The following is a 144179-nucleotide window of genomic DNA, read 5'->3' on the forward strand; positions in this document are numbered from 1 at the left end:
AAAGATGTAAGTGTGGAAAATGGTTGGAGAGAAGAAGGAGAATAATTTGGAAAGTCAGGTTGTTATTCGTGCCTTTGGGGCTCATGTTTTTCTAAAATGAGCTCTATCTTTACAGCAAAACCAGCAGCAGCATCATAAAAGCAATTAAATGTATGCTGCAAAAGCACCAGCAGTGCTTCGGGCCTTACACCCGTTACCTCCTTTTACCTACCCCAAACCCTGGGAAGTAGGTGATACAGTGCCATGCTCAGCCAGACTGCCGAGTTTGAATCCCAGACCCATTCCCAGCTAGAAGTCAAGTTACTTAACTTTCCTGTGCCTCTGTTTCTCTATTTGTAAAATGAAAATTTAACAGCTTTAAATTCATTGAGTTGTTGGGAGGATTAAATGAATACACATACACATATACCAACAGTTCCTGCCTATAGAATGTGTATTATATAATCATTAGCTTTTTTTTTTTTTTAACCATTTTATCATTATTTTACCATTTTACATCTGAGGTCATTGAGGCTTCGGTCACCTAGCCGGTGAGTGTCGGAACCAAGATTAGATCCAAAGTTCGTCTGACATTGCACAGCCATCATCAGCTCTGCCCATGTGCAGCCAGTGTATCATAGCTCCTAAGTTTACCCTTTAGACCCTGTACAGGCCCCTGAGGCAGGCCTGGTAATAATAAGAATTTACAGGCAGGGGCGCTGTTCCACAGGACCCTCTCAGACGACACCACTGCCTCCCGCAGCTGCTCTGCACCAATCCTGCTAGTGTTGAAATTTGAGATTTTAGTGTACCTGTCACCTGAGTAGTGTACATGTACCCAATATATAATTTTTTGTTTCCCAGGTCCTCCTACACTCCCCACTTCGGAATCTTCAATGTCCATTATACCACTCTGAATGCCTTTGCATTCTCATAGTTTAGCTCCCACTCATAAGTGAGAATTTACTGTATTTGCTTTTCTATTCCTGAGTTACTTCACTTAGAATAATGGCCTTCAGCTCCATCCAAGTTGCTGCAAAAGACATTTCATTTTTTTTATGGCTGAGTAGTATACCATGGTATATATATGCCATGTTTTCTTTATCCACTCATTGGTTGATGGGCACTTAGGTTGATCCCACATCTTTGCAATTGTAAATTGTGCTGCTATAAACACAGATGTGCAGGTATCTTTTTGATATAATAACTTTTTTTCCTTTGGGTAAATACCATTAGTGAGATTGCTAGGTCAAATGGTAAATCTACTCTTAGTTCTTTAAGAAATCTCCACACTGTGAATTGCCTGAACCTGGGAGGTGGAGGTTGCAGTGAGCCGAGATCGTGCCACTGCACTCCAGCATGAGTGACAGAGCAAGACTCCATCTCGAAATAAAAAAAAAAAGAAAAAAGAAATATGCATACTGCTCTCCATAGAGGTTGGAGTAATTTACATTCCTGCCCACAGTGTAAACTCTTCCCTTTTCACCACATCCATGCCAACATCTATTGTTTTTGGACTTTTTAATAATGGCCATTCTGGCTGGGATAAGGTGGCATCTCATTATGGTTTAAATTTGCATTTACCTGATGATTAGTGATGTTGATTTTTTTTCATATGTTTGTTGGCTATTTATATATCTTATTTTGAGAAGTGTCTATTCCTGTCATTTGTCTACCTTTTGATGGGGCTTTTTTTTCTTGCTAATTTGTTTGAGTTCCTTGTAGATTCTGGATTTTAGACCTTTGTCAGATGCATAATTTGCAAATATTTTCTCCCATTCTGTGGGTTGTCTGTTTATTCTGATGATTATTTCTTCCGTTATGCAGAAGGTTTTTAGTTGAATTAGGTCCCATTTATTTATTTTTTGTTTTGTTGCATTTGCTTTTGAGGTCTTAGTCGTAAATTCTTTGCCTAGGTCAGTGTCTGGAAGAGTTTCTACTAGGTTTTCTTGTAGAATTTTAATGATTTCAGGTCTTCGATTTAAGTTTTCGATCCACTTTGAGTTGATTTTCACCCCCTGGGGAATTTAAATATGTAACCCAATCACTTTTATTCCTTCAGCCAGGTATCAGCTGTGTGGCTTTGGGCAAGTCACTTAACTTCTCTGAGCCTTAAATGCCTCTCATCTATGAAAAAAAAAAAAGGCGGTTAGTGTTGTATATCTTACTTTGTCTTGAGAATTCGATGCAAAAAACTATATATAGAACACTTAGATGGTCAGAAAATGATAGCTGCCTTGTGCCTTTCATGTAATTATTTATTTACAAGTTGTAGTTTGGAATTATTATTGTTATTATCCAGGATCTGCTAAGTGTCAGGTACTATTCCTTATGCTGAGGACACATCTGTGAACAGGACAGACAGAGTCCCTGATCTGATGACACTTACATTCTGCTGCAGGAAAAGAGGCCATCTTTTTTTTTTTTTTTTTTTTTTTTTTTTGAGATGGAGTCTCGCTCTGTCGCCCAGGTTGGAGTGCAGAGGCGCAATCTCGGCTCACCGCAACCTCCGCCTCCCGGGTTCACGCCATTGTCTTGCCTCGGCCTCCCGAGTAGCTGGGACTACAGGCGCCTGCCACCACGCCTGACTAATTTTTTGTATTTTTAGTAGAGAAGGGGTTTCACCGTGTTGGCCAGGATGGTCTCAATCTCCTGACCTCGTGATCCGCCCGCCTCGGCCTCCCAAAGTGCTGGGATTACAGGCGTGAGCCACTGCGCCCGGCCAAGGCCATCTTAAAATGCTTCAAAATAAAGTCAGGGAGAGGGACTATTCTAGATGGAGTGCCAGGGAAGGTCTAATCCGAGGAGGTGACAACTGAGCAGGTTGCTGTATGAAGTAACGCCATAAAGAGGAGAGAGGAAAGAGTTCCCAACACCATCAGCGTCGCCGCCCCCAACACACAGAAAATGCACAGTTCAGAGCAGAGGTTCAGACAAGCCCTGCAGGGGATGATATTGACAAAGAGCACTTCCAAAGGCTTTGCTTTCCACGTTCCTGCAGGATGGATCCCAGGGTCTTCTCCCAGGTCTCCCCTGTCATAGGAAGCCACCATCAGGTCTGCCCAACCCAGCCTTCTAGACCCCAGTGGGGCATCACTCCACACTCCCGACGGGGGCTCCACACTTCCAACGGGGCAAGCTGCATTGTGCCAATTAACCGAGAGAGACGCAAGAGTTTAATGGTTCAAAGAATGGAAACCTGCCAGGACCCTAGCTCGTTAAAGGGGTCTGCATCCTATGAATCCTTCAGGTAATCTCACTCTTATGCTCCATCACCCTTCAGGAGTGCACAGAACTAGCAAAGCCCTTAAGGCGGGGCCTTGCATTTTGTCCTTCACTGTGGTATCCTGTTCTTAATTTTTTCACCTGCCCGTCAGATCTCTCAAGACCGACTGCAAATAACTGCAGAGCAATAGACGTGTGGGGTGTGTGTGTGTGTGTATGTGTAGGTGTGTGTATGTGTGTACATGCAATGTGTGTACACGTATGTGTGCACATGAATGTGTGGTGTGTGTGTTTGAGTATAAACACTTCTCCCACTCCTCATCTCCTCTTCTTCTCCCTCACTGCCTTCTCCATCTTTTCAACACTATAATCCTTGGCACATAGGTTGCCAAGGATAGGTCAAGGAATGCCTCAGAATTAACGAGGAAGTGAAAAAGAAAACAGATCACATAGGAGCACCTATTCAGGGACAGCGCAGCAATGGTAAAACACGGTTACCTTTTAGCAACCAGGATGTCTATTATCTTTAATATTCCTCTGCCATCCCTCTGCTGTCAGATACCTTGAGCACCATTGTGCTTTTTGAATGGGTCAGGATGTGGGCTAATGAGTGCTCTGGGAGGTTCTTGAAGGAGAGGCAGGGATGGCCTTGGAGACTGAGGAGCCCCACACCTGCCCCTTCAAACCCTTAGTTCCAATGAAGAACATGGAAAACCCTTCCCCAGAGCTCACCCAACGAGGCGTATCTTCGCTGCCCTCCTCTTCCCAGGATCTGGTCGCTTTATTTCTATTGTATTTCACAGTCCTGGTTAATAATAATTATTAAACCCAACTGGCATTCATTCAGAAAGCAATAGTATTGATTGATACTAATTAATTCAATGCTATCTAATGTTTTGGTTTAACAAACATTTCATGAGGCATTTCTGAGTCTTGGGAGGGATGGCGGTGGCTCAGACACAAATCCTCCCCTCCAAAAGCTTGGCGTTCTGTGGTACTGTGCAAATCAAAGAGTGGATGCTGGCATGGCACAGGGACCATAGAATGCTTCCTGGAGGAGGTGCCCATTAGAAGGGGCATTGAAGGAAAAAGAAAATGTGAATTTAAGGAAAAATACATTTCAAGCAGAAGAAAGCTCATGAAGAAATGCCTCAAGGCAAAAACATATATACAAATGTTTAGAAAATGGTGTCTGGACCTATTGGCTTGAAAATAAGAGATACAATAAGCTGCTGAGGTTAACATATATGAGATCTTCTTCCATAAAGTGCATTACTCTTGCAAATGTAAGTGTTATTTTAAAGGTTGGAAAGGCAAACTGTGGACAAGTGAGAAGTTTTGAATGCCATACTAAAAATTGTTTTTCTGGTCAATTAGGAGCCAGCATGGGGCTTCTACAGGAGGCTGGTAGGGTCAGACAGTGGCTCCAGAGGAACCTTCTGGAGACTACATGGTGAGGAGGCTGGGGAGAGATGAGACCAATATTAAATGGCACCAGGGACAGCTGATGGAGTCCTAAACCAAGGCAGGGAAGAAATGAGACCATAGATGTGGCTGATGAAAAACGCAGCATCCATCGGGGAAGGTGTGGGTTAACTCAGGAAGACACGGCTACGCAATCAGACAAATACGAGTGCTTCCTCCCCCACTCACCTCTGTTACTACTCATAGGACTTTAGTTAAAGACTCTGAACCTCAGTTTCTCATCTTGACTGATGCAAAAACGCAGCATCCATCAGGAAAGGTGTGGGTTCACCCAGGAGGACATGGCTATGCAATCAGACAAATACGAGTGCTTCCTCCCCCACTCACCTCTGTTACTACTCATAGGACTTTAGTTGAAGACTCTGAACCTCAGTTTCTCATCTTGACTGATGCAAAAACGCAGCATCCATCAGGAAAGGTGTGGGTTCACCCAGGAGGACATGGCTACGCAATCAGACAAATACGAGTGCTTCCTCCCCCACTCACCTCTGTTACTACTCATAGAACTTTAGGTAAGATTTTGAACCTCAGTTTCTCATCTTGACTGATGCAAAAAAGCAGCATCCATCAGAGAAGGTGTGGAGTCACCCAGAAGCCACATCATCCTGGTCCGTGCATTATTCAGAAGTCACGTCTTCCTGGGTGACCTCACACCTTCCCTGATGGATGCTGTGTTTTTGCATCAGCCACATCTATGGTCTCGTCTCTTCCCCGCCTTGGTTCAGGACTTCATAAGCTTTCGCTGGTGCCGTTTAATATTGGTCTCCTCTCTCCCCAGCCCCCTCACCACCTAGTCTTCAGAAGGTTCCTCTGGAATGACAGTTTGACCCTACCAGCCTCCTGTTGAAGCCCCATTAGCCCCAAAGATGCTAATACCTCCTGCTCCCTGGGGTTGCTGTATGGATTAAATGAAATTTTGCACCTCACTCAGAATAATGTCCAGGTCAGCTAGTTCCCTTCCCCCTACTTTCACAAACAGGAAAACTAACAAGGGGCACATCTTTGCCCAAAGGTCCACAGCTTTGACATGTTCTGTGGTCTTCATTAGTCAGCCTATTATCTTTCTATGTTTCCAAGCTTCTATGACGTTCCTTTTATTATATACCAAATGCAATTCTTGTTGGCAAATCTTTTAAAACAAAAGAATAACAAGGTAAAAGGATCTATTAGTCACTCACATGCAGAAATCACTTCTGTTAGATCTAGCAGCACAAAGAAAATTTTAAAAGATACATTAGAAAAAAATACATTCTGGGCAGCTGTTAAATTGCATCTGAGTGAAGGTTATGTACTCTGTGAGGGACAAGTGACTTGAGTGTGTTTTTCTCACTACGGCTGGCTGACGCTCTGCCCTGGCATGCTTCAGGAAGCCAACGAGACATTTCCAGATAGTCACTATCCAGAGATGTGGCCACAAACCAAGGTCCCACAGGCTCCTTGTGACACAAGGGAGTCAATGTTTCTTTTGCACGACCCCAAGCAAGTCTCTGGTTTGTCGGAAAGCAGCTCTCCTCTTATCAGTCGGGCTAACAAAGTGAGGGAGCCAGCCCTCCATCCAGGAACAACGAGCCCAGCGCAGCGGGAGATCAGAGAGACACCAAGGTCGTTGGCCTGCACAGTCCAGGGTTGACCTTGACTGTGGAAGACCAGAAGATGGGTCAGAGGGAATCCCAGCTCCACAACCTCTTAGCGGTGTGCCCCTGTGCAGGTTGCACAAAATTGTGGAGCCTCAGTTTCCTCACTTCTAAACTGTGAACAATAGTACCTACACTGAAGGGCTGTTTGGAGGTTAAAGGGGCTAGTAGATATAAAAGTACTTTGGAAATTGGAAGATGTTGTCCCTATAGAAGACAATACTTTGATGACAGTAGAGCTCCCCAGCTAAGGGGCTCTGAGGCCTGACACATCAAAAGAGAGGAGGGCCAGGCAGGATGAATTGATATCTCGGAACACTCATTCGGGTTCCATTCAACCAGCAGTCCTTCCCTTCCTGGCCACACAGGCTCTCCAAGACATGCAATCCTTAGTAAGCCACTTCACTTCTTCAAGCATTACCACCCCTCACCAATCTAACGGACACAGTGATATCTGCCTCGCCCAGCATGTGAACTTGTGGCCAAGACCATCCACAAGATGCACACGTGCTTTGAAAGAAAGAAGCTCAGCACAGATGGCATGCTAAAATATTATCCCTGCCCCGTCCTTCCTGGTGTATGAACTAGGTGAACTCAGGCAAGGCATATGACCACTCTGTGCCTCAGTGTCCTCTTCTATAAATGGATATTAAAGTACTTAATCCCCGGGCCCACATGAAATGAATAACCTAATAAAGAAAGTACCCAGCACCATCCCTGGTCCATGGCAGCTGCTTCACAAGTGGTGATCTCATTTCTCCCCTCTCATTTCTTTCCCATACCCTGCCCCCAAGGTGGTTTCAATCCTTACGTTGCTGCCCCAGACCCTTGGTAAACTACAAAGCAACCTGAAAATTTTCTTCAATCTCCTTTATCCAGGGTTTAATTATGCCTTTCCTTGATTAGGAAAAGCTATGTCTAGTACCTGTATACTCCTCTTGCTCCAGTAAAAAGGACAGAACTAGTCAGCCAAGGTAAGTGACACAGGGTCCTAAATACTGCCTCCAGTGTTTGTATGGGGTAGGACCATGCAAATCACCTCTGATCCACAAACCCCCAAGCTCAGGGGACCAGATAAAAATAAGGATGTGTCTCAAAGTCATTATAAGATAAATGGAAATCCTCTCCCGGTATATAACCTAGCTTTATTTTAGGAAGTGGATCCGACCATTCCTTCTGTGGGCAGAGTAGTATGAAAAGTTGAGTGACTAATCCGAGATTAATATTGGCTCAGTGCCTGCTGGGTAACAAGCATTGTGCTAAGCACTCGGCATACAGTGGTGAAGAAAACAGAGTGATTGCTGTCCTTGTAGAGAAGACCAACAATAAAACCATAAGAACAAGTGTCACAAATGTCAGGGAAAGAAAAATAGAGTGCCAGAACCTAAACTCTTCCTGGGAGCCCAAGAAGGCTTTTGCTGAAGGATGAGGATTGAGGCAGGGAGAGGCTACAGGGAAGGTGTTCCAGGCAGATGGGCGGAGAGCTAGTGAAGTTTGAATTCACATGTGAGTCTGTCTGAATTGAGAAACGGGGCTCAATTCAGTACAAGAGGCCACTAGCAAGGAAGTCAGGGGACCCGCTGGGACCTGCCGAGATTGCTTGCGAGTCTTTGTGTTTGTGCACATGTGCGGTTTCTGGGGAGCATCTGTAGCATCCTTGCAACACTGAAAAGAATCCATTACCTCCCTCCTCTCCCCCAGGCCAAGAACAACTGCACAGGGATATTGACACACCATTTCCTGCTGGGAAACCATCCTGTGTGTCGTCAGGTGGGTAACCAGAGTCACTCTGGACTCTCCCTAGTGAGGCAGCAGCCTGAGTGGGCTCAGAGCCTCTTCTCAGCTATTCTATCAATGGTTCGAAAAACCCTGCTTGGGAAGAAGCTGCGTGGAGAGGGGGCTCCTCAGAGGTGATATCAGGGTCACTAATGGGGGGAGTGTCCTCACAAGACCCCTTCCCTAAGCGCTCATCTATTATTCATGGCCAGTAAGAGGCCAAGCTTCCTTCCAAGAGAGAAACCCACTGGCTCAGAGTGCATGGCCTAGGCCAGGGCAGGAGGGCTCCAGGGACAGCCCCGGGGAGCAGTGCGAGGTCCCTGTGGTGGAGGCACAGGGCTGGAGGCAGCCTCTAGGGTGTGGGAAGCGGGGAGCAGGGCCAGGTCGGGCTGATCCCCAGCCTCCTCCTGCAGGCACAATGCTGCCTCTGACGCAGCGCCCTCCGCCTGCAGGCTGACGTGTCCATCCCATAAATAATTTACACCCTCCAGGAAATGGACCAGAGAGATGCCAAAGCCATTAGAGGGCCACAGATGGGGAAAGGAGACATAGAAGGGGAGAAAACATGGAGGCTCTGGGCTGGGCTGGGCTGGGCAGCGTTTCTGGCCCATCCCAGCTGCAGGCCAGCCAAGCAGGCTCACACCCACGTTCTCATCTGAGGTCAAAACTGCCCCACTAGGTGTACATTGTCATTTTTATTTTCCAGGTGAAGAAAATGAGGCTCAGAGAGGCTCAGGGATTTGCCACAGGCTGCACTTCTTGACCACATTCAAACCAGACCTCAAACCAGGTCCTCAGATGCTGAATTTGTCATTCGAGCAGAAGGATTTCACTAAGAAACCATGGTTTCCTCTTTATCGCTATTAACCCAAGGCAGGTGCACCAAAGTCACTGGGGAGGTGGCTCCTATGAGACAGCAGATCCTTGCCTCCACCTCTAGCCCTCTTGGCCTAGTCCCAGGCATCCCTGCCCTGCCTGGACCATCAGAGGGGCCGTACCCCACTGGGACTCAGCCAAGGAATGAGCTCTGACAGGGCACAGGTGTGACCATCATATCTGTGGGGAACTTGAGGTCCAGGAAGGAGGAGTGGCTTGTCCAAGACCACATGGAGAGGAAGAACGTGGGATCCAACAGCCTGGACTTCAGATCCTAATTCCCCTTTCTTTTTACAGCACTGCCTCTGGTGTCAGACCAGAGCCTCGGTTTTTAAAACATCCAATTTGGAAGTACAGCTGATTGAGTTTCTGCCCCCCACCCCCAAAATAAAAGGCAATCCTGTGCCTTCTAAGAGGCCAAGAATATCTCCCCAGTGGCCTGTGCAAAACCGGGGTGCCCCCCACCCCCCATAGCAGACACAATCTCAGACTCCCACAAGCTGGGCTGGATCGTCAAAATCAAGCTCAGGCTGAAAAACAAGTTCTCTACCTGACCCACACGAGGGAAATAGAATGCAGCTCCAGGGTAGGGGCAGAGACATACCTGAGGTGTATTGATCATTTCTCAGAAGTGAGCCCAGTGCTGGAGAAGAGTGTTGCTGCATCTGTGTGTGCAGGCACATGACCCACACACACTAGCCCCACGCTGGCTGCACAGGAGAAGAGGCAATACCAAACCATGTGTGCTTATTTCCTAGGGCCGCTGGAAAAAAGCACCACAAACCCAGGGGCTTGGAACAGCAGAGATTTATTCTGTTCTCCCAATTCTAAGGATAAATGAGGGTTTGAATGTTCTCCCAGTCCTAAAGGATAAAAATCTGCAATTGAGGTGTCATCTGGCCATGCTCCCTCTTGAAGCCTCCGGGAGAGGATCCTTCCTGGTCTCTGCCAGCTCCTGGCAGCCCTAGGGATTCCTTGGCTTGTCACAGCCCCGCTCCAGTCTCTGTCTCTGTCTTCTCTTTCTGTTTCCATGTACAAATTTCCCTCCTCTAGTAAAGACACCAGTCATATTGCAGTAGGGGTCCACGTGCTCCAATGTAACCCCAACTTAGCAAATGACATCTGTGATGACTCTATGACCCTATTTCCAAATAAAGCCACATTCTGAAGTAGTAAGGGTTAGGATGTCAACAATATTTCTGGGGGACATAGTTTTTTGTTTGTTTTTTTGAGACAGAGTCTCACTCTGTCACCCAGGGTGGAGTGCAGCAGGGCTATCTCAGCTCACTGCAACCTCTGCCTCCCAGGTTCAAGAGATTCTCCTGCCTCAGCCTCCCCAGTAGCTGGGACTACAGGTGTGCACCACCACACCGGCTAATTTTTGTGTTTTTAGTAGAGATGGGGTCTCCACATGTTGGCCAGTCTGGTCTCAAACTCCTGAACTCGAGTAATCTGCCCTCATCAGCCTCCCAAAGCTCTAGGATTACAGGTGTGAGCCACCACTCCTGGCCTGGGGGACGCAATTCAATCTGTGACAACATACCAAATGGAAAAATCTTAGTTATGAGAGTTGGGCAAGATTCAATCAATCCTGGTCTTCTTCTCCCACTGCAAAGACTGTGGCTGCCTGTCTGTTGCAGGGCCTTCTGGCTCAGGACTGCAGAGCATACACAGGAGAGACCACTGGGCAGGGAGTCTGCAGCAGCAATGGGACCAGAGCCATCCTGTTGCTAGCTGCTTTTGAAAACTTCATTGGCAAATTACCTTTTCATCCAAGGTTTTGCAAGGTTTTCTTTTCCTGGGAATCCAAATGATGATATTCCTTTGGTTCAAAAAATATTTCCTGAGCAATTGCTGTGGGTTAGCTCCTGTACACAGCACTGGACATATAGCAATGGACAAAATGCTGTCTGCTCCCACTCCTACTCGGAGGTCAGACTCCAGAGGCACAAGCATTTGAGTGAGTAGATAATTAAACCACTGAGAGATAAATGCTGTAATAAAAGGATGTCCTGAATGCCACAGAGTACAGAACAGCAACAAGCTGATCTCTGAGTTATCGTCATCACCCACATTACCAAGCTCGATCTGACCCAAAACGGATATATTGCCTCCAGTGAATATGCACAAATCTGGGTTTCTTTTGACATTAACGGGTGGCTTGCTGCAGAACCACACGGTACTCTAGATAGGTAATGAGGCTCAAAAGCTTACTACTAGAGACTTCAGCATTGCACACCATGGAGCCAGAGAAGAAAGGGGCAAGTTCAGGCCAAGCAGCCCATAATATCCCAGTGCAACATGGCCTTATGGTACCTACTTTCTTCTTGGTCACAGCAGGGCCTTATACCACTGGAAAATTGAAAGCCCTTAAAATGCTTCTATCATATATAGCAAGCAACCCCCAGGGCACAAGTGCTGCAGCATTCAGGGCCCTGGAGGCAACTGCATGAATGGAGCCTCAGGTTTGAGATTCCAAGTCCTCCCATGTAGATGGGCTGTCTACAGCAGAGCCCTGGCAATGCCACCCTGGCAACAGCTGCGGTGATGGCCATGTGAGGCAGCCCATCCTATAGGCATTTTTATCGGAGATGACAGCTTCCCTACTGCACAGCCCACATCCCACGGGAGGCAAGGAGCAGCTGGTCATCCACAAAAGAACTTTGATGTCAATATCAATTCTCTAGACCATGAACGGTCAGTTCACACGCAAAAAAAAAAAAAAAAAAAAAGGGAAGCAAAGAGTCAATAAGTGCATGAAAAAATGTTCAGGCTATCTCATACTTAAGGAAATGCAAATTAAAACAACAACAGGTTTTCTGATTTGTGTTTATTAAAGTAACTCTATATACATGTATATACTTGCCTGTGCTCAACTCAGGAAAGATGCAATAAAATAAGTGGCGCCTGGAAAAGAAATTTGACAATATATACCACCACCCCCTAAAAATGCACAAAATTTGTTCTATTAAGCTATATTAAGTAATAATCTAAATACGTGGCTGTCCCAGAGCTACTTACAATAAAACAAAACAGGAAACAACATAATTGTCCAAAACAGGGAAAAGATTAAATAATGGTACATCAATAAAGTAAAATATTATGATGTCATTAAAAATTACATTTTTTAGACAATTTAATAAATGTGAAAATGTTTATTAAAATAGAAAAGGTAGGCTGGGCTCTGTGGCTCATGCCTGTAATCCCAGTATTTTGGGAGGCAGAGGTGGGTAGATTACTTGGGGCCAGGAGTTCAAGACCAGCCTGGCCAACAACGCAAAACTGTCTTTACTAAAACTGTCTCTACTAAAAATACAAAAATTAGCCAGGCATGATGGTACATTCCTGTAATCCCAGCTACTTAGGAGGCTGAGGAACGAGAATTATTTGAACCGGGAGGCAGAGGTTGCAGTGCGCCGAGTTTGCCAGACCCTGTCTAAAACAAAAAGGGCTAAAGAATTACACAAATTGTATTTACCATTTGATACTTACCATGTAAATATGTGTTTTTAAAAGATTGGAAAAATATACTAAAACAGTAATAGTGACTGCTTCTGTAAGTGGGGTTATAGATTAGATGAGAAATGTTTCTTCTCTGTAATTTCCAATTATTCTTCAATAACTATAGACTTTTGTGCTAGTTTGAAAAATGTTTATAGTAATTTAACTTGTTTTAGAAATATATGGGTTTGTTCACATGTTTCATTACTCTGACAGGACTCAGCTATTGCCCAACAAGGAATATTAATGTAGGTGAAAGAGATAGCGATGACTTCTTCAAAATTTTCACTCAATACATTTGATCTTTGTGTTAAATTGTTGGTTGTCAAGTCGCGTGCAGTATCTCACATCTGTAATCCCAGGACTTTGGGAGGCTGAGGTAGGAAAATCGCTTGAGCTCAGGAATTCAAAACCAGCCTAGGTGATATAGCAAGACATCGTCTCTACAAAAAATCAAAAAAATTAGCCAGATACGGTGGCATGCACCTGTGGTCCCAACTACTTGCAAAGCTGAGGGTGGGAGTATGGCTCAAGCCTGGGAATTCAAAGCTTCAGTGAGCTGTGATTGCACCATTGCACTCCAGCCTGGGCAACAGAGGAAGATCCCGTCTCAAAACAAAACAAAACAAAACAAAACAAAACAAGACTGGTTGTTGTTGTACCATTTCCTAAATATTTTGCAGCATCTGGGTCAACTGAAATACTGCTAACTTTTCAAGGCCCTGCTTATGTTTTATCTCTTACTGAAAGACTCCACAAAAATTCAGTCCACAGGAACTTCCTCCCCTCCTTGGAAATTTTTTGAGCGTGACATACTGTATAATCTAATGAGCAGTAAACATACATTACATAACCATGTCTTTTCATTCTCTCTATGTGTGTGTTATCTCTTCGTTGCTGGGTTTTGCACTCTCGAGAGTAGATGTATCAGTTAGCTATTGCTGCATAACAAATCTGTCAAAAAGTTAGTGGCTTAAAATCACAAATCTATGAGTTGTCTGGGAAGCTGGAATTAGCTGTTCTTGGCTGAACTCACTCATGTGTTCATGGTTAGCTGGCAGATTGACTAAGGGCTAACTGGTCTACAGTGAAGCCTCAGTTGGTACAACTTGTCTTTGCTCCATGTATCTTAACTTCCAACATTCTAACCTGGGCTTTTTATTGTGTGGAGGCATGACTCAAAGAAGGTAAGTGAAAACACAGAGGGTCTTTTGAGGCCTAGGCTCAGAACTGGCACTATCAGTTCTGCTATATTTTATTAGCTAAAACAAGTCACAGGGCAAGCCAAGATTCAAGCGATGAAGAAGTAGGGCCCACCTCTTAGTGAGAGGAGCTGAAAAGTTGGATTGCATGGATAAAGGAAGGAAAATAAGTAGGATCCTTGAGCCATGAGGCTCAATTTTTTTCAATTCTATATTATGCCTAGTAACTTAACTGGTGTATAATATAGGCACCAACCATTTTACAGATTGCTAACAGCTCTATTCCCAGTTCCTTTTTTTCCCCCCCTCACTCTTTCTCTCTCTCTGCTCTGAATTGCAGGAGCCTGGAAGCCTGAAAACTACATATATGCACAGCCCAGATTCCCTTGCCAGCTGGCTTTAGATAGGGCTCTGCCATTGGGAGACACTGCCTGGAGACACTCCTCTTGAGAGGCAGGAGAAAGAGAGAAGCCATTTTGTTTTTCCTACTTTTGCTTCTAGCAGCAGCAGCAACAAAAGTGGCAGGCAAGTGTGAATCCTGGGTTTCTGCTACTCAGGCAGCACAGATCCTTTGGTAATGACATTATGAGAAGGGATGTGCCAGCAGCATGGCACTCACAGACTCTGACTCTAGCAGTGGCAGCAGCATGTCAGCAATCTCAGGGGCCTGGTACCTGAGGGTTCTGACCCTAGAGGAACAGAACAGAAGCAAGCCACTGTGGCCTCCCAAGAGCCTGTGCTCTTAACAGCAGCAGGCATCTGATTTCCTGAAAAGCAATGTGTTTGCAGCAATAGCGGCAGTCATTCCAACAGCTCCGTGGCATCAATAGTCTTGGACCCTGGCAACCAACTTCAAAATTGCGAACCTGAGGTTAGTTATCTAGATGTCTAGTGAAAATGGCATACTAGCCGGGTGCAGTGGCTCACCCCTGTAATCCCAGCACTTTGGGAGGCCAAGGTGCGTGGATCATCTGAGGTTGGGAGATCGAGACCATCCTGGCTAACACAGTGATTCTCTACTAAAAATACAAAAAATTAGCTGGGCGTGGTGACACATGCCTGTAATCCCAGCTAGCTACTCGGGAGGCTGAGGCAGGAGAATCACTTGAACCCAGGAGGCGGAGGTTGCAGCGAGCTGAGATCCTGCCATTGCACTCCAGCCTCGGCAACAAGAGCAAAATCCCATCTCAAAAAAAAAAAAAAAAAAGAGAGAGAGAGAGAAATAAAATGGCATTCTAGCAGACAAGTTTCAAGTACTAGTAGACCACAAATATAATCGCACAGGGACAAAGCAATTGCTTACGTTATTACCTGTGGTTGTCTGTGATAATGTGTTCACTGAAAGCGAAGTTCTAAGAGATCAAGTTACTGATGATGTAGAGAATAATAATTACAACAACTTGGATGGGTAGAGAGGAGCTGTTTCTGATTGCACTGAGGAGCTTACATGAAGAGAATTAAAAGATCTGACTTTAAACACCTAGCTTAAAGCACAATCTGAAAACAGAAAACTTCTATGTCAGCCCTAAAAGAACCTCCACTTTCTTACATCTTCAGGTTTGATACAGATGTAAGTGAAACCCAAAATTTAATCCTGCAGGTTGCACCTATTACAATAGAAGTTGAATTCACAGCCTTGCCAAGTTTAGTAAATGACATTGACTGGGAAAGAGTGGAATTCAGAAAATTAGAACAAATACATTTAGATGGTATATTAGTCCATTTTCATGCTACTATAAAAAACTACCTGAGCCTGGGTAATTTATAAAGAAAAGAGGTTTAATTGACTCACAATTCCACATGGCTGGGGAGGCCCCAGGAAACTTACAATCATGGCAGAAGGTGAAGGGCAGACAAGGTGGAAAGGCATGTCTTACATGGTGGCAGGAGAGAGAGAGAGTGAGTGGGGAACTGCCACATACTTTTAAACCATCAGATCTCATGAGAACTCACTCACTATCATGACAATAGCATGAGGGAAACCACCTCCATGATCCAATCACCTCTCACCAGGTCCCTCCCCTGACACATGGGGATTAAAATTCCAAATGAGATTTGGGTGGGAACACAGAGCCAAATTATATCAGATAGCTTTAAATAAATGTGAAAATCTAGTCCTATCAAATACTGTTGAGACTTTTTGTTTTGTTTTTGTTTTTTGTAGAAGCAGCCTGTCCTTCCATATCTGAGGAATCCCTATAATCCAAAATCACTATCATGATATAATATATAAAATAACTATAGACTGATGGATTTAGAATTTTCACTATAAAGTATTCCTAAAGAAATTGTAGAAAGAACAGACTGAGGTCTAAAAAAATATTGTCTTATCTATCCTCCTTAGTCCACAGTTAGGTAAACTGAGTCCCAGAGAACCCAAGTTCCTTCCCATCGTGCTCCTCAAATGGAAGGGGAACTAAAAGTGCAGGTTCAAATTGAGGTCACTGTTTTTTGTTTTGTTTTAGTTTTTGAGACAAAGTCTTGCTCTGTCACCCAGGCTGGAACTCAGTGGTGGGAACACAGCTCACTGCAGCCTCAATATCCTGAGCTCAAGCGACCTTCCTGCTTCAGCCTCCTGAGTACCTGGGACCACAGGCACACCATCACACCTGACTAATTTTTTTATTTTTTTGTAGAGATGGGGTCTCACTATGTTGCCCAGGCTTGAGGGCACCTTCATCAGGCTCACCCAAGGGAGATTCTCTGTTGCTCATTTCTCAGTTTAATCATTACCAAAAATCCCACAGTAGTATGACAGTAGCTTGTCAACTGTCACTACTAAACTGCTCTATTTTCCTAACATATGTTCTAGCTTGGGTTTCTAAACACTTATTCAAAGGTTATAAATTCTGATACATACCTGTAGAAGGTGGGCAATCACTCTCTGTGGAAAAACACAAAATTCAGCTTTAACTTTCACAGGGAAAGTTGGCCTTGCCCAGCACGATGTTCCAGTAATTGAGTAGCTGTCATCTGCTAAAAACAAATATTCTTTCAACTAAATTTCTGGTATGCCAGCCTCAATGGGACGCTGCAACTTCACTTCTTTGTAGATTTGCTCATACTTGGTATATTTTCCATGGCAATATGAGGTAATTTAGTCACTGCTAAACTTGATATCACTAATTTATCAACACTCTCCTTTACCAAATGATTGCTGGTGCTTCATGTCCCCATCTTAGAAGCATAGAGGTTGGTACAGAACATTTTCCACCATGTGTTGTGTAATGATGTCTGGGTATATATATATATATATATATATTTTACTTAAGTATAACAAAGTTATCTTGGGACTGGCACGGTGGCTTGCCCCTGTAATCCCAGCACTTTGGGAGGCCCAGGCAGGCAGATTACTTGAAGTCAGGAGTTTGAGACCAGCCTGGCCAGCATGGTGAAATTCTGTGTCTACTAAAAATACAAATTAGCCAGGTATGGTAGTGTATGCCTGTAATCCCAGCTGCTTGGAAGGCTGAGCCAGGAGAACCGCTTGAACCCAGGAGTCAGAGGTTGCAGTGAGCCTAGATCATACCACTGCACTCTAGCCTGGATGACAGAGTGAGACTCTTGTCTCAAAAAAAGAAAAAAAAAAAAAAAGTTACTTGGATGCTAGACAGTAACAAAAGCCTGTAGTTCTAGCCAGAGTCCCAGAGTACCAAAGTGATTTGGCCTCATCCTATGTAAAGTTAACACCCAATGAAACCCCATTTACACTAGACTGTAACTGACCTACATGAAATATTAGGACTGGGAGGAAGGTTGGCAATCAAGTATCACAACCGCCATGAAGTGTACCTTGTCACCATGAGACTAGGTTAGATGCCATCCCTGGGATTCTAAAGATCTGTTACAGCATCTGTCATGGAGGAAGAGAAGGAAGCATGAGCTTTACAGTTAAAGTAATCCATATTCAGATCCAGTTTAGACTATTTACTAACTTTGTGACCAAAGTCTAGTTATAGAACCTCAATTTCCAATTTCCTTACATATGAAATGAGAGTAGCAACAGCCTTGAAGTGGTGTTGCAAAGATGAAACTGTATGCAAAGGGCCTGCTGGAGTGGCTGCCACCTAATAGCTGCATGGCCCATCATATTGATTACTTTATTATTGCGAAGACAGACAACGTGTGTACGCATCTGTCATGGGGGGGCTCGAAAAATGGCCCTTCATGAACCACATCCTACTGTAGTCACCCCCCACTGTAGACCTTCCACATTCAATGTGGATTGCCTCTGTGAATTGTTTCAGCCAACAGAATGTGCCAAAGTGGGAGCAGGGGAGGGTGGGTGAGAAGGGTTAATAGGTACAAAAATATAGTTAGAATGAATAAGATCTAGTATTTGCTAGCACAACAGGGTGACTACAGTCAACAATAATGCATTGTATTATATTGTATTGTATTGTATTGTATTGTATTGTATTGTATTGTATTGTATTGTATTTATTTAGAGATGCTAAAGAGTATAACCTTGGACTTGCTGAGAAGGACACAGGGGCTGATGATTATGAGAGGGCTGCCTTTAGAAGACCGCTTCTAGAACCTGAATAGATTGTCTACCAAATCCTTGCCCCTACCCTGTCTATACTGATTCATTCCTTTTCAAACCTCTGCCTCCACAGGTTCTCTATTGAATGAAGAGTAACCACATCCATTTCAGCATTCCCAATCAGGAATCTGGACGTTTGTCCGGACCTTGTTCTCCTTCAGTCTCCACATCCAGTTAGAAACCATCCCACCATCATCATCCCTATCACCTCTATCAATTCATGAGTGTTTCCTTTGTGAAAAACAACTCTGTGAGATGGGGCTCATTTTTATTATCATGCCTGTTTTACAGAGGAGCAGGCTAAAGCAGAGACTCGCTCAAGATCAGACACTTGCCCAAGGTTAGAGCTAAGTTGGCAAGAGGGTGGGATGAGTTCTAAGCACCGCCCCATATTGCCTCCCTATAGTGATATTACTAAAATATCCCTTGACAGTGTCCCCCAACCCCCATCTCTACTTCCTCTTCCACTGGCGGGTTATCCCAACGCTTTGTCTACTCCTTAACTAAATCCCCTCCTTGCAAAATTTCTCCACACAGCCTCCAGGGTAAGCTTTCTAAAATGTCAGTCTAACCAGCTGCTTCTGTGAATGGCTCCCCCAGGTTTGCAGAGTGAATTCCAAAGAACAGCCAGCACGCAATCTGTCCGTCATCCTGCCCCTGCTGTCACACCTGCAAATAATCCTGAGTTCCAGTGGTGCAGAACGGCTTGGAGTTCCCCAAATACACCAGCTCTCATGTCTCTTCTTGTTTCTGTCTTCTCTCATCATATCCCCACTGCCACCATTGCTCCCCTCACCACCAAGGACACTGACCAGGATTCCTCCAGCTTCCCCTCCAAGACTTGGCTGGCCCCGTGTCCCCATCTTTGGGAAGCATTTCTAGGCCTTCCAATCTTTCTGTTTCACCACTTAAAGTGCAGGCCTATTCTAATACACATCACAACATAGTATGCTTGTGTATTTATAGAACTCTAAGTGTCGGTGCTCCCTGGCCCTATCTCTGCCTCCTACCACAACATCTGACACATAGTAGGTACTCAGCACTATTTAATCGACGGATGGATGCTGTTTTCTTTTGCTGAAAGAGAATTAACCTCTCACCCACCCCAGCCCCCATCAGACTACATTTTTTTCTCAATCCTGCAAATTAGAGGATATTATTGCTTCTATCAGTGATAGTTTCAAAAATGTAAAGATTAATACGACGAGCAGCAAATGTTTCATCCTTAAGGTGCCACAGGAATAACATTTGCTAATTTGTATTTGCATTTGAAATTGAAACACAAATTGGCACAAGAACTATTACACATCCCGGCTAATTAATGTTCTAAAAATGAATTATGCAAATCAGCCTCAACAGGCCTCAGAAGCTCTTTCCATGTATAATAAATGACTTGGATGTGAACCTTGTTTAAGGGCTGGTTCTGACAAGGGTTGTGTAGTGGAAAGGGCACAGGCTTTGGAGTCAGACTCGGCACAGTCTCCCTGGGCCTCAGTTTCTTTATCTGTGAACTGGAAATGAGAAAGCCTGCCTAACAGGGTTTCAGAGAGAACCAAAGAAATAACCATTACAGAATTCCTGGCTTAAAGTAGCTGCTTTGCAATATTTGTTTCCTTTGACCTTTGGATCCTTCAGGGTGTCCTGCCTCCTCCCGCACTGCCCCTTCCCCTCCTCCTTGACTGACAGCAGTCTTGCCTCAAACATCCGACGATGGCCTCCGTAGCCCTAACACTGTGTGTTTTTGTTTAGTGCACCAGGAGTCCACTGAACTATGTGAACATCTAGCTTGGCCAGAGCATTTCTTAGGCCTTGGGAAGGGAATGTCAGAGCAGCTGGAGGGGAGCCTAGCGACTGCTTGGGTGGTAGAGCCAGCAGCAGTGGGGTTCTGGGCAGCCGTCTGTGTGGTCTGCACAGGGCTCTGATAACCCATCATCCAGGCCGGTAGCATCTCTATGGCTCAGCTGGGCCTCGACCAGCGCCACAAGCCCATCTGCACAGCACATCATAGCATACACCAGGGCCACATGGCTCAGAAAGGACTTGGGACCTGAGCCCACCGCAGGCAGGTCTGATGATGACCAGGATGATGAGAAACAGCACACGCAGACCCATCAAGGAGTCCAGCAAGGATAGTGTTGAGTTTCGAACTCACCCCTCACTCTTGCTTCCAACAGGGTCAAAGAGAGCTCCATCGATTCCTGCCTGACAATAATGACTATTACTATGAAGCAAATATTATTAACATCAATCACAGAGGAGGACCCTGGGACAGAGGAGAGTCCGCTGAGTATGCTTGTGGCAGCATTAGAACCCGGGTCCAGTGACTTTAATGCTGGTGCTGTCTCCACAGTTTCCCTGGGCCACATTGCCCCAGAGTCCAATTTCAGTCCTGTCCATCTCACCACCAGGACACCAAGCACAGGGCCTGGCAACCAGTGGGTCCTGAGCAAATGTCTCCAGCTGTCACTAGCACTGCAGAGGAGCCTCCGAACGATGAATGCCAGCATTTTCCCACGTCCCCTGAATGGGCCCAGCAAAGCCTTGTCCTGTGCCAGCGTCACTGCCGACCCTCTTTACTCCCACAGCTGCAGGCCAAAAGCTACAGGGGAACATTTAATTTCACAACTGTGCAAACTGCTGCAATACCGACCTGTGGTTGCCAACTTCGGGGATCCCTGAGCAGCTTCTCCACCTGTCTCTGGACAGCTCTCTCCCATTCCTCAAAGATGAGTCTAAGGCTGTACCCCAAGCCCTCAGCTCAACTCTCACCCCACGCTCACAGACGTCCTCGCCTCCTATGACATCAGGAAGAATGGGTTAACAGACGAGGCCCTTCTTCAACTCTCCCCTGAGGGTCCCTGTGTGCTGCCTAATTCTTCTACCTGTGCCCTGGTCTTCCTCTCTTCCTGCCGCCCCTGGAATATTCACCATCTCACACACACACACACACACACACAGATAGACACAGACAGGGACACACATAGACACAGACACACATAGACACACAGACACTCACATAAGACACATAGAGACACACAAACAGACACACACACACTCATAGACACACAGACACACATACACACACAGATACAGACACACACACAGACACAAACATATAGGCACACACAGACAGGAACACACATAGACATACACACACACAGACACACACAGAGACACACACACAGACACAGATACACACTCTCATAGACATACACAGACAGACACACACACACAGACACACACAGAGACACAGATACATACAGACACACACAAAGACACACATACAGACACAAACACACAGACACACACAGACAGGAACACATACAGACACAGAAACACACACAGATACACACACAGACACACACACATAGATACACACAGGCACACACATAGACTCAGACACACACAGACAGGGACACCCACAGACACAGATATACACACATATGCACACATACACACAGACACACACAAAGACATACAGAGACACACACAGGCACAGAGGCACACAGTCATAGACATACACACAGACACAGACACACACAGACATACACACAGACACACACAGACACATACACACAGAGGCAGAAACATATATAGACACACACAGAGAGCCAGACACACAAACACATAGATATACATTCACAGACACAGAGACACACAGACACACTCACAGAGAGACACATAGACACACGCACTCAGACACACACACAGACATACACTCACAGACACATAGACACACACACACAGACACACACATACACTCAAAAACACATACATAGTCACAGACATACACACAGACACAGATTCAGACACACAGACACAAACACAGAGACAGACACACTCTTAGACACACAAAACACAGACACATACACACACAGAGACACACAAACACACTCACAGACACAGACACACACACGGAGACATGGAGAGAGACACACAGGCATATACACATACCGACACAGGAGAGAGAGACAGACACATCCACACGGAGACACACGCGCACACACCGTGCCTTTAACTGCTTCCTCTCTTCCAGCCCTGCTCCTCCAGGATGCAGTGGGCTCAGATCTCCTCCATCCTGAAAGATTCTTTCCTTGACCACATCTGTATTGTCTAATGTATCTCTCTCTCTCATTTTTCAGCAGGCAAAAAAGAGTAGTCTACATTCTAACTTGGGTTCCACAGATCCCAGGTTGACGATGTTCTTAGTGTTCCAACGAACTTACACTCACTCATCAGACCCAGTGGGCTGGTTTCAGTCCTCATCTCATGGCACCCCTCCACCGTGTCTGGCTCTGTTGACCACTTTATCTTGAAGCTCTTTTCTTAGAGTTCTTGAAGTCAAACCCCCTGGGATTGCTTCATTCTCAGTGAGCAGTCCCTCTGTCTATCCCTCAAACAGAAGTGTCTCCTCAGCCCTGTTCTGGACAAATGTCTCTTGCCCTAAAAGCTCACTCTTGGTTATTCCATTAACTATTTAGATGGGTGACTCTGTCTGACCTTCTTCTGCCATTGTGACTTGAAGCAGGCTAGAAGAGAATTCTCTAACTCTCCTCTAAAGTAGGTCCAGACAGCAACATGTTCAAAGGTGTGGTGTCCTGAAGCAGCTCAGTGTTGCTGGAGTGTGAAGTGTGAGGAAGGGGAGGAGGCCGCAAGGCCTCCATTCCCAGCTGTGATCTGCCCTAATTCCAACTTGGATGGCCAGCTGCCTGCAAGACAGCTCCAGCAGGATAGGCCACTGACCCGCCATCCACCTCCACACGCCCAACACTGAAGTCATGGTGGCTCCTGTGCCCCTGTGTACTTTGCGTGAGGTGGAGCAGCCAAAAGAGGCCCCTGCAAATTGCCTCCAATCCCTACATCCAAACCAGAGCTGACTCCTGCAGTTTCACTTTCTACTTATTTCTAGGAGCCTTGTCAACCTCTCCTCTCCTTCCATCACTGCCCCATTCAAGCCTTTCTCACCTCTTACCTACACTCTCTGCAACACCCTCCAGGCTGGCCACCCTGCTTCCGGGTCTTCCATGACAGTTCATCCCCTACAATAGGCTACTCCTCGCCCCAGGCCCCCCCGCCCCCACCCCCAGTACCTTTCAGAGGCTCCACATTGCCTCTGAAACAAAGCCCAACCTCCCAGCCGCTGTGTGAAGGACCTCCATGACCTTCCCGGCCTGGAGCTTCAGCCACACCTTGTGGCCCCCTCCCCTTCCTCACACTTCACACTCCAGCAACACTGAGCTGCTTCAGGACACCACACCTTTGAACATGTTGCTGTCTGGACCTACTTTAGAGGAAAGTCAGAGAATTCTCTTCTAGCCTGCTTCAAGTCACAATGGCAGAAGGTCAGACAGAGACACTTTCCTGCTTTTGCTGTTTTCTCAAATACCAAGGTGTCATATTTGGGGGTAGCATATCCTGAACCCATCACTCGTTAAAAGTGAAAAATCTGGAGGGTGGAGAAGACCCTCCCAGAGAATGGCTCTTCTTCCCATTCCTCTAGCTTGGCCGGGTGAATTCCTCCTCAGACCCTTTAACCACTTCTGTGCTTGAATAACTGTGGCATTGACAATGAAGATCTGTTTCCTCTCTACCTAATCTGGCATCAAAAATGAAACTTTACCATAAGCAGTATAGTTAGAGAACATTTGGGAGAGAGGAAGGTTGACTTAGAGATCATCTAGTTTACCTCCACATTTTAGAGATTTATGAATAGATAAATCAATAATATGCTGAGGGGAGAAGTGATTGTCTCAAAGGCCACCTTGATGTCAGCAGAGTGAAATTCGAACCCAGACATCCAGGCTTTTGATGTGGAGTTCTTCCAGTATCTCAGAAGTTAGCTGTTTCTAAAGGATTCACATCCCAAATGGAAGCAGAATTAAAGCAAGCAGAAAGGCATCCAATGCATACAAGAAAGCCAAAATAAATAATTCTCCCCCACCAAAAAAAAAGAATAATAAGCAAAACAAAACAGGCAAACCCATGACCTTGGGGCTTCATTCCAAATTTTTAAAGGCTTCCAATTAAAAGTTATTGAATAAAGACCAAGTTTAGCTTTAAAATGAAAAAAAGAACCTGCCATTATCTTCCCTTGTTTTACCATCCATTTATTCATTCATTCACCAAGTACATTCTGAGCACTCATCCTGTACCAGATTCCCTGCTAGGCACGGAGGACTCAGAGAATATGACACAAAGTCACTGCCTGGGGTGTCTCATAGCCCACGAGGAACATGACCCTTACCTGGAGAAATGGGAGACAAATCAGAACATACCAAGTGGAGTAGAGCCTAAATACATGCTCTCAGAATTCAGAGCAAGAAAAACAAAAGACTGGCTGGGTAGGTGCCCATGCACTCAAGACCACTGAACATTTAAGGACGTAAAAGCCCCATCGGGCTTTGCAGCTGGGGCATGCCATTGAAGGCTGGTTCCAGCATTTGCACCTGATGCAGAGCTGCACCTCTGCATCAGTGATGCAACAAAGGGGAAGTCTGATGCAGGAGAATCAAAGGCAGCCATAGGGCCATATGTATTGAAATCTGCCCCCTGGCCAGTCAGTCTGACAGGGACCCCTTTCATAGGCTGAAATTAAAGGCTCAAGGAAACATTGAGAACTAGAGGCTAGAGCAGATGGCAGGAATGTGACCACTGGGATAAATTAAGGGTTTGCAAAAAGATGCTCTGGTCAGCGTAGCTCCAAGACCTTGTGGCCAAGGCCATCAGCATGTCAATCTTGTCTTAGTAATCTGTACACATACAAGTAAGGGTGGCACCATGAAAGGTACCATTCTGCTGCACACAGTAACGAGCCTGATGTGAACACACAGAGCCCTCACGAGATGGTGGCACCAATGGCAACGCCAAGACTGACGGTGCCTCTGGCCAGCCTTCTGCTTCTAGTTTAGAGGAATTTCCCAACCTCCTACTGAGGAAGAAGATCACATCCCAAGGACATATTGCAAGTATTTTACTGCTACAGGTATCATCTATACAAGTAGGCATCAGCATCTTTGTCTCTTGAGTGAAGAGAGTTTGATTCCTTTCCATTTATTCCTTTGATTGAAAAGTTCAAGCTAAAGGACCCATTCAGGTATTACCGAAATTGAAGAAACAGAACTAAGATAAAAACCATCTGCTCACAATCTTGGTACTAGGGAAGTTTCCCTGTGATGAAGAGAACTACCCCCTGTCACACTGACACTCGTTACACGTCTCAGAGGTACAAAGAAGAGATAAGCCCTGGGGTTTTCTGTGCTAGAGAGTAGGGGTGATCCCAGAATTGAAGTATTTTAAATAGAAATCATAAGAGAAAATTAGAAAGTCTCACAAGAGAAGTGGTCTCTACAATATTTGTGGTCAGTGCCACATAATTTCATACTTAATTTTGGAGACAGTACAGTGAAGCAGCAAGAGAATCAACTTTGAAGTCAGACATTCCAGCTTTGAATCCGGCTCCATCACTCACTGCCCATGTGACCTGGGAAGAGGCATCTTATCATCGTGTTCATTTCCTCAGCTATAAAGTGTGGTTTATACCTGCACTCTAGGCCTGCTCATTGATCCAGGAGGCATCCAGAATACCTGTTATAGGAGGCAAAAAAGATACCTTTCCTCACCCATCACAAGATTCATAGCCGAGGCATCTATAACAAAAGACTGATTGACAAGAGAAAAACGTACAAATTTATGTAAGTTTTACGTGACACAAAGCCTTCAGAAATGAAGACCCTGTAGTCCCAGCTACTCAGGATGCTGAGGCAGGAGAATAGTATGAACCCGGGAGGCAGAGCTTGCAGTGAGCCGAGACCAAGCCACTGCACTCCAGCCTGGGCAACAGAGCAAGACTCCCTCTCAAAAAACAAAACAAAAACAAAAACAAAAACAAAAAACAAAACAAAAGAAAGAAATGAAGACCCAAAGAAATCAGGAGAACTGTATTTTTTTTTTTTTTTTTTTGAGACAGAGTCTCGCTCTGTCTCCCAGGGCTGGAGTGCAGTGGCGCGATATCAGCTCACTGCAAGCTCCGCCTCTTGGGTTCATGCCATTCTCCTGCCTCAGCCTCCCGAGTAGCTGGGACTACAGGCACCCACCACCGCGCCCGGCTAATTTTTTGTATTTTTAGTAGAGACAGGGTTTCACTGTGGTCTCGATCTCCTGACCTTGTGATCCGCCTGCCTCGGCCTCCCAAAGTTCTGGGATTACAGGCGTGAGCCACCGCGCCTGGCCAGAGAACTGTATTTTTGTGGACAGTCATCCAGAAGTGTGATTGAAGGGCAAAATGGTCTGATCTAACGTGAACAACCTGGCCAGGCAGGGTGGCTCACACCTATAATCCCAGCACTTTGGGAGGCAGAGGTGGGCAGATCACCTAAGGTCAGGTGCCTGAGACCAGCCTGGTCAAGAAGATGAAACCCTGTCTCTACTGAAAATATAAAAATTAGCCAGTGTGGTGGTGCGCGCCTGTAATCCCAGCACACTGCAAGACTGAGGCAGGCAGATCACCTGAGGTCAGGAGTTTGAGACCAGCCTGGCCAACATGGTAAAACCCTGTCTCTACTGAAAATACAAAAATATTAGCCAGGTATGATGGTACATGCCTGTAATCCCAGCTTCTCGGTAGGCTGAGGCAGGAGAATTGCTTGAATCTGGGAGGTGGAGGTTGTAGTGAGCTGAGATCGCACCACTGCACTCCAGCCTGGGCAACAAGGACAAAAACTCTGTCTCGAAAAAATAAAAATAAAAATAAAAAAGAATGTGAATAAACTACGGTGGCGGGGATCTTAGTAAGACCCATTTATCCAGATTATTCTCTGTGCCTCTGTGTCTTCATTCCTTTCTTCTGGGTATAAAGACGGTCCCTCTGGACCCACTTTAGAGGAAGGTCAGAGAATTCTTTCTGGCCTGCTTCAGGGGAGAATGGCAGAACAAGGTCAGAAAGACTTCCCTGCTTCTGGTGTTTTCCAAAATGCCAAGGTGCCATATTTTGGGGTAGCATATCCTGAACCCATAACTGTTAAAAGTGAAAAATCTGGATGCAAATCGCCAAAGTTTGAATCCTGGTTCCAGTACTGTCTAGCCGGGTGGCCTTTGGCAAGTTCCTTTGCTATGCCTCAGTTTCCTCAACTGTCAAACAATGTATTAGCTATTAATGTATTAGCTCACTTAACATTCCCACTAATCCTAGGAGGTATCAACCTTCTAATATTAATATTACTTCATATTAAGTGAACCAATGCATTAATACAATACCTGTGCTTAGTAGGTTCTCCTATGTTAACTGTTGGGATTCTTGATTTCCTCATTCAGTGAGTGTTTCCTCCAAGCCAGGTGCTCTCCTATGAACCAGAACTCTGAGGTGACTAGAACACGATCCCCAAAGAGATCCCTGTCTGGTAGACAAAATGGCACATGTGCAAATAACTGCACAGTGTGAAGGCTTCATAAGACAACTTGACCCAGCCTAGAGAATTCCTGAAAAGGTGACACTTGAGGTGAGCTTTGAAGGATAGCAAAAACTTTGAAGGATAGCGAAAACTGTCCAAGAGGGTACGAAAGTGGAAATGCATTCCAAAGAGCAGAAGGTAGAATGTGCAAAGACACGGAGGTGAGAAAAGCAGGCTGCACGGGAGCTGCCAGTGCCTCAGAGTCTGGAGGGAGCTGTGCCTGGTCCAGCCTGGGAGGATTTCGTTTGGATTTTATCCCAAGTGACTGCAAGTCTAGAGACATTGGGTACAAACCCTCCCAAGAACCAAATCTAACTCCAGAGAATTTGGATTAATTTCCTAATTTATAAAATGAGAGTTTTAAAAGAGATGACCCTTGCAGTCCCTCCAAGCGCTGACACAATTTAATTATCCCCAGATAGCTGGAAAGAGGCAAATTGCACGCTCCATTCCCCACTTCCCCTAGGACACCTCAGGGCAGCCCAAGGCTTGGTGCCCAAGCAATGCCTTTTCCTCTTTCTGAATTTTCTACAGTCTTTGCTAGCTCAGAAACTTCTCATTTTAACAGTTTCCTCACAGTCAGGTTCCAGAAAGCATGCATTTATGAAACTTATCAGCTCTGAATCTTTATTGTATGTGTTTTCTCATTAAAACAAATCAAAAATGCCTGTGCAGATGATGTCAAGGCTTTTAAAATTCAAAACCAAAATGTAGCCATCATCTGAATTGTCTCATGTGCAGGCTGCTGAGATCCGAGAGCCTCTTTTGACAGACAACCTGGGACTCTACAAAGTAGAGAACCTGGGAGACAGGAGAGAGCTGCTTCCAGCCTGGCTCCTGAGCCTGATAAAATTAGCCAAAAGATGATCTCCATGGCAACAGGAAATTTGTTTCTTAAAGAAGGTTAGAAATAATGCCTTTGGAAGAAACTCCACGGCAGATAGAATATTCTCAGATTACACATAAATGGAGTCTATGCCAACAAAATGACGGGCCAGGCGGCTCAATTATCTGGATAATTTAGGTCTGAACCAGTGATTTGTAAAAGAATAGGAGGCTTTTAAGACCTGAAGAATGGAATGTGGCAGGCCCGGGCCCAGACTCAGGGGAATGGGAAGGCCGACCCCTCCCAGGAGCGTTCTCTGCCAGTCTCAGGACTCGGAACCGGACTCGCATGCTCCGGGTGTGGGCCTCTGCCGGCTACTTTCCAAGAAGCAATGAGACCTGCTTGGAATTCTTAGTGGGATTATCTGGAAGTTGCTGGCAAAGGGGGTTGGGTGCTGGAGGAAGGAACAGGCAGAGAGATCACGTGTCTCAGGTGCTGCAAAGGAGGAGCCCCCGTTTCCCCTCCCAGTTCTGCATGTCTTTCTTCTCTCCCTCTGTCTTTAGCGCCTTCATTCTATCCCTCCTTGGAAGATGAATAGTCACTTTGTAAACTGAATTCCATTTTTCTGGGCTCCGTTTTGCAGGGAGACGGCATAGCATGGCACCGACGTTGCCGCCAGGCTGCGCGGAGTCAAACTCTTCACCACATGCTGACTGTGTGGGCTTAAACTCTTAGTGTCTCAGTTCCTTGACAGTAAAGGAGTGGGACTGAGGTGAGTATTAAATAAGTTAGTATGTGTGGACACAGAGAACAGTGCCTTGCCCTGAGAGCTATCTAAGCATTTGATCAACATATTCGAGCACCTACAAAGGCTAGGCTGAAATCTCAGATGCAGAGGGACCAGGAGAGGCATCTCCTGGATTGACATCTCTCTCACTGTGAATCGTTAGAGAATGCTAGATGGTGGGAAATGCCACTTGCCATCCAGCCTCCTTGTTATATGATAAGAAACTGATTCCCATCAACACACAGCACTGAGGATGTCCTACTTGTGACTAGCAGTGATTAGCAAATACTAAGTCCCTGGAGACAGGGAGGTGAGGGGCCCTGTCCTAGAGCTGTGAGCTTGCTGCAGCTCCTGGCTGAGGCTGGGCTGGGTAAGGGCTCTGTAAGCATTAAGGATCTTACCTCCTTTTGGCTTTGTTTGTTTATTTATCTGTTCGTCATTTAATGAATGAAGGAATCCCTCAGACAAAGATAAGAATCCCAGTGGCCCAATTAACCCTTTCCAGCAGCTCAGCCTAAAAGTTATGTCCCCTAAAGAGTTCCTTTTAGTAGTTCTGTCTGGTAATACATTCTGAGACCATGCGGCGTGGGGATCCCACAAACCACTCCTTGTGATGCCTCAACAGCTGCAGACTCCGGAGAACTGGTGTGAGCTCTAGAAGCAAAATGGGAATCCAGCCACGTGCTTCTCAGATTTGTGAATCGGCCAAGTTACTTAACCTCTGTTTCTTCATCGTGAAGCATAACCATATCCAACATGTATCGAGCACTTAGTATTTGCCAATAACTGTATAATGGGTTTACACCTATTATCTCATTTAATTCTCACCATTTTAGAGGAGAAGACAGGGGCACAAAGAACTTACTCACCCACTCAGCAAATAACTTGCCCAGAAGACAGATTTACTTATTGGTTAATAAGTAAATAGCAGAGCTTGGTCAATTATCCTCAGGGCCCTCCTGGTGGTTGTGAGAACTAAGTTTTATAACATTTGAGCTCACAGCGGGAGGCGGCAAATGTTACTTCTCCTTTCCTTCTCTTCCAAAAACTCTGGACTTTGTCCAGAGGAAAAGTGACCTTGTGTTCTTCCTTCCACCCTCCTTTCCTTCCACTCTTTCTTTCCTTCTTTTTTCTTAGTCCCCTGTTTTATTTATTCACCCAACATTTGTAGAAAACATTCTCAGAATTCTACACCAGCTTCCTTCCTAACAACTAAGCCTACAAAACAGAACCAGGCAGGGCTGTCCCTGCCCCTAGGCAGCTAGTAGTCTAGTCTTTTGTTGTGCACGGTTAGCTAATTCCAGGGGAACAAAACAAAAAGAGGGCCGATATCTCAAATTTCTGTTTTGTTTTATTGTCAATCGGAGAAGAAAGAAAATTCACTTGTTGAGCACCTCCCACTGGTGAAGTGTTCTGTGTTCATCCCATTCGATCATCATAGCCAACCTTTGAGAGCTGGTATTACGTTTATTCTTTATGTTAAAAACAAAAAACAAACAAACAAAAAAACTTGAGACCTGCGCTTCTCCGGAGCTAGTCCATGGATACACGGTGAGCAAGAAGCCATGATGGACTTCCACTCACTCCTCTGCAGGCCACTCTAAGCCTTGGCTCCTCAATGTCCTTCTTTCTGGGCTAACTTTGCGAATAGAGACTCAAAGATTTCTAGAAATTTTTCTCTTTTTTAACAATTTTTTTTGGATGGCTGGGTGCTGTGCCTCATGTCTGTAATCCTAGCATTCAAGAGGTCAAAACAGGAGGATTGCTTGAGTTCAGGAGTTCGAGACAAGCCTGGGCAATAAAGCAAGATCCCTTCTCTTTAAAAAAAAAAAAAAAAAAAGGGGAAAACAAAAAGTTTGAAAAGTTTTTTTATTTGCAAAGTCTAATTAGCCACTGATATTTCCCCTGGTAAACATCCTTCTTATAAATTCCCATACTCAGTCCCTCAGTGGAGCTAGGAGCTGGGTGTGGTGGGGATCCCTGGCCTGCACCCCCTTCTGCCCAGGGCATGCTTGGCACTTGCCAGGACCGGCTGCAGCCTCGGAGCTCGCCCTAGATTTACAGCAGCGCACACAGCTGCTTCCAGCCAAGGTGAGGCCTTCCTCTTTAATGGTGCCGTTTACAAGTCAATAAAGCCCGGATGGAGCGCTGTTTCCGCCGCTGGTCCCCACCACTCCGGGCTCGGTTGTCTCACCGTGCAGTCTGGGTGCCAGGGGGCCAGCTCTGGGGACTCTTTTCTGGCTGCCCCAGAGCAGGCCAGCCATAAAGGCTTCCCACCCCCATGAGGGCAGAGTTCAAAGCCCGGCTCCCCGGGATCGTCAACTGCCAGCCCCTCCTTGCTTTATGGCTCCTGCAGCCACTGGAGTCTTATCTCCTGTGCTGAGATAAAGGCTCTCAGAAAGCCCCAGCCCCTCAAGACGCCTCGGCCCCTGGGCTCAGGCTCCCCACTGTTCTCTGGGATCTGATCAATGAGCTGGAGGAAAGTGGCCTTTTCAACCCACTGAGACAATGCCCCTCTGCGTGTGGGGGTTTCCCTAAATAAGACCTGCAGGGGCTCTGCCTAGGGGGAAGCTGGGACACCTCAGACCTCCCAGCCAAGAACCCCCAAGCCCAGGCGATAACGAGGTGAGAGATGGAAGCTTAATGGGCCCAGGCCTGTGGGAACGGGGAGCAATCCAAGAGACACAGCCCAGCAATGGCAGAGCAAAGTCAGGGCTCATTCACCTGACCACTAGTTCAGGGAGCAGGGCAGAGCACCTACTGTGTGCCCAGGGCTGTGCTCCATGCTGTGTGCTCAGCGTGGGACAGAGGAAGGAGAACAGGAATCTGCTGGGCAAAGAAGAGGTCAGGGACATTTACAAAAGCCAGGCAGTGAGAAAGAGACGGGTTAGGGCCCATCCCCAGAGTGGCTGCAGTGGGGGTGCACCATGGGTCCTTACAGAGCACAGGGCAGCTGGCTGCTCAATCCCTTCCTCCTAGTATATGCCTACACCAGAGACTGGTGGTCCCTGGAAGCCCTGTGGTGAGGGCCTGGTCACCAATCCATCACTGCAAAGTTCAGGCTGAGGCAGCCTGTATTGGGTGAACCCCAACCCAGGAACTGGGATGACCAGTAGAAGTACCGTGAGCCCAGGGAGACAGGATTCTAAGCAGGGATGCTTCTCCTTCGTACACACACACGCTAGCCTACAAACATCTGCCAACCTGCAGGTGTTTGTAAGTAAGCCCCAACACTTACTTTGTAAGTAAGAAGGCATCCTAAGAGCCTCACTTCTCAGGAGAAAAAAACTCAGGCCCAAAGAAGTTCAATTGACAACAGCTAATATAAGGCCACCACTAGTCTACTTGGTCCCTCCATGTGAACTAGAAAAAAGGCGCCCCTGTGGGGTGGGTGCAGCCCCAGGAGGCATGGCTTGTGAATAAACAGCACTTTTGTATGAAGGAACAGGAGCCCTTTCCTTGAGTGCACCCAGGCACTCAAGTTATCAGGGAAAGTGAAGGGTGGACTTCTGCCTCCCTGGTTGGGTATCGCTGTGCACCTGTGACTATGCTGAGCTCGTAAGAGAAAGTGCCCCCTCCACGTAACACCAAGTGAGGCAGAGAGACCTGCGGGGCTTCTGAGTTGGGCACAAGCACAATTCAGTCCCAGCTCTGTGACACCACTGACCAGCATTGCAGCTGTAGGCAACCCACCATTCCTGCGTCTGTAGACTAAGGAGGAAAATACCTACCTCATGGGGCTTGGCAAAGATTGAAGAGTAGATGGCTGTTCTTATTATTCCCATGCCACAAGAGCAGAAGCTGAAAGATCCCCAGAGCCTTGGATGTTTTCCTTCCTTCCTCACTTAGAGAAATGCCTTAGTTATTTGTTTCCTGCCAGAGTATAATTACAATGCAAGGACCTCATTCTCCAGTCCTGTTTTAGTGAAGAAGGAAGGAAGTCCAGGCCTTTTTACCTCAAACTCCCTGCTCAGAGATGCCATTTGGGAGTTTGACTAATCTGCTGTTGCAGCCAACAACTCCTCTGGGTTCCAGATCAAGGTGCTGTGCAGGCCACTCAGGACTGCCCTTGTCGCCATCAGTCAGCCACTGTTCTCAGCCCTGACCTGCAGGACTGCCATCTTCTCCCATGGCCCTGTGAGTTCATGGCTGGAGGCGGAAGGGAGGTCTAGCCACACACTCTGAGAAGCACATCGGGGCATTTTGGCTGATGGCCCCTCCCACCATGAGTGTGTCTGCGAAAATAGCCATTTTGTGTCTCTCTCTGGAGGGCCAGTGCAGAGCCCTGCACCAGAAAAACACTTGCAAAAGCCTCAGAAGGACTGTGAACCCATCAGAACAGGGGGCCCTGAACTTGTCCACCTGCTTTAGAGCCAGCTTGGTGGCTCACCATATCCAAGGAGGACCGCCGGCTTTGCTCCAGAGAAGTGCCAGGAGAGTTGTTTTCATCAAGTTGAAGGAAGGAGACATAACTATAAGACCAGCCCTGATCTATGACCTGGAGCAAGTCCTCTGCACTCTGCAGCAAACTCATCTGTAAAATAAAGGAATAAGAATATGTGACCTCCAAGGATCCTTTCAGACCTGTGGTCCTGGGAGTTACAAAGGATCCTTGCCTAATCTGCGGTGTGAATTGAAAGAGAATATTATTTGTGAAGACTCATCTGCTAGGGAAGAAACTTCCTTTTCAGTGAGATGACCACTGGAGTCCTTCAGCTTTTACAGAAAGAACCATAAAGCTATTTTGCGAACAAAGTTGACCTTTAATGCAGCATCTTCTGCACGTTCAAAGAAGAGAGCCCTGGTCAGTGCACCATGAGGTTGGATTCAAGTGTAAGGTGTGAACAGAGCAGGAGGATCCTGATAAATGTTATATTTCAGCTAAGATTTAAGAGATTGACTCCCACACTCACAAGGGCCTACGTGCTGTCTGCCAGGCCTGTGCTGAAGACAGAGACACAGACACTCCTGCCCTCTAAAAGGGCCTACTCTAGGGGGAGTGATAATGAGGATTCTCCACACACCTATTTACCAGGGACCTTTGAGAATATTACAGGCCCATGAGGTAGACTGAGCAAGAATGGTCACCTGTATCTTACCAAATAGTTAACTAAGGCTCAGAAATGCACTCATTTGTCTAAGGCCACACCGCCAGGGAGTGGAAAGTTTGTGAATTCCAATCTTCTGTGTCATAGGCCAACTCTCCTGCAGCCTCCCTCTCCACTGCACCTTGGTGTCTATATGTAACAGAGGACTTAAGACTGAGAGGTTGGCCAAGTATGGTGGCTCATACCTGTAATCCCAGCACTTTGGGAGGCCAGGAGTTCTGGCAAGAATCACTTGAGCCCAGGAGTTCAAGTCCAGCCTGGTTAACATAGCGAGAACCCATCCCTATTTAAAGGAAAAAAGAAAAAAGACTGAGAGGTTATCATCTCTCAGGGTCTCCTGCACAGAGTAGGTGCTCAGTGAATACCTGTTGAGTAAAGCCACCAGGTTCTTGGCTCCACTACTCTAGACAAAGACTTGATTTGCATCTTTCCAAGCCTTTAATTTGCTTCTCTCTGGCTCTTTCATCTTGAGTTTTTGTTATAGGGGTGTTTGTTACAGGATTGTGGCTTTTGCAAATGGAAAATTCTAAAAGGTATCATTCCTGCAATTTCCTTAATCCTGCTGGTATTCCAAGCACAAACTACACAGCATAGTGCTAATTTCCTTTAAAAATGTCACACACTTCTGTCCATCCACAATGGCAGGAAGAGAAAGCAGAGCCTTAGAATTAGGCAGATCCGAGATCTTCTCCCTGTATCACTGGGGTCAAGTATTGGCCTTTCTGAGCCTCAGTGGTCTATTCTGTAGAATCGGGTGAATCTTCACTTTGAAAAGATATCAGAGGGACAAATGAAATTCCTAAAATCCCCAGTACACCATGGGTTGGGTTGGGTTTTTGGCAATGTGAGCTCCCTTCTCTTTCCCACTCCCTAAGGAAGACTTAGGCAAGTCCCATCTATGGCCTATTTTCCTCTCGGGAAGAGTTTTTCCACCATCAGGTTCTCTGTCTCATTGGTGTTTCAAAGCCATCAGCCTCCAGAATTATTTGGTAATCATCCCTGCCCAGTATGTTCCATGTACTGAGCAGCAGCAGAGCAGTGTACGCGACACACTTGAAAAGAAAATTGGTGATGGGGAGTGATTTCTTTATGTGGCTTCCACTTTGCCACTTTGGAGACACAACTATAGAGACTTTGGGGCTCTTTATATCAAGGAAACACCAGCATCATTACAATCAGAGTCATCTTATCTGTTAGGCCCTAGAGCTACAGGACGGGGCTATCAGCTCTTTAGAGTCCTGCAAAACTATTTGAGATCTGAAAACAAAAAATAATTGGCCCTGGGCTGGGCGCGGTGGCTCACGCTTGTAATCCTAGCACTTTGGGAGGCCTAGGCAGGCAGATCACTTGAGGTCAGGAGTTTGAGACCAGCCTGGCCGACATGGTGAAACCCCGTCTCTACTAAAAATATAAAAATTAGCTGGGCGCGGTGGCGGGTGCCTGTAGTCCCAGCTACTCAGGAGGCTGAAGCAGGATAATTGTTTGAACCTGGGAGGTGGAGGTTGTAGTGAGCCGAGATGGCACCACTGCATTCCAGCCTGGGTGACAAAGAAAGACTCTACCAAAAATAAAAAAAGATTGGCCCTGCAATACAAAATGAAAACTGCAAGGTCAAAGCAGATGGATGGTAAGTCAAATGTCTGAGAAATGTAAAGTTCTTTCATATGCCATTTCCTGAATTGATGAATTTATCATTCATGAAAATTTCATTACATTCAAAAACAGTTTGTTGATTATATTTCATTACTTTGCATGAGTACCCAAATAGGCTGAGAAAATTTTTAAAACTTTCTGTGAAAGTAAAGTATCTATAGCCAAATAATTTCAAAGGCAAAGTTACAAAAGTTCTTTTAAACTTAAAAAAAAAAATAGAGATGATGTCTCTCTCTTGTCACCCAGGATGGAGCACAGTGGCACAATCATAGCTCACTGCAGCCTCCAACTTCTGGGCTCAAACGATCCTCCCACTTTAGCCTCTTGAGTAGCTGGGACTACCGGTATGTGCCAACACACCAGGCTTAAGCTTTTTCTAAAGCAAAAATAAATAAATAACATGATGTGCGATGTAAGTATATCATAACATATTTGATATGATGTTGGGCAGGGTCTCCAAAAATAAGAATGCTAGGCCAGGCCCAGTGGCTCAAGTCTGTAATCCCAGCACTTTGGGGGGCCGAGGCAGGTGGATCACCTGAGGTTGGGAGTTTGAGACCAGCTTGACCAACATGGAGAAACCCCGTCTCTAATAAAAATACAAAATTATCTAGTGTGGTAGCACATGCAGGTAATCCCAGCTACTTGGAAGGCTGAGGCAGGTGAATTGCTTGAACCCTGGAGGTGGAGGTTGCGGTGTGCCAAGATCATGCCATTGCACTCCAGCCCGGGCAACAAGAGCAAAACTCCGTCTCAAAAAAAACAAAAAAAAGAAAAAACAAACAAACAAAAGAATAAAAGAATGCTGACGGCCTACAGAGGTCTTTAAAGAGTCCTGATATGGTTTTGCTGTTTCCCCACCCAAATCTCATCTTGAATTGTAGCTCTCATAATTGGGAGGGACCGGGTTGGGAGATAATTGAATCATGGGGGCAGGCTCCTCCCTGCTGTTCTCATGGTACTGAATAAGTCTCACAAGATCTGATGGTTTTCTAAGGGGAAATCCCTTTCGCTTGGTTCTTTCATTCTCTCTTGCTGCTGCCATGTAAGACGTGCCTATCGCCTTCCAACATGATTGTGAGGCCTCCCCAGCCACGTGGAACTGTGAGTTCATTAAACATCTTTTTCTTTATAAATTACCCAGTCTCGGGTATGTCTCTATCAGCAGTGTGAAAATGGACCAATACAAGTCCCAGCCATCATCTGATCTATTCTGAGGGATCGGGGTTTCCTGAGGGATTGGGAGATTCCTGATGTTTTCACCAAGAGGTAAGTTCCCACCTGGACTGCCCAGCAAGCTGCAAAGCCTTTCAGACATTTGCTGACCCAAGCATCAGGTGCCATCTTCAAATGTGGGGCCAGCCAATTCCTCTCTCCCCAGCCCCTGCTGCAGGGCATTCCACCAGCTCATAAAACACTGGCCATGGAGCCCTGGGTTAATATTTACTCAGTACAAACCATTCTAGAGTCAGAGGCAGAAGGCCAATCTAAAGTTAAAACATTAAAAAGGAAATTTCACCCCCTGCATCCGTTTTACAATTTCCTAAGACTAGACTGTGGCTCCCAGTGGATTTTGTCCACAACAAGTGGCTTTACCTGGAGTACAGGAGAGAATTCTGGGTTTGAAACAGGCTATTTAGATCTACATCCAGCTCCATCAGTTGATGACACCGAAGAAATCTTTGTTAATTCCCTTCTAGACTTGTTTCCATCACTGTAAAATGGGGTTGATGATCCCTATCAGGAAATCATAAGCCCTGAATGAAATGAGTTCTGCTAAGATTTTTGGAACCTGAGAAACACCATACAATGTAAGATGCTTATACATCGTCTGGCCAAGAATTCTTTTTTGACTTTAGTGCAACAGTAAAGGACTCCAGCCAGGCGTGGTGGCTCATGTCTGTAATCCCAGCACTTTGGGAGGCCGAGGCAGGCAGATCATGAGGTCAGGAATTCCAGACCAGCATAGCCAACATGGTGAAACCCCATCTCTACTAAAAATACAAAAATTAGCCAGGCACAGTGGTGTGTACCTGTAATCCCAGCTACTCAGGAGGCTAAGGCAAGAGAATCACTTGAACCTGGGAAGCAGAGGTTGCAGTGAGCCGAGATCGCATCACTGCACTCTAGCCTGGGCAACAGAGTGAGACACTGTCTCAAAAAAAAAAAAAAAAAAAAAAAAAAAAATGAAGAACTCCCGACTGAAATAACATTGGCTTCAATTAACAATGTAATAGTAAATACTGAGATTCAATTGTGACAAGTAATCTTTTCCAAAGATGAGCACATCAATGTATTTCATATCCCATCCGGTAAACTTTCTTTATACTGGGGTGGATAGTAGGCCTCCATTGAGACATGGAATTCATGCTCCCTCTCCTTGAACCTGGGTGGAACTGTCTAACTGCCTCCAGCAATGAAATCTGGCAAAAATGAGTCTGAGTGACTTCTGTTTCCACCTGGGTCTGTTTACCGGGACCGGGACATTTGGAGCCTTGAGCTGCCACTGAAGGAGTCTGGCTACCCTAAAGCCATGGTGCTGGAGATACCATGTGGAGGGGCCACATGGAATCAAAGAAAAGTGCACAGGTGGCCCCAGCTACTAATGTGCAATACCACCAGGTGGTGAGATAATTGTTTTATTTATTTAACTGATTCTTTTTTTTTTTTTTTTTTTTTCTGAGATGGAGTCTTTGTCTGTTGCCCAGGCTGGAATGCAGTGGTGTGATCTCGGCTCACTGCAACCTCCGCCTCCCAGGTTCAAGATTCTCCTGCCTCAGCCTCCTGAGTAGCTGGGATTACAGGTGGGAGCCACCATGCCCTGCTAATTTTTTGTATTTTTAGTAGAGATGGGGTTTCACCGTGTTAGCCAGGCTGGTCTCATTCTCCTTGGCCTCAAGTGATCTGCCTGCCTTAGCCTCCCAAAGTGCTGGGATTACAGGTGTGAGCCACTGTGCCCAGCCTATTTATTTGATCCTTTGTGTATACCCGCATTTCTAAAATTTCTATAGCAAACACACATTACTTTAAAAAAATAGTTGTTTCTGAATTCCATTTTGTATTTCCATCTTCTCAAAGCATCACTAGGCTTTGGCTGAGATCTACATGGAATTCCAACAACCTGACTCTTTGCATAATTCAACAAAATAACTGTTTGCCTTAGAACCCTGACAAGCTTCTACTGGCAGGCAGATGCCAGGAGCCACTGCACATCTCAGTTGAGCTCAGGGGATCCAATGCTCAGATTTACCCATAATTAGAACCACCAGCCCAGCTGCCCCAGCCATGGAGCAAGCTTTCCTGAGCCCTAATGTCTGCTTTTCTACCACTGGAGAGTGAAATCTTTCATTTGTTCATTTCTTCCTTTGTTCATTCATCAAATATTCATTGAGCCTTATGTGTGCCAGGCACAATACTAGGTGCTAGGAACACATCCGAGGGCCCATGCGAGGTCTCTGTCTTCGTGCAATGAAAAGTATAAATGAAGCCGTGACCTGAGAGTGGCATAAGCGCTGGGGAAGGGGTGTCCCAAGAGCAGTGAGCAGACAAAGTGGAGGCACCCAGCCCAGATGAGAGATTCAAGACACTTTGCAGATAACAGGATATGCTAGCTGAAGCATGAAGGGGTGAAGCCTCATGCAGGGACAGGAGAAGAGGAGCTTTCAGGAGGAAGGGACAGCATGGGCCCAGGTGTTTCTCCAGAACCCAGAGGCTCTCCACTCTTCAGCACTGTCAGTGGTAACTCCAGGACGGCTTCCAAGCACTGGATGAAAACATCCAACTCATTGTCCCTGTTTCATTCCCAGCCATTTGGTCCTCAGACCCCAGAATCAGCCCAGGATGCATTCAAGGTGCCCTACCTTAGGGGGCCCTGGCCTCCTGGCATCAGGACTCAGGGAGACACTGATGGGGAAGGGGACTCTGCCCACCAGCTCACGCTACACCAAGCTCTGAGACGCCTCCACATCTAGTCAATTCGAGAGAGCACTGAAGTTAGAATCAGACTTTGGGTAAGTCCCTGCCCCTCCCTGGAACCTACAGAGTTTCCTTGTCTGTAAAGTGGGGATAACAAGGAATCCCAGAGTAACAGAGTATTGTGAAGTCAAATGAGATCACGCACACATGCACACTTAGCAACATGCAAATGCAAGATGTGGAGCTGCCCCGGCCCCAGCTCCACCTCTAGTTCTGTGCGGCCTCCGACTGCTTATGTAAACCAGCCGCAATGCTGATGTAGCATGAGGCTTCTGTTTTCCACATTAGTGAGCACAGAAAACCTCAAACCATGACCCTGACACAGGTCTTTGGTTGCCATAGAGTCTCTTGTACTCCTGTACATTGTTCACTAAACAGGCAGGGCAGAGAGAGCTTTTCTTGCTCCGAGGCCAATGGCCAAGGTCCAAGATGCTGCTGGTGACACATTTCCCCTGCCAGCCGGCTCCACGACGCTGCCGGCCAGGTGGGGCTTGTGAGACAAGTGCCCTTAATTTGTTCTGACGTTCAGCCAGGGGGAGCACCAAGCCTCCAGGGAGCACGAAGAGCTTGTCATGTCGCCCTATTATCCCACTGGAGCCGAGGGCCGAGGCTCTGCCGTGAGCCCCAAAGCTGCTGCCCTGGGTGGGTTCTCATCTCTGTGGATCACAGCCTCAGCCCACGGCTGGCACGCATCCTTCTACACCACAGTCCATCATCACCAGGAGGCTGTAACAGGAAAGCCCTGCCATGCCCCCCGGAGGTCCCTCCATGCCTTTCCTCAGGACCCTGGACAGGAAGCTCATGCTGCCTCCTGCGGGGCTGGCTTCCTCCTGCTCCCCAGCCTCACCCTCTGCCCCACCATTTGTTCTACCCAGAGCCAATTCTGACCATTTGTTTCATCCAGGCCTCAAATGCAACCCCACACCTCCTCTTCCATATAGCTTGTGCCAATCTTTTAAATCTCTGTTAAAGTGTCAACTCCTCCAGGAAGCCTACCTACCTGGAAACACAGGGCTCTGTTTCTCCCAAGAGCCCAGAGATATCTGTATTTATCATGCTGTAATGTAATTGCCTGGTACCCGTGCGGTGGGACTACCCACCCCCACCCCAGAGCCCTTGGGTGCACTGGGAAGTCTTTGGTAAAACAGAACAAAAATTCGTTGGCATAGGTATTATGCAATGAGAGGGGATAAATATTAGAAATGAAAGATCCATTCATCTTGTGGGTGCTCGGTTTAGAAGGCTGTGCAAAGGCCCTGAGGTCTTGCTCTGTCTCTCCAGGGTGCAGGTGCCTCAGATCAGAGCCCAGCTGGCTTCTAGCATTCTGGCTGAGTGGAGTCCAGCCCCTGAGGGAGGCAGAGGTGGAAAACGGCAAGGCAGTCTTAGGCGCACCATAACTCTCCCAAAGGGATAGAACCTGTTTGGTATGTGTGTGTGGAAATTGGAACCAGAAAGAACGTGCCGCATTTCCCAGACAGCGCCCTGGGAAAACCAGCTTTGCCACATGAATTTAGAGATTTCTCCAAATTCTGGCTCTGTGATCAAAAGAGTTTGGAAAATGATTGTTTGAACAAAATTAAACAGGTATTTTTTTCTGCAGACTTCTCAGAGTCCTCAGTAGACTACATTGCAAATCTCGGAGAGGGGACTAGAGTGTCAGACTTGCCATGCATATCTGGCAACAGTGTCTGCTTTTGAAAAATACCTCTTAGTGTCTCACAGAATCAATGTTTCAGAAGACACAATTTAGAAAATGTTGTTTGGTCGGGCGCGGTGGCTCACGCCTGTAATCCCAGCACTTTGGGAGGCCGACACGGGCGGATCACCTGAGGTCAGGAGTTTGAGATCAGCCTAACCAACATGGAGAAAACCCATCTCTACTAAAAATAAAAAAAAGTTAGCCAGGCATGGTGATGCATGCCTGTAATTCCAGCTACTCGGGAGGCTGAGGCAGGAGAATCGCTTGAACTCAGGAGGCAGAGGTTACCGTGAGCCGAGATCATGCCATTGCACTCCAGCCTGGGCAACAAGAGCAAAACTCCATCTTAAAAAAAAAAAAAAAAAGAAAGAGAAAATGTTGTTCTAGGCCTGGCATGGTGGCTCACACCTGTAATCACTGAACTTTGGGAGGCCAAGGTGGGCAGTTGCTTGAGATCAGGAGTTCGAGACCAGCCTGGCCAACATGGTGAAACCCCATCGCTACTAAAAATACAAAAAATTGGCCAGGCATGGAGGCAGGCACCTGTAATCCCAGCTACTCAGGAGAATCATTTGAACCCAGGAGGTGGAGGTTGCAGTGAGCCGAGATCGCACCACTGCACTCCAGCCTGGGCGACAGAGACAGAGCAAGACTCTGTCTCAAAAAAAAAAAACAAAAAAACCAAAAAAACAAACAAACAGAAAATGCTGTTCTAGAGGTAGCTGGGAGTTCCCAAAGGGCCATATCTTCTAATATTCAAATCTATAGAGGGATTTTATTGATAATACATATTTTCGATACACCACACAGTGCTGTCTTTTATTGACACAGCTTGCTTCTTGCTGATGCTGTGAACCACGTGAGTGTTTCCCTCATTAATGTGACTGCTAGGAAGCTCAGAACTGAGTCCTCGTCCACATCTAGTCATTCCCCAGGCCCTCAGAGGGGAAATGTTAACTTCTAACTTTTTACCTGTTATCATCTTAGTTCTTCTATCCTTATTTTATCTTGACCATCACTCCTTTATTTAATCATTGTAAACCTGTTTTATTGGTATGTTAAAATCCTTTTGAAAAAGAGGTAAGATGTACATAAATAAATGTAAACAAGTATAATCATATTAGTAGTAGCAATAATGATAACAAAATCACTTTCTTTCCAAAGAATAGGTGAATTTCCTGTAGGTCTGAGCATAAATTCCTTTCTGACAAGGTAGAGAGGATCCCAGATTCATCTTTTTCCAGGGCTTAATTTTCCTGCTTAACCCTTTCATTCTGCTTTTCAAAGTCAGAAGAAATGCCACCCTCTGTCCCCCTCACCCCTTGAGAGACTGAAACAAAACCACCCTCAAGATCAAATAGATTACGTTAATGACAAAGAGAAGAGAGGATGGCCTGTGTCTGCTCTCTGCACTCAGCCACACAAGAGGCTTTTGTGCTCAGGAGAGATGGGGGCCGGGCACTTGATAAGCCGTATCCACTGGGCGCGGCCTGCCCCGCTGCTGCTTCAGCCCTTGAAGGCCCAAAAGGCTGGCTGGAGAGAAGGCTCCCGAATCCTGGCCACAGCCCCCGCGGCTCACCTTGGTGGGGCCAGGACCGGCTGAGGACCCTGTCTGCCCAATACCTAGGTAGCCACTTCCGGGGCCCTCTAAAGACCCAAAGGAGGGGTTGAGGATTCACCAGCACTAGCCTTTTGGAACCTCCTTTCTGTACACAAACCCAGCTGAATCCTCTTCCCTTCAGATGCCTTGACCGTGAAGTGACCCACATATCATAAGAACTCTCCTGCCTGCCTTTCTTCCCTGCACTGGAGTCCTTTGTTGTCACCCACGAATGGCTCTTGACTCACTCTCTGGACAACTGTCATGTGCTTCCAGGAGTGGAAGGACAGTGTCTGCCATGTCCTATTCCATTTCTCCTTGGAGCCCCGGGTGGTCAGGGATCAGAGGATTAGTGTGTGTCTCTCTCTCTCTCTCCCTCTCTTTGTGTACACACCCATTTTCCTCCAAATGCCTGAAGGATATTCCTTGCAAGAAGAACAATAGGTATGAATAAAACTGTAGACATAAAGCTAGGAAAGGAGTCACCTAGGCCCAGAAGGACAGTGGGAACTGCCAGGTTAGTTGGTCCTCCTCCGAGCCTGTGGACAGCCTGTGTACCCCATCCTTACATTCACTTGTGCGTTTGCCCCAGGAGATGTTCTCCTTGAGGACTGGAAACTCATGGAATTCAACAGGGTCCACTTGTGTCTAGGGCCTTCCTCTGAGTATGACCTCAATGAATTAAGAAGCAATAAAAAGTCAGGAAAGATAATTAAAAAGAGGAAAAGGGGGTGAGGGATGAGGTCATCAGTGTTTGGGGGTAAGAGACATTCATTATCTCTTTTAATCTTCACAATAACTTTAAGAGTTTAGATGTTAGCATTGGCCCCATCTCAGATATCAAGACCTTGAGCCTCCAGGAAGTAAGGCAGCCTTCCTGGTTCACTGTTAAGGTGTACCTGGTCAAGGTTGGGACCAAATTCCAGCCACCTCCACAGCCTGGTTCTTCTGCCTATGGCCACGCTATGCTGTTGTCACTCAGACCCAGGGTGTACCTGGTCAAGGTTGGGACCAAATTCCAGCCACCTCCACAGCCTGGCTCTTCTGCCTATGGCCACGCTATGCTGCTGTCACTCAGACGCAGCCTAGGAGTTTCCATTTCATCCCAGAGGCAGCAGACTTTGAAATCTTTCTGAAAACGTGTGAGTTGAATTTGCAAAGTAGTGTTATAATTAGAAGGCCAGGCATGGTGGCTCATGCCTGTAAACCTGGCACTTTGGGAGGCTGAGAGGGGCAGATCACCTGAGGTCAATAGTTCGAGACCAGTCTAACCAACATGGAGAAACTCCATCTCTACTAAAAACACAAAATTAGCCAGGCTTGGTGGTGCATGCCTGTAATCTCAGCTACTCAGGAGCCGGAGGCAGGAGAATAAATTGAACCTGGGAGGCAGAGGTTGTGGTGAGCCAAGATCACGCCATTGCACTCTAGCCTAGGCAACGAAAGTGAAACTCCGTCTCAAAAAAAAAAAATTAAAATAGAAGCCGGGCGCAGTGACGAACACCCATAATCCCAGCACTTTGGGAGGCTAAGGCAGGTGGATTGCTTGAGGCCAGGAGTTCAAGACCAGCCTGGGCAACATGGCAAAACCCCATCTCTACAAAAAATACAAAAAAAAAAAAAAAAAAAAAAATAGCCAGACCTGGTGGTGCATGCCTACTCTGGAGGCTGAGGTAAGAGGATCACCTAATCCTGCAAGATGGAGGCTGCAGTGAGCCGAGATTGCACCACAGCACTCCAGCCTGGGCGACAGGGCAAGACCTTGTCTCTTTTCTTTTTTTTTTTTTTTTTTGAGATGGAGCCTTGCTCTGTCGCCCAGGCTGGAGTGTAGTGGCAAGATCTCAGCTCACTGCAACCTCTGCCTCCTGGGTTCAAGCGATTCTCCTGCCTCAGCCTCCTGAGTAGCTGGGATTACAGGCGTGTGCCACCACGCGTGGCTAATTTCTCTATTTTTAGTAGAGATGGGGTTTCACTGTGTTGGTCAGGCTGGGAACTTGTCTCTAAATAAAAAATAAAAATAAATTGAATAGAGATTTTCTGCCAAGGAATTCCCAGTTTTCCGCTGCAGTCCAAGCTGGTGTAAAGACCTCTTTCCTTAAAAAGATCATATGTTAGCCACTTAAATTAGAAAAGTCACAGGTCTAGAAAACAAAGATCTTCCCCATACTTCTCTGTGGACTACGTTTAGCTAAGCATCCTTCCAGCAAATCTAGACCCCACACTTGAGGAGTCTAACTTCTCCTGGGGAAAAAAAGAAAAGGGAACTTAGGCCTATCGGCCAGCTTGATTCACTTCATTGTAACAAACGAGGCCTTATTTGGCAGCCACAGAGCATGGGGGGCCCTGCAGCCACAAACCCCTTCCCAGGCCCCCTGAATGCCAACATCCAGACAGGAAGTTGTGAGCAGAAATAAAGTGTTCATAGGTTTCCCACGTGCAATGAAGAGCTTATGTGAGGTCTACAAAAGTGTGGCAAATCGTTGGCTTTTAAAATTGCAAGGAAACTTACTTGTGGCTATCGGCTTGGTGGGTGTCTGCTCCAGAGGAAGAAGCAATCTTTGTAAGGATCCTCTTGGTTCCCGTGTGTGGCTTGCTTTGCTTAAAGTATTTCTTATTTTTTTACATTTATTTTATGTTTACTAATTTCTGCTTTTATTGTAGATTCTTAGGGTATATGTGCAGGTTTCTTACCTGGGTATATTGTGTGATGCTGAGGTTTGAGATACAATTGATCCTGCCACCCAGGTACTAAGCATAGTCTCCAATAGTTTTTCAGCCCTTGCCTCCTCCACTCCTCCTTTTCTCACTGCTGTAGCAGTCCCCAGTGTCTATAGTTCCCATCTTTATATCCATGAGTATCCAATGTTTAGCTCCCACTTATAAGTGAGAACACGTGGTATTTTGTTTTCTGTTCAAAAGGATTTCATTTTAAGATTTAAGATATTTGATTGAACTAATTTGTGTTGTTAAAAATGAAACTTAGGCCAGATGCAGTGGCTCATGCCTGTAATCCCACCACTTTGGGAGGCTGAGGCAGGCAGATTACTTGAGTTCAAGAGTTTGAGACCAGCCTGGGCAACATGGTGAAAACCCATCTCTACTAAAAGTACAAAAATTAGCCGGGCATGGTGGCAGGCACCTGTAGTCCCAGCTACTCTGGGGGCTGAGGCAGGAAAATCAGTTGAACCTGGGAGTCAGAGGTTGCAGTGAGCCGAGATTGTGCCACTACACTCAAGCCTGGGTGACACAGTGAGACTCTGTCTCAAAAAAAAAAAAAAAAGAAAATTAAAAGAAAAAATACGATTTTATGGGTTGTGTTATGTTTTCAGCGGACAAGTATCTCAGTTCCATACTTCTAATTGAAAAATGTCAAACATCTCATTGTTCCAGGCTTCAAAATATAAGTAATACCTAGCATTTGCATGAGGTTCGTGATTTACAAAGTATTTTCTATCAGAGAACTTGCCTGCTGCTGTGTAAATCAAGGCTCATTTTGAGGTATTATCTTTCCCATACTTTGTTCAAAAACAGATTTGAGATAGCTAGTAGGTATGTTACCAGAAGACACAGGTGTAGAGCCTCTTAGAAACTGAGTTCTATTACAGATGAAACTGCTAAAAACTCGGAGCATTTCAATTTCTAAACGTAGCACTTGTGTATTCATCATGCAGTTATCTTTTATTTTTTATTTTATTTTATTTTTTGAGATGAAGTCTCGCTCTGTTGCCCGGGCTGGAGTGCAATGGCACGATCTTGGCTCACTGCAACCTCCGCCTCCCGGGTTCAAGTGATTCTCCTGCCTCAGCCTCCTGAGTAGCTGGGATTACAGGTGCCCCCCACCACACCTGGCTAATTTTTGTATTTTTAGTAGAGATGGGGTTTTACCATGTTGGTCAGGCTGGTCTCAAACTCCTGACCTCGTGATCCACCCGCCTCAGCCTCCCAAAGTGCTGAGATTACAGGCATGAGCCATCATGCCCAACCTGTCCTGCAGTTATCTTTAACAAGGCCTGGACATTCAGTATGTACCTACACCTCTCAGGCCATTGCTGGAGAATGTAGGGCTAAAATAGTGAGCTAATCTGAAGACTAACGTGTTGGAACAAGCTCTGAACGTGGGCAGGGCTGGGATGTCCTAATGTCCTCTTTTCACCACTTCTGCACTCTATGCATTTGGATGGATCTTTAGAGCCTGTTTCCTCTTGGAGAGACTAATGCCTGCCATGCCAAGTCTCAGCACTACTTTGTACATGCAGTGTGATAAGGGGTGTGAAATTTACACGCATTGACACTGGTGGTGTTTTATTATTATTATAGACCCAGTGTTATGAGGCCGTGGTACCAACTGCAGCTCTATTTCTTGCTGTGTAATCATGGACAAGTTACCTCTCTATCAGCCTCAAAGCCCACATATGTCAAATGAAGAGGGTGAGGCTATATGTTTTATTTCTGTTTTCTTAATTTTTTTGAGACAGAGTCTTGCTCTGTCACCCAGGCTGGAGTGCAGTGGTGCCATCTTGGCTCACTGCAATCTCCACCTTCCGGGTTCAAGCGATTCGCCTGCCTCAGCCTCCTGAGTACCTGGGACTACAGGCACGCATCACCACGCCAGGCTAATTTTTGTATTTTTAGTAAAGACAGGGTTTCACCATGTTGGCCAAGCTGGTTCAAACTCCTGACCTCAAGTGCTCCACCTGCCTCAGCCTCCGAAAGTGCTGGGATTACAGACGTGAGCCACGGCACTGGCCTAGATGTTTTATTTCACTGCGACTCCAAGTGTTAACTACCAGTATGTCGTGAAATAAGGAGCCTGCATTAGAATGTTAAACAATGCCCTGCTTCTTTCATCGAGACAGCCTTGTTATCAAAACAAAACAAAACACCGCAGAACTAAACAGTATGCTTAGTGAGTAGTAGTACACTGACTATATTAGCTCTTCCATGACTACATGATAGGATTTCAATGACATTCTTATCCTACTTGCAAGATAAACAAGGATCCAGGAAATTGATTAAATTCAGGATTCACCCAGATGGGGCCACTGTCTTTTCTAATTATTCAACAGGTCTTTACAGGGGACCTACCATAGCCCAGCCCAGTGGTCCCTGCCCAGGACCCTCCAAATCAAATGCGGAGACAAGACATAAGCAAGGAATATCACAAGAAGGCTAGGCACTAGGCAGTCCTACACAGAACAGAATTGCAGAGAAGCCCATGGAGTCAAGTGTCTCTGAGACAGGGCAAACGGGGAAGGCTTCCTAGAGGAGGTGGCATGTTCACCAGGGTTGATGAAGTTAACCTGCATTAAGTAAAATTTAGAAAGGTCTGGGAACACAGTGCCTTATACACAGTGTTCTTGTGCTCATTTCTTAGTAATCTAGAAATGGGTTCTGGTGCTCATGGGTGAGATACTGGCCAGTTCTCTCAGGCAGATAATCCAGACTTCTTACATATAGCTAGATTCCTATGAACAGTTTGATGCATTTGTATTAGAAAGAAAACATCCAAGTCACAAATAGCATCTATGCAGGCAGAACTCTTATACCTTTTAATTCCCCTGCAGAGACCAGTGACCTATTGAAGTGGTGCCTCTGGCTCAGTTGGCCTCAGTCTTCCGCTGGGACTCAGACCTGCTCTGGAAGTAAAAAATGTTCCTGATACGTCATCAACTCTGTCCTCTTTGTGCTTAATTTGCGTTGACAACTGAAAAGTTAAGCAGATGCATCATTGGGCCTCCTTGTTCATTTTTTGCACTTCACTGTAAAAAACAAGAAATGATTATTGAAAAATATATATCTGCTGGAAAACTCGTTTCTCCCCTCTAGTTCAGAATCTTGCAATTGGGAATGTTTGTCATATTTTAAATCAGCAGATGATAGTTGGCTGCATCTGCCCGTGTGGTATTTTTTTTTTCTTCTGGGTTCACACATAAACTTTCTTTCCTTCCCTCTAAATTTCTGTCTTTCTTTTTACCTCTCTGTCTTTTGGTAGATTGTCTTTCTTTTTTTCTTCCCATCCTTATGGTTTTTCTACACAATCCTTTAGCCATGTTATTGTTCAAATTTAACTTCCAATTCTCAAGTTACTGTGTGTGCGGTTTTTTGTCTACAAAGGAAATATTCCCATGGGAAAAGATAAGTGTGAAACAAGGGCAGCTAGGGTCCTATCTTTGGGGTGTCCAGACTTATACAAAGAACTTTTTAATGAATTGTTTTTTTTCTCAAAACAGGAAGATATGTGTATCCTCTGCCCCAGAGGGGGAGAATTCTTGGCTAAGGAGGATAGGTGGAGAGTGTTTCCAAACTCTCCACCTTCAAGTCCTAAGTCTTTGAAAGCTATCCTAAGATAAAGCAACATTGTCTTGTGAATTTTGTAATAAGAATTCTAGACTTGTTGGGTATGAGGCACATCTGAGCATGAATTGCCTTGGGTTTCCACAGGCCATCCTAGAATCCCTGGGAAGGGCTCCCTTTATTCCTGGACCGCCTTTGATGACACACAACCTTTGACCCTGATCAATGCATCCTCCTCCCAAGCAGTGCAGACAGGAGCAGCTCTCTCAGCACCCAGAGGAAGCGCGGGCATTCGGCCCTGACCTCTCACCCTGCCCCTAACCTCACTGATAATTGAGTTTTCCATTCGTACTCACCAGCAGGCTCTCTACACAAAGAAACAAGCCCCCCTTACTCTGTCTTTACCGAGATGAAACCACGAGCGGGGTCTGTTCAGCCAACACCAGCATCCAGTACCGGAACACACAAGAGGATCGGATCTGGGTCCCAGCTCCCCCATTCCATCCTGGGCCTCCCAGCACCTCCCATGCCCCTAGGACAGAGCACCTGACTCAGACAGCATTTGTTTCTCCTAGTGTGGCACTTGAAGAGAGAACTGTGTCTCTTTGAAAAATGTTCATGTTGCAGAGCAATTTAAAACACACACCTCCTTCCAAGTGCCCTTCCATAAAAGCCTGCTTTCCAGAAGCTCTTGGAATCCTAAAAACTGAATCAAAGATGATTTAAAATGAACTTTCTCTACCTCCCTTTGAATCTTTGTAAAATTTCTGATTGTAGAATAAAGTAAGCTATCAACAAGCCCTTTCAAAACATTTCCACCCTAAGTTTGCCCTATGCGTGGAAAGAATGGATGGCTAGAATCACCCCCTCGACCTCCTGCTGAAGAGGACAAGGTGCTGGTTTGGGAGGCAAGTCCCCAGCCAGTGAGTAGGGGCTCACGGAACTGCTGTCCACGAGGAGGGGAAGATGGAGTCCTGAGATGCCCGCCCTGCCCTTGGCAAATGCTTGCGGGCTTCTAACTTAGGAATGGTAATGACCTCATTAGCATCATGCACTTCCCCCTGCAAGTGACACCATCTCCTCCGGCTCTCACACCCCCACTGAGGTAGCTAGGTCTTGTGCCAAGAAACCAAAGGGCAGAGGATGTGTCCAAGGTCACCAGAAGAGGTAGAGCCAAGACTTCGAGCCAAGTTTTCGGACTCTGCAGCCATGAAACTTGGGGAGTGCCCCGCTGCTTCTAGAGGAGCACCCCTGGAAGGCAGAAGAACCAGAGGAAGCTTCGAGGGTAGGACAAAGACACAAGAACATGTGAAAGCAGAGACAGAACAGTTCTTGCCAGAGGGAGAGGTGGAGACTTCAGAAGACAGAACAGTCGCCATGGCAGTGGCATTCTGGGGGGTGGAGGGGCTTCCTGGGGAGGAAGGGCCCAGCTGAGCCTTAAGGATGGAGCAGCATTGAGAGTAGTAGAGGGGAGATGGCGAGGTGCTTTAGCAGGGGGACCTGCCTGGGAAGAGACTTCAAGCAGAAAGCCCTGATGGAAACAATGATCAGGCTCCTGGGCCGACAGCCTGTTGGAAAGAGAGGGAGGGCCACACGTGCAAGGCCTTGAAAGTTGAGCCAGGAGTTGGGGCTTTCTGTGTAAGCAGTCTCTTAGAATACCTACTGTAGGGGTGCAGTGTGCAGTCTTTAACAACCAGGATATTTTCCCATTTGGAAATTGAAAAGTGGGAAAACTTAACCAGAATGGCACCCATATCTGGGCCAACCAAAGCAAGACCCATCAGCCTAAAAGCCTCCTCTTCATTCCCCACTGCCTGCCCTCTTGCCCAGACAGTGTGAAGCTCCCTAGGCCCGTGCTCAATCTCCAGCCTTCTGGGCTGCTTTACAGCAGATTCGGATGCAAAAGGTCTGGGAGTGACTCAAGAATCTCTGTTTTTACTGAGTGTCCATAGGTGGTTGTTAACCACGAACCAGTTTAGAAAGAAGAAACACCACTGTGAGGATCACCCAGGGCACTAGGAAATAACAGGGCCTCTCCTCTGCAGAGCCTGAGCCAGCAGGTCCATGGGGAGAACCAGGAATCTGGGTCTTTAACAAAAGCAGGGCCAGGTTTAGGTTGAGATGAGCAAGGTGAGCCATCCAACTGCAGGGTCAACTCCTGTCCTCATTTCAAAGTTTCTTCGCTCCCTTGCTCATCACGGACATTTTTGCACTGATTTTTGATATCATTTATCTTGATAACTGAGTTTTTTTGGCTTCTCCTTAAAATTTGCACCTAAAATGAGTGTCTCACTTGCCTCACCCTTGTCTTGGCCCACAACAAAAGCCCCAGGTGATCCCCAGGATCATGGCTGAGTCCAAGACACTCAGCACAGCCTTCCAGCTCTTTCCTTTGCCTGCATTTCCAGCCTCATCCACCTAATCCCTGAGCACAGGCTCTGCTCACCCACCCCAGCCCAGTGACCAGCTCTCCAAACAGCCTCTGCACATACTCTTCCCTCTTCTTGCAATGTCCTTGCTGCTTCTGGGGTCCCCACTCCACCTGGGCAGCCCCTCCTCCAATGCCACCAATGGCCCCCTGTATACATATAGGGCTGGGAGCTCTGCCACACTCTCCCACTGAAACTACCAGCCTCCTGCAACAACCCCAGGAAAGAATAGTGTCTTCACTTCTACGCTCATTTTGCCCATACCCCCAAGGCAGGACTGTCTCACCATCCCATTATTGTTCAATGTGCCTGTGAGCCTCTTGAAGAAAAAGGAAATATCTTATTCCAGATCCTCCCACTCCTAGAACATACCCTGGCACTGAAGAGAGGATGGATGGATGGATGGATGGATGGATGGATGGATGGATGGATGGATGATGGATGGATAGATGGCGGGGTGGGTGGGGTGGGTAGGTGGATAGATGGATGGATGAATGAATAAAAGTCGAGGCACAATGAGCTGATCATAGGCCTCACAACCCAAACCTGGGCTTGAATCCGCCTTCACTACCCACCTCTGAATGCTCCAAACAAGTGACTTAACAACACCGGCTCCATCTCCTCATCTATAAAATGGAACTAAGGGGGCTGCCCTTGCAAGGTTGTTGTGAAAATTAAAAGCAGTTTACTGAGTGCCTGGGACCCAGTAACAGGTGTTGCATAAATTGGAAAAATAACAGGGATCAGATGGCAGACTGCCTTCCCCCTTGGAACCATTGTATGGTGCTGTGTGCTCTGAGAGGCCATGCAATAAAGCACTATGTGGCTTGCTGCTGTGATCCTTGTAGGGTGGCTAAGCTTAGCCTGACAAGTGGTTCATAATGATCAAGGCTTAAGTGAGGCTTGGTCCCTGAATCCATTGGAGGGATTTTACATTCTAAAGTCAGATGGAGGAAAGAAATGATGTGGGTCTTCATTGAGTTTAAAGCCCACTGATTCAACTCAGATTTGAGGAACATCAGCTGGCACTTCCCACGTCTGTGTAGGGTGGCACCTGCTGGGAGTCACTCCTAGATGCTGTCACAGACAGAGTCTCCTGAAGTCCCTTTCAAGTCTTAAATATCATGAGAAAGATCTTACCCTGGAGTAGACTTATCTTGACCCTTCATGTATCAATCAGGATTCTCCAGAGAAACACAACCTATACATATCCAGAAAGAAACAGAGAAATATTTACTTTAGGGAATTGCTCATGGTTGTGGATACTGGCAAATCTGAAATTTGCAGGAGAGGCGGGTAGGCTGGAGACCCTGGGAAGTGTTGATGTTGCAGTCTTGAGTCCAAAGACAGCTGGAATTGAATCCACCTTGGGATTCATCTTCATGAGGGTTTCTTCATCTTCGAGGGACCTCAGTCTTTTATCTTAAGACCTGGAGGATAATATGTTTATTCAGAATCTACTGACTTCAATGTTAATCTAAAAAAAAAAAAAAAAAAGCCTTTACAGTGACATCTAGACTGGCATTTGACCAAACAAATGGGCACCGTAGCCTAGCCACACTGACATACAAAATTAGCCATCATACTCCCCAAGTTTGCAATATGAAAAAGAATCAGCCCACCTAACAGTCAGTTACTACATAAGAAGCAATAATGGGAAAGCACTTTGCCAGGGAAAAGATGCCCCACAGAACAGGTGCTGCCACGGTGGGGGCTAAATCTGCTGTTTGGGGACAACCAGGACATACCAAGTGTTCTACTAGACTGTTTGACAGACAAAAAGGAAGCTGGCAGAGTCCTTTCCAGGAAAACTAATTCATTCACCCGATACTATTGGCTCTACTGAGCACCAGGCTTACCAGATCCCATCCAGTGGACAAATGTTACAACAAGGGGGCATGCCATGGGGGAAAGCCAGTGGGGTGCAGCATCCACACAGGAAACTCAGGAGGATGCTTGTAGTGAGCAGGAGTTGGGGGGATCTAGCAGCAAACTCAGTGGCTATCACCAGAGAAATGAGTAAGGAAAACTTAGTGATGTACAATGTGAAATTTTTTGCAGCATTTGGAAACAATTAACCAGATGTATGCACAGCTTAGATTTTAAAAACACAATGCTGAATGGGGAAAAAGTAAGAAACAGAACAGTTGATAGCACAATATCATTTATGTAAGTTTAGAATACATCACACAAGGCAACGTGCTTTAGAGAGATGCATGTAATTTCAAGGATACAAAGCAGATGCGCTGGAGCAGTTGCCTGTGAGAAGAGGGGGATGGGATGGGAATTTAAACTGAGTGGATAAATGAGAAGAGGAGTCTGGCATGAATCAATGAGGTAATGTTTCATGAACTGCAGAGTAACTCAACCCTCTGCACTGTGGTCCAGAAAGTGGAAGAAAAATCATTGCTGAGAGCTGCCACCAGGTTATCAAGATTTGTTCAAGGTCTATCTTTTCTTCTAGATCAGAAGTCATAGCCCAGGAGCCAAATCCAACGCACCACCAGCTTCTGTAAATAAAGTTTTACTGGCACACAGCCACACTCATTCATTTACATATTGCCTGTGGCTGTTTTTACACGACAATGGGAGAGTTGAGGAGTTGCAACAGAGACTATATGGTCTGCGAAGCTTAAGACAGTTATGACCTGGCCCTTTACAAAAAAGGTTTGCCAACCCCTGCTCCAGACTAAAAGCTCCATGATGGTAAGGGCCATAGGTAAAGAGAAAAGAGAGAGCTCCATGAATAGTGATGTATCAACACTGGCCGAACACAAAACAAGCCCACGGGCTTCCCACAGCTCTAGGGTATGACTCAGACTGCAAGTGGTGGCCACTCAGTTCTTCAACTGCACCAAGGGCCCTCTGACCCTTGGCCTTTGTGTGTGCTGATCTTCTCTGTGGAATGTTCTCTCTCTACTTCTTCATCTGACCAACTCTACCATATGTCTTACAGGAGCCTTCTCTGGTGCCCTGCCCCTAGCCTGGGAAGCCATTTAGACCCTTTCATAGCCTCAGCACTTTCTGATAAAACACAGCACCCTGGTATTGCGTGCTCAACAGGGTGAACACACAGGTCTGCCTTCCTTTCTAGACCAAAACCTATCAAGGGCATGGACCAAGTCCTGCTCGATTCTGAGTTCCCAGCTCCTCTAGCACAGCACATAGTAGGTGCTCAATAAAAAAATGTTTTAAAATAAATCAATGAATTCAAGAATGAGTAAATGAAAAGGTGTGATGGAGGGATGGTAAGCAGGACAATGTGGCAGGAGCACAGGATATGCAGGGAAAGGGGAAAGAGTAAGATTAGGAAAGATTGGAGGAAATGATAAAAGGCCTGAAATGCCAAGTAGATGCTTTTTTCCAAAGGGCATGTGCTGAAGCCTGACTTCCCAACACAAAGACTGTCTGCTGCATGAATAATTGACTTGGAGCTGGAAGAAGTCAGAATCCAGGTCATCACCCGTTCCGCCATGGAGATGGTGCAGCCCCATTTCCATCCTGGTTCCTCAGCTGACCTGCTTGCTTCCAGCCTCTATTCATCCTCTGGTGGATGCAGGCATGACCTATTCCACACACAGTGAGGGCTCAGAATGGAGCCCCATACTGGGGTCTGCCCTGGCTTTGCCAAGACAGAGCATGTTCAGCTTCTCCCTAGTCCTAGAAGACAGGAGTGTCAGATGGAGTCTTTAGGTTCTATTCTCTGCAGTCCTCTGAGCCCATGGCCTTCTGGCTTGTAAGCATATAATAAACCAAGCACCTTTCCCCTTTGCTGTGGGCTGTAAGAGTAGATGGCATCACAGAGTCCTGAAGACCCCCACAGAGCACTGACCCCTACATCGCAGCTCCTCTCACTGCCTCCAGTTCCCTCGGTCCCTGTGCCCACCTGGGAAGCCTTCTATGGGACTTTCTCACACACTCACCTATTCTGTGTGTACTAGAAGTTCATTCCCAAGGCCAGGCAGAAGGTGGTGCGTGGCCCAGATGTGCTAAGCTTCCAACGCAGGGGAGCCCTGTGTCATCTTAAATCTGAGATGGTAGATCCAGGCCTTGAAGTACCAGTGCAGCGTGCCACTTACTATCTAAGACCTGGAATTGCTGGGAGGCAACGTAATAGGGTGGCATGTTGGCTTTCCAGGGCTTCCATCACAAAGACCCACGGACAGAATGACTGAAATAGCAAAACTTTATTTCGTTGCAGTTCTGCCAGCAAGAAGTCCAAGATCAAGGTATCTGCAGAATCAGTTTATTTTGAGGCCTCTCTTCTTGGCCCATAGATGGCCGTCTTCTCCCTGCCTTCACCTGTTCTTTCCTCTGTGCGTGTCTCTGTCCTAATCTCTTCTTCTTATAAGGATATCAGCCTATTGGATTAGGGTCCACTCTAATAACCTCACTTTAACTTAATTACCTCTTTTAAAACCCTATCTCCAAATACAGTTACATTCTGAGGCACCGAGCGTGGTTAGGACTGCAACACATGAGCTGGGGAGAGGAGATACAAATCAGCCCATGACAGCTGGAAAGGGCTTGGCATGGAAGCCAGATGGAAAGGAGTTCAAATCCTAGCCCCTCATCTCACTGAGCCTCAGTTTCCTCATCAACAAAATGAGGGGATTATTTCTCCCTTGGGGTGACACTTCTGAGGATGGAGTGAGATAAGACATATGCCTGCACCCAGCGGAGTCCTGGGTACCTGGTAAATGGCGTTTATTATGAACACTGTTCCTGGACTCTGGCTCTCACATATTCCAGCTCCTGGTCATTCTCCATTAACTCCATCTGTACAAACCACAGCTTCATGCCAAAGGGTCATATTATGTGTTATATTTGTTCTTTCCCAATTCACCCAAACATCTCACTTTAGCATCTCAGCTCACATTGTTTTGGACATTTTTCTTGCTAAAATCATCTACATTTATTATTCATGAATATAGTCAGATGACCCCATCCAAGGAGGGACTGTCTGGTGGGATGGTTAAGAGTTTATCAAATTCTCTAGTCCAGAGCAAGTATAAAAGGAATAGGGGGAAAAAATTGAACAAAAGAGAAGAAAGAGTTTATCAAAGTCTTGGTTTGATCCTGGCTCTGCTACTTACATGCTGTGTGAACCTAGGCAAATCATTGAAACACTCAGTGTCCTCCTCTGTAACGTGAGAATCATAAAAGTAGCTCTCTCATGGGGCTGTAGTGACATTTAACTGAGCTTAGATATGAGAAGCTCTTCCAACAGGGCAAAGCACAAAGTAAGCACTACACGTCTGTTAGCCACGATTACGATGTTTCACGGTTGTGGAATGTCCTCCTGCTCTGTCTGTATTGACAAAGCCTGCAGGCCCCCTCCTGTGAGCAGCATTCCTACTACAGAGGTGCCTGATGAACTCTGGGCCCCCTCAGTTCTCATTTGGCCTAAATGCCCAACAGTGTCATACACTTGGCACCAAGCATGCCCGGTTTCATTTCAGGAGTGAGAGTCACACTATGTGTCTCTGAAGGGTGTGAGCACGCGTCCACTCCCTGGTGTTCCACAGTCCGAACACAATGCTAAGTACACAGTAGGTTCTTGCACAGCAAACAGTTGTGTACTGACTGATTGATAAAAATACATGATGACAACTCAGCAACAACCCACCTACCTGGAGGACTGCACCATAGTCTGAAATCTGCAAAGATGTTGAGGGAAAAGTGCCATTATTCTGAAATGCACATTTTTTTTTTTTTTTTTGAGATGGGGTTTCACTCTTGTCATCCAGGCTGGAGTACAGTGGCGCGATCTTGGCTCACTGCAACCTCTGCCTCCCAGGTTCAAGCAATTATCCTGCCTCAGCCTCCTAAGTAGCTGGGATTACAGGCACCCGCCTTTACACCTGGCTAATTTTTGTATTTTTAGTAGAGACGGGTTTCACTATTTTGGCCACGCTGGTCTCGGACTCCTGACCTCAGGTGATCTGCCTGCCTCGGCCTCCTAAAGTGCTGGGATTACAGGCATGAGCCACCATGCCCGGCCCTGAAATGGAATTTTTGACCTAAATAAAATATTTTAAAAAATAAATTAGGCCTGGTGTGGTGGCTCACGCCTGTAATCCCAGCACTTTGGGAGGCTGAGGCAGGCGGATCACGAGGTCAGGAGATTGAGACCATCCTGGCTAACACGGTGAAACCCTGTGTCTACTAAAAATACAAAAAAAATTAGCCAGGCATGGTGGCGGGCGCCTGTAGTCCCAGCTACTCGGGAGGCTGAGGCAGAAGAATGGCATGAACCCGGGAGGCAGAGCTTGCAGTGAGCTGAGATCACGCCACTGCACTCCAGCCTGGGTGACAGAGCGAGACTCTGTCTCAAAAGAAAACAAAACAAAACAAACAAATAACAAATAAATTAGAGCTTGGGATTGTGTGTGTTGTTTTGTCTTTGTTTGTTTTGTTTTGCCTTAAGCTCCTGAGTGACTTTACTCTGATGATGGGCAAATCCTACTAACTAACCAGACTCATTTGTAAAGTTTCTGCAAATAGACCACAGCATGTCCCATTCCTGTGTCCCACAAGGAATGCCATTTGTGGGATGGGGCAGGACTGCCCTTCAAAGTCAGTATTATGTTTTATATGAAAAAATATTCAACATCATTAATCATCAGAGAAATGAAAATCAAAACAATCTCACACCAGTCAGAATGGCTATAATGAAAAAATCAAAAAATAGCAGATGCTGGAGAGGCTGCAGAGAAAAGGCCATGCATTCTTGGTGGGAATGTAAATTAGTGCAGCCACTGTGGAAAGCAGTCTGACGATTTCTCAAATAACTTAAAACAGAACTACCATTCAACCTAGCAATCCCATTACTGGATATATTCACAAAGGAATATAGATCATTCTATCAAAAAGACATATGCATTCATATGTTCATCACAGCACAATTTCCAATAGCAAAGACATGGAATCAACCTAGGTACCCATCAACAATGGATTGGATGCAGAAAATGTGGTCTATATACACCATGGAATACTACACAGTCACAAAAAAAAGAATAAAATAATGTCCTTTGTAGCAACACGGATGCAGCTGAAGGTCATAATCCTGAAAGAATTAACACAGGAACCAAAAACCAAATACCGTATATTCTCACTTATAAGTGGGAGCTAAACATTGGGTACTCATGGGCATAAAGATGGCAACAATCAACACTGGGCACTACTAGAGAAGGGAGGTGGCAAAGGCTGAAAAACTACCTATTGGGCACTGTGCTCACTACCTGGGTGCTGGGGCCATTTGTACCTCCAACCTCAGCATCACACAATATACCCATGTAATGAACCTGCAAATGTAACCCCTGGATCTAAAATAAAAGTTAATTTTTTTAAGAAGTCAATATTATGTTTTGTTTTGTTTTGTTTTGTTTTTTGAGATGGAGTCTCACTGTTGCCCAGGCTGGGGTCTAGTGGCGCGCTCTCGGCTCACTGCAGGCTCGGCCCCCCGGGGTTCACACCATTCTCCTGCCTCAGCCTCCCGAGTAGCTGGGACTACAGGCACCCGCCATCATGCCCGGCTAATTTTTTGTATTTTTAGTAGAGACAGGGTTTCACCATGTTAGCCAGGATGGTCTCGATCTCCTGACCTCATGATCCGCCTGCCTTGGCCTCCCAAAGTGCTGGGATTACAGGCGTGAGCCACCGCGCCCAGCCATCAATATTATGTTTTAAAGACTGGTAACGTAAGAAATCTGGAATCAGGGTAAGGGTCCCAAACTTTGGAGCACAGCACACTTCCCTGCCTGAGTGGTTTTATGTAAGTAAGTTTATTTGTTTAATCCTCACAAGAGCCCCCGTGGCGGATAAGGAGTCCGGGGCATGAGGACTCAGTCACTGGCCCCAGGTTGGACAACAATCGGCAGCAGAGCCAGCCTCACTCCTGGCAGCCTGGTGACAGGGTAAAGCTCCGACCATCCCTCGACCCTGCCTTCCACCTGAGGTTGGTGTTGCACTTCTCATGGTGATGGGCAGGTTCTCACAGGCTCTTCACAGCATGCCATGCGGATGGCAGACAAGGAGAGGACTCTTCTGCCTGTCTGTCCATCTTGCAGGAGGAAGTCTGAGCCATGGGCTGTTCTGAGCAGCATCCTGGGCTTCTCTCCTGTCTCTACTTCCACACCCCGAAGGTAGGCGCTCTTAGCAAAAGGCAAGTCAATCCATTTGTCCATTTGATTTAGGAAATGCCCACTGTGCTCCAGGGCAGGCCAGGTCCTCAGCTGGACACCCAGAGGACCACAGAAGGGACAAGACCAGGCCAGCCCTGTGGAACGTACTAGGCCTGTGTGTGGTGGAGCAGAGACACACATGCCTGTCCTCAGAGGGGAAAGTACAAGTGCAGAGTGAATCCCAGGAGGGCAAGATCATCACCCTCTGGGGTTATCAGAGAGACTTCCTGGAGGGTAATGTACCTGCCAACTTCCTGAACCAAGTCTGACAGTCCCACGTGTGTCCCTCACCCAGTGGCCAACAAAAGAATGGTTTGGGCTTCCTCAGCTATCGAAGGAGGCCATTCACCAGGCTCCCTGGCTTGGGCTTGATGTTGGCTCCCACTCCCAGTTCATCCCAGAGTCTACACAGAGTGTCCACCCATCAGCTCCATCCCTTTTCCAGCCCTGTGATCTGCCTTGGAACTTTCTGAACTAGGCTCACTCAATTTGACCTTCAGGATGATGTAGGGCCCCCTGGAATTCAGCATCTTCCCTCCCAGCCTCTTCGGGTGCCCATCCTGCCCAGCCCTCCTCGCTGGCCCCAGCAATAGACAGATTTGAAAAGTCAGAACTGAAGAGAAGGACATTCAGGACATGCCCCAGAGAGTCCTGGTCTTCCTTCTCCTCCGGGAAGTGGACGACCTACTCACCCATCTTCAAAATCCTCATCATCTCATCCTTGAGGCTATTTTCCAAAATGAACGTTGGAGATCACGTTTGTCATGAGTTGATGGTTTCTAGGGTGATTTTTCCCTTGAGAAAATCTTGACTTCCTTACACAGGAGCTGGCTGTGTGTGGTGCAAAGGGAAGAGAGAGATGCATTGCTAAAGAGTAGAATGGATATCTTTGACACAGAAAATGAATTCCTGGCCTGTGTAGGAAAATGAGAAAAGACAGGGAAATGGAAACCTTCCTCCCAAATATCCCAGGACCCCTGAGTATCTGCTAGCAGCCAAGCAGCCATGCGGCCTGTGTCTCCACCGAGCTCTAGGAGAGACCCTCAGGGCTGCTCTAGGGGAGAGATTCCAGCCAAGCTGCCAATAATAGCATTAGTGTCAGCCATCCCAGCTCTCTCCTCTTTTGTGCCCGGTAAAGGAATCACCCATCGTCTCTACTACCCTTCATTGAACCCTTTTCTTCCTTATCATGCCACCCTAGGGGCTTAAAATCTCTGCCATAAGAGTCAGAACCCCCTTCCGCGTGTCTCAGAGCCCCTCCCCATTGCCTGTTCCAGCCTGCTCTCCTTTGGCTCAAACCTTTGTGCCCAGTGACCTCTGCTGTGCTCGCCAGCTTCCAGCACCTGCCCTACACTTACTCTGTCTCTATTGCTTTTTTGTACCCATTTAACTGATTGATTGGCCTCTGCCCTTCCTCCAGGACAGGATGGCTTAGCTTTGTGAAACCTCTGCGGGGAAGGAGCCCACATGAGCCAGATGCACACCTACTGCCTGGGCAGTGCGTCCTGCCTTTGACGAGCCAGGCCTTCACTCTGCCAGGGCCCTGATCTTAGCTGTGACCAGCCACCCCACAACCCACACCATTGCAGACACACAGTGGCCAGCGTGGACTGCAGCAGCTGCTTAGCAGTTGTCTGGGCCCATTAGACTCCTCCCTCTATCTGAGGCTCTCCAGGCTTGTGTCCAGGGCCTGACACTCTAACCACAGTCATCTGTTCTGCATGTAGCAGAACAAGCACCTTCTGGAAATGTAAAATATCTTTATCTTCCATTTCTTGTCTCCAACTACAACAAGGAAAGGAGCCAAAGAGGACCACTCGAGTGACATCCCTGGTGTATACACTGGAAACGCGATAATAAGCAGAGCGTGAACCACTCCAGATCTCACTGTTGATGGCCCTCTCCCAGCCCTGCACTCCCACAGAACTTGGGCAAACCTCGGTCAAACACCCATCAGACCTTAATGTCACATTAATTTTGCACATGATGGTCTCTCCTTCTAGAATTTCAGTTTTTTAAGGGTAGGGAATGTATCTTCACCCATTCTTGTATTCCTTCAGGTATTCTTGTTATCAGTCAACAGCATTTACTGAGCACCTGCTTTATGCCCAGGCCCTGCCCTAGACCCCAGGATACAAAGATAAATAAGATACAGGCCAGGCTCATGCCTGTAATCCCAGCACTTTGGGAGGCTGAGGCGGGTGGATCACAAGGTCAAGAGATCGAGACCATCCTGGACAATATGGTGAAACCCGTCTCTACTAAAAATACAAAAATTAGCTGGGCGTGGTGGCACGCACCTGTAGTCCCAGCTACTCGAGAGGGTGAGGCAGGAGAATCACTTGAAGCCAGGAGGTGGAGGTTGCAGTGAACCAAGATCGCGCCACTGCACTCCAGCCTGGTGACAGATAAATAACATACGTCCCTGTCCTTGAGGCTCCCAGTCCAGTGATTGGTAAATAGATGTTTATACCTCAGCATGACAAATTCAATAATAGAAAAATGCAGAGGACAATGTGAGTTAAAAGGAAGAAGCATTTTCCCCATTTCGGGAGGTCAAAAAACACATCACAGAGAAGGAGGTTTCTAAACTGGGCTTTGAAGGGTGACTAAGAGTTCTTTGGGCCAGAAAGACATTGCAGAAGTGAACATGTACCAACATCATGGATAAAACCTCAGTAATTGTTGTGGTTCCTGGCACACAGAAAATGCTCAGGAAAAGTTGCTGAGTTGCACTAAGTGAGAATATCATGACTGATGGAAACCCAGTCCAAGGACTGGGGAAAGAGGGCCCCATCCTAGCTCCTCTGCCTCAAATCTGGAGACACATTGGAGTCACTTGGAAAGTGTGAGAAAACACTGATGTTCCAGTGTCACTCCCCGCCGCCCCTACCGCAGAGATCCTCATATAATTGGCCGGAGAGGCTGCCTGGTCTTTGAGACTCTTAAAAGCTCCCCAGGTGATTCCAATAGGCAGCCTTGTTTGAGAACCACTGATTTAGACCAGTGCTTCTCAAATTTAATGTGCAAATAGATGCAGGCAGTCTTGTTAAAATGTAGATTCTGACGCAGCAAGGTGGGCCTGAGAATCTTCATTTCTAACTAGCCCCTGGAAACAGCGCTGCTGCTGGTCCTGGGACCACCATTTGAGTAGCGAGGCTCTCTGAGGCTTAATGCCCAAAGGCAATTCAGCTGGCCTCAGCAATGTGCCTGTATGCAGGGGTGATATTCCAAATCCGAAGGGAAGGGTACATGTGGGGGCACCAAGTGCTCAGAATGGACGTAGCGGCCACAGCTCTGAAGCCTCTGCTCCCCCTGGTGTGAGTTAACTCCTAGTTGTGGGTGGGGAAGATGCTAGGGGGAGGGTTGGGCAGTCAAGGCCACAGGGGGTGCCTGGGAGAGGTGGGGACAGCAGCCTGTTTACCCACCTCCCTGTTGTAAGAGCTGGCATCGAATACCGGTGTCTGCCAGCTGGCTGTCCCCCCACCCACGGCCTGCACCCAAGGCCGAGGAACAGCCAAGAAGGCCTGGCGAGCAGCATCCTACGGAGAGGACAGCAAGGAGGCCGCCTTGGCAGGAGCTGCCTGCTGGATAAACATTGTTCTGTTTTTTTCTTTTTTCTCTTCCAACAAGCCCTTCTCAGCACTGGCCACATCATCCTAAACAAGACCTCTCAGTGCTGTTGACACAAAGACAGGGATGGTGTCATTCCAGCCCAGAGATAAAACTCGGATCCTCCCATAATGGTGGGCACTTCCTCTCGGGAAGAACACCAGTGAATCAGGAAATTCAGCAAGCCGGGTCTAAGCCCTGCCCTCAGGCTAGGCTCAGGTTTTTTGTTGGTTTGGGTGGATTTCTTTCTCCCCAAAGCTCTGCTTGTTTCATGTGCCTGGTCAGCAGATATGTCAGCCCCAGACAATGGCCTCTTTCTGCAGACAATGGTCAGCATGAGGAATGTCGCAGGAGGGCAGGGCTTGGGGAGGGACAATCCTGCTTTCAGAAGCCAGTGGCCGAGTGGGTGCTGCAGGGAGGGTCCTGCTGTCAACAGGGCAGCCTCCTCAAAGGCACCATTTATAGGACCTGCAGCCCCAGAAAAGTGGAAGCTTTGGGCAGCAGTGGAATCAGAGAGCAGCTTCCTCGCCCGCTGCTCCCGGCAGACTCGCCCTGCCTGCTTTATCGGCCTCCCGAGGCTCCTGCGACCACAATTCCTACCATGCAGACTTTGTTTAATGAAAAAACAAATAGTTACCCCCAAATTAGACCGAAGCCTGCTGTTCCCTCAGCCGCCCCTCCTGCAATACCCAGCCTGTGCCTCATTGGCCAGCTCTCCAGAAAAGAAAGGGCTTATTCATCCCCAAAGGTGGAAACTCGCCTTCTCCCAGGGAAATTGTGTAACTGTTTTGTAGTGGAACCGACTACAGGCCTCAAGGTCTTTTGCAAAAAGAAAAACAGATAAGGAGGCAGTGGCGGGAGCCAATGCTGGCTGTCTTAGATTTGCTCATTGCAGAATGATTTTCTGACAGAGATCATAGGCCCACAAGTCACATCAGCTGGTCCCTGGATTTCAAGGATCCTCACTGTGATTGGAAAATTAAGTGATAGCCATGCATGCATGCATTTATTCATTCATTCCTCCAGCACAATGCGTGGCACATAATAGATGCTTAGTAAACATTTGTTGAATGAATGAAATGTTTTGTAATATCTGACTCTGTCTCTCCACGCTCAGAAAACCTTCAACAGCTCCCTATTGCCTATATTATCAATTTAATCTCTCTTAGCATAGCTTACCACTTGTAACTGGACCCTCAAATACCTCTCCAACCCTACAATCTCCACATGCTCCCAATCCCACCCCTCCAACGTGCACATATGCTGCCTACTGTTTCTTGAACCAAACCATTGTTGTGTGAGCCTCTAGGCCTTAGTCCCAGCTGTCTCTTAACCTCAAGGCCCTTTCCAAGCTTCTTGTAGGGATCTGGAGAGTTCCTCTCCCATGAGACTCAAGCCAGTGTTTACTCCTCCTCTTAAAAGTCATCGCCAAATACAAAAAATTAGCCGGGCGTGGTGGGGAGCGCCTGTAGTCCCAGCTACTCAGGAGGCTGAGGCAGGAGAATGGCGTGAACCCGGGAGGCGGAGCTTGCAGTGAGCTAAGATCGGGCCACTGCACTCCAGCCTGGGGGACGGAGCGAGACTCCATCTCAAAAAAAAAAAAAAGCCATCGCCAAAATGTCAGGCTCCACAGCCTCGCTCTTGTTCATGGCCCTATCATAACACTTGCCACTCTGCCTTCTATCTTCCTGTTGCAACCATGCTGTACACTTCTTGAGAGCGGGAACTGAGTCTGACTTACCTCCATATGCCCAGTGGAGGCCCAGGGTCCAGTCCATCATAGATCCTCAGTAACTACAGAGACCAACTAGTCCTGGTTTGCCCAGGACATTCCTTGTCTTAGCACTGAAAGTCCCATATCCCGGGACACCCCTTAGTCCTAGACAAACTGGAATTGTTTGTCCTCATATCAGTAAATGAGTAGTGAATGAATAAATGCTTAGGTCTCTATTCATTTGTTCATTCACCTAACACACATGTAGTAAAAATCTGTGAGCCAGGTCCCATGCTCATACAGTTAGAGGGTGTTTCTAAACAGCTTCATGGCCCAGCATTGCAAAAGGACAGCTCTTTGGGGTTGAGTTAGCCTTAAGTCCATGGGGCACCTTTCCTAGATCCCTGTTTATCTCCTCCGCTATCTCTTCCGGCATCCACACCACGTTGTTTACAATGCATCTGTTGACATCTGCCTTATCTCCCTGGATTTGCTCTGGGCCTCCCTGGGTCTACTGCCCTCAGAAAGGACGAGCCCTCTAGCCTGACAGAGGAATTCCTAGCTAAGGCTTTATAAGTCAAAAGACCCACACTGGAGCTTGGGTCCCAGAGCAGCCCCCAGCCCTGGGCACTCAGAACAAGAGCGATTGCAGCCAGGACGCATGTGTCTGCCCAGCCGTCCTCAGACCCTGGGGCTGCTTGGACCCATCTGTTTCCCAGTTCTAGGTCAAATCAAGCTGAGAAAGGATCAGGCTTCATTTGACCTGAGATGGCTGGAGCATCTGGCTTCTCCCTCTACCTCCCCCGCCCTGGCGAGATGAGCCTAAGTCCCCCACCCCCCTCGGTGGGCTCTCGGAGACGCCATCTTTTCCATGGTGATTTCACGGCTTCTGGGAAGTGTGACCCAATAGAGGCCACAAAGACAGACACATGTGGCTTGAATCCCAGCTCAACTACTTAGCTGAGTGGCTCTAGGTAAGTTACTTAACCTCTCCATGCTGCCTCATTTAAGCAGGGATACTGATAATGCTCACTTTGCAACATTGTTATAAAGACTATAGAAGATTTACCAGGTGTCCAGCTCCCTGTCCAGCGCACAGCAGGCACTCCAACAAGCAAACAGAATCAACAACCATTTGCAGTTAACTCATTCAGCACCTTAGAACCAGGCCTGTACCTTTTGGCATCTCACTCTGCTGACTAGAGAAGGGCTAGTATCACTCACCAAGTCCTTCCTTATTTAAGATGTGCTCCCCCCAAGAGGAAGGCCCAAGTTGCAGAAGCTGCTTCTAACCAAGATGATGAATAAAAGTTGTTCCTTTAAATTGGAAAGTTCCTAAGAATCTTTGGTTAACAAAGGACAAGAAAAACAAATATTAACAGATGGATTTCTTTTTAATCCTTGCGCTAAAACTGCACAATAGAAATGTTGAAAGTTGCCAACTGTTGATTTGAAAGCCCGGCATGAAGGTAAATACGAGGCACCTTGATATGTGACCATTTGGAGGTCACACTTCGAAGAAGCTATAGTCGAAAAGCCCTCTCCTTCCGCATGTTGAAATGATTTTCTTTCATCAAAAAAGCAACTGCCTGACTCTCCAGGAAGCAGAGCCTGTGAGTTGTGCGCATAATGGACAGTCACCCTTTTAAAATACACATGAATTTAACCAACCTGCTCCATCCACGTTGCCTCCACTGCCTTTGCCTGTCATCTGGACAATCCCTAGCTCACCTTTCAGTTTCCACCTTTCCATATAATCTTAATGTCCCTATTTATTTCTTGCTTGTTTCTATGAACACTTTTTTTATTACATCAAAATTAATAGATTTGCACCTCAAGAAGTCAGGACTACTGAAGAGCAAAACTATGATATTTTTGGAAAGCCCCTCTAAGTTTTGCCTTGTTTCTCAGCAGTAGCCCTGAATTAATTACTTTAGGGAAATCTTTTGATCACAACTTTGCATGTATGTGTCTGGACTCACATACATTTAAGAATGTGCTGTGCATGAGCGCACCGAGGCACATAAAAAGGATGAATATCCTAATGGTCAAGTCATTGTACAGCAGATGTGACACAGGCAACTCTAAACATCAATAGCAGGTTGCTTTCTATTATATTCTATCTTTTTAAAAGTCAGGTTGGAGAAACACTGGAAATTAATTGGGATAGCCATAAAGACAACATTTGAAACATTACTGCACATGCCGTACCCATTTTTCCCAATTAGTCTTTTGAAATATATGCTTTTATTCCTAATTTCTGAGTAACTGTCCACTTTGGAACTCCTACAAAGTGGGTAGGTATTTAAGAACCATGATGACCTATGACCTTTGACCCAAGGTGATCTTTACTGGGGGGACCCGTGAAAGATTGATTTGAGCAGAGCTGAGTTAGACAAACAAGCCATTCACGTAACTTCAAATCTGGAGGCAAATCAGGTAAAAATGTGAGTAACCTTTGTGGCCTGGAATTTCCTGTCCCCATAGTCAGGAATTAGGACAATACTCCTAGCTTCAGCAAGTATTGATGAAGAAGTTTCTATATCTTCTTCAAATAGCCCTGTAGAATGATCCAATAGGGCATCTAGGTCCCGTCAATGGCTGAGCTGGTTTCCTGCCAAATACCTTTGAAAAGGAACCCAAAAGGGTGCCTTTACATAATTTAGAGCAACAACTCTTAATATTTCCATCACAAGCACTCCTTTAAAAAAAAAAATCTTTTCTCCAAAGAGCCCAGTTTTGGGGAGACTCTATTAAACAAACTACACTAACTTGTTTTCCAAATTTTCTGTCATCAAAACACAGGAAATTGCATGAAAGCTTCTGATGGAGTTGAGGTCACTGGAGCTGCCACATGGTGAGGACATGATTACAACCAGAGAAAAACTGGTCAGTGTTTTGTGCCCCGGTGAGGCTGAGTAAAGGCATTTTTTTTTTTTTTTTTTTTTTAGATGGAGTCTCTCTCTGTCAACCAGGCTGGAGTTCAGTGGCACAATCTTGGCTCACTGCAACTTCTGCCTCCTGGGTTCAAGCAATTCTCCTGCCTCAGCCTCCTGAGTAGCTGGGACTACAGGTGCACACCACCACACCCAGCTAATTTTTTGTGTTTTAGCAGAGACAGGGTTTCAACATGTTGCCCAGGCTGGTCTCAAACTCCTGAGCTCAGGCAATCTGCCCGTCTCAGCTTCCCAAAGTGCTAGGATTACAGGTGTGAGCCACTGCGCCCAGCCTAAGGCATGATTTAGCTACCTTGGGGCAAAATGTTTAACTGTCAATGATCATTCCAGAAGCCTTGGCATGGAGGAGCCCAGGCTGGGAACCCCTAACCCTGAAGCTTTATTCCCTCCATTTCTAAGCCCACTGCCCATGTCATGAGAACAAGGTGGCAGAGAAGGAGGGTGTAAGAGCCAGATGGAGGCTTTGTTTGTTTTCCCTAAAGTGTTATTTATTGTTAAACAAAGGAAAAAATTTGACATTAATGAAAATTTTAAAACAGAGAAGCATCAATAGTAATCCTGTGACCAACGTTTTAATTTTCTTCTACAATGTCTCCAGGCTTTATCCACATGTACGCCCTCACTATCTGTGGATTCCATACTTGTGAATTCACCTACTTGCTAAAATATATTTGTAACTCCAAAATCAATACTTGTGGCACTTCTTGGTTGTCCACAGACATGCACAAAGTGGTGGAAATTTCGAGTAGTTCCACACACATGTTCCCAGCAGAGTTTGAACAGGACAAGTTCTGCCTCCTTGTTTCAGCTCACATACTGTAAATGAGCATCCCTTTCACAGACTATTTAGTGCCCACGTTTTTTGCATTTTTGTGCTTTCTGTTGGAAATCTGTCTGTTTTAAATGGCTCCTAAGCATAGTGCTGAAGTGTTGTCTAGTGTTTCTGAGTGCAAGGAGGCTGGAATGTGTCTTACACAGAGAGAATATATGTTAGATGAGCTTCATTTCAACATGACTTCAAGGGCTATTGCCCATGAGTTTCATTTTAGTGAATCAACAAGATTCTGTCTTTGGATAGAAGCCTGCATAAAATAAAGTTATGAATTAATCAACTAACAAAACATTATAACCAGAGGCTCTCAGGACTCTGTGTTCCTCCTAGAGGCAATGGTTCAGCATTCACTAATTCAGTGTTCATGGCGATATGGTTTGGCTGTGTCCCCACTGAATCTCACCTTGAATTGTAGGTCCCATAATCCCTAAGTGTTGTGGGAGGGACAAGGTGGAGATAATTGAATCACGGGTGCAGTTTATCCCATCCTGTTCTCGTGATAGTGTGTTAGTTCTCATGAGATCTGATGGTTTAATAAGGGGCTTCCTCCTTCACTGGGCACTCATTCTTCTCCTTCCTGCTGCCATGTGAAGAAGAACATGTTTGCTTCCCCTTCTGCCATAATTGTACATTTCTTGAGGCCTCCCCAGCCCTGCAGAACTGTGAGTCAATTAAACCTCTTTTCTTTATAAATTATCCAGTCTAGGGTATGTCTTTATTAGCAGAATGAAAACAGACTAATACAGTAAATTGGTACTCAGAATGGGGCACTGCTGTAAAGATACCCAAAAATGTGGATAACGGGCTGAAGTTGGAACAATTTGGAGGGCTCAGAAGACAGGAAAATGTGGGAAAGTTTGGAACTCTCTAGAGACTTGGAGGGCTCAGAAGACAGGAAGATGTGGGAAAGTTTAGAACTTCCTAGAGACTTGAATGGCTTTGACCAAAATGCTGATAGTGATATGAACAATGACGTCCAGGCTGAGGTGGTCTCAGACGGATATGAGGAACTTGTTGGGAACAAGAGTAAAGGTCACTTTTGCTATGCAAAGGGACTGGCTGCATTTTGCCCCTGCCCTAGAGATCTGTGGAACTTTGAACTTGAATTTAGAGTATCTGGCAGAAGAAATTTCTAAGTGGAAAAGTGTTCAAGAAGCAGAGCATAGAAGTTTGGAAAATTTGCAGCCTGATGATGTGACAGAAAAGAAAAATCCATTTTCTGGGGAGAAATTCAAGCTGGCTGCAGAAATTTGCATAAGTAATGAGAAGCCAAATGTTAATCACTAAGACAATGCGGAAAATGTCTCCAGGGCATGTCAGAGATCTTCACTGCAGCCCCTCCCATCACAAGCCTGGAGGCCTAGGAAGAAAAAATGGTTTTCTGGGCTAGGCCCAGGGCCCCACTGCTCTATGCAGCCTTGGGACATGATGCCCTAAGTCCCAGCTGCTTCAGCTCCAGCCATGGCTAAAAGGGGCCAACATACAGCACAGGCCATTGACTCAGAGGGTACAGGCCCCAAGCGTTGGTAGCTTACATGTGGTGTAGAGCCTGTGGGTACACAGAAGTCAAGAATGGAGGTTTCAGAACCTCCACCTAGATTTGAGAAGATGCATGGAACTGCCTTTCATGTCCGGGCAGAAGTTTGTTGCAGGGGCAGAGCCCTCATGTAGAACCTCTGCTAGTAGGGCAGTGCAGAAGGAAAATGTGGGGTCATAGCCCCCACACAGAGTCCCCACTAGAGCAACTACCTAGTGGAGCTGTGAGAAGACAGCTACAGTCCTCCAGACCCCAGAATGGTAGATCCACCAACAACTTTCACTATGCTCCTGAAAAAGCCACAGGCACTGAACACCAGCCCATGAAAGCAGCTGGGAGGGGGGATGTACCCTGCAAAGCCACGGGGCAGAGCTGCCCAAGGCCATGGGAGCTCACCCCTTGCATCAGCATGATCTGGATGTGAGACATCCAGGAGATCATTTTGGAACTTTAAGTTTAATGACTGCACTATTGGATTTTGTACTTGCAAGGGGCCTGTAACTCCTTTGTTTGGGCCAATTTCTCCCACTTGAAATGGGTGTATTTACCCAATGCCTGTACTCCCGTTGTATCTAGTAAGTAACTAACTTGCTTTTGATTTTACTGGCTCACAGGAAGAAGGGACTTGCCTTGTCCCAGATGAGACTTTGGGCTTGGACTTTTGAGTTAATGCTGGAATGAGTTAAGATTTGGGTGATGGTTGGAAGGGGATAATTGTGTTTTGAATCACGAGGAAAAGAGATTTGGGAGGGGCCAGGGGCAAAATGATATGGTTTGGCTGTTTCCCCACCCAATCTCACCTTAATTATAGTTCCCATAATCCCCACATGTCCTGGGAGGGACCAGGTGGAGATAATTAAATCATAGGGGCAGTTTCCCCCATCTTGTTCTTGTGATAGTGAGTTAGTTCTCACAAGATCTGATGTTTTTATAAGGGGCTTCCCCCTTTGCTGGGCACTCATTCTTCTCCTTCCTGCTGCCATGTGAAGAAGGATGTGTTTGCTTCTCCTTCTGCCATGATTGTAAGTTTCCTGAGGCATTCCCAGCCCTGCAGAACTGTGAGTCAATTAAACCTCTTTCCTTTATAAGTTACTTAGTCTCAGGTATGTCTTTGTTAGTAATGTAAGAACAGACTAATAAACTTATAAAACATAACTATTGTGAATAACAAAGCTTAATTGTACTTAGAATTTCTTTTCCTGCTTCTTTCAGTTAATATATGATAAGCAATTGTCAGTGTTGCCACACATGAATACTCCTTTGAGTGGACAAGCCATCATCTACTTTACTATTCCCTTATTGTTGGGCCTCCAGGTTATTTCCAACGTTTCAATTTTATAGACGAGGCTGCAAAAAGAATCTTCATGGATATAGTGTGTGAGCTCCACAAAGACACCTATTGTCTACAAGTCTGCAGCCTCAGAGCATATTTCAGTGCTTGACATATAGTTTATCTCAATAAATGTTTATCAAGTGAGTGAATGACATAAGTTTGGACAATAATGATCAGGGACAGTCAGTCCAACAGGTAAGACTCTTGGTAGGTGTTCAATAAATGTCTGTTCCTTGATGCCTGAACATCTGCTGATTACCACCTGCTATGTCTCTGTAGCTAGCACTGTGCCCGCATCTTTACTTTCATTATATTGTTTAATCCCCACTACCTTTGGAGGTAAATTTTATTAGCCTCACTTTACCAGTAAAGAAATTAAGATTTATATAAGTCATCTGTGAACAGTGATGTAGCTGACTAGAGCCCCTGCTGTGACTCTAGCTCAGGTCTTGGTGATTTCAAATACTCTGCTTTTTCTACTGTACCAGACTGGAGCCACCTGTGGTCCTGAGCCTTGCTGGCACAGCTCCTGTGGTCACCAGATCAGAGGGAGCAGGATCATCCAGCCTCCTACAAAGGCCACTGGGACACATAATCCCTAAGGCTCTGTTTTCCCCTCCCCTCCCCATAATTCTCCCACCTGAATTCCTCCTTTCTCCTGTAATCACACATGCCTGACATGATGGCTGTTTCTGTTCTCTGGTCCTGGGCTCTGCCTCTATGGAGGTAATTGGCAGGCACTCAGCCTTCAATACCTTGTCCCAGGTTAACTGAAACTCACACCTGACTTGACTATGATGTGGGGATGGATGCAATGATGCAAGGAGGGCAGAAGCTATTGGATTCCAGAAGCTTTTCAAGGTGGGGGATTTGATCTCCTCTTCTGATTTGAATGGATCTGAGTTGGCGGTGGGGATGAGAGCAATGTTGGGCCTTTCTTGACATTTATAAAAAAAGGAGGTAAAGATGGAAATGAGGTTTATTTCTTCTACATTTCAGAAACACAGGGATCATCTTGGCTGGTATCTCCTCAGGGAGCGGATGTCTGATATTAGGCATAAACCCTCAGCTTTGAGATCATTAACAGCAGACCTCAGACATGCTGGTGGTTCCCAAAACCAGGGCCAGCAGCTTCTTGCAAAGTCAGAGGCACACTGGTTGGCTTGTCAATAACCCTTCTCATCTGCTATTTTGCAAAGCACTTAAACTGCCATCATGGTCTCAGTCTCACAATGCCATCAGGGAGGAAGACAGAAGATGGTGTTTCCTCCTCTGAGAATGTCCTTCTCCTTTTACCTGCCTGGGGCACCCCCACTTCTCTTTTGGAACCCAGGACTAGTGGTTTTCTTTCTCGGAAGACTTCTCGGACAGAATTCCCCAGAAGTAGTCACAGAACCCCCTTTGCCCACACTGCACCTGATAGGTTCATTGTACCCAATATCGTATCCTAAAAACATAGGCTTGTATGTCTGTCTCTCTTAAGGACAAAAGTTGCACCTCATCTAACTCTGGTCCCAAGTGCCTATATAGTGTCTGCCACATAGAAGGTATTCTGAAAGCATTGAATGATCAAGTGGGAGAAGATAAAGATCAACTTCTTTAAAAGGAGATGCAATGCCTTCTTGCCCTTTTTATTTTATATCTATCTATCTATCTATCTATCTATCTATCTATATATATATGTATATATTAGAGCTAGGGTCTCACTCTGTAGCCTAGGCTGGAGTGCAGTGATACAATCATAGCTCACAGTAAACTCAAATAACTACGCTCAAGTGATCCTCACACTCCAGCCTCCTGAGTAGCTAGAACTACAGGCACCTAACACCATGCCCAGCTAATTTTTTGTTTAATTTTTTGTAGAGATGAGGGTCTTGCTATGTTGCCCAAGCTGGTCTCAAACTCCTGGCCCCAAGCATTGGGATTATAGGCGTGAGCCACTGTGCCCAGCCCCTTACCCATTTGTTTAAGTACCTGAAAAATTCAGTGTTGTTTTTGAAACATAGTCTTTGAAGGGGAAATTAGCTCTAAGTTATCCTTTCATGCAAGAGTCCTCTTGTTAGCATCTCAGAAAAAATAATTTTTCAGTATCTCCCTGGACATCCCCATTAATGGTGAGCTGGGGGGATTTTTCATCAATCCTAACTTTCTGTAGGAATCTGCCTTCATCATCACTTAGAGCCCCTGAGACTCTGAAAGATGGAACAACAATTATAATAATAACCATGGTTCGCCCAAAATAATGTTTATCATAGCAGCTAACATTTATTGAGAACTTATGTGCCAGGCACTGTTCTTGGTAGTTTACTTATTTGATCCTCATATTGACCCTCTGAGGTGATACAATTATTATCCTCGTTTTATAGACAAGACATTTGAGGACCAGAGAGGTAAAATAACTCACCTAAGGTCACACAGCTAGTAAAGTGCAGAGCTAGGATCAGAACCCAGATGGTGTAGCTCCAGAACCCACATCCTAACTACCATGTCTGCTACCCTTTGGAAATGAATGAATGGTGTGTCTTAATGCACCAGGTCCAATCATAGCCTTTTTCCATACACCAGCTCACTTACTGCTGGGGAGAGTCCAGTGACATAGACAAGCGAATACCCCCATTTTACAGAAGACCAACCTGGGAAATAAGTCACACACCACATCCCTCACATGGTACAGGCTCCATGTACCATAACTGGACCAGGACAGCACCAACGACATTGCCTCCTACATAAGGATACTGTGACTCAGAAAATGCTTATTTCTCTCTATGCCAAAATTCAATTTCTACAAATTCATTTTGGATCTATCAGTACACACCTAGAATGCCCAAGAGGCCTCTTGCCTCTTTCCCCACTCTGGACCTCAGTTTCCTCAACTATAAAACACAAAGATCCTCTCTTACCCTGGCATAGCATTGTATTTTTAGCTGAGGTCTAGGGAAGAGTAGGAGGGAAGAGGGGGAGCAAGAGGAGGAAGAGGATGGAGGTCATTGCGTCCTAGGGGAGTCATTCAGCAACAGGATCCTGTATTTTAGAAATGGGCCAAATGAGGAGAACCTAGAAAGAGTAGCAAAAGCAAAACCAAGAGAAAGCTACCAGTCTCCTAGTGATGTCCTCAAGACTCTGTTTTCTGTTTCTACCTTAGAAGGTAAAAAACACTCTGTAGAACATCCCCCTTCTTAGATATTCTAATAGTAACCTGGCCTAGCTTCATTTTCAGGCAGTGGAAGGGGCTGGTGCAGACATACATATCTTAAAATCCCTCAAATGGGCTGGGCGCCATGGCTCACGCCTGTAATCCCAGCACTTTGGAAGGCCAAGGCAGGCAGATTGCCTGAGGTCAGGAGTTTGAAACCAGCCTGACCAACATGGTGAAACCCTGTTTCTACTAAAAATACAAAAATTAGCTGGGCATTTTGGCATCTGCCTGTAATCCCAGCTACTAGGGAGACTGAGGCAGGAGAATCGCTTGAACCCAGGAGGCAGAGGTTACAGTGAGCCAAGATCGCACCATTGCACTCCAGCCTGGGAAACAAGAGTGAAACTCCATCTCAAACAAAACAGAACAAAACAAAAAAACTCTCAAATGAGCGATTCTAACACTCTCCTCCCACCCTCACCTCACCCCACCCCGTGCTCCCGCTCTCCAAGGCTCCTTCGCCAGCTGCCCTAAGATTAATTGTCCAAAAGAACACCAGGTGGGGACCCAGTGGGCGTATCCCATTCACAAGCCATTTTGCAAGAGTTGAGGCTTGAAAGTCCACCTGGAGAGCAGGTGGGGCCAGCTGCTCTCGGGACAAACTGCTGCACCTGCTGGGTGGGCTCCCCAATGCCACAGCCCTGGACAGCAGTGAAGAATCAGCTGTTTGTGAGTTGACTTGTGGTTTGGGCTTCTTCCACCACAGCTCAAGTCAGCACCATGGGCCATGCAGTCCACTGCTGGGGCACCCCGTGTGCACAGGTCACATGGCATGACGCCCCTCAGCTTAGGGTAAACTAAAGGCAAAATGAGAGGCTGCCCCCTACTTGGTGGCCATTGGGGGAACCTGTGCATTCTCTCCCAAAAGGGAACAATGAGGAGGTGAGACACTGAGGCCCTCTGCCACTCGCCACTCATGCTAAGGAAGGAGCCAGGCTTACCTGACTGTGAGGCAGGCTGAGTGGCTCGGCCCTCCGGGGGCCTGCCTGGCCAGCTGGGGTGGTCTTTCTACCCATGCACCTGTAGGATGAGCATTCAAAGGTCAGGGCCTGGCCCACCTGCTGCACATAGAACGGGAGCTTCATCTCTCATGTTTCCAACAAATGGGCTAGACAGGGTGAGGCAGAAACCAAGGGAAAACAGTACAGCTCAGTGGCCCCCGGCGCTTCCTTGGGCAGGTTGTCTCAAAGTATAAACTTGGAAGGTGGGGGATGAGGAAGCCAGGCTCCAGCCAGGGAGCTCTGAACGCCACCGTCATCAGCAGCAAGGCTGAGACCGAACCTCCATCTGCTGGCTTCTGTGTCTGCTGTTCAGTTGGCCTCAACTCAGAGGGAATCATAGGGTATAAGCAGAACCATGGCTTCTGTGATAACATCAGGGAGAACAGCCTGGCCCAAATGTGCCTGCCCATCCCAAACTCAGCGCTCTCTGCAGGGGGAGCCCAGGCTTAGGACACACATCCTCTTCCTATACCATCGAAGGAAGGGATCTGGTACAAAGGACAGATCACCCACCCTGACAGGAAAGGGTCCTAGTGCAGTCTGACCACTTCTCCTCTCAGGGCCTTGTTTGTCTGTAAAACAAGGATGAGACAACGGCAAAGACATGGAATCAACCCAGGTGCCCATCAATGGTAAATTGGATAAAGAAAATGTGATACATATACACCATGGAATAGTATGCATCTGTAAAAAGGAATGAAATCATGTCCTTTGCAGCAATATGGATACAGCTGGAGGCCATTATCCTAAGAGAATTAATACAGGAACAGAAAACCAAGTACCCCATATTCTCACTTATAAGTGGGAGCTAAACATTGGGTACACATGGACATAAAAATAGGAACAATCGACACTGGAGGATACAAGGGGTGAGAGGGAGGGAGGAGGGCAAGGGTTGAAAAAAAACTACTAGAGGCCGGGTACGGTGGCTCACGCCTGTAATCCCAGCACTTTGAGAGGCCAAGGCGGGCGGACCACGAGGTCAGGAGATCTAGACCATCCTGGCTAACACGGTGAAACCCCATCTCTACTAAAAATACAAAAAATTAGCCAGGCGTGGTGGCGGACGCCTGTAGTCCCAGCTACTCGGGAGGCTGAGGCAGGAGAATGACACGAACCCGGGAGGTGGAGCTTGCAGTGAGCCGAGATCGCGCCACTGCACTCCAGCCTGGGTGACAGAGCAAGACTCCATCTCAAAAAAAAAAAAAAAAAACTACCAGAGTGACGGATTCATTTGTACTCCAAACTTCAGCCTCACACAATATACGTTTGCAACAAATCTGCACATGTACCACCTGATTCTAAAATAAAAACTGAAAGTGGAAAAAAAAAAGCGGGGAGGAGGTGAGAATACCTGGTTAAATGAAACAATTTGCAAACCCTAATGTGAAGAATATTGACCACCATCAGAGGGAATCAGGTCTGGGAGTTCTGGGCCTGGCCTGGCCTTCCTCGGACCCTCTGTCCTGGGAACGCTGCAAGGCCTGCAAGTGTATATCATCGTGCTTTCTAGATCTGGGGCCCCAGGCATTGCTGGACACATGGTGGGTGCTCACTCTGAGCTGATGAGGGGAGGACTCAGTTCCATTTATGAAACTGGCAGGTCTCAGTGTGGCCTCTCTCCTCTCCCACCCGCCAGCTGCTATGCAGGCAAGGCTTGTTAAGACCTTCAGAACTCTGCAAGGGCAAAAGTACAGAGACTACGTTGCATACATGAGGCTGGAGACCTTCATTTCCCATTTAGAAAAGCCAACGTTGAGCACTCCCATTGGGAGGAAAGAGGAGCCAGCTAGAGCTTTCTCCCAACTAAAACTGCTGCCAACCAGAGAAGAGAGTTCCCTGAGGACCAAGAGAGAGTGCACGGGGTTCAGGTGAGCTCCTGGGCATTGCTGCTTAGCCAGGCCAGGAAATAAAACGAGGGGGGGTGGGGGGGCTCCAGCCCTCAGAATCTGCAAGTGTCTCTTGCCCCACTCCCTCACAGATGTGGCAGGCAGAGATAAATGAACAGCAGTCAACAATGAAACTTCCACTTTCTAATGAACTTGGTGAAGTGCACCTTCTATTTTTAACTGGCCCAATTTCTCAGTCACATCACATGACTCCTATTGTCTTGTCTGAGAATTATGAACAAGAAAGAGAGAGAGAAATTGGGCCATATTTTCTAGTGCAGTAAGGTGATGAACTCTCTAGTCGCATGTATATTTCCTCTTTCATTTGCAATTTGCTAAGTAACCTTAGAGAAAAAATGCGCCTTTTTACAACTTTGGTGCTCTATTTAAAGAAACTTAGAGCCATAAAATGACCTTATTGAGGTCACACATAAAGTTCTGAGCTAAATAAGAAATTGCTTTGGAAAATATGTCAATGTTCTAGGTTCACTTTACTTTGGGAGTTGCAGAAACTATTTTGGTGTGGAGGTTGGGTGGGTTCATCCTAACTGTTTCCAGTTCATGTAAAATTTTATCTTATATTGGGTAGCACTCTAGGATACTAGGAAGGTTTTTTTTTTTTTTTTGAGACAGAGTCTTACTCTGTCACTCAGGCCGGAGTGCAATGGCGTAATCTCGGCTCACTGCAACCTCCACCTCCCGGGTTCAAGTGATTCTCCTGCCTTAGCCTCCCAAGTAGCTGGGATTACAGGTGTGCGCCACCATGCCCGGCTAATTTTTGTATTTTTAGTAGAGATGGGGTTTCACCATGTTGGCCAGGCTGGTTTCGAACTCCTGACCTCAGGTGATCCACCTGCCTCTACCTCCCTAAGTGTGGGGATTACAGGCATGAGCCACCATGCCTGGCGATAGTGGGAAGATTCTTGAGGTAAGCTGGGAATGAAACATTGCTCTGTTTTTTTCTACCCATGTTACCTGGCTTGGGCAATTTTCTCAACCTATATATGCTTCGCATTCCCCCTCCTATCTTTCCCTCAGTCTCTATGTGTGACATTTTTCAGGGCAATTGTCAATTTCTTAAAAACAGTATATAACTCATAGCTCACCTTCCCTGAGATAAGGGGAGGAGATTGTTGTCTCTTACCTGTTATATGTGAAAGCCAAGGCAGTTCCTTAAAATTCATCAATTTGGACAAATCAGCTTCACCGCCCTCAACTCTGAATTATCCAAGTTCAATATATCCTAGAAATGTGAAATCCGAATAACCTTGTTAGGAAGTTTGGTATGTGTTAGGAAACTATCACTTTGGCACATTAAATAGTCCCTCATTCTGGATCTACTGTGTTTAAACCCACACTTCTCAAACTGTGTGATGAGGTACCCTGAGGCCCACAGCAAACTCACAAGAGCACTAAACAGCTGGGTTTTTTTTCATTTTGTTTTGTTTTTTTGAGACAGAGTTTTGCCCTTGTTGCCCAGGCTGGAGTGCAGTGGTGCGATCTCAGCCCACTGCAACCCCTACCTCCCAGGTTCAAGCGATTCTCCTGCCTCAGCCTCCCAAGTAGCTGGGGATACAGGCATGGACCACCATGCCCAGCTAATTTTGTATTTTTAGTAGAGATGGGGTTCACCATGTTGGTCAGGCTGGTCTTGAACTCCTGACCTCAGGTGATCCACTCACCTCAGACTCCCAAAGTGCTGGGATTACAGGTGCGAGCCACCATGCCCAACCTGAAGAGTATTTTAAATGTAGAAGCCATGCCCAACACCCACAGGGCAACATACAGCTCTGAGCTCCAGGCTGCTCACCGTTTCAGCATTAGATTGTGCTTCATCCCTTTCAAGGACATCATATCCTCGCAAAGCTGAGTTTGAGGTGGTTGCAGGGATAACAGGCATGTGCAGTGTGAAAACCACTGTGGAACGGGAGGTGAAGGTGGTAGTGGCCCATCAGATTCCAAGATCTGGGAAGGTGCATAGTGCCCAACTGGCTCACACATCCTGTGAGTTGTAGTTATTTGTGAAAGAAATAAAAACGGTACTTTTTCTTTCCATTTGTCAGTATTATTTCAAATACCTACTAATTCATTAGGAGATACTTGTTTGTTTTTTTTTATATATATATATAACCACTTAAACAGAACAGTTACATATTTTTTTGGCCTAGGAGCACCATGATCCAAAAAGTCTGGGAAACCTATGGCTTAAGCCTACAACCCTAAGAGGTAGTCTTTCAGCCTCTTACATATTAGAACACAAGCTTAAGGATTTTGAATATTGTTTGAGGTTGTATTTTCCCAGAAAGGCCTCAGCAATACTTCTGGTTCCATGTGTGTTTCTAGAACCTTGCCACTCCTCTCATCAAAAGATTGAGTTTAGAGCTATTTATATTCTTTATTGCCCTTGTAATCTGGATTCTGCCTCTGCCATTTCACTGGCATCAAGGACACTCAGTCAACCATGACTGCTCACCTCTATATGCCCATCACCTTTCCCAAGCCTTACTCTCTTTGAGATGTCTACGGCACCTGGCACCGTAGCCACCCTCTCCGAATCTCTTCCCCTCTGCTCTGGGCCTGCATGCTCTTGCTTCTGTCTTCCCAAACCTGGCTGTTCTTTGCCTATTGCTTTGAGTGTCTTCTCTGCTTAGCTCCTAAACATAGTGATTTCTGATAGCTCAGTCCAAATACATCCCGCTCATCTCTCTCCCCAAAACTGAGCTTCCATCCCTGACTTGCCTCAAGCTGATAATGGGTGATTCTCCCAAAAACTCACACTTGAAATCCCCAGGCACCTTTTGCTCCTCTTTCTCCTTTGCCCCAATCACAATCCAGTCACTAACCCTAATGAAGCTTCCTTGAAAGTGTCTCTTGAATTCATCCATTCCTCTTTAATTTTTTCTGTTCCCCAAAAGCAGTCCCCTGTTATCTTCAGACGTGACTATGACAAGCCAACATGGAAGGTATTCATATATTTGTTAAATAATCATGCTAATCCCTAGGTAGTCTCCTGGACTTCAGTTTCTCTCCCTCTAATTACTGCTGCCACCGAAGTGATCTTTCCAAAATACCACTTTAATCATGTCATACGACTACTTAGAATAGTGTGATGGTTAATATTGAGTGTCAACTTGATTGGATTGAAGGATGCAAAGTATTGTTCCTGGGTGTGTCTGTGAGGGTGTTGCCAAAGGAGATTAACATTTGAGTCAGTGGACTGGGAGAGGCAGTCCCACCCTCGATCTGGGTGGGCACCATCTAATCAGCTGCTAGCGCAGCTAGAATAAAGCAGGCAGGAGAAGATGGAAAGAGCAGACTTGCTGAGTCTTCCAGCCTTCATCTTTCTCCTGTGCTGGATGCTTCCTGCCCTTGAACATCAGACTCCAAGTTCTTCAGCTTTTAGACTCTTGGACTTTACACCGGTGGTTTTCCAGGGGCTCTCAGGCCTTCACCACAGACTGAAGGTTGCACTGTCAGCTTCCCTACTTTTGAGGTTTTGGGACTCGGACTGGCTTCCTTGTTCCTCAGCTTCCAGATGGCCTATTGTGGGACTTCACCTTGTGATCGTGTGAGTCAACACTATTTAATAAACTCCTCTTCATATATACTTTCATCCTATTAGTTCTGTCCCTCTAGAGAACCCTAATACAAATAGTAATATTCAAAAAGCAATAGTAATATACAAAAAGCAACAAGAAAACAACACATATTGATGATTCTTTCGTTTGGGAATTTAGCATAAGGGTGTCATACACTCTGCATTATAATGTTTGGAGTTTTTGCCTTACTCATGCATTACTTCTATAATCAGAAAAATTTTTTTAAAGGTATTATCGTAAAAACAAAAAAACAAGATTGAGTTTAATTTCCCTCCCCTTGGAACATGAGGCAGGTTTAGTGACTTGCTTCTAATGAATGCTATCTAATACCAATGTGCAGAAGTGACACTGTGTGACTTTCAAGAATAGACTGAAAAAGTGCTCCAACTTTATGTTCTCTCTTGGGATACTCACCCTTGGAACCCAGCCACCATGCTGTGAGGAAGCCCAAGCAACCCACATGGAGAGTCCACACACTGAAGTTCATGTGGAGAGGAACCGAGACCCCCAGCCAACAGCCAGCATTCACCACCAGGCATGTGACGCAGCAAGCCTTCAGTGATCTCAGCCCCCAACCTTTGAGTCTCATAGCTAAGGCCTCAGACATCATGGAGCAAAAATAAGCCATCCCCCATGTGCCCTGAACAAGAGGTGGGGGCAGAGGGGACAGTGGAAGGAGCATGGACATAGAAAGATCTGGGTTCCAATCCTGTATCTGCCTCATATTAGTTTTGGTACCTTACATAAGTCACTTACTTCTAAACCTCGGTTTCCTCATCTCTTATGAACTGAGATGTTGCAGAGCTCAGAGCAAAGTCCCCAGCATAAGGTCTGAGACATAGCAGATGCTTAATAAACTGTAAGTGAGCTCATCTGACAGCCCATCCAATCTTCAGACAGCTTTAATTGTTAGAAGTGCTTTCTTCTGTGTGGATGAAGTGACTTCTGCCTGCCTGGAATGCCCACCACAGACTCAGTCTTTCCCTGGCAAGGAGGGACGGGGGAGGACCTCCTCTCCTCCCTCAGCAGCCTTCAGACACCACTCCTTCCTGCCTCCACCTTTTGCCTGGTCCCTTTCCTACTCCCCACCGGGAGGCTTCTGAAGATGCAGAGGGCCTGTGTGTTGCTGGTGAGCCTGGACACATTGAAAGCCTTGTTTGCATGATAACTCCTCTTTGAGTCAGTTCAGCTGCTTCCGTCAATACAGCCCTCAGATAAGATGCTGTAACTCAGAATGTCTGGCTCAAAAGCAAACTGCTACAACTGAATCATACGTGCTGCGTTAAAGTCCACCCCCTTCTCTCCCATGCCTGGCCTCGCCACTGCACAAACAGAAGCCGAAGGGAAAGGTCCAATTATTCCATGGAGATTTAGCTACTGTATTGACAAAACTCAGCGTTAATTCCCAGAAAGCATTCAAGCCCTGAGGTGGGGGTGGGGGCGGAGGGAGGCAGGGAGAGAGGAAGAGCTGGCTATATAACTGGGTGAGAGTCATAGCCGCTTTTCAGCTGAGTCTGACCTAGTTTAATGAAATCAGGTCATCTGTGAGCTCTTCATTACCCTCAGACTAAACAGGACCCAACAGAGCAGCCAATGTCCCTGGCCTTTCAGAATTCTGCTCATTCGCATTATGACATTTTGATGTTGGGTCTTAATGCATGTTGACTTAGTGGCCTGGCCCCTCCAAAGGTAGTAAACAGCCTGGGTAAAGGCTGGGAAGTAAACAAGAGGGCTGATTTAAAAACCACACACACAAAGGCAGTGTAAATACCCCAGGTCCCTAGCCTGCATCCTCAGGGAAACCAGCAGACAAAAGGCGTGGAGTGTCCACGACCATTACGGCTGATGGATGGATGGAACTCACCTATTATCCTCCTGCCTTCTCACATGGAACTCGCAGCTTCAGCAGATCTTCAGGGCAGGGGCGGGATTGGAAGGAAATGAAATTGTCAATTTAGGGACAGTATGGAAGATTCAAGGGCAAATTGCTCCCCAGCAACAATTGTAGAGGACAGGGACAGTTAACCCCTTTGAGACTGTCCTATGGGCTGGTGATGGCTTTATTTGATCTGCTGCCCAATCTGCATTGTCCTGAAACCAAAGCCTGTGGTCAGGGAGGCTGAAAATGATCCTTCTTCTCCTGGTGCTCATTAATTGAACGAATTTTACTGAAGTAGATGATATCTGTGGGTTCCCTGCTCCTATCAGACAGCCAGACTATCAGGCTCAGAAAGTGCAGAGTACCGTATCAGTGCTAAACACCGCATAGGTGCTTCAGTGCACAGGCGTCTCAAGGACTGTATTTGGCGAGTGCTGGTGGTAGTAGCGGTATTTTTAACTCAAGATAAGTTTACCAATGGGCCCAGGCTGGTGAGGGCTGAGAATCATAGGAGGCAGGAGGGAATTCTTATGTACACTGACTGCTCTTTGCAGTCCTTAGACAGGTGTGGGGTCTAGAGTCTCACAATCTGATGAATTTGTTCTGGGTTTAACTAATGGTGTGTTGGCTTCTGCCTCTCAAGCAATGGCACAAGCTGGAAAAATTCCCTCACCTTCCCTCCTCAAAAAAACCTCCTTGCCAGTTACCTAATTTAAGTACCCAGTCCCTGTTCAGAGATATGTGAGGACTGCACAAGTGTGGACTGGGAGGAATAAAACATTAATTGTGGGTGACCACAGGCAAGAGGTGTCCCTTCTATGGGTTTTAGTTTTTCCATGTGTAAGATAAGGAGGTTTAATCACATAATCTCTAAGGGCTTTCTAGGAAGGGCATTGTAATTTTAAGGCGAATGCGATTCATCTTGAAGCGAATGTCTGCCTCCCCCACCCCAGGTAGCAGATGTGCCCTGAACAAGCCATTTCTCCGGGGCTCCGAGGGATCCACTGCTGACCTTGACTTCCTTAATCCCAGGCTCCGACACTGATCTGCTCACTCTCAACCCTGATACCAGCATTTGGCCTACATCTATTGTTTCCTTTAATGATTAGTAAACATGGTTGAACAGAGCAGAAAACCAGTTTCCTTCCCAAGGGCAAGGGACTACAAGCTGGTCTCTTCTGTCCCTCTCCTGAGCCAAGGGAACAAAAGGCACGGAGCCTGTGTCTGCGCCTGGCCTGACATCCAGACTTTGACTCTCCATGGAGGGAAGCAGGACCCCGACAGCAGAATGACAGCTAAGACTCTACTTTAGCCTGTCTCTACTATCTAATCAGGAAAATGGCAGGATCCAGCCTGTCTTTGCTATCTAATCAAGAAAATGGCAGGATCTAGTTTCCCATTGTGTCGGCATTGATAATATGTATTGAGTGACAGTGTCTGCAGTGAGACAATTGATTTGAAAGACAGTTTAAGAATTGACTAGTATTCATAATCCCAGCACTTTGGGAGGCTGAGGTGGGCAGATCACTTTAGCTCAGTAATTCAAGACCAGCCTGGGCAACATGGCAAAATGCCCATCTCTACAAAAAATGCAAAAATTAGCCAGGTGTGGTGGCATGTACCTGTAGTCCCAGCTACTCAGGAGGCTGAGGTAGGAGGATCGCTTGAGCCCAGGAGGCAGAGGTTGCAGTGAGCAGAGATCATGCCACTACACTCCAGCCTTGGTTACAGAGCCAGACCCTGTCTCAGAAAAGTAAAATAATAAAAAAAGAATTGACCAGGATTCCAGGGCTTAGAATTCCAGAATAGTAATTATCTCCACATGCATCCTTATTTATAGGAACGCCAGAGAGCTTGATGGCTTATAAGTTTCAGCCAGTCAAAGTTGAGAGCCTGAAAGAACATCTCTAATCAGAGTACCGGAAAAGCACAATGCCAAAAGAAAACCTACAGAAGGTTGGTCAAGTGATTCCCAAACATTTAGTCACAAAACCTTTTTTAGCAACAAAAGCCTACATGAAAACCAAATACATAAAACGGGACCAAGTGGAACTGTTCAGGTGAAGCTAAGCAAGGACCCAGAGCCCTACCTCCCTTTCCCTCATTCCGCCCCCTCCCCAAGCCCTTGAGGCCCTAGGCACCCCATGGAACCTCAAGAGTTTGAAGAGCAATGACCTAATCCCACCTCCTCAGTTTGTAGATGAAGAAACCAATGTCTAAAAAAATGAAACAACTTGACAGATTCCGTGTGAGTCAGAGCCAGAGAGGCATTGGATTTTCATCTCAGCCCCAAGTGATGCTAGCTCACCACCACATAAGTGCCTGCTTTTCTTTTTCCTTTTCTTTATTTTATTTTATTTTTTTTTGAGATGGAGTCTTGTTCTGTCACCAGGCTGGAGTGCAGTGGTGCGATCTTGGCTCACTGCAACCTCCACCTCCCAGGTTCAAGCAATTCCCCTGCCTCAGCCTCCCAAGTAGCTGGGACTACAGGTGCCCACCACCATGCCCAGGTAATTTTTTGTATTTTAGTAGAGACAGGGTTTCACAATGTTGGCCAGGATGATCTTGATCTCCTGACCTTGTGATCTGCTCTCCTCGGCCTCCCAAAGTGCTGGGATTACAGGCGTGAGCCACCATGCCTGGCCAAGTGCCTGCTTTTCAATGATGCCCTAACCAATCTTCATTGCTTCCTTACATTCAGAAGCTAATTTTAAAAGTGTCCTTTATTAGAATTGAAATAAAGTTTCAGCTACAGTAAGATGAAAAGGCACAACATTGGGGGTGGAAAGAAGCTGACCTGGAATTAGAAGGACGTGCTATTACTTTAAGTCATTTTCTTTTCTGGAAATTATCATTCTCATCTGTGAACTGCGGGGTGGTGTTGCGAAGTGGAAGACACCAACGTCAGCAATCTCAAGGTTTATGCAAGTTTTAAATCTAAACGTCACAAATTAAATTCCCAAAGTCATCTCCTCTGTATTCTCTTGTAAATTCCTATGAATTAGACAACACAGCTAAAATAGAAAACTTAATAGAAAGACCAGAAAATAAGGAATCTTCAAATATCCTTTTTTTTTAAATAACAAAGAGTTGGAACATAGGAAAGAAAAGATGAAATGTCAGGATCAATTCAGAATATCTAACGTCTGACTAATGCTAATTACAGAAAGATAAAACAGAGAGGAGAAATTATCAAAGACATAACCATTATTTTTCAAAAAATTTTCTAGAAGGAAAGAACATGAGTTCCAGGATTGAAAGTATACAGGAAAAAAAAAATGATGAGAAAACAGCCATAGAAAGTTATATCAGAGTAAAATTTCAACACATTGGGATAAGGAAAACATTTAAAGCCTCTATGGAAAAAAATTAAAATTCTCTTCCAAGGATTGGATCAAAATGGCGTCAGACTTCTCAACAGCAACACAGAATATTAGAAAACAAAGAAGCCACACCTTCAAAATTCTAAAAGTAATTTTAACATAGACCACTATACCCAACCAAACTAGCTAAATAATGTGAAGATAGAAGAAAGGAAATTTTAGTTAAGCAAGAACTAACAAGTTTTATGTTCTGTGCACCATTTCTTAGGAAGCTGGAATAGGTTATGCTCCATCAAAACAATAGATTAAACAATAAATAAGCAAGCAAGCAAGCTAGGAACAGACCAGCTGTCCTAGTATGTTAGGGCCGTGATAACAAAATGCCTTAGACTGGGTAAGTTATAAACAATAGAAATTTGTTGCTCACAGTTCTGGAGGCTGAGAAGTCCAAGATCAAGGCACCAACAGATTCAATGTGTGGTGAGGTCCCATTCCTCATAGATGGTGCCTTCTGTGTATACTCACATGGTGAAAGGGACAAACTAGCTCCTTTGGACCTTTTATAAGGGCACTAATCCCATTCCTGAGAGCTCTGCCCTCATGACCTAATCACCTGCTAAGGGCCCCACTTCTTAACCCCATTGCATTGGGAATTAGATTTCAACATACAAATTATGGAGGGACACAAACATTCAGAACATAGCAACTGCCAAAGCAGAAAAGCTACGATCATCAGTTGTGTGGCCTAAACAAGATAGGCCAGGTCAGGCTGTAGCATACAACTACAGAGGCCCTCTTCTTGTTACGTGTCCATTGTGGGTTGGCTATAGCTCTGCTCCATGTCCTCTTTACCCCAGATCTGACTTGACGTAGCATTCTCTATCTGAAACATTGACAACTGTCGTGGCAGAGGATAAAAGAGACCATGATAAACCATTTCCTGGTTCTAAAGTTCCTTCTCCAGAGTGATACACACTATTTACACTTCTACTTACATTTCATTGGCCAAAGCAAATTACGTGACAAAGCCAGGTATCAATGGGATACAGAAATATAATCCCCATGCAAGAAGGTGCAGTGAATATGTTTAACAAGCAGTCTACCTCATCCCAGGATGACAGCTGCATATTAGGTTCAAAAAACAGTCATTCAGAACCGGAGCAGAAGATGGAGCACTATGGGAGGGAGTTTTACAGGTGGGAAAATGAAACTGGCAGATTATCTGCTTTATAGAAGCACTGGCAAAAGAAAATGATTAACAAGCCTTAATTAAAAAGAAAAATATGTACATAGTACTATTCAAGTCAAAAGAGAAAAAAATGAAGAAATTATTAGCTCCAAAAGAAACAAAAATATTCTGTTTAAAAAGGGAGGTACTCATACAGTACTTGGTTCTTCAGTGAACAATATTTTTGTAGTAAAAATGTTAATACTATCAATTTAACTTCAAATTGTAAAGTAAGCATTATGGGGAGAATAGAAAGAGAGGAAGTGAGGGGAATAGTTATGAGAGATTGAACTCCTCAAGTCTACTCAAGTCGTGCGATGGTTAAGTATTCTTTCCTGGATTCTGGTTCTGTAATATCTCACTCTGTATTCTGGTGCTCCATCAGGAATCTGTAATATAGCCCGGCACAGTGGCACATGCTTGTAATTCCAACACTTTAGGAGGCTAAGGTGGGAGGATTGCTCAAGACTAGGAGTTTCACATCAGCCTGGGCAACATAGCAAAACCTGTCTCTTAAAAAAATTTAAAAAATTAAAAACTTATCCCTTCATGGTGGCGTGCACTTGTGGTCCCAGCTACTCTGGAGGCTGAGGCAGGAGGATCACTTTTGTCCAAGAGGTCAAGGCTGCAGTGAGCCATGATTGTACCACCACACTCCAGCCTGGGTGACAGAGCAAGACTGTCTCAAAAAACAAAAAGAATCAGTAACACGTGTTAATCCACCAGAAGTGCACCTGCAGTCAATATGCGCAATGCCTGGCATTAATAAACCTAAAAATACCAATAGAAGCATGTAGAAAGTGGAAAAACCAACTTAAAGTGCCAAAATGCATTGCCTTTAAGGAGGTGGGGAGGGATAGAGCAGGGAAGTAGAGTATGGATCGTAAATAAATAATGTTTTTTCTTAAATGATTAATTTTCAAGGCATCCAGACGTCATAAACAGAACCTGACATTATAACCACCCTGGCAGCAATGCAATTTTTCTCTGATGATTCGGAGGTGCTTTCAGGCCTGGCATGACTGAGGTCATCTTTCTGAACACCATTCCTTATTCTTTCCCAATGTGTTAGTCTTGTAGGAATTGATTTTATATTAGCCCTTCTAAATCCCAAAGAATCTATGTACTCTTTGGTCAATGCCCAACCCTTTCGGAGATTCTGCTACTGATGCTGGATAAGTCAGTGGCTTTCCCCTTGCTCCTCAGCTGACCAAGGAAGCACTGAGTGCTTCCAGCCCAGACAGCAAGCCAAGCCATGGTTGTGGAAATAAAGCTGTGGGAAGACATTGGCCGAAAGTATCGAAATAATGGAAGCTACTCCCTGGAATTCAGAAGCTATAGGTCATCGTCTCAAATATCACTAGGTGGAAGGTGAGCCGAGCTTTCAGAGCTGGAAAATTTTCCTGGGGTTGTTTTTCCCAGAAGGCTGGGCAGATGTGCATGCCTTTAAACAGATTTTACCTGGTGATAAAAGACAGCCAATCTTTCCAATAGTTTATTATATAATATATCCGTATGATAATATCTTTTTTTTTTTTTTTGAGACAGAGTCTCTCTCTGTCTCCCAGGCTGGAGTGCAGTGGCACGATCTCAGCTCACTGCAACCTCCGCCTCCCATGTTCAAGCAATTCTCCTGCCTCAGCCTCTTGAGTAGCTAGGACTACAGATGCCTGCCACCACGCCTGGCTAATTTTTGTATTTTTAGTAGAGATGGGGTTTCACCATGTTGGCCAGGCTGGTCTCAAACTCCTGACTTCAAGTGATCCACCTGCCTCGGCCTCCCAAAGTGCTAGGATTACAGGCGTGAGCCACTGCACCCAGCAATACCTGATATAAATATTAAAAATCACAGTCAAAGAAAAATGTGTAGCAATATGTGAAACTATGATATAATGTTAAGTCAAGAAAAGCAAAAATAAATGGATATATAACCTATAAATTGTGTGTGTGTTTGTGTGTGTCTGAATGTTAATAGGACCTACCTTTGAATGATGAGATTGGCCAATGTTTAGTGGATTTAATAAGAATCAAACGTTAAATAACAGATTTTCTTGAAGACTCATAAAATGACTATAGATAGAAAAGCAGGCAGAAGACTCAGAATTTAGTCCCAGTTCACCCACCAATTAACAGAATGACATTAAGCAAATGTATTAACCTCTTTGGCCTCAGTTACCCCATCTGTGAAACGAAGTGGCTAAATGAGAAAAGCAACTTACACTTTTTTGTGAAGCCCCATACCAGTATGGGGGCAGATGGGAGTGTTGAAGCCAAGGGGGCTCCTTGTCCTCCATACCAACCCTTTTGTCTAAATATACAATTATACAATCTCTAAAATCATTGCTGATTGTATTTATGTAATTTCAATATAGACAATCATACAACTAGCTCGTTTTCCTTCTTGCCTTGGGATCAAGAAGCTCAACAAAGGTAGTTCTCACCTGCAATTCTACCTTATCCCAACTACCTGTGATGCTTTTCTCTCTCTCCACACAGGATAGTCCCATGTCTCTTTTCTCTAGTCTTGAATGGCCCTGTTTCATTGACATGACAATTCAAACTCCTCCAACTTTTTTTAGAAGAGCAGAATTTTAATGAAAAGGTTTAAGCGCCATTTGGGTCAAAGTCAAGACTGGCTCTCCAGCCACCCCACCATGGACACTCATAGGAAACTATTAAATGAGTAAAAATCTGGAAATAATCTGTGGAAAACACACATACCTTTTATCTGTCTGTTTCCTAAATGGCTTATTACATAAACAAGCAGAAATATGTATAACATACCCCCCCATGTCTATCTGGGGCCCATCTTTGCCATTTATTTTTCTCATCCAAAGAATAAATGCAAGGTCCTCATCTAACCCAAGGTTTAGAGATCACACATATAAGATTTGCCAGTGGATTTACTCAAGAAAAGAAGAAATGAAACCGCTTAGCTCAGTCTTCCCATCAGGAAGGAGATCTTGTTAGAGAGTTTAAAAATAATGGCCGGGTGCGGTGGCTCACGCCTGTAATCCCAGCACTTTGGGAGGCCAAGGCGGGAGGATCAAGAGGTCAGGAGATCGAGACCATCCTGGCTAACACGGTGAAACCCCATCTGTACTAAAAATACAAAAAATTAGCCGGGTGCGGTGGCGGGAGCCTGTAGTCCCAGCTACTCGGGAGGCTGAGGCCAGAGAATGGCGTGAACCCGGGAGGCGGAGCTTGCAGTGAGCCCGAGATCTCGCCACTGCACTCCAGCCTGGGCAACAGAGCGAGACTCTGTCTCAAAAAAATTAATTAATTAATTAATTAATTAATTTAAAAAAATTTAAAACTCTGTGGACTGTGGGCCTTACCTTTGAATCCTGGTTCTGCAATATCTCATTCTGGTGAATCTCCACCTAGAAAGAACAGCAAACATTGTGCACTGGATGCTCATAAATGTGTACACCAGTCAGAGTGGGGAGAAAAAACATTCACCAGGGTATAGAGTTGTCAAGAAGAAGAAATGGACACTATTTCTTCATCAGTCAAACTGGCTTGGCCTCAGCTTGGGCTGGAATCCATCCCCTGGCCTGCTAGGTCAGCTCTTCCATGGGTCCCTAGGAGCTAGGATTGCAGATTGGTATCCTCTGTTCATCCCAAGGCCAAAGAGAGTGTCTGTATGACATGAAAGTTGGCTCCCAAAGGTGCACCGCTCTACTGAATTCTGGTGTTCACTCTCCACCACACTGTCTGACCCAATGGGCTTCGCCAGTCTTTTCCTTCCTAGACTTTCCTGCTGCATTAGACACATTGACCGTCACCTCCTTCTTGAAATCAACTTTCTCTCCTTGAGAGCAGGTCCTCCTATGTCTCTGGGTTCTCCTTTGCAGACACCTTTACGCATCCCCTCCTCACCACCCCCACATGTTGGTGCTCCTTGGGGTTCTGCCCTCAACCTTCTTCTGTTGTTGCACATGCCCCTGCCGGATGCCATTCCTTTTCTATGACTTCGACAACCATCTACAGCTCCAATTTCTCTCTTCTGTATTTAAAAACCTTCAGTTCAACTGCTTGCTGAATATTTTTCTTAGATTTCTCACCCATGTCCACCTATGTCGAATGCTGGAAGCTCAAACCTGAACTTACCCTTTTTCCCCAAAAACCTCTCTCATCATCTCTTGTGTCCTCCTTTTCAGTAAATGGCATCACCATCCAGGCAAATACCTGGATGGTCAGGACCCTGTGAGTCAGCCTAGGCCCTCCCTCTCCCACCCTCCTCCAGCCAACCACAGGGTGATGCACCTCTTGGACCAAGGTATTTCTCAAATCTTCCCTTTCTTCACATTTCCCTGCCACTGTCCTGCTGGTTCAAGCTGATGTCTTCTCTCACCTGGAGAAGTACGAGAGCCTCCTCCCTGATCTGCCTGCCTCCAGACCCTTTCCTCCCAGCTGTCCTGGCATCTTCTGTCAACAGAGCATATAATGGAAGTCTGGCCATATTCGTTTGGGCTGAGTTGATTCATCCTTCATGATCAAATTCAATTATCACTTCCTCTGGGAGGTCCCCCCACCTTGATTCCTAATCTAAATTAATTCCCCCTTCTCCATTTTCCCAAAGTCCATTGCATAAGTGCATCCCATTACAGCATTCCACACTTCTGTAATTATTTGTTTACTTGTGGCCTCCCAGCCAAACTCTCAGCTCCTCTGACACAGAGTCTGGTCGTCTGTCTTTTTATTTATTTATTTATTTAGAGACAGATTCTCACTCTGTCACCCAGGCCAGAGTGCAATGGCACGGTCTCAGCTCACTGCAACCTCCACCTCCCAGGTTCAAGCAACGCTCCTGCTTCAGCCTCCCAAGTAGCTGGGATTACAGGCATCTGCCACCACTCCGGGCTAATGTTTGTATTTTTAGTAGAAATGGGGTTTCTCCATGTTGGCCGGGCTGGTCTCGAACTCCTGACGTCAGATAATCCACCCACCTCAGCCTCCCAAAATGCTGGGATTACAGGTGTGAGCCACCACGCCCAGCCTCTTCTGTCTTTTTAATCCTTAGCATCTTACACAGTACCTGGCACAGGTTTGTGCTGAATGAATCAATAGAAGAGGTGCAGGGAGTAGAGGAGTCAGGGGATCTGGGCTGCTCTACCAGCCCCACCATGAATCTGCTGCATGACCCGGGACATGCCAGTTTAATTCTTCGAGTTTCAGTTTACTCATTTGCAAAATGAGCTGGTTCATTTATTGAAGACAAATTTGGTTTGAGCACCCACTTTTGTGCCAAGCACAATGCTCCATCCAGGGCCTGTCATAAATGTAAACTGGTCCTTCCCTGTTCTGAGAGCTTGTGGTCGAATCACATTTTCATGGCTCAGTTCTGCAGCAGGGACAGATGGCTCACTTCTAATGCATTTGCCATATCTCCTGTATTATTTATGTGCCCCCTGCCCACCTCTCCTGGGTCTCCTGAGCCCTGAGAAAAGTGCATTTCTAATCTCAACTAGGTTTCTCTATCACACAGTATTGCAGAGGTAGAAAGGTGGAGAAAGACACACTTTACCAACACACAGGTTTTCCAAGAATTCCCTGCCTTATGGAATACATCGCATTGCTTCGGGGTCTGCATGCACCAATCAGCCTTTTCGTGGGTAATTTTAGCTCCTAACTCCACATTTTCCACATTCACTGAGAAATAGTTTTATCCTCACTTGGCTGCGAGTGTCTTGAGCCCCTTTGCTCTTACCTGCCCAGAGTTGTGATGTGAGGGCCATTGTCAGGAGGACTGCAATGTTTACATCAATAGAAATTTACCTTAATGAGCACATTTTTTTAATTTAAAAAAAAAAAAAATCATGTTCCCAAACCCAGAGTCCAGCGTTGAACAGAGTGAAAGCCCTTGTTTTCCTTACTTTAGAATTAGCAAGAAAAGTAGGTGATTTGAGCACGACTAGGGGCCCCCTCCTCCCACTTTCATCTCCAGCTCTCTGGTCACTTTTCTGAGTCATTTAGTTGTAGTAGGTGAACTGGGAATTCTATCAGTGGGAAAGCACTACAGGCAACAGAAAGGTGATTGGTGTCCACCAGTTAAACAGACCTGGGCAGAGAAGGAGACTATCAGTAACCCCAACACCGATCATCATGACGAAGCTGGGTCTGAGAAGTAGCAAAACTAGTTCAGGGTCAGGCACCGGCGCTGGCGCCAGTGGTATTGAGACAGGGACCAATATAAAAGAAGCTAAATGTTCGTCTTCCGTGGTGCAAAGTGTACAGATTGTTCCTAAAGCTGTCACATCAAGAAACAATATGTTACTGAAAGGGGAGGAGGAAAATAACAAGATTCAACCAGGAGAGTTAAAAGTCACTGCCTCTGGGGAAAAGGAAACAAGGAGAAAGAGGGTGAGGGAAACTGCTGCTTTTCACAAGAAACCTCGGGGAAGTTTTAAATAGTGTGCATGTATAACTTTAATAAAAATTTAAAAAGGAAGGAAGGAAGGAGGGAGGGAGGGAGGGATGGATGGATGGAGGGAGGGAGGAAGCAAGGAAGCAAGGAAGGAAGGGAGAAAGGGAGAAAGAAAGGAAGAAAGGAAGAAATGAAGGAAGGAAGGGAAGGAAAGGGAGAAAGAAGGGAGAGAGGGAGACAGGGAGGAGGGAGGGAGACAGGGAGGAGGGAGGGAGACAGGGAGGAGGGAGGGAGACAGGGAGGAGGGAGGGAGGGAGGAGGATGGAAGGAAGGAAGGAAGGAAGGAAGGAAGGAAGGCCGGCCTCAATGGACTTTAGTAATGGTCAGTGTGGCAATGTCAACACCCTGAGCCACTGGCTGTGGCAGGCAGGTGGAAATCCCTTCCAGTCCCACCCTCCAGTCCTGTGAGAATGATCCCCGCCCTCTCACTCTGCTCTAGCCCCCTCCCAGATGCAGCACCTAGATTGGGATTCACTTTGAGAAACCCAGGTGACTTTGAACTTCAGCAACACTGTACACTGCAGATGGTATCAAGCTTGGGCCAGTTCACCCCCAACTAGAATACAGAGCAAAGCCCCATGTTCTTGCAAGAGTCCTTGGTGACTTTCTCATGGCTACAGCCCACTCCTCATCGACTTACAGGAATCTAAACAAGAGAGTGCCTCCCCTGTTGGAAGCTGCAAATCTTCCTTTATGGGTGAAATCGGCCATACCCAGCAGCAGAGAACAATTTCTCTCATTACACCAATTCCTGGAGCTCTTGCCGGTGGCAGCTGTTGCCCCATTAGGAAGGCATTTTCCACGGTGTAACCCACCCTGCCACCCGCCAGGCTGCCGACAGCTTCGGCGCTGCCGCCAGAAACAGCTGGAACAGGTCACTGAACTCCATGGGCTGTGGCACTTGGGGAAACATTAGTCCTCCAGATAGGGTGTCTCCTGCCTCCTATGGGAATAGCAGGAAGAGCAAAGAGGCCTGGGCATGGCAGTGGCTGGGCTGCACCGATCGGAATCCTTCGGAAGTCCGTGTACTCACTCTCCTGCTCTCTCACACACATGTGCTCACATAAATACACCCAGCATCCGTGAAGAAGAGCTGGAGTGCTCAGTGGCACTGGCACAGAGCCCAGCCTCTGGTCTTGATATGTCCAACAAGATGCACTGCACTTCGCCACAATATCCACGGACCCAAGGGAAACACCACTGAGCAGACCTTAGATTCCTCCAGCACTTTTACTCACAAATAGAACAAAGAATTTTTTTAAATCTCATTTCTAGGAAAAGGATGGAAGTGTGCTTCTTTTGGCTTAAACTGTGAGATTTGGGAGGCACCATAGTCTTCTTTTACAAATGCTCACCGTCTCCCTCCCTCCTCCCCTGCCAGAGTCATTCCTGGAAACCCCACTGGCTCCTAAGAGTGTCACTTAAATTTTGGTCAAAGATTACAAATATTTGATTTGAACATCCCAGTCTTGAACAGACGGCTTGTTCTTGCCCCGGCAGACTGCCCACCAGGCTCGGAGTGCTCGACTGCGTTTTTAAAATCCCCCGGAAAGCTCCCTGCATTGTGAGCAGGTCCTGCTGACCAGGCTGAGTTTTACAGCCCAGCTCTCCAACAATGCCATTTACTGCACACGAAAGATCACAGCCAGCAGATGCGGCGGCCTCGCTCTGGCCTCTTGAAATTGCATCTGTTTTGAAATGTGACTCGACTTCAATCCAGAGCTGACCATAACATCCATGGCATAGACGGGAGGTGTTTACTAGATAAGCTTTTGATATTTGATGTTTGCTAATCATATTAAAGGCTTGAAACAAAATCCCAGCTACAATAAATCCTCACAATTGTACACATGAGGCAGGAAACGCCTAAGAGCCCTGCCTGGGGGGAGTGATCCAAGACTCAGGGCACAGAAAGGAGATAGAGGGTCTGGAAACCAAGAAAACAGGGGCCTGGTGACTGGGGTGAATTATTTCTGTGACTCGCAGTGGGGAAGTCACTTCCCCTCTGGACCTCACTTTCCCCATCTGAAAAAGTATTGCCCAGACATGCTAGGGTCCTTTTCGTATTTACAGTCCAGGCACAGGGATGTTAGGAGCCCTCACATAACAGCATTTAATGTGAATGTATGAAATGTATGAATAGTCACGTGGGCATGAATCCGATTTTGTGGCAGCTCCCAATTCGCTTTCCTCAGTTGATCCTGACTCCATGACAACCCCAATGCTTGGGTATCAACCAGAGATCAACAAATCAGAAGGAACTTCTCTGCTGCATTAAGAATGGAAGGCAAATATTTGGGCTTGAAAGTGACTCTGGAGGGTCATCTCAGCCACCCCTCAGGTCCTAGTTGAACAGCCAAGCCCTCGATGTCCCCTGCCCATGCATCATGCACCAATGTCACTCGCTATCTCCCTGCCACCATCCCATACCCACCCCACCCCCCATGCAAAATGGTTCCCTAGATTCTCTCCTACCTTAATCATTATCATGCTTTAGGCTTAACTTCAAACTACACTTAAAAGCAGATGGAATCTAAATCCCAGGGAATCAGAGAGGGCTGGTCTGTGTTGTCTCCACTGCTATTCTCCTGTCTGGTTTGACTTTTGCCTGGCCCTACTTCTCAGAACCTAGCCAGCTCTCTATCCTTACTAATTCCTATTAACCTGACCTAATGACAGCTACCAGTAACGGTATAGGATGTGACCTTCCCAAGATGGTCTACCTTTGAAAAACATATGGGATGTGACCTTCCCAAGATGGTCTACCTTTGAAAAACATATGGGATGTGACCTTCCCAAGATGGTCTACCTTTGAAAAAGAGACCTGAGACCTAAGTGCCTTCAAGCCTCTGCAGAGTTGGGGCTGGCATGGTGGAATAGCAGGCATCAATTAGCAGGCCTTTCTAGACAAGGTAGTCTCCCCTGCAACCCCAAAAATCCTAGCCATCTAAGCCCCTAGCTTATTTGGTCATCTTGGGGCTCTCAGGGTTTCCCTGAACCATCTGGTCAGAAAATATGTGTCATCAACCTTTGTGAAATCTCCATTTAGCAACAATGGGAAGATTTTGCTCATAGCCATGGAACCTAAAAGTGTTCACTAAACTGGTGCCAAGCAGGTGGAAGACAAGTCAGAAGGGCACACAAGCTCACTCCCCAGGAGCCAAGCCAGCCCCTGTAAAAGCCAGCTTTGCCTCCAGGTCTCAGACATGTAAAACCCCTCAGCAGCGTGCAGCAATTGGCCACCTGCTTTATCCTGGGGAGAGAAGAAGATTCTCATTGGTACCAGTACAGGACATCAGTGAAGCAATTTCCTTTGTGGGACTAATTTAGTGCTCACTCACACAATGAGGACTGCCTGCTAGGCCATGTCATTAACCAAACTGGCCAATTTAAAACTGGATGGTCACAGCCACTGCTCACAACCAGGAAAACGCCTCTCACCAACAAAGAAAGAAGCAGCGAAGTCAGGTTACACGTTAGCTAAGAAGAGTACTGCAAACATGAGCTACCGGGTGCTGAGCCCTCCTCTGTTTCAGGCACTTCGCAGACAAGACCTCCTTTAAATTCCTGTGCCTACCTCTTTGGAGTCTGGGTTATAATTCCCTCTTTGACAGACAAAACCCAAGAATTTAGAAGGAATAAGAAGTAGAAGCAGGATTTGGGCCTAATTCTCTGACCTTACAGTCTAAACTTGACCGTCAAACCACTTGGCCTCCCACTGTGTCCTAAGAAGTTTAAAGATAGAAATTAGGCCATTTTAACATTTTGCAAAACCCTATATAGACTCACAACTTCCTCCATGTCAGCTCGGGCACTGCAGATGCTGACAGACCCCTGAGATTCAGTGCGAACTGACGGCTCCAGTCAGAGCCTCAGGGGAGTTGAACTAAGAAACCTGCCTTTCGGGCTAAGGTCCACCATCACCCCCACCTCCAAAGCTTCCTTACATGGTTGTCTGTTTCCAAAGTCTCTTCTATGGCCTGAGGCTGTCTCCTGCCAGGGCTGGACCAGCCATAGTCCACAGCTGCCAGAGAGGAATGAGAATTGTCCAGCCCTTGTCCTAGAGTTTTTGTCCTGTTTTTGTTGCTCCTATTTTGTGTTTTAACTTTCTTTTAACATATTAATAAAGTTTGTCTTTTCTTTTTTTCTTTTGAGACAGGGTCTCACTCCGTCACCCAGGCTGGAGTGCAGTGACACAATCACGGCTCACTGCAGCCTCCGCCTCCTGGGCTCAAGCGATCCTCCCACCTTAGCCTCTCTAGTAGCTGGGACTACAAGTACACATCACCACACCCGACTAATTTCTGTATTTTTTGTAGACACAGGGTTTCACCATGTTGCCCAGGCTGGTCTTGAACTCTTCAATCCGCTCTCCTCAGCCTCCCGAAGTGCTGGGATTATGAGTGTGAGCCACCCTAGCAAGCCAAGTATGCCCTTTTTATTAGCAAAGTAAAATTGTTTTTAAATTCCCTGTAGTTTCACCAACCGAAAACAGCCACCATTAATACTTCTTTCTAGCTTTTCCCTGTGCATAGTTGCATGTCTGTTGTTCTATGAGACTGTGTGTGTTCACCATTGTGACTAAATGCATCATTTGACCTCTTGGTGTCTCTCCCCCATAGTATTATGACATAACCATTTCCATTTGTTTTTATAAAGTCTTCACAAACATCCTTTCAACTACTGTCTGAAAACCTATTGTCAGGATGTAATAGAGTTTACACAGTGAATCCCCTCATGTTGGATCTTTAGGTTATTCCCAATTTTTCCCTGTTATAAACAATGCTGTAACAAACATCCTTGTTTATATGTCTATTTTCTTCAGAAAGATTTCCTGAAGTTGAATTACTAAGTCAAAGGGTATGAATAGTTTAACATCCTTGATCAATGTGTCCAAACAGCATTCTAACTATATAAGCATATTTTAAATATTGACTTACAGAGTGTCAAATGGGAAGGAACCTTTGCGGTCAGCTCCACCCCTTCCAGATGAGGACTCACAGTGGTGCCATGTGATCCGGGCCAGTAGTCACCACTCACTCAACAAAACACTCTCCTCCACGCCACTTCCCCCGCAACCCTCCACCCCCACTCCACCCCCGCCAGTTTGACTCACTTCCAGTATTTGGCCTTTGCTCAATTCTTTGCTCTTCTCTTTCCTCTGCCTGAAACATCCTCATGCTGTCTCCTGGCCCATCTCTCCTTGTGGAGAAAGCCACAGACTTTAAAGCCAGCTGGCCCTCCTCTGTAGAGGGCTGTCTCCCTGTCTGTGTTGGGACAGGGGTGGGCCCCCAGGGATAGAAGCGCCCCTGGTGAGACACACTCACCCCCTCTGGGCTGGGCACTGCTGCCCTCCACCCCCCAGGACCACACCTGGGATCCCACCTTCCCTGCCAGGGCATGCCTGCCCCTACCCGAGGCTCACAGTAGGAGCTCAACCACACTGCAATGTTCCCCTTACCTGGCCCCGGCCCACTGAGAAGCACATTCCTCATTCCTTCCCTGGCCGTCCACATGGGGCACTGTGACAGCTAAGTCAAACATCCCATGGTGAGGCTGTCATGGAGAAAGGGGGAAGCTTTCCAGCCAGAGAGACCCAGGTTCCAATCCCAGCTTCAACTCCTACAGGGAGAGGAGAGACCCCGAGCGAGTGGCAAAGCCTCCCTGAGCACCAGCTCTCCCCTCTGTGTGAGTGGCCTGGTAACTCCCCTACAAGGAACTGTGAGGAGCCGATGACTGTAGGCACTGCTCCCTGGACCTGTTACCTGGGCACCTGACTCAGTTTACCCACCCCAAGGGGTCGTCAGTGAGGGGCAGACAATGGGGTAGGGGAGCAGGAGAGAATCAGAAATGGCCGCCCCTGCCTCCAACAAATGGCTATAAGGTAACTGGACGTCTTTGCCAGGAAGCAATGTGTACCAAGACGCTAAGCCTAACTGTGTAATTATGCTGGCATTCCTTCTAGTAATTAGCTTTTCCTTATGAGAAAGGAAAATAATTATCTTTCTGCCTCAGATCCAGGCAGTGCATTTGGAGGCATCTATCCACATATCCGGGGAGTGGGCTGGGGGAGAAGATGCCGCCTAACTGAATGTAGGACTGTCCAGAGGCAGTGAGTGCTCTAGAAAGCTACTTGCGGCCAGGCGCGGTGGCTCACGCCTATAATCCCAGCATTTTGGGAGGCCGAGGCAGCTGGATCACCTGAGGGCAGGCATTCGAGACCAGCCTGGCCAACATGGTGAAACCCTGTCTCTACTAAAAATACAAAAATTAGCTGGATGTGGTGGGGCATGCCTGTAATCCCAGCTACTCAGGAGGCTGAAGCAGGAGAATCGCTTGAACCCGGGAGGTGGGGGTTGCAGTGAGCCGAGATGGTGCCATTCCACTCCAGCCTGGGCAACAGAGTGAAACTCCGTCTCCAAAAAATATAAAAAAGAAAGAGAGAAAGCTACTTGCACAGACCAGGCAAACCATTCTGGAGGATGGTGGAGCTTCCCCATGCTGCTGGGGAGTTTATGAGGGACAAAGGTAGGTCCTGCTGCAGAGTGGTATGTGCAAATCTGGTGTCCAGAGCTGCAGTCTGTCAGGAGGTCATGGTCAAACTGGGTCCCATGCTCAGGACACAGTGGGATGTTCCAGCAGAGGCCATGCTGATGGGGCTGGGCACGGAGGCTCACACCTGTAACCCCAGCACTTTGGGAGACTGAGGCGGGTGGATCACCTGAGGTCAGGAGTTCAAGACCAGCCTGGCCAACATGGCGAAACCCAGTCTCTATTAAAAATGCAAAAAATTAACCCGGCATGGGGGTGCGCACCTGGAGTCCCAGCTACTTGGGAGGCTGAGGCAGGAGGATTGCGAGAACCCAGGAGGCGGAGGTTCTGGTGAGCCGAGATTGGGCCACTGCACTCCAGCCTGTGTGACAGAGCAAGACTTCATCTCCAAAAAAGAAAAAGAAACCACACTGATGGGATGCACAATCCCCACCCTGAAGGGGCGCTGCGAAAGTGAGGGTCAGGGCCCACTCGGGGTCCAGCCTGGATTCCTATGCCAACCTCCTCCCTGTTTCCAAGGTGTCCCCGATTAATCCACCTACCTTCTGACCTTAAACACAACTCTCCACCCCTCCCCTTTTCCTTACCTGATAGTTCTTTAACTTTCAAGACACGTTGAAGGAGCCAGGCATGGTGGTGTACGCTTGTAATCTCAGCACTTTGGGAGGGCAAGGCAGGAGGATCACTGGAGCCCAGTTCAAGACCAGCCTGGGCAACATAGCAAGAGTCCATCTCTTAAAACACTTTTCAAAAAATGCAAAGGGAAACTCAGTGTAATCTTGTCCAGCAAAGCTTTTGCCTTCTTGACTATCCCCAAATAGGGTTAAGGCCCCTCCCAAAGGTTTCCCTAATATGTTTTTTCTCCCTCATCACAGCACTTCCAGGTGGCCTCATCAGAGACCCTCACTAATATAATTTTTTTTCAGAGCAGAGACCACCCTGCATTCATTTTTATAACTCCTAAACCTAGCATGGTGCCAAGCACTTAGCAAAGCACTTCTGTAACGAAGAAATGAAAATAACTCATTAACTGAGAAAGAATTAATTATAGATTGGAAATGAATAAATGAAGGAGAATGTACTAATGAGAAAACATAAGTTTACCTTTTGGACAGTGTTAAATCTGCGCTGCAAAGGAGCAGCTAATCGACCCATAATAGACTCCACCCTGCTGGAGAGGGGACTCTAGGTAGATTCCTGAAGGGCTGGCACGGAGCACAGGCAGTGCTGGCTGGCTGCCGATGGGCGAGCCCAAATTTCCTGAAGAGGCATAGAGACAAATGTCAATAAAGTGCATCCGGCTGTCGAGAGGCAAACAGAAAAGGCTGTATTTAATTTGCTGTTTGATGCTTCAGTGTAGTTTCCTCAAAGCCATTAATTGGAATTTGAATTGAGATTATTCACTTTGGAGGAAATAGATTAATTCTCCCAGGCTATACAACATTGCCTAATAAATTTGGTGTGGTGGACATTTTACATCTGTCTCAGTAAGTTTAACCTTTTCTTTAAGGTCCAGCTCCTTCTCCCTCTGTGTAGAATTAAACAGGCATAAGGGCTGAGCTGTCAGGACACCTCCTGGTGGGTCGTGAGTTCCTCTCTGTGTACCTGTCACCACTACCAGACTACGAACCCAGCACGGGCAGGACTAGAGTCTTTTACCGTCTGCTTTCCCAGTGCTAAGAGCAATTTAACAGTCACCCAGAGAAGGGGTTCCATTCCTGTTTGTACAAATAAGTGAGCAAATACATCGATCCTTTCATGTTTTAAAAACTCGCCAAGCCCTTTCCAGTACCTCTACCACCTCTCAACATCTTAGATGCCTATCAGAAGAATTTGGGTCATAAACCTTATTCATTCCTGTCTATTCTATAAAGCTCCTTCTAAAAACATCCGAAGTCACCCTATTCCTGGCTCGAAGTGACTGAACACTACCCTTCATTGTTCCAGGCTGTGGGGTGGGGAGGGAGGCTCCAACAATACAGAAAGCAATGTGTCTGTCCCCAGGAGCTGGTGGTCACAGTGGACCCCAAGGTAAGGGGAAGTAGCTGGGCTGTAGGCAGCTGGCCACCAAAGTGTTGTCATAGACCCCATACTACAGGGATAGGGAAGTGTTACCTTAATGTGGAGTCTGGGGAGAACTCGTGGAAGACGGAGTGAGCGGGGCAGGGCTGAACATCCCAGGGACAATAAGACTGTCCTGTAAGCAAACAGAAAGTCCTAGGAAATGCACTGGGGCCAAGAGTGGGAGACAGACAGGCCTGGCTCGCTGGGCAGCTATGGAGGGCTGGAGGCCTTAGAGAGAGCTCCTCCTGGCTCTTCCCCGAGGGAAGAAGGCCCCAGGCCCTGGGCCTTTGATTTCCAGGAGGAGAGGAGATTCTGATGGAGAGAAAGACTGAAATGCCTCCCACTGGAGCCCACCCCACCCTGGTCTCCAATCCCCCCAACACCGCCCCTGCTTAGGTAACCCCTCCTCATGCCCGGGGCCCAATCCTGCCCATAGGCTCACCCTCTGGGTGGCAGCTGGGAAGCTGGGCTGGAGGTAGGCAAGATCAAAAGGCCTGAATAACCTCTGGGGTCACAGTGACAAAATGCTTATGGGCTGGAAGAGGATGGAGCCATTAGAGTAAGGACATGAACGCAGGCTTTTTCCCCCTGAGTAGGCACAATGGGAGCCAATGGGAAGGGAACAAAGCTGGCCCACTTGGGCGGGAGGCAGGGCTGTGGGGAGCAGGGCCTGTTCTTTGGCCCGGGAGTTAATGTCGACCAGTCACACAATGGGAGCACTGACCCAGCTGCGGCTTCGGAGTGAGAACACTGCGAGGTCAGCGCGGCCTGACCCCCAGCGAGGTTAACCAGATCAAAGCCTCGGCTGATTGCCCAGCCCACGGGTGCCCCTAATTGCCGTAAAATTGAAGTTTCCCCCAGCATTTGCCCAGCTACCTTTTCAGGTAGCCCTGGAGCAGGGGTGGGAACCACCAAGGTGGGGACCCCCCAGCCCTTCATCACGCCAACTCTGTAACCTCATTCCTCTGCCTGGATGGCTGCGCTGGGACCTTTACCCACCCACCCTTCCCAGCGCACTCATCACCCTTCCCAGCGCACTCATCACCCTTCCCAGCGCACTCATCACCCTTCATGGCTTTCACGTTGGGTTTTAGGTCGCAAAAATAACATTCTGCTTTTAACTCGTGAAAATGTTGAGTCAGGATCTAAAGAAGCGCAACAGCCACCCTTTCCATGACTTTTGCTCTGCCTATTATAAAAATCAGGCATACCTATTTTAGAAAGCAGAGAAAACCAAAAGGAAGAAAATAACAAGCATCTCACAGACAAGCACTTACTGACATTTGCGGTGTATTTCTTGCCAGGCTTTTTATATGCATTTGTTTTTACATAGTTGCGGTCATTTTGTGTTTATAATTTCACACCCTGGATGTTTTGCGTTAACAGTATGTCCTAAGAATATCTCATATGATTAAAAACTGTGTGTAGGGCCAGGCACGTGCCTTATGCCTGTAATCCCAGCACTTTGGGAGGCCAAGGCAGGAGGATTGCTTGAGCCCAGGAGTTTGAGACCAGCCTGGGCAACATGACAAAACCCCATATTTACAAACAAAAAAAATTAGCGGGGCATGATGGTGCGTTCCTGTAGTCCCAGCTACCTGGGAGGCCGAGGTGAGAGGATCATTTGAGCCCAGGAGGCAGAGGTTACAGTGAACCGAGATTGTGCCACTGCACTCAAGCCTGGGCAACAGAGTGAGACTCATTCTTAAAAACAAACAAACAACAACAACAACAACAACAAACCTCTCTGTAAACATGCTAGTTAATATCTACATCAGGTTAAGGTTCCACTGCAATCATACCTAGAATAGCATAGGATGGACCATAGTGTAATTAAACATTCACCTTTAGGTTTTTTTTTTTTTTTTCATACAATTACTTCTATAATGAACATTTTTGGCATAAATGTTTGTCTGGGTCCTGATTATTTCTTTGCAACAGATTTTCTGGAACATATCATGGGATTATCAATTATGATGTCTTAAAGGAATTTTTGTTTCTATTTTTAAAAATTATTAAGAACCAACCTGTATGGTGATTATGGAGGACACGATGACCAATAGATATGGCATCTACCTTGGGGAGATCCCGTGACATACACACACGCCACTCTAAACCCCACGCAAAATGGACTATCATTGTCATTCTGTATGGGAACAGTTCAATAAAAACTACAGCATAATGTTGCAGACCATTTGGGGCAAATCTTCCCATAACCCGTGACTTCCCCCACAATGGAGAACTTCAGTGTTCTTTTGACATTTAAGCATCATTTGCATAGCACACTTGATCCGTGAGCCTCCCCCATCTTGGGGTCAAACTTATGGAAAATGAGAGGGTTGAGGCAAGGTGGGTTTCTGCCACCTCCTCTGCCAGCCTGGTTCCTGCCTCTGAGCCTTTGCTCATGCCATCCTCTGCCTGAAATGCCTCTTCCCTGACAAGCTCTTAATCAGGCCTCAAAGGCCATCTCCAATCCCATCCCAGGGGTCTCCCCAGGCTTTCCCAGCCCACAGTGAATTCCTTTCCTACTCAGTATCCTGAGCACCAATGTCCACAAGTATACTTGCTGGAACATGAGCTCCACAGAGACCTAGAAATTGGCATGTGATTGGAGCCAACAAATAGCCAATGAATTGATCAAAAGGAATACACCACTCCGTGCTGCTTACTAAATCCTTTTGTGTGTGTGTGTGTGTGTTAATTTATCTCTTCAAATCGTTTAATGGTGTAGTGGTGAAGATCAGATCCCAACGCCACCTTTAATGGCCTTGTGGCCTTGGGCAGTACTCCATTTCACCATCTGTAAAATGCAGATAATAATAGTGTCTATCTCTTTGGGATTGTTGTAAGAATGAAGTAATGTACCAAGAAACAAGGAAATTGTGTCAAAAGACATAGGAGCAAATTTGAAGGATTGCCCCGGACCAAAAGGTGGGTGAGTCATGAGGTCAGGAGTTCAAGACCAGCCTGGCCAAGATGGTGAAACCCCGTCTGTACTAAAAATACAAAAAAATTAGCCAGGCACGTTGGCAGGTGCCTGTAATCCCAGCTACTCGGGAGGCTGAGGCAGGAGAATTGCTTGAACTCGGAGGGCAGAGGTTGCAGTGAGCCGAGATTGCGCCACTGCACTCCAGTCTGGACAACAGAGTGAGACTCTGTCTCAAAAAAAAAAAGGAAACCAAAGGATTAAAATGTGAAATACAGGCCGGGTGCGGTGGCTCATGCCTGTAACCCCAGCACTTTGGGAGATGAGCATATCACCTGAGGTCAGGGGTTTGAGATCAGCCTGGCCAACATGGGGAAAGCCTGTCTCTACTAAAAATACAAAAAGTAGCCCGACATGGTGGTGGGCACCTGTAGTCCCAGCTACTTGGGAGGCTGAGGCAGCAGAATTGCTTGAACCCGAGAGGCAAAGGTTGCAGGGAGCCGAGATCACGCACTGCACTCAAGCCTAGGCAACAGAGAAAGTCTTTGTTTAAAAAAAAAAAAAAAGAAAGAAAGAAAAGAAAAAAAAAGAAAGAAAAAAGTGAAATATATAAAAATCTTTGAATTCATAATAAATTTTTAAATGTCATTGTTTATCTTAGAAGTTGCTTTAGCACAAAGCTATTCTGAAAATTGATAAAAAGGGAAGTATCTAGCATTTTAAAAGAGAATTAAATGATATACCACATTTATCTAACACTCATTTCTTAGAACATAGTAAGGGTTCGATAATGTTATGCTTTACTGAGCAATTAGAATATGACTTTCTTAAGAGCAGGAAATGAATCGTCTCTTTATGATTATTGTTATTCCTTTCTTCTTTCTTTTGACTAATCCTCTCTAGTTCCCCAAAGAGGAGCTTATGCTTAGGCTCTGAGTAGGTGATCAAGTATTGATCAAGTGCCACCCCAGAATCCACAAAGGTCTTCAATTGTCACATTTCTCTTCCTTTTAGTTTTTAAGAGGCAGGATGAGAAAATCCCACAGGCTGAAGGCAAGGGCTCTGGGAGGCAACACTTTGATCCGAGCAGGCAACCCCTCCCCACCTCTCTCTGCCTCACTTCTTTGATAGGAGCAGAGGAAGGAATTGACTTTAAGAAGCCAAATCATTAGTGCTAAAAGAGAGTGGAGCCAACACCCCATCTGACCTCCTCATTTTGCAGATGAAGGCACCGGGGCTCCTGGAGGTTAAGTGACTTGCCCAAGATCACAAAGCCAGTCAGCTGGGCTCCCAGCCAAGGGCTCTTTCAACCATGCTGCTTCCAGGAAGTTGCTGGAAAAGAAATTCAAAGCTCAGTTTTAAGATGACTGAGATGAGTTTGCCGAGGCAACCAACTCAACTCTGCTTCCAGGGAAAGACAGAGAGAAAAAAAGAGTGCTTGAAATCCCTCTGGACTACACCTATTCCCAGGTGCTGTTCTGCACAGCATGTCCATGTCATTTGTAGAAATTTCACACCCGATTCAAGGTGAGACCACAGCCTCTCCCAAATGCTCCTGAGCCAGATTCTGAATAGGCCTGGCATTCCCAGTAAAAACAGGAGCTTTTAGTCTCTCCACCTCATCCCCAGCCTGGCCACGGGTACCAATCCAAGACATCCAGAAACCCTGCTATGAACCTCCGACCAGTGGGAAGGGGGCCTGAAGAATGTTGGGGAACAATAGCTGAGCCTGAGCCTCAGGGAGGTGGATCTCAACCGGCACACGGCTTAAATGTCCTCTAAACATGACGCTGCCTGCATTGAGATCTCAGTCTGACCTCTCCCTGGGACCCAGACATTTCCACCTGAATGTCACGTGGCACCTTAACCTGTCTGCTGCAGAGTTGTTGGTTTCCTGTCTCATCACTCTTGCTCTTGTTCTCACCCTCTCGATATCCATTCTTCCCTCAGTCCTCCCCCTCTAAAAACGACACCATCCATTCACTTGTTCAGGCCAAACATCTGGGAGTCATTTTGACTCTGCGCCTTCCTGAACCCACTAGGTCCCGTCCATCAGCAAGTCCTATAGTGAGTGATAAGCTTTGCCTCCGTGTCCCCACCCAAACCTCAACTTGTAGCTCTCATAATTCCCACACGTTGTGGGAGGGACCTGGTGGGAGATGATTGAATCATGGGGGCGGGTCTTTCCCATGCTGTTCTCATGATAGTGAATGCGGCTCACGAGATCTGATGGTTTTAAAAAACACGAGTTTCTTTGCACAAGCTCTTATTTTTTTGCCTGCTGCCATCCACGTAAGATGTGACTTGCTTCTCCTTGCCATTCGCCATGATTGTGAGGCCTCCCCAGCCATGTGGAACTGTAAGTCCAATTAAACCTCTTTATTTTGTAAATTGGCTAGTCTCGGTTATCTCTTTATCAGCAGCATGAAAACGGACTAATACATATGGGCTCTTCCTCAGTGGGGTTTCTGCAATCCAACTGATGCCATCCTTCCTTACTGCTACCACCCTTGTCCAAACTGGGGTCACCTCTAACTTGAGCTGCACTTGCAGCCTCCTGACTGTTCCCCCTGCACTCACTGCTCGCCCTTAACACCCCAGCCCCTACCCATGTGACAGGGACCATTTCTTAAAATGTAAAGTAGATCACTTATCTGCCTCAGGTGGCTTCCTATTGCAGGTCAAATGAAACCCAAATAAAATCCTCAGCATCTCCAAAAAGTCCTGCAAGCCCAGGGTCTGCCTCTCCATGCCCCACTTTTCCACGCCCTGTGCTCCTGTCCAGGTCCTTCCTCAGCACCCACTGTGCAGCCGCCCCACAGACTCTGCCCCTCTAATTCACAAAGCCGTTGCTGCTACCTGAGGTGCTCTTCCCATGAGGGGCATCATCTCTTCACTCTGGGCTCAGCTCCAACATTGAACTTCGCAGAAAAGCTCTCCTGAGCTTACCCCACACTCTACACTACTCTACACCACTACTGTTTTCTCCACTTTGTAGCATGCACTGCTGTCCTTCTTAGCACTATATTTATTCTTTACATGTGTCTACATCCACTTTCTCATGAAAGTTCCATGAGGATGGGCCTTTGCTTTCCTTGCTCAATGATGCACCCTTTGTACCCCACACATCACAAGTGCCAATAATGATTGTGGAAGGTACAATTTCAGTTGCTGAGGAGGTTGAGCTGCAAAGACAACTTCTATGAGCCAATAAAAAGAAAACCTCCTGGCTGGGTGCGGTGGCTCATGTCTGTAATCCCAGCAGTTTGGGAGGCCAAGGCAGGCAGATCACTTGAGGTCAGGAGTTCGAGATCAGCCTGGCCAACATGGTGAAACCGTTTTAGCAAAATTAGCCGGGCATGGTGGCACATGCCCGTAATCTCAGCTACTCGGGAGGCCAAAGCAGGAGAATTGCTCAAGCGACAGAGGTTGCAGGAAACGGAGATCACGCCACTGCACTTCAGCCTGGGCAACACAGTGAGACTCCATCTCAAAAAAAAAAAAAAAAAGAAGACCTCCTCCAAGAAACCTTCTGGGTCCCTGCTATTCTATATACTACTGGTTCTCCAACTTGGCTAAACATTGAAATCGTGGAACAGTTTTTTTTAATGTTGATTCCTGGGTTCTATCCCTAGTCAATATGATTTGCTTCATCTAAAGTGAGCCTAGGAATTAGGAATATTTAAAGATCCCAACTGGTTCTAACATGCAGCAAAGTTCGTGAACCACCAGTCTACATGTCATATGCAACAATAGGCAGGAAACGCTCCTGGTATACTATTCTAAAAGGAAGAACAAGAGCAAAGAAAGGAAGAAACAACATTAATTGAATATTATATGCAAAGTTTTATACTAGGAAATTTATATGCTATTCCATTTAATTTTAAAAGCAATACTGTGAGATAGGCATTACTTATTTCATTGATTTAACAAACCCTTAGAATTGATCATTTTTCAGGAACTCTTCTAAGCTCTTTATACTATTAACTAATTTAACCTTCATAGCAAATTCACGAGGCAAGAACTATCACTACCCTCATTTTCCAGACAGGGAATTGAGGCACAGAGAGGTTAAGTAACATGTCTAAGATCACACAGCTGAGAAGTGTCAGAACTCAGTCTGTTTCCAGAGTCCAAGTGTGTAACCTCTATGTGATATTCTACCTCTATCACTATCTCTATATGATAAATTGCAGCTCAAAGATATAAAATAACTTGCTCAAAGTCACAGGGCACATGCAATCACATCTGATTTTAAATCCCATTCTCTATACTTTTCATGCTGATGCATCTGGTATTTTCAGCTAGACTCTAAGAGCTTTGAAAGCAGAGGCCACAGTCGCATCGTTTATTGCTCCTTATTCAACCAAAAAGCTGGCTATGGTGCTATGGGCACAGTAGATGCTGAATAAACAGTTGTCTAAAGTGAAAATTGCAGGAGTGTTCAAAATAAATGCAGTCGGATTAATTTCAAGTACATATGGTATTTACAGTTGGGCTCACTGCCTGGCAGAAGCTGTTCTTTAATAATAAGATTAGAATGACTTGCAATTAACACATCAAAGCAGCAGCTGACAGTATCCAGCTCTCTGCTCATTAATGGTCTTTCTTTCTTTATATATAAATGAGGGTCTTACAGTTTGGAAAGCACATTTATAAATCAATAAACAATGGTAATAATTATTTTTAATAATTGCCTTAATGTGATCATCATTATAGTGATAACAAGAACAATATGATGGAGAATGAGCTGTTCCCTGACCAGTGAGAAAAATGTGACTTTCAGATTCCACAGTGAGTGATCAGTTTCAGAAACTGATTTTCTTTGTTCTTTCATTCCAAATTTGTTTCCTCTAAAATGTTTACTGATGTATTCACATAAAGGACAACTTCAGAAAAATCAAATATTATGCAGAATCCACATTACTTTAATCTCCAAGGCTATATTGTGTAGCATTTGGAGCTTAGACTCTGTCTTTAGAAAAATCCTCTTTTTACCACTCTCCCCTATCTCCATACACCAGTCACTAGAGTTTTTCTGTCCCTTGAATACACACAGCCTCAGCTGGGATGCTCATCTCCACATGCCTGGCGTGGTTGTATCATTCTCTCATTACTCTGTTGAGTTTTCTTCAAGGCACTGGTCATTACTTGAAATTATCCTCATTTTACAGATGAAGAGACCGAGCCAGAGGATGATTAAGCAACTTGCCCAAGTTCACATGGCTTCCAACAGCAGAGCAGGGATAGAACCCAGGCAGAACGAAACAGCCTCATACCCGGTGTCCCCTGCCTCATATCATGGTGTCGCCTCATGTCACCATGCTCATACCTGGGTGTCCCCTTGCCTCTCTTGCTGCTATTCCGTGATCTCTGTTGGATAAGGAGCAGTTCCTGGCTCTACCGAATTCTCTCTGAGTCTCAGGTTTTTTCTGGTGTAAATTGAGGATAAAAATAACTCCCTGGGAGGGTGGTTGTGAAAATTAACTGAATTAATCACTGTAGAACACCGAAAGTGCCTGCCATGTAGGAGGTCCTCAGATGTATGCCCCAGCTCTGCCATCCACTAGCTGTGGGACCCGAGGCAAGTTATTTAAATTTCTTGCACCTCAGTTTCCTAATCTATAAAATGCACATAGTGTTATTACATTCCTCATGAGGATTTTGTGGCAATTAAGTGAAATAATATATTTGAAGAGCTTAAAAAACCACTAGACACATGTAAGTTCAAGAGATATTAGTTGGAGGTCGTACTATTGTTATTACCCTGTTCTACCCTTGTCCAGATGCAAACATTTTCTGATTTAATCAGAGTGTCGACACTATCTCAGCGTCCACTGTTTCAATTGATCCTGTGTCTTAGTCATTTTTCCTTGGTTCTCTGTAGTTTTCTTCATTACCATTTTAGTGGCAGTAGAATAAGTTATCAAGGTGCTGACCAATTGCCTGATGGGTTTTCAATTTAACAAACATTTCCTGAACACTTATTGTGTGCCAGCTCTGTGTAGGGTCTTCAAAAGATAAAAAGCAATATTCATGAGATATATTTCCTACCCCCAAGGAAACTGAAACACAGTACAACACCTGATGCAATCGAGCCTAAAAAAAAAAAATGTGTACCAGCTCAGGGAAGCAAGGAGTCAGTTCAATCAAAGGGGAGATTTGGACGTGCAAACTAAGCATGCTCTTTCTACAACTGTCTTCTGGTGAACGTGAACTAGAATGCTGAAAGACTGGAATGGGAAAGAGCCCTCGAGATTTTCAGGTCCCTGATGTTTACTTTACATACCAGGAAACAGCAACCCGGAGAAAGCAGAATTGTCCAAGTTTCCACAGCACAATGGTGACCTTGGGGGCAAAAAAGACACAAGGTACGCTGACTGCTCCCTGGCCAATGAGAAGAAGGAAACTAAAGCATGGAGTCTGGGGTTCAAGAGAACAATTCCTCAGGCCAGATGCCAGGGCTGTGAAGACTTAGATGGTTACTAAACCTCTCTGGGCCTCAGCTCCCTCTTCCCACGTACTGCACATTTTAAACACAATGAAATACTACTAACTCAGGATGAGTTCATTTAGAATTTGGGTTTTTTTTTCCTTTAAAGCTCAGTTTGCTAGCCTCTAAAAATTAACCTAAATAAATAGAAGTATGAATAAGCTTATACTTTGCAATGTGTTTTCTTAGTTTTTATCTCATTCAAGTAAATGCTTTAAAAAGCTAAAAGCGATGAGGAAACAGGTTCAAAGAGATCAAACACTTATCTGAAGTCCTACTAGGAAGACAACATGGGTTCAAACTAACATCTGCCAAGACCGTACCTTTTCCTACTGTTCTTTGCTGAAGTGACTTTGCTGTTGTTGTTTTCTTTGTTTTATTATTGTGTTTTTGAGATGGAGTCTCACTCTGTCTCCCAGGCTGGAGTGCAGTGACGTGATCTCAGCTAACTGCAATCTCCACCTTCTAGGTCTAAGAGATTCTCCTGCTTCAGCCTCCCAAGTAGCTGGGTTTACAGGCACCTGCCACCACACCCGGCTAATTTTTTTGTATTTTTAGTAGAGATGGGTTTCGCCATGTTAGCCAGGCTGGTCTCGAACTCCTGCTCTCAGGTGATCCACCTGCCTTGGCCTCCCAAAGTGCTAGGATTACAGGCATGAGCCACTGTGCCTGGCCTGCTTTTGCTATTATTATTTTAACAAACACATAATACCTCCAGGGTTCACATTCATACAAGAAAACTTGGAATATCAGTGAGTTTACTGAGATTCTTTCATATATTTAAGAGTATACATAGGTCACTAGTTTATTCCATGTATTAAAAGTGTAATTAGTAACTGTGTGGACACCAAGAAATCCTTTGGCCATCAGTGTATTTGAGAATTTCTATATATTTTATAGTTTTAGCTAACAAACATTCACTGCAAACCTACTATATGCCAGTTATTGTCCTGGGTAGTGTCTCTGCACTGGAGGATGTGCCAGCCAGGTTTGTAGATTTCCAAATTGTTAGGGGCAAAGGTGTCAGGGACCTAACAAGCAAGTTTTCCAAATTCCTCACAATGGCGAGAGTCCCTAGTTAGAGAGGATGCTTGGACCTCTGGGATTGCTTTGAAAAGCTTTTGGGAAGGAGGCCCTGTGGGAAATGCCTGGAACTCCCTCAAATTGGCTCCATTTCAGACCCCCAAGACCAAGAAAGCATTGAAAGGGGAGTCCTGAAGGAACCATTTATATGGAGATCTTTTTCGTGGCGCTGTTCAGGAGCTTGGACGCAGTCCACAGCTAACAGGGCTATTTCTGTTCCAACCAGAAGACGCCTAACTATCTCTGGCTTCTAACCAGTTATAATGGCTAAATACACAAGAAAAGAAAAAACAAAAGAAAGAAGAAAGAAAGAAAAAGAAACAAGAAAAGAGAGAAAGTTTAGTAAAGAAAGAAAAAAAGGGAATGTTTTTCCTCTAGCCTCATGGTACTGTGGAGCATTACAGCTGGAAGGGACCTCTCATTTTAGCCCATCCAGGTGTTTGGGGCTGTAGGATTCTGATTCACCCGCTAAAGAAATCCACGGACTTGGGAAAGATAGACAATGGCCTGAGCAACCCATATTGGAAATCCTCATGTGCACTTCTCCAAAGCTGGACTTCCAGGTACTGTCAGTCCAGGAACCTGGTGATACCTCGCAGGGGATCCCCATCACAGACAGGGTCTCCCTCCTTCCCCTCAACCCCCACCCTCCACTCCTCACCCTGCTCCCCACTCCATGAACCTGCACAGGGTAGAAGGAGCTAGAGAATGCTGTGTATAAATCCTAGCTCTATTGAGTCTCAGTTTTCTTTGTGTGTAAAACAGAGATAATAACACCTAGCTGGGAAGGTCCTTGTGAGGATGACATAAATCAATGGCTGCAAAACACCTAGAAAGTGCTATCCACAAAGGAGGTGCTCTGCCAGTAATGCCAGACATCTTGCCCCATTACACAAAGACTTCCCATGAGGAAAGAAGTCGCTGGAAGTTTTAAGGGAATAATTTCCCTTTCCAGGTCTTCAGCTTCCAAGTGTACTCTTACCCAAAATTGATGGGGCTGAGGATCCCCCTGAGATCGGCGTCACACTGTGGAGGTGGCAACTGAACTAAGTCTTAAGGGATAATAAGTCCCTCATTAAGCATTAAGTTGAGAAAAGAATGAAAGAGAAAGGTTTCTAAGCAGAAGGAACCTGGCACTGAAAGGTAAGACAGCCTGAAAATGCATGGGCAGACAGTGAGATCCACCTCTGAGTAATCTTGTAACAGTAAAAATGTCACAGTGCCTCTAAGGATAGTTAGTCCAACCATCAATAAGTGCAGGTTGACCTAATGATTAACCAATTGATAACAAAGAGTTCCTAAATGCTATCTCCTCATTAGAAGGCTTTGTAATGTTGATTGAGCTAAATAGGATCTTCCAAAGAATTTAGGCTCCTCTGAAACAGCTGTTCCTCTGAGACAGCTGTTTGCCTGGATTTTCTTGCAGAGCTCCTAAAAGGCTTGTCTGAGGAATGATGTGACGTGATCTGACGTGACCGCCGGGGTTGAACCTTCGGTGGTTGAAGGAGGCTCTGGGGAAGCTGTACCCCAGAAAACAATCAGTGCATGAACCCCTATATTTTGTGAAAGCCTAACATTTTACAACTTTTTTTGAGTACAGAGGTCCCCTTACTCTTTTCTCACCTTCTCTTTTATTGTTTATAATTAGTTCTGCCACGGTCCCAAGTAACCTCAAAGACCCGAAGGTGGGTGCCCACAGCTCATCGCTTTGCTCCTCCGGGGCCACAGCACTTCTTGGCTATCATTGGCTTTATTTTCTACTGAGCACATTGTTATCAATGCCTTTTCTTTCTCTTTTAACACCAAGGCCTGTAGACCACTGCTTCTCAAACTTGAATGAGCCTACGACTCAGTGTTTTGTGAAAAGGCAGATTCAGCTCTGTTAAGTGTGACCTGAGGACCCGGGTCCTGCATCTCTAATACGCTCTCAGGTGACACAGATGCCACTGGTCCGTGGACCACATGTTGAGTGGGAAGGTTGTAGACTGAGTTGGCAATTGCTCCCCACCAGCCCAAAACAAAACCTCCTTGCAGAAGTCTCACAAAACTGAGAGAGCTCATTCATTGATAGGATTGTCTCTGTGCCTCCTTTTTGGGGAGCTGACAACAATCTTTTGCACTGGTATGGCAATTTACTATTTACAGAGCCCTCTCCTACCTGTCTTCTCATTTATCTTCCCCCCACACTGGGAGGAAGTCCAAGAAGGCAGAATCTAAGCCGGGCATGGTGGCTCACATCTGTAATCCCAGCACTTTGGGAGGCTGAGGCGGGTGGATCATTTGAGGTCAGGAGTTCAAGACCAGCCTGGCCAACATGATGAAACCTCGTCTCTGCTGAAAATGTAAAAATTAGCTGGGTATGGTGGTGTGCGCCTGTAGTCCCAGCTCCTCAGGGTGCTGAGGCAGGAGAATCATTTGAACCCGGGAGACGGAGGTTGCAGTGAGTCGAGATTGCACCAATGCACTCCAGCCTGGGAGACAGAGCAAGATGCCATCAAAAAAAGAAAGAAAGAAGGAAGGAAGGAAGGAAGGAAGGAAGGAAGGAAGGAAGGAAGGAAAGAAAGAAAGAAAGAAAGAAAGAAAGAAAGAAAGAAAGAAAGAAGGAAGGAAGGAAGGAAGGAAGGAAGGAAGGAAGGAAGGAAGGAAGGAAGGAAGGAAGGAAGGAAGGAAGGAAGGAAGGAAGGAAAGAAAGAAAGAAAGAAAGAGAGAGAAGGCAGAATCTCCCCATTAGTGAAAGGAGGAAAGCAAGGCTCAGGGAGGCCCCAGTTTTCCAAGACGCTCTAGTCTTCGTGGCACTGAAAAGCTAACTTGCCTCTCTCATGCCTATTGTTGCCCCGGGCTGACAGCCCACAGCTTTGGTGGCCTCTGGCCTGGAGCAGAGAGAAGAAGCCAAGGAAAGCATCATAGTAAGAGAACATGTTGCTATGCCCGTTGATGGCAATGTCATGGCTACACTTGTCCATATGTTAAAATCGCCTGAGACTAGCTTGTGCGCCCAATGCCAGGTATCCTGCCTGTCTATCTCTACTCTCTTCTTCACAACAACCCTGCAAGATCAAATGTACTGTTTTCTTTTTACAGTTGAGGAAGAAGTTAAGTAACTTGCTCAAGGTCCCTGAGTCAGTTGCGGGGCGGGATTCAGCATCAGGGCACTGGACATCCCAGGCTGTGTTGCTGTAGTAATCTGTTAGAGCTCTTACATGTATTGCTCATTCTAGTCATTTTGTTGCCCATATCATAGTGCCTTACTCTTCCAGAAATATCTGTTACATTCCAGAAATATCTGTTGAATAGAATTAAATGGAATTTATCTGAGTGATGTTTTATAATACATTATATTTCAATGGCTATTGCCTCTTAAAGTGACTAGGAAGTGGGAACACAGCCATTTCGTACTCTAAATAAAGTTAGTGCCATTTTATGTTTGTGAACTTGCCATAAAGAAAATGTTACAAATGAAGTACAATTAGAAACAGGGCAGCTAAGGTGCGATAATTATTTGTTTCTGTTGCATACTTTCTGTGGGTAAAAGATCCAACCGTCCATAGGTTTCTTTCTTCGTTTTTACTTCGTTCTTAGCAATAATAAGAATAAATAATAATAATACCTTTTTCGCACCATATTATTTGCCAGATACTCCACTGGGTATACATTATTTCACTTAATCCTTATAAAAAGCCTAGAAAGGAGGTGTTATTATCTTTAAAGCTAAGAAAAATGTGTTAAGCAAGCGTGAGTGCCTGGCCCTAAATCATATCCCTGGTAACAGGGTTTCCACAGTTCCTCTGACATTGTCTCTTCTCTGTTTTTACCACATTGTCTTTCCAATACTGATGCAAATTTAGTTTGAAATGAGATGAAACTGACTAACGTGAACATTTTGAAATCACCTACAATATATTGTGGCTTTTTTGGGGGGCAGGGGGAGGGGACAGGGTCTCACTTTGTTGTCCAGCTGGAGTGCAGTGGTGTGATCATAGCTCACTGCAACCTCCACCTCCCAAGATCAAGCGATACTCTTGCCTCAGTCTCCCAAGTAGCTGGGGCTACAAGCATGCACCAACGCACCCAGCTAATTTTTTTTTTATTTTTTGTGAGATGGAGTCTCACTGTATTGCCCAGGCTGATCTCAAAGAGCTGGCCTCAAGAGCTATTCCCACCTTGGCTTTCCAAAGTGCTGGTGAGCTCATCTACAATATTTCTATTGTTTTCTCATATTTATGATCATTTATCCTCCCCTCCCCTCTGCCACCCCTCCCTGATGCCCAGCCCTTGAAAATGCTCTGCCTATTGCTAAGTTATGGAGGAATCAGCAGAAGCCTGAAGAAGGGTTATCGTCAACTAAAAGCCAGGCAAGAAACCATTTTACTTAGCTATTCTGCTCCCTGCGACCCTTTTTAAATTACAGTACATCTTTCCATTTCTTGTTAGACCAGACTGTATTGCTTTTGGCCAAAATCCATGCAAGACCTGCAGTGAATGAGAAGAGCATGTACAAAGTTATTCTGAGAAAGTCACCACTTAGGGGTACGTTCCTGAGCATGAAAATATTCACATTTCAGAGCTAATTCATAGAAAATCATCACACAAATACCTCACTCACAGTCTCATTCATTCGAGTCAAATATTTGTTGAAAGAATGAAATACAGCATCTAAAGTGAGTTTTGCTCTGACTTTGCAAGTGGTGAAAGGAAAAAGAGATCATAAAACTATGTCTGGGTCAAATCATCAGTAACTTCCCTTTCCTTTTTCACGATTGACTCTCCGTGATTGATCCTCTGGGAGTAACTTCCCCTGAGCTCTTGGCAAAGTTTCAGACGATAAACGTATGATGAAAATATTGATGAAAATCGTTCGGTTCAGGGTTCACTAGTCTTGAGTTCATTGGTTTCTGCCTCTGATGGAAAAACAGTCAATGTCTGGATGCAGACAGTGGAAACTACCATCCTGTCTCGCCTGGGAAGGGGTATGGGGTAACAGAGCAGGGGGCCCCATACCATCCTGTTTCACCTTGGAAAGGGGATGGGGTACCAAGGCAGGAGGCCCCATATCATCCTGTCTCACCTGGAAGGGGTGTGGGGTACCACAGCAGGGGGCCCCATACCATCCTGTCTCGCCTGGAAGGGTTGTGGGGTACCACGGCAGGGGGCCTCATACCATCTTCTCTCGCCTGGGAAGGGGTGCGGGGTACCATGGCAGGAGGCTCCTTACCCATCTCTCCTGGAAGGAGGATGGGGTACCACAGCAGGGGGCCCCATACCATCCTGTCTCACCTGGGAAGGGGGATGGGGTACCACGGCAGGAGGCCCCATACCACCCTGTTTTGCCTGGGAAGGGGTGTGGGGTACCACAGCAGGGGGCCCCACTGTTACCCCTCTGCTTGCCTTACAATACTAGGGAAAAGGGTGGAAGGAAGACAAAAGTGTTCCTCTCTCCATCCCTTTCTCTTCAGCACCTGAGATCAGCTTGGTACCAAAAAAGTACTTGCCAGCTGAATGGAAGAAAAAAGGAAAGGTAGGCGGGAGGAAGGAAGGAGCCTCATCTTGCTCAACAAGTGAAGTGAGGGCAAGCCAAGAAGTGACGCCATTTTAGGAAAGAGGCAAGGACGTGAAACAACCTAGACTAGGAAGGAATCTAGAAGCAGTTCCTTCACTAGGTGCAAGGTGCAGGGCCAGCCAAGGAGAGCAACTGGACCAAAGAGGGTTTCCATGCCAACCTGAAGAGGTTGGTCTTTATTCTCAGGATGACAGTCATCGGTCGTTGGACTGTTCTAAGGAAGAGAGAGATATAACTAAAATGGTGTTTTAGAAACAGCTTTCTGGCTGCAGTGAGAGAAGATGGGTTGGGGGGTGAGGAGCTAACGGTGAAGAAAAGGAGCGCTAGAGGCGCCCCCACGGGCCATGGGGCAGCCTGCAGAAAATGCAGATGGACAGTAGCAAGTTAAAGGCAGGAGAGCCCGACACCCTGGGGCTTGCCTGGCTGCTGAGGGTGAGAGTGGAAAATCTAGGCGGACGTCCAGATTTCTCACACAGAGGTGACGCAGGACGGGAAGCAGGTTGGAACGTTCCGTTAGGAACATGATAAATAGCTACTCTCTGTTGCTATTCTATTTCCCTTTCATTTAGTTTGGACAAGGGAGGCAACACTCTCTCAATAACGCCTTTCTTGTTTTTAGCTTTGTTGGTCATTCACTGATGTCGGTGGGGTGGGGGAGCTGGTGGGAGGACTGAGGGTGAGGGGTATTAGTAAACATGAAGCGAAGGCCTCGGGATGGTTGTTAAACAGAGAGCCGGGCTGAATCAGGCGAGGCCGGAACACCTGCCATGTGTCCGATGCCCAGAGCGCCCGGGCGTGTCCCTGAGGCCTGGCCACTCCCCCTGCGAGCCATTTCCAAACCAAATGAGATGAAGACACACAAAGAACAAATGCCTTCGGCACCTACTGACAGCGGAGGGGCTCCCGGGAGCGACTCAGGGACAGCTCTTCCGGCTTTACCTTCGGAGCTTGTGGTTTTGCTTACAGGGGTTTTTAAAAATTTCTGCGTGTGCAGGTGTTTTCTTTTTGTTAGTTTCAAAACAGCTGCAACTTGCCTCTGACATTTCAAAGTGATGGAGGTGCCTTTTCTTCCCGCCACCCTCTCTGGTGCTTCCTGCGCATCGTGCATCTCAGGCTCTGAAGACCCTTGCTCCCGATGACCAGGAGGAGAGGAGTGCATGCCACACGTCCGAAGCTGCGTCTCCACAGAGATCCCCTCCTTCCTGGTGCTTCGCTCACATTCTTGAAGCCTTGCCCAACACTCCTCAGTCTCACAAAGAAAAGAATTTGCTTTTTTTTTCCCCTTCCTCCAAGCTCTCCTTCTCTTTCTCTGGCTCTCTCACTGTTTGTCTCTGTCTCACAGTCTCTCTCAGTCTCTGTCTGAATCTTTCTGTCTCAGTCTCTCTCAGTCTCCGTCTCCCTGTCTCTGTCTCTCTCTCTGTCTCTGCCTGTCTCTCTGTGTGTCTCTGTTTGTCTCTGTTTTTCAGTCTCTCTCTCTCTTTTTCTCTCTTTCTCTTTTTCAAATTTCAAAGCGTTGCTTTGAATGACGGACTATTCAGGACAGGCAGAATGAGGCCTCTCTGGGGCTCGGCTGCAGTCAAAGCCTCCCGCACTTCTAAAGGGGCTGCGGCCGGTCTACCCGGGGCGCGGGCGGCGTTGTCGCGGTGGCGGCGGCCCTGCGCCCCGACTGACCATCTGTATGCAAATCTCAGCAGACCCAGCAAACTTGCATCAGCCTGGCCGGCCTGGCGGGCTGTGCACTCGGCAATTATCAGTGCACATCGGGCCTTTGTGCCCACGGCCGGGCTTTGTGGGTGCCCAGCACCTGCACCTCGGAGGTGGCAGATGGCAGGACTTGGCAGCAATATGGAAGTTTGCCTGAATGTGGCCAAGCCACAAATGGACATCTTTTATTTCTTCCTTGGGGGTGGGGAGCTGAAGAGAGGGGATTAGTGCTGGATTACCACCCATTCGCGCACTCGGCAAATATTTATTGAGTGCCTACTATGTGCCCCCAGCCAGTGGTCTCAGGAAGGGCCCAACAAAGGAAGGAAATGATGTGGGTGTTTTGCTGGGAAGAAAGAAAAAAAAATCTGGGAAGTGGCTATTTGCATTCAAAATTGCTACATATGCAACTGGCAGGACAGGTTTTCATTCCTGGAGACTGCAGCCGTGGCAAGCCTAGGGGCCCCTCCCTTCCCAGCTCCTCGCAGACCCCAGCTCCTGCCTGGCCCCTGTGCCACATGCTCATGCAAGCTGATGTAGTGCCACCATCAGAGTGTGCTCTACCCAAGAGTCTGGATTGCCTTGAACCTCAGTGAGGTGGCCTCTGCCAGGGACTCCAGATGAAGACAGAAGAGTGCTGCTGCTTCGTCAATCTGCCCACAGAGTGGAAAATGGTCTGTGTTCGCTGGGGAGAGAGGCTGTGTCACAGGTCTGCTGGGAATGAGCTTCCTCTCCCAAGATGCCTTTTTGTTGTTGTTGTTGTTGTTGTTGTTATTGTTTGTTTTTTAAGACAGGGTCTCACTCTGTCTCCCAGGCTGGAGTGCAGTAGTGCCATCACAGCTCACTGTAGCCTTGAGCCCTTGGGCTCAGGCAATCTCCCCAACTCAGCCTCCTGAGTTTCCAGGACTACAGGGGCACACCACCACACCCAGCTAATTTTTTAGTTTGTATTTTATTATTATTATTTTATTTATTTATTTATTCATTCATTCATTCATTCATTCATTATTTTGTAAAAATGGGGTCTTGCTATGTTGCCTGAGTTGGTCACAAACTCATGGACTCAAGCAGTCCTCCCACCTTTACCTCCCAAAGTGCTAGGATTACAGGCATGAGCAACCTCACCTGGCCATGACGCCTTTGTTAAACCATCATTCTGAGAGCTTTGCACATGGAGGAGGCTTTGCACATTTTCAAACTGCTTATAGCAGCCCAAATAGACTAAGACAAATGGAAAAGTAAAGCACTCTACTGGTTTCTCAGGTGGGTTTTCATCTGTTTTCACATAATTCATTCCGTAAATTAGAGTGGGAGTTTTGCAGATATGGCATCAAAGCACCTGGTTTCTATAGGAGGTAGTTCAAGGCCAGTACAACAAAGCAAGAAGCTCAAAGCATTAGGGTACGTGCCCTTTCGGTCACTCTGCAAGTTGGTATTCAATTTACAGAGGAGAAAGCCAATCAGAGAAATGCAGTGAAAAGAGATCTTATGGCAAATTTGAGAGAAAGCCCAGATGAAAGCCTTGGTCCCCTGACCCCAGCGTTGAGCTGGTGTGAATGGCAGAGCAGATCTCTCCTCCAAAGTTAGTTGGTCTTTGCTTAACAAGACCATTTTAATGCCAGGCTATGTTGAGAAAACATTTTGACAGGGCCTAAAAATTCTTTTTTATTTCCAAATAAGTATGCACCTGTCATTGTGGCCCCAAACCACACTGGAGCCTCAATCTGTCCCCACCTTCTGGGAGTCTCTACTTCCCAACCTGTCCCTGGTGCTCCTGCATCTCTCATCCTTTCATCACTTTTGAGCACCTTGTTTTGTTGTACTGGCCTTGAACTACCTTCTATAGAAAGCAGGTGCTTTGATGCCATGTCTGCAAAACTCCCACTCTAATTTTTGGAATGAATTATGTGAAAACAGATGAAAACCCACTGGGAAGCTGGTAGAGTGCCTTACTTTTCCATTTGTCTTAGTCTATTTGGGCTGCTATAACAAATTGCCGTAGACTGGTGGCTTCAACAACAAACATTTATTTCTTACACTTCTGGAGGCTGGAAGTCCAAGATCAACATACTGACAAATCTGGTATCTGGTGAGAGCTCTGCTCCTGGTTTGCAGATGGCCGTCTTCTTGCTATGTCCTCACATGGTAGAGAGCAGAGAGAAAGAAGCAGTAAGCTCTTATGTCTCTTCTTATAAGGGTACTAATCCCATCATGATGGCGTCATCCTCACAGTCTAATTACCTCCCAAAAGCCCAACCTCCAAATACCATCACATTAAGGATTAGGGTTTCAACATACAAATTTTGGGGAGAAATAAATATTTAGTTCCTAATACTATTTTACAAGAACAATGAGTAACATTCCCTGCTGATTAACAAAGCAGAACTACCAGGCAAATCTGACATCTACATCAACATCTCTAAGGAATGAAGTTGAGCCTGTGACCAAATCAAAGTCAGGGCTGGGTAGACCTCAGGCTGGGGTTTGTATCAGCAGCTAAGGGAGGAAAGGATCGGGGCAGAAGGAGATGCCTATGGCATATATTTCCTGATGATAACAAATACTATGTATGCAGTTTGAGGTCACACAGTCAAAATATCCAGTATGGTGGCTGGTACTGGGAACCATTCGCTATGACTGAGGCATTGCAGACTCCTGGGAACTAAACCTGAGAACAGGGTGTTTGCCTGCCCAATATCATCAACTAGAAATAGCTCTCTGCCCCACAAGCTGGGGTTGGGGGCTGCAATTATTGTCCTGGATTCCAGGAGGCACCATCAGATCTGGAAAGTGCCCTTCTGTGTACATCCTGAAGGAAGGAGGATTTAGGGCACATTTGGAATTGAATTCAACTTAACACATTTGTACTGTGCAGGGAGGCCAATTTAGACAGGGTGGGTAATTTTAAATAGAGTGAGCAAAGGCTCCGAAATGGGAAAAATGCAGAGGTGCTCAGGGAACAGTGGGTTGCCTGATTTAACTAAAATAAAAGTTTGTGAGAACAACACATGAGATGAAGTCAGTTAAAGTAGGTTATGCAGGGTCTCTACCATCGAATTCCATGGATGAGACTTGGCCCCTGGTCAAAAGTAAGCCCTGTGAGGTTATTGGCGAGAAATGTGCCTTGCTCAGGTCGGTGTCTTAGATAACACAGGCAGTTGAGACATGAATGGATTAGAGTGGAGAAGTGAATAGAGGCAGGGAGGTTGGTGAAGCGGGGGGGTGGCTTTTGAAGATAAGATGTTTCCTCATTGATGCAGGATGAGATAGACTGTAAAGGGGTAAAAGGGGAAGAATTTTGTTGCCTAGAGTCAGCATCCTTATCTGTAAATTTGGGATACTATTACCTAACTGATAGAATTCCTATAATTAAACAAGAATGTATGTGAAAGTGCCCAGCACTGTCCCTGGCACACAGTAGAAACTTAATATCTATGTAATAAATGAATGGATTGATAAAAAAATGAACAAATAGAGAGGCAGGTGAATGCATGGTGGGTGGATGAATGGAGGGACAGGTGAATGCATGGTGGATGGATGGAGGGACAGGTGAATGCATGGTGGATAAATGGATGGAGGGACAGATGAATGCATGGTGGATGGATGGACGAATGGACAGGTGAATGCATGGTGGATGGATGGACGAATGGACAGGTGAATGCATGGTGGGTGGATGGACGAATGGACAGGTGAATGCATGGTGGGTGGATGGATGGAGGGACAGGTGAATGCATGGTGGGTGGCTGGCTGGAGGCACAGGTGAATGCATGGTGGATAAATGGAGGGACAGGTGAAGGCGTGGTGGATGGATGGAGGGACAGGTGAATGCATGGTGGGTGGATGGAGGGACAGGTGAATGCATGGTGGATGGATGGAGGGACAGGTGAAGGCGTGGTGGACGGATGGAGGAACAGGTCAATTCATGGTGGATGGGTGGAGGGACAGGTGAATACATGGTGGATGGATGGAGGGACAGGTGAATGCATTGTGGATGGATGGAGGGACAGGTGAATGCATGGTGGATGGATGGAGGGACAGGTGAATGCATGGTGGGTGGCTGGATGGAGGGACAGGTGAATGCATGGTGGACGGATGGAGGAACAGGTGAATGCATGGTGGATAAATGGAGGGACAGGTGAATACATGGTGGATGGATGGAGGGACAGGTGAATGCAGGACAAATGAGTAAATGAATAAATAGATTGACAAATGAGGGAATGGAGGGAGGTACCAGTGGTCAATTGTTGAGTACATTCTTCCAGATACTGTTCAAATGCAACCTCCTCCAGGAAGCCTCCCAGAACTTCAGCTTACCCTTCTCCCCAACTCCATGTGATCGCTTTTACATTCCCCCAATAATAAAGTGATTCCTTCCTCTCTTAAACTGCCTTGGAAAACAGGCCCCTCCACATTGCTGTGGTCAGTCACTCCGCTCGGTCCTCGCTTCATCTTACCTCTAACAAGGGTCTCGTTCAGGAACACCACTTCCCTTCCCCAACGTAGGCTCTGGGCACACATTTGCAGTTTGGGTTTTTAGAAGGGCAACTCGCTACTGATGATTTGATTTCATCCCAAGACTTGACCCCACATTAAACCTGTAACCTTGAACAAATACACTTAACTTCACAGGGACTCCCCTCCCTCACCTATAAAACAGACAACTACATCGCAGCGGAAGGTAGGAGGGGCCTAGGCCCTCAGAGTTCCTCTGGAAGGGGCACACAGGAGCCTTGCAAAAGAGAGGCCTCGAGGAAGAATGGTCCCTACCTCATGGCCAAGTGACCTTGAAAGTCGTAGCCATCTCCCTCCCTCCCTGACAGTGAGCTGGGCTTTTTGCCCAACTAGAGCTCACCTGGCTCCGTGTCCATAACTCGCAGGGCTGCAGTGCCCTAGAAGAGAGCGGATTCTTTGGAGGCACAAGAGGGCTCTGATACCCTCATGGAAGAGAAAGTAGCCATCTCTGAGAGATGCCACCAGCAATGAGTCAATGAGTTTGAGATTCCATCTCTTTCCCTAAGTCCCGTCTGGGAATGAGAATTTTAAGATGAGATGCAACAAAGCGTGGAAATAAGCATAAAAGAGTTTCCCCCAACATTTTAGAAGAGCCCCTGAATTTGTTTTGTAGATATTGTTTTTTGTTGTTGTTGTTTGGGTTTTGGTTTTAAATAACTTTATCTGAAAAGATCCCCTGATTCAATGTTGAAACTAGAAATTTAGACACAGAAGGCCCAGCACAGTGGCTCACGCCTTTCATCCCCGCACTTTGGGAGGCCGAGGCGGGCGGATCACCGGAGATTGGGAGTTCAAGACCAGCCTGACCAACATGGAGAAACCCCATCTCTACTAAAAATACAAAATTAGCCGGCATGGTGGCGCATGCCTGAAATCCCAGCTACTTGGGAGGCTGAAGCAGGAGAATCACTTGAACTCGGGAGGCAGAGGTTGCAGTGAGCCAAGATCATGCCACTGCATTCTAGCCTGGGCAACAAGCATGGGACTCTGTCTCAAAAAAAAAAAAAAAAAAGAAAAGAAAGAAAGAAAGAAATACAGACACAGAAGAGATCCTTAGGTCCAATCTCTCTCCCGCTGCAAGAATAGCCCCCTACCACCCACCCCGACCCCCCGCCCCCAACACACACGCACTTTTCCTGCCTTCTTGTCTCCTGAATCCTGTCAGGGAAGGAGAGATGCCTGCCTTATAGGTCCTGTGGGACTCTGCTAGACAGTTCTGAATATTAAGAAGTTCTTCCTCTGATTAGGACCCTGCCACACAAATCAGATCTCTGCGTACTGGAACCCTTCTGACCACAGGAATCTTTCCCTCTTCCTGGCAGTAAAACCCATTTGGACCCTAACTTGGGATGCTTGCACTGTTAACATGCTTTCCACTTGCAAATGTGGCTTCTCCTCTGACCTAAATTCTGGGCTCCTTGAGGGAAGGGACTGCTTGCTCATCCCTCTCTATTCCCTATTGTTCTTGTCCAGTGCCTGGCACAGAGGAGGTGCTCATTCATTCTTTAAGCAAAACTTTTCTGAATTCCTATTATGTGTCAGGCCCCAGGGATACAGTGATGAATCTCTCACTTCCTTCAAGGAGCTCAATCTGTCCCCAAAACATTTGTTGATTGAGCGATTTTAACTTGAGGCTCAGTTAAGCTAAAAAATAAAAAGTCCATGAGGTGACATTCCATGAGGACACTTCCAGACTCCATAGGAGGACAGTGATCAGGCTCCTGGTGGGAAAGTGAGGCTGGAGTGGACACCAGGAGGATACAGGTCCTACTAGTCTTTCATGGTAAAGCCCATTTGACTTCTCTAGAGGCATGATTCTGAGGAGGACAGAATCCAGGGTTGTTTTAACGGCGATATAAGAAGCTCAGTTTACAATCTGTGAGCAAATCACTTAACTCTTCTAAGCTTCAGTTTCCTGACTTTAAAAGGGAGCTGAAATCTCACCTCTGAAGGATTACCATAAGCATTAAATTAGATAATATGTGTCTCATATGGAACTCATCAAATGTGCTCAGAAAGAGTAGTTGTCATGAGCCGTATTGGTTAAACCTATGATCAAGGAAGCAGAGTTGAAAGGCATCTCCTGTTTTCCCTGGACCATGCAGTTGGCTACAGTGGGTGTGGCCTCGGGGCATATTGAGGCCCAGGCAGGAGGCAAGAAGATTGTGCTGGGCCCTATAAAACTCTGAAGGGCCACAGCTTCACTTCCTGGCCAGGAAACTTGAGCACAGCCTTCTCACATCAAACACTATGAGCCAGCCCAGACTCGTCTGCCTCCAAAGCAAAAGAGGACTCCTTGTTCTACCAGGAAAATGACCTTTGGTTATAAACAGTCTCTATGTTTAGAGCTCTGGTGCATTCTATAGAGACAAGAAGAGATCTTACATAGGGACAGCAAGGCCAGGGCTGCTCTGACCCCCAGCACATCTCTGCTTCCCATAGTGGGGCAGGCTATGTACCCTGGAGTGTCTGACCCATCAGCTGATCATTACTCCTTTCTTCTGAGTAAGTCCATAGGGCAACGTGGTCATGCAGGCACTTCACAGGCAAGGGCAATGACTCAACACAGGAAGACGAAAAGAAAGGACTGCCATTGTGCAATGTGATTCCTGGGCAGATGTCATTTTTTTTAAAATAGAAAGCAGCATGGGACGTGTGCCCCTGTCGTGTGTGTGTGTGTGTGTGTGTGTGTGTGTGTGTGTGTGTGTCTAGAAGGAGAGAATGAGACTGGAATTCTAGGTTCAGATCTGCCAGGAACCAGCCATAATGCCTGGGACCAGTCGGTCAATTTTTCTGGGCCACACCTGAAAATATAAGAGGTTGGACAAGACAGTTTGCTTCTTTTGTTGTATTCAACCAAGATCATACGGATATGTAGTGCTAACATAGCTAATCAGTGCAATACGTATGTACACATTCTTAATCATCTGTCTCATTTTGCAGTCTCCATGCTTTCTGGCATGGTTGAGTCATGTATTTTTTTCTTTTTTTTTTAGACAGAGTCTCACTCTGTCAGCTAGGCTGGGGTGCAGTGGCACGATCTTGGCTCACTGCAACCTCTGTCTCCTGGGTTCAAGTGATTCTCCTGCCTAAGCCTCCCGAGAAGCTGGGATTACAGGCACCCACCACCATGCCCAACTAATTTTTGTATTTTTAGTAGAGATGGGGTTTAGCCATGTTGGCCAGGCTGATCTTGAACTCCTGACCTTAGTGATCTGCCTGGGAGGAGTGATTTTCAAAAAACCAAAAAGGAAAGAAAGAGTAGAAGGAGGGTGGCTGGGTGCGGTGGCTCATGCCTGTAATACGAGCACTTTGGGAAAACAAGGTGTGGGGGGTGTCACTTGAACTCAGGAGTTTGCAACCAGCCTGAGGAAAATGAAAAAACAGAGCATGGAAATATGCAACACAGCAAGGAAAGCATCTCTACCAAAAACACAAAGAGGAAAAAAAAATAACCAGGTGTGGTGCATGCAATGGTAGTATCAGCTACTCGGGAGGCTGAGGTTAGAGAATCACCTGAGCCATGATTGCACTGCAGAGTGAGATCCTGTCACAAAAGGAAGAAAAAAGGAAGAAGAAAAGGAAGAAGAGGAAGGTGCAGGGAGGTGGAAGGAGAAGGAGAAGGAGAAGAAGAAGAAAAGGAGAAGGAGAAGGAGGAGGAAGAAGGAGAAGGAGGAGGAAGAAGAAGAAGGAGAAGAAGAAGAAGAAACAAGTAGGGGTCACCCTATGAGTGAGGCAGATCCTTCTGAGCAGAAACAGAAAGCTGATGGAGGAGCAGGTCTGGAGCACCAGGGAAGGGGAGATGGAATTCGCAATCAAACAAACACATGTGGGGGTCCCTAAGACCAAAGGGTGCTCACTTCACAACTTTCTAGAGAGCCCGAGAGGGAAACTTAACTATTCAGAGGAACAGCATGCCACCAACTAATTGGATGCATTGAACACTAGTCCCTTCATTCCTTCCAGCCTCAGTTTCCCCATAAATTGAACAAATATTTGTCGAGCCCATCCCATGTTAGAAGCATGGCACTAGACCACTGGTGATGAAAAGGTAATAAAGGGGCTTGTCCTCAAGTATCTCACAGTCCAGTGGGGAAGATGGTGATGGAAATGGACCTTTTCAGTTCATTCCCAGTGACATTCTAAATAGCCGTGAGTCAGGTCCCTTCATTCATCCTGGTAGTTACCCCCTCTCACTATGCTCCTAGCCAGTCAACTTCTCACCATCTGAATCCCAAGGGACAGGAGACAGCATTACAGAGTAGAGGCAGGCAAGGTGGGGGCAGAGGGGATAGGGAGAATCCCCAATTCACAAAGCAGCCCACAAGCCCAGGGTGTTCAAAAGATGTTCTCTTTCTTCCAGAACAATTCATCCTGGCCAGGCTGGCCTCCAGAAACATGGGCCCTGGAATTGTCTTCTTCATGCCTGCCCTCTAGTCTTTGTTCCCACCTCACCTTCCCTGGATGCAGCCTCACTTGGTTTCATGGGATGCAGCTCCTCCCATCCCCACCACACACAGCCACAGCCACGGGAACAGACACTGTCCTACTGACTCCACCATAATCCTCTTGCTTTGACCCACTCCCCACATCTCACGCAGCTCTGGACTCCCCCAGTCCCTGACATGACCTAGGTAATGTCCCTCCAGGTCAGCCCAAATCCTCCTATTCCAAGACTCCTAGCTAGGTCTCCCCAGCCTCACAGACAATCATAGTAAACAGTTATGTAGCATCCAGCTGTGCCAGGCACTGTTTTAGCTATTTTGCAAGTATTAACTCATTTTGACTTCACAATAATCCTAAAAGAGGGATACTACACTTACCCACATTTTATAAACAAGAAATGGAGGGTGGAGAAGTTAAGTCACTTGCCCAAGATGACACAAGTGGTTAGGGACAGAAGGAAGATTCAGCCCCAGGCAATGTGGCTTCATACTATTAACCACTACCCTCTGTAACTTCTCAAGACAGTCACTTGCCACCACCGCACCACCCCGGTCCACCACTCACACACACATTCACACACACAACATACACCCCCATGCACACACACACACAAAATACCATACACACACACACACATTCATGGTCTCTGCAGTCTGATCTTTCTACCCCTCAAAATACTCCCATTCTTGAAGGCCCAATTCATTCGCCTCCTCCTGTAAAAGCCTTTCCCAGTCACCCCTCCTCAAAGCTGTCTCTGAAACGTCTTCCGCATCTTTTTCCACTCTTACCCGGGGCACTTAAACCCTATGTATGTTGCCCCCAGCTACATTATTAGCTCCCTGCTGGAGCCATCATTTCACCCATCTTGGAATCAAGTCAGCGCCGAGCCTTCTGCTCTGCAAGTTACAGTATGCTCCAGGTGCCAAAGGACTAAATGATTAACTGATGGTTTTTCTATCAAGCACTTGCTCTCATTCTCACCCTGATGAGCTCCCAAAACAAAAAACAACAAAAGGATTTTACTTGGTGCCTTTTACTCAGTTCCTTGGAAGATTGTGTTCTGTAAATAAGCTACCAATTTTCTGTATATAGTCGATTCTCATTATTCGGGGCTTTGTTTTTGCAACTTCATCTACTCACTAAAATGTATCTGTAGCTGGGCGTGGTGGCACACGCCTGTAATCCTAGCACTTTGGGAGGCTGAGGCACGTGGATCACCTGAGGTCAGGAGTTCGAGACCAGCCTGGCCGAGATCACATCATTGCACTCCAGCCTGGGCAACAAGAGTGAAACTCCGTCTCAAAAAAAAAAAAAAAAAAAAAATGTATTTGTAACCCAAAAATCAATACTCACGTGTTTTCACGTGTTTTCAAGGTCACTCATGAACATGTGCAAAGCAGTGAAAATCTTGAATCATTCAATGCACATGTTCCCAGCCAAGGTGGAATAAGGCGAGTTTGCCTTTGTGTTTTAGCCCTCACACTGTTCACAAGTGTCTTCTGAGAGTTCTATCTAGTGCCATGTTTTTCACGTTTTTGTGCTTTCTCTGGTGGTGACTTCACTGTTTAAAATGGCCCCCAAGCTAGCACTGAAGCTCCGTCTAGTGTTCTCAAACACAAGGAGATCGTGATGTACCTGCCGAGGCATGAATTACAGTGCTGCTGACCATGAGTTCCATGTGAATGAATCAATCATATAAATTTAACAAGGTGTTCCTAAACAGAAACACATGGAAAACAAGGTTCATATTGATCAGCTAACAAAAATGTTTGACCTGAGGCTCACAGGAACCTAACTGCTTATTTCCCCTAGGAACAATGGTTCCGTATTTGCTAATTCAGTGTTCATATCAACTTCACAGAATATAACTACCATGAATAATGAGAATAGTAAGAATTGACTGTGTGTATGTGTATAAATACACACACATGCACAAACATACATATACGTAGGGACATACACACTAATATACAGTCATAGTCACTTAACAGGGGTCTGTTCTAAGAAATTCACCCTTAGATGATTTTGTTCTGGGAACATCATAGAATGCACCCACAGAAACACACCTAAGCTAACAGTAATAGCCTATTGCGCCTAGGTTACAAACCTGTATGCCACGTGACTGTACCAAATACTCTAGGCAAATGGAACACAACGGTAAGAGTTTATGTATCTAAATGGATCTAAACATAGTAAAGGGGCTGGGCATGGTGGCTCATGCCTGTAATCCCAGCACGTTGGGAGGCCGAGGCGGGTGGATCACCCGATGTCAGGAGTTCAAGACCAGCCTGGCCAACGTGATGAAACTCTGTCTCTACTAAAAATACAAAAAATTAGCCGGGCGTGATGGCAGGCACCTGTGATCCCAGCTAGTGAAAAGTCTGAGGCAGGAGAATCACTTGAACCCAGGAGGCAGAGGTTGCAGTGAGCCGAGATCATGCCCTGCACTCCAGCCTGGGTAACAAGAGCAAAACTCCATCTCAAAAAACAAAATAAAAAGGCCGGGTGCGGTGGCTCACGCCTATAATTCCAGCACTTTGGGAGGCCGAGATGGGTGGATCACGAGGTCAGGAGATCAAGACCAGAATGGCCAACATGGTGAAACCCTGTCTCTACTAAAAATACAAAAATTAGCTGGGCATGGTGGCACGTGCCTGTAATCCCAGCTACTTGGGAGGCTCAGGCAGAAGAATCGCTTGAACCTGGGAGGCGGAGGTTGCAGTGAGCCAAGATCGCACCACTGCACTCCAGCCTGGGCGACAGAGTGAGGCTCCATCTCAAAAAAATTAATTAATTAATTAATTAATTAATTAATTAATTAATTAAAAATAAAACAAAAATAAACACAGTAAAGGTACAATAAAAATGTGGTATAAGAAATAAAAAATGGCTGGGTGCAGTGGCTCACACCTGTAATCCTAGCTCTTTGGGAGGCTGAGGCAGGCAGATTACCTGAGGTCAGGAGTTTGAGACAAGTCTGGCCAACATGGTGAAACCCCATCTCTACTAAAAATACAAAATTTAGCCGAGAGTGGTGGTGCATGCCTGTAATCCCAGCTACTTGGGAGGCTGAGGCACAAGAATCACTTTAACCCAGGATGCAGAGGTTGCAGTGAGCCAAGATCACATTACTGTACTCCAACCTGGGCAACAGAATGAGACTCTGTCTCTAAAATAAAGTAAACTAAAGATACACCTGAATAGGGCAGCTCCATTACAATCTTATGGGACCACTGTCACATATGCAGGCCCTTGTTGACCAAAACGTCGTGATGCAACACATGCCTGTGGATACACACACAAATTTCTTTCCTATCAATAACGAGGATCCTTGAGACTTTTTTAACCATTGAAAAGGCGAGCTTGTCTTTTTGTGTGAGTTATCAATAAGAAGATAGTGACTAAGTCCAAAAAAACCTCATCTCCTGACTTTTCAGTTTTATAATCTCATTTGAGGTGGAGCAGCACGGAGTCAGCTGTGAAGCAAATGAAGCCCAGGACTGCCCTCCTGCATTGGCAGGCCCTCCCTGGGAAACCTCAGGACCGCGCGTTCTTGGCAGAGTCCTCACACGCTCTGCCCAGGCTGCCAGCTCCCAAGGAAAGGGCTTGGTTCCCTTCCTTACAGACTCCTCAGGTACCCAATTGATCTAATTGCTAGGAAACATGCCTAATCAGGGAATGGCAGAAGAATTCCGTGGTGAAGCGTGCCAAGTGCCACCCAATCCTTTTCCAGCAAGAATTCTCTCAAAACTGTTCTGAAAGCATGAGTTTGATGTTGGAAAAACTCTAGCCAAAGCAATCCTCTGACTTCCCTAAATAACCCTTTGCAGATGAACCACCTCGCTCTCACTCCCGGGGCTTTCTCACTGATGGTTTACCTGGGTCCTTGGTGCTACAATTTCATTCCTCCCTACTCAATCTGTTCTCAGTCTGCAAAGGCAAAGCCTGACTCTCCACTGAACGACACTGACTCTTGTCCTCCAGCACGGCGATTAGATGACCCCTTGGGCTGACTTTCTTTAGCTGAAATGATCCCATTTGTTGAACTTTTCCTCCTCCAAACTATATTGTTGCCCTCATGTCAATTTCCCAGCTCCATGTTGGACTTCCTAGGGGAAGAATGCAAAAAATGCTTCACTTCGTTGAGAGTCTTATGACATCTACCTCTTCTAATTTCATCCAGGGAAGCCAGGCATGTGCCAGGCCCTCTTTTGTAGGAAAGGAGAGCTCGCTCAGCTCATTTCTTAATTTGGCTTCACCATGCTTGATTCGTAATGTGTTCTGAGACCCAAGAGAAGCTCTGACGTTGCAATTAGGTACCTATGAACGTTATATTAGGATAATATATTCAATGCTAGAGACCCCAGGTAAAGAGAGTGGTAATCATTATCCGTATTCTTCCTATACTTAAGACTCAGGCGTTCAGAAACTGTCACAATAAAGGGGAGCTAAGCCAGTTTCTGTTCCTAATTAATCTATTAAATGCTCTCTTTCCCTGTCTCCATCTTTCTCTTCCACTTCCACAACACATATATGTGTGTCGAGGACTCTTCGATTAATTCAGGGCACTTTGAGGCATCATTCCAGGTTGTCTCTTCCAGGTGTAATTTACTGTAATCACCTCGGAAAATGAAAGCCATTTTCCCGAAGCCAGGGAGTAGGCAGACACTAATTTGCATCCCACATTTCAAGTCCTAAATTACTCCCTGGTTCCCCAGAGGTCAAATGAGAGCAATGGTTGTCACTTTGCTTCTGCTAGGCACACGGCTCTTCACCACGCAATGGCTGCCCCAGCCAAGGTAGCATTTGATCCTAGCTTTCTTCCCAGGCCCTGGGACGATGGAAAACATCCACAGTTTGGTCACAATCGGGTAAATAAAGATTGATGATGTAAACACTGAACGTGTGATATCACTGAGATGAACAACGATGTGGCAAAATGACCAAAATCTGGCACAGGAAAAAATAGTTGAAGACCTGGGCCATTTTCCCTGGAGAAAAGAAGGTTCAGGGAGGTCGGAAGAACAGCCTTCAGAAGCCTAGGGGCTGTCATGTAGAAGAGAGGTTAGTCTTAGGCTGCGTGGTCTCAAGGGAGAATAAGAAGCAGTGAGTGGAAGCCACAGAGAAAAAGAAAATCTCTGTGCACAAGATAACCTAGACTTCCCAAAGTGGATAAGAAGCACACATGTAGCTGCCACTTGCTGGGATCTTACTATGTGCCAGGTGACTTCCCGGTCACTGGGCATAGCAGTTCCTCTTCATCCTCACAGTAACTCAGCAACATTTCTCATAGTTGCTAAAACAGGCTCAGAGGGGTCCAGGGCCCTGTCCACAGTGCAGGGTCACAAAGTAGCAGGAAAGGTCAAGATTTGAATTCAGATCTACCTGACTCCACAGCTGTGTGTTAGAAGGAGCTACTGCCACAGGCCATGCGGCCCTACCATGGCAGGTATGCAAGGAACTCACAGGGCTGCTGAAGAGGGGATCCAGGAAGGGACGGGTGTGAGAACCAAGGACATCTGGGGACACTCCCTCCCCTGGATTCCACCACTCAGATGTTACCAAGTGCAAATCTCCAGGAAGAAAGTACACAGGTATTTTTTATATTGAAATCATACTAACAGCAATTATGCTTGAGGTGTCTGCATGTCTGTAGTGTATTGGGCAATATGGTACATATTTAATATCACTCGTCTCTCAACCTCCACTCAAGCCTGCCAGGTAGTACAAATAACACACTTGCCTCAAAGGGACCAGATCACTTGGCAAGGCCACACAGCCAGGTACTGGGAGAACAGCTCCAAATCCACCAGAATTCTGGATCACCTCACTGCCTCCCTGAGCAGGTGTTTATACCATAAGAAGTGAATAGTGCTCTGAGTAAGAGTGCAGACTCTAGAGCAGGATCTATATTCTAACCCTCGCTCCACTCCTACATGCTGTGTGACCTTTCAGAAGTGACTTAGCCTTTCTGTGCTTTGGCTTCCTCAACTGTAAAACGAAGATGGTTGCAAGGAGGAACTGAGTTAAAGCATTTAGATCCTTGCCTGGCACATGGTACGTGCTATGCAAGCGTGGGTTATATTTTATTTTGATCTGGGTAGATTCCAGCTGCTCTGGGGTAACTCTGGAGAGTGTGTTGAATGAAGCTACCTGCCTCTCCTTCCCCTGTCTCTGCTGGAGATGGAACCATAAGACCACAGTCCCTCTGGCTGTAAGATGCTCTGCAGACTGGAGGAACTTTTCTCAGAAGCTTTATGTTTCTGCTGGAACTTCCTTAGAGGTTGACTGCCCATCCAACCTCATGTTTTCACAAGCAGCTGGCAGGCTCTACAGAGGCCACCTGGGAGCCAGAAGGGCCATCTCTGGGCCCTGTTGAACCTCTCACTGAGATGAAGAGATGGCCCAGGCCTTCTCAGCAAAGGGACAACCACTGAAATAAAAGCATGCAAGGTCTCACCTGCTTTGTGCCAAGCGAGAGACACAGGTCAGCTGCCCAGTTTGGGCAGCAGCAGAAAGAATATGATGAGTTAAAAATAGACAAAATTGTTCATTAAAAATACTAAGCAGCTCTGAACATCTATCTATTTTTGCCCTGGCCTAGATATTCCTTGTAGTTGGGTGGGATAAAGGGAATGATTTGCAGAAAGGGTTCAAGCATACACTCATAGATTCCCAGGACTGGAAGAAGGAAGCAAATGCCTGTGGAGCCCCACTTTGTGGGAGCGTTTCCAGGCATGATCTCATGCAGTCATCAAAATGGAGATGAGGATGCCACAGCTCAGACGGTGAAGGCACTCTCCTCTCTAGGTCACACGGATGAAACATGGAGGGACCAGAATGTGAATCCCGATCTGTTTCCACTCTCATTCACTACAATAGGCTTGAGGTTACCCCCTCCACTGTACTTGCCCAAGAATCTCTGCTTTAACAGAAGACCCATTTTGGCTGCTTTTCTACTCATAAGGAGCTTTTAGTCATGTAAATGGCTACATGCTCTTTCACAGGTGCTGCTGCTGAGCCAGGAGAAAAGAAGTGTCCAAGTCAGTGCCCTCAGAGATCCAGCTGACTTCAAGAGGGCTGAGGTCCACCGCGGGCCACCAGCATCAGGAAGGAGACAGCTTTGCAGTGATTCCACCTGCTACGTGCTGGGAGGCACTGGCTGACTCCAAAGCACACAGCAATTTCAGCTTGGCCCACGGCAGCAAACAGCTGTGCCAATGCCCTTCCTAACGAGAATAAGGCAAGGCCTAGCCTGTAATCCACCCCTCTGCAGAAACCAATCATTCCTCCTCATTACCGAGCGAAAAAATGCCTCTCAAGGCTCCTTCTCCTCCTTACAAACAAAATAAAACAAATCCTTCCTATGGATTTCATTTGCCATTTAATGCAACCTAATGATTTCCAATTGAAACCATATTTGTGTTTGTATTGACTTATTAATAGCACATCCATTTTCCACACAATAAAGCCTGAACATACACTGAGGACTTTGACCGAAATGCATTAGGTAGCATTAAAGATTAAATAAACACTGTTTCTATGAATGATGTTTAATGTCACCTATTAGTCCATTGAAAATTGATCTCTGGGTACTTCAAGTTGGGGTTCCAAGGAGTGCATTTTGAACATATTATGAGTAATGACTATGCATTAGGACATGAAATGGATTCCAGGCCCTCAGTAGAGCTTGTTACTTTACTATATTCTGGTTAATTTGCACAAATAGTTCCAATGTCAATGGCAAAACCCAAGCACCATGAGTACCAAACTGCAATACATGCCTGATTCCAAAAAGCAACCTAGAAATGGCTTAAAAGAAAAATGAGAAACATGTTTTGTTTTTTTTTCCTTCCTCTGAGAACAGTAGTAGTATTTGCTTACTTTCATGGTTATTGATCTTTGATGTTTCTCCTTATATTTTGGTAGACTGTGTTCCACACTAGAGTTCAGACATGAGTTCCCGGCTGGGTGCAGTGGCTCACGCCTGTAATCCCAGCACTTTGGGAGGACGAGGCGGGCGGATCACGAGGTCAGGAGATTGAGACCATCCTGGCTAACATGGTGAAACCCTGTCTCTACTAAAAATACAAAAAAATTAGCCGGGCGTGGTGGCGGGCGCCTATAGTCCCAGCTACTCGGGAGGCTGAGGCAGGAGAATGGCGTGAACCCGGGAGGCGGAGCTTGCAGTGAGCGGAGATCACGCCACTGCACTCCGGCCCGGGCAACACAGCGAGACTCCATCTCAAAAAAAAAAAAGAAAATGAGTTCCCTTCTGCTCTGCCACAAGATAAGGTGTGAACTCCTCTCAGCTCTCTCCACCTAAAAAAGGAAATCGTTGGGACACATGCTCTGAAAGCCCTGGCATTTCCTGACTCTGTGATTTCACCAGATATAAATCCCATAAGGAAAAAGATGGTGTCCTCTTTGATTTTGTGTCCCAATTGCCAGCACAGTATCAGACACCCAAAAAAGGCTTGGGTGAGAGGAAGGCTAGACTTTCAGAAATGTGTTGAGAAGTCAGATGTCCCTGGTAGACACAGCTTCATTAGGCCAAGAGTCATCATTATAATGATAACAATTACTATTTATTGAGTACCTTCTATGAGCAGGCGAGATGCTGAGTATGTTGCACACATTACCGCTGATTGTCTCCATATCTGCCAAAGAAGATGTTGCCTTTGCATGCACAGAGTGACTTCTTTCTTTTTTTTGTAGTAGTTGACATTATACCTAAGATTAGAGGGTACGATGCTTTTTTCACATGACTCTCTTTTTTATCCTTACTGTGAAGCAATTAGGTGAAGGTGTTTGTTTGTTTTGAGATGGTCTCCCTCTCCCAGAGATGGCTTTGTCACCCAGGCTGGAGTACAGTGGCATGATCTCGGCTCACTGCAACCTCCGCACCCCAGGTTCAAGCGATTCTCCTGCCTCAGCCCACCGAGTAGCTGGGATTACAGGCGCCTGCCAACACATCCAGCTAATTTTTGTAATTTTAGTAGAGACAGGGTTTCACCATGTTGGCCAGGCTGGTCTTGAACTCCTGATCTCAGGTGATCCTCCAGTCTCAGCCTCCCAAAGTCCTGGGATTATAGGCATGAGCCACCATGCCCACCCTAGGTGAAGGTTTTCACGCCTATTTTATAGATGTAAGACTTACAGCACAAACAAGTCAAAGGACTGACGGCTTCCTCTCTAGTCCCTTCTTTGTTTTTTGCCTTTCTTCTCTCTCTGTCTCTCTTTCTCTCTTTTTCTCTCTCTTTCTCTCTCTCTTTCTCTTCCTCCCTTGCTCTCAGGTTATCTTCTTTCCTCCTTCCTACACTTTCCTACTGACTGTCTCTACCTCACCCCCAGCTCTCTCACCTTCTCTCATTGTTTTCCTCTTGTTTCTGTGACAGGAGGGATAACAGGAAAGGCAGGCCAGGCCCGCACAACTTTCATTTCGAAACAGCAAGGGCCAGGCGCAGTGGCTCACGCCTGTAATCTCAGCACTTTCGGGGCCGAGGTGGGTGGACCACTTGAGGTCAGAAATTCAAGACCAACGTGGTCAACATGGTGAAACCTTGCCTCTGCTAAAAATACAAAAATTAGCCAGACGTGGTGGCAAGTGATTGTAATCCCAGCTACTCGAGAGGCTGAGGCAGGAGAATTGCTTGAACCTTGGAGGCAGAGGTTGCAGTGAGCTGATACCATGTCACTGCACTTCAGCCTGGGCAACAGACCAAGACCTCATCAAAAAAGAAAAGAAAAGAGAAAGAGAAAAAGAAAGAAAGGCCGGGTGCGGTGGCTCACACCTGTAATCCGAGCACTTTGGGAGGCCGAGGCGGGTGGATCACCTGAGGTCAGGAGTTCGAGACCAGTCTGACCAACATGGAGAAACCCCAGCTCTACTAAAAAAAAAATACAAAATTAGCAGGGCTTGGTGGTGCATGCTTTTGACCCCAGCTACTCGGGAGGCTGAGGCAGGAAAATCGCTTGAACCTGGGAGGCAGAGGTTGCAGTGAGCTGAGATTATGTCATAGCACTCCAGCCTGGGCAACAAGAGTGAAACTCTGTTTCAAAAAAAAAAAAAAAAAGAGAGAGAGAGAAAGAGAGAAAAGAAAGAAAGAGAGAAAGAGAGAGAGAGGGAGGAAGGGAGGGAAGGAAGGGGAAGGGAAGGGAGGAAGGAAGGAAGGAAGGAAGGAAAGAAAAAAAGAGGAGGAAGGAGGAAGGGAGGAAAGAAAGAAGAAAGAAAGAAGGAGGAAGGAAGAAGGAGGGAGGGAGGAAGGAAGGAAGGAAAGAAAGAAAGAAAGAAAGAAAGAAAGAAAGAAAGAAAGAAAGAAAGAAAGAAAGAAAGAAAGGAGGAAGGAAGGAAGGAAGGAAGGAAGGAAGGAAGGAAGGAAAGAAAGAAAGAAACAAAGAAAGAAAGAAAGAAACAAAGAAAGGAAGAAAAGCAAGCAAGCAAGCACAATAAGAGCCAGACAAAGGTCCACAGAGGAGGTGGGCACCATGAAGGAGCACCTGACCTGGAGAAGAAGTAGTCCTTGGGGGCTCCCAGCAGGAGTCAGCTCCTGAGCTGAGTGAGCCGGGCAAGAGGGTGGGAAGGTTATGCTATGGCCAACGGAGAGCCCCAAAGGGTTTGAGCTGGGGAGATGAACATGGAACACCGGAAATGTTATTAGCAAGAGATCTTTTGGCCAAAGCCTTAAAAAGCCAACTGGTGGATACGGAAGTCATCTGTCTTCAAATCTTAGCATGGTGGATCTGGAAAGGCCTTTAGCCGTGAGCCAGCCTAACTCCTGAATTTTAGAGGTGAGGAAATTGAAGCACAGTGGAAAATTATCTCCTCAAATCTCCCTGCCAAGTGGTCCCCAATTTCTAATGGTCAACTGTTTTATTTTAAAATCTCCTGTAGCCATCATTTCCATTTGCTTCTGTCCTTTCTCTGACCTGGGCCCCAGGGCAAACAGGGTTTGTTCTGCCTCTCACAGTACTTCCACTGTAGTGTGGAACCACCTGTCACATGGTAGGGGGTGCCTTCAAAAACAAACAATTGGCAGATTGTCGGTTACAGTTGTGCACAGACAACTGTATTAGTGTTCTTGCGCCATATGGCTGGGGATACACGTGGCAGCACACCTGTTCCCAGGAGAGCCCGGCGCTTCACCTGTTCCCTCCATTCCAGGACAGGCTCTGCACCCTATCCAGGGCTAGTGTGGGGATCCCCCTAGAAAAGCCTTGTGGAAAACCATCCTCACTGTAATCATTCAAGCTGCTGCTGAGAGGGTGTCTGCAAAGGGACCCATACTTCCCATATGAGGCTGGTGTTATTTTCCCCATTTTAGAGTTGAAACACTGAGACGCAGGTTGAAATGCCTAGGGTCACATAGTGGGTGAGCATCAGCACTAAGATTCGAACACAGGTCCAGCTAAGTCCCTGGTTCAAGCTATTTATGATGCTGTCTCTCTCTCTCTCTCTCTCTCTCTCTCTCCTCCCCGCCCCCCGCATGATATCACCAAATCATGGACCTAGTTTCATTGCAAACCACCATTCATTCTCAGGTTCAATAAACCTTCACCATGTGCTAACTCTATCCCAAACATTACAAAGGATAAAAAAAGTAAGACTGGCCGGGCATGGTGGCTCACTCCTGTAATCCCAGCACTTTAGGAGGCCGAGGCAGGTGGATCACTTGAGCCCAGGAGTTCAAGAAAAGCCCGTCTCTAAAACAACAAACAACAAGAAAGAGTAAGACATGGACTCCACACTTACAGCCTAATAAGAATTAACAGTGGTTAACATGATGGAGTGAGCACCCTGGGTCAGACGCTGTGCCGTTTACACATGATTTTATTCTACTTTCTTTGGAATGTCATTATTGTTATCCTCATTTTATCCTCATTTTATGGGGGAGGAAACTGAGGCACAGAAATGCTGGAGTAAGTGATCCATGGTCACATGGTTCATCAATTTAAAAAGCCATCATTCTAACTGGGCGCGGTGCCTCACGCCTGTAATCCCAGCAATTTGGGAGGCTTAGGCGGGTGGATCACTTGAAGTCAGGAGTTCAAGACCAGCCTGGTCAACATGGTGAAACCCCATCTCTACCAAAAATAGAAAAAATAGCTGGACATGGTGATGCGCGCTTGTAATCCCAGCTACTCGGGAGGCTGAGGCACGAGAATCGCTTGAACCCAGGAGATGGGGCTTACAGTGAGCCAAGATCGTGCCACTGCACTCCAGCCTGGTCAATAGAGCGAGACTCCCTCTCAAAAAAAAAAAAAAAGCCATCATTCAAACTATGGCCATTTCTTTTCCACCAACAAACAAGAACAGTTGGGTAGAAACATACACAAAAGCAGCTCAGTGCCTGGCAGGAGGTGTTCAGTCCTGTAAAAAAGAACGAGCACAATTGTCTCCTCACACAGGGGCATTTGAGTGGTACCTCTCAAGCCTGGGTAATACTTCAACAGACAGATATGGGGCGAAGGAACATCGGAGTCAGGGGAAGGGGCGAGATCTGAGATACGGGCTCCGCGATGGTGGGCGTGCCTGGAAGACAGTGAGACCTCAGTTTGACTGCAGTGGAGGGGGGGAGTCAGGGGGCACCCTGGGAGGAGCCTGCGGACATTTGTTTCACACTCACATGCCGGACCCCATGCTTGGTGTTTTGCATCCATTATCTTATTTCATCATTTCAGCAACAACCCCTTGAGGAAGGTCTTCCTCTCTTTATTTCACAAATTTAAAAAAAAAGAAAAAAGAGGAGCAAATTGTTGAAGTAACTCATCCCGTCACCCACAGCAAGCCCAGTTACCAAACCATGGGCTTTTGGGCACCCCTCTCTGTCTCTCAAGATGTTGTCTTGTAAGAAATAATCCCTTAGACAAAGATTCTCAAGATGATGCACTTAGTCCTAAGTGGCTTTGAATCTTTTGCAGGGCGTGGCCCATGCAAGCCCCTAGAAAAGTTGCTGACTATTGTATGATTCCATCATGGCCTCAAGGAGCATCTGTTTATCAAGTGGAAACAGAGAACAGAATAAGCTCATCCTCTTCTACCAGCATTCTCTGTCTATGAGTCAAGAGCATGGTGTTAAAGGCAAGAAAGAAGAATCCACTAGGCTGAGAGTAAGCAGATGAAAGGACCATGGTCCACGCACATCAGCTGTGGGGTCCTTGTACAAGACATTTCACCTCTCTGAGTCTCAGGCTTTCCAACTAGAAATTGGACTTTAAAAAAAAGAAGAAGAAGGTGGCCAGGTGCGGTGGCTCACGCCAGTAATCCCAGCACTTTGGGAGGCAGAGGCGGGTGGATCATCTGAGGTCAGGAGTTCAAGACCAGCCTGACCAACAAGGTGAAACCCCATCTCTACTAAAAATAGAAAAATTTGCCAGGCATGGTGGCAGGCACCTTTAGTCCCAGCTACTCAAGAGGCTGAGACAGGAGAATTGCTTGAACCCGGAAGGCGGAGTTTGCAGTGAGCCGAGATCGCGCCACTGTACTCCAGCCTGGGTAACAGAGCGAGACTCCATCTCAAAACAAAAAAAAAAAGAAGAAGAAGGTCTCTTAGTCAGCTTGAACTGCTATACCAAATTGCTGTAAACAACCAACATGTGTTTATCACAGTTCTGGAGGCTGGAAGTCCAAGATCAAGGTGCCAGTAGATCTGTTGTCTGATGAAGGCTCACTTCCTGGCTTGCAGACAGCCACCTTCTTGCTGTGTCCTGATATGGCAGAGAGAGCCCGCAATCTCTCTAGCCTCTTCTCATAAGAGCACTAATCCCATTCATGAGTGCTCCACTGTCATGATCTAATCATCTCCCAAAAGTCCACCTTTCAAATACTATCACATTGGGATTAGGGTCTTATCGCATGAATTTGGAAGGGGCACAAACATTTTAGTCCATTGCAGAAGATATTAGGAAAATGACATCTGCATGTTGATAAATGACATCTGCATGTTGACAGGACTAAAGTGAGAATATCCAGTCGTAAGATGATGAGCTGCAGAGGGAAATCAGGAGAAAAGCAAAGCCTGCAGGAAATAGTCATTTACTAGCTTCCCCAGTCCCAGCTGAAACCAGATAGTACCTACAGCTTAA

The 144179-nt window shown here is 46.3% G+C and overlaps 1 long non-coding RNA gene across 1 annotated transcript; it reads right to left on the minus strand.

The window, feature by feature from the left end:
* Positions 1-48676: 48676 nt before the first annotated feature.
* On the minus strand, positions 48677-84011 carry LOC129027028 (uncharacterized). Its single transcript, XR_008498141.1, has 4 exons — positions 83762-84011; positions 60920-61058; positions 53279-53471; positions 48677-49077 (listed from the first exon to the last, which is right to left on the minus strand). It is a non-coding gene; the product is annotated as an uncharacterized LOC129027028 (long non-coding RNA).
* Positions 84012-144179: the final 60168 nt, after the last annotated feature.

The sequence above is a fragment of the Pongo pygmaeus genome, chromosome 12 (assembly GCF_028885625.2).
Source record: "Pongo pygmaeus isolate AG05252 chromosome 12, NHGRI_mPonPyg2-v2.0_pri, whole genome shotgun sequence".
Lineage (NCBI taxonomy): Eukaryota > Metazoa > Chordata > Mammalia > Primates > Hominidae > Pongo > Pongo pygmaeus.